The sequence below is a fragment of the Camelus dromedarius genome, unplaced genomic scaffold (assembly GCF_036321535.1).
Source record: "Camelus dromedarius isolate mCamDro1 unplaced genomic scaffold, mCamDro1.pat HAP1_SCAFFOLD_180, whole genome shotgun sequence".
In the NCBI taxonomy this organism is placed as follows: Eukaryota; Metazoa; Chordata; class Mammalia; order Artiodactyla; family Camelidae; genus Camelus; species Camelus dromedarius.
The window spans coordinates 720,012-864,190 of NW_026989839.1; positions in this window are offsets into that span (position 1 = coordinate 720,012).

The window sequence follows — 144,179 nt, forward strand, 5'->3', positions numbered from 1 at the left end:
GAACGGGTTGCAGGAGAAACTTTTACTCTGGTTTCTCAGTCTGTTTCCTAGTGCCGGTTTGAAGTTCCTGCAGTTTTCACTGTAAAACCGAGTTGGAGCTAGTACCTCCCCGTATATATGTATGGAGTGGAGTTTGCAAGTGAAAAGAAACTTTGTGTTCCCAACAAACTAGGTGAAGGACGGCTTTCCCACACACTTATCTCTCAGAAGTGAGCATGTGGAGAGACGTTCGTTCATCTAGCACAAAGGGAACGGGTTGCAGGAGAACCTTTTACTCTGGTTTCTCAGTCTGTTTCCTAGTGCCGGTTTGAAGTTCCTGCAGTTTTCACTGTAAAACCGAGTAGGAGCTAGTACCTTCCCATATATATTTATGGATTGGAGTTTGCAAGTGAAAATAAACTTTGTGTTCCCAACAAGCTAGTTGAAGGACGGCTTTCACACACACTTATCTCTCAGAACTGAACATGTGGAGAGACGTTTGTTCATCAAGCACAAAGGGAACGGTTTGCAGGAGAAACTTTTACTCTGGTTTCTCAGTCTGTTTCCTAGTGCCGGTTTGAAATTCCTGCAGTTTTCACTGTAAAACAGAGTTGGAGCTTTTACATCCCAATATATATGTATGGAGTGGAGTTTGCAAGTGAAAAGAAACTTTGTTTTCACAACAAGCTAGGTGAAGGACGGCTTTAAAACACAATTATCTCACAGAACTGAGCATGTGGAGAGACGTTCGTTCATGTAGCACAAAGGGAAGCGGTTGCAGGAGAAATTTTTACTATGGTTTCTCAATCTGTTTCCTAGTGCCGGTTTTGAAGTTCCTGCAGTTTTCACTGTAATAACGAGTTGGAGCTAGTACCTCCCCATATATATGTATGGAGTGGAGATTGCAAGTGAAAAGAAACTTTGTGTTCCAAACAAGGTAGGTGAAGGCGGCATTCACACACACTTATCTCTCAGAACTGAGCATGTGGAGAGACGTTCGTTCATCTAGCAGAAAGGGAACGGGTTGCAGGAGAATCTTTTACTCTGGTTTCTCAGTCTGTTTCCTATTGCCGGTTTGAAGTTCCTGCAGTTTTCACTGTAAAACCGAGTTGGAGCTAGTACCTCCCCATATATATGTATGGAGTGGAGTTTGCAAGTGAAAAGAAACTTTGTCTTCCCAACAAGCTAGGTGAAGGACGGATTTCACACACACTTATCTCTCAGAACTGAGCATGTGGAGAGACGTTCGTTCATCTAGCACAAAGGGAACGGGTTGCAGGAGAAACTTTTACTCTGGTTTCTCAGTCTGTTTCCTAGTGCCGGTTTGAAGTTCCTGCAGTATTCACTGTAAAACGGATTTGGAGCTTGTACCTCCCCAAATATATGTATGGAGTGGAGTTTGCAAGTGAAAAAGAACTTTGTGTTCCCAACAAGCTAGGTGAAGGACGGCTTTCACACACACTTATCTCTCAGAACTGAGCTTGTGGAGAGACGTTCGTTCATCTAGCACAAATGGAAAGTGTTGCAGGAGAAATTTTACTCTGGTTTCTAAGTCTGTTTCCTAGTGCCGGTTTGAATTTCCTGCAGTTTTCACTGTAAAACCAAGTTGGAGCTTGTACATCCCCATATATATGTATGGAGTGGAGTTTGCAAGTGAAAAGTAACTTTGTGTTCACAACAAGCTAGGTGAAGGACGGATTTAAAACACAATTATCTCACAGAACTGAGCATGTGGAGAGACGTTCGTTCATGTAGCACAAAGGGTAGGGGTTGCAGGGGAAATTTTTACTATGGTTTCTCAGTCTGTTTCCTAGTGCCGGTTTTGAAGTTCCTGCAGTCTTCACTGTAAAACCGTGTAGGAGCTAGTACCTCCCCATATATATGTATGGAGTGGAGTTTGCAAGTGAAAAGAAACTTTGTGTTCAACTAGCTAGATGAAGGACGGCTTTCACACACAGTTATCGCTAAGAAATGAGCATGTGGAGAGACGTTCGTTCATCTAGCACAAAGGGAACGGGTTGCAGGAGAAACTTTTACTCTGCTTTCTCAGTCTGTTTCCTATTGCCGGTTTGAAGTTCCTGCAGTTTTCACTGTAAAACCCAGTTGGAGCTAGTACCTCCCCATATAAGTGTATGGAGTGGAGTTTGCAATTGAAAAGAAAATTTGTGTTCCCAACAAGCTTGGTGAAGGACGGCATTCACACACACTTTTCTCTCAGAAATGGGCATGTGGAGAGACGTTCGTTCATCTAGCACAAAGGGATCGTTTTTCAGGAGAAAATTTTACTGTGGTTTCTCAGTCTGTTTCCTAGTGCCTGTTTGAAGTTCCTGCATTTTTCACTGTAAAACCGATTTGGAGCTAGTACCACCCCTTATATATGTATGGAGTGGAGTTTGCAAGTGAAAAGGAACTTTATGTTCCCAACAAGCTATGTGACGGACGGCTTTCACTCACACTTATCTCTCAGAACTGAGCATGTGGAGAGACTTTCGTTCATCTAGCACAAAGGCAACGGGTTGCAGGAGAAAATTTTACTGTGGTATCTCAGTCTGTTTCCTAGTGCCGGTTTGAAGTTCCGGCAGTTTTCACTGTAAAATAGATTTGGAGCTTGTACCTCCCCATATATATGTATGGAGAGGAGTTTGCAATTGAAAAGAAACATTGTGTTCCCAACAAGCTTGCTGAAGAACGGCTTTCACACACACTTATCTCTCAGAACTGATCATGTGGAGAGACGTTCGTTCATCTACCACAAAGGGAAAGGGTTGCAGGAGAAAATTTTTCTCTGGTTTCTCAGTCTGTTTCCTAGTGCTGGTTTGAAGTTCCTGCAGATTTCACTGTAAAACTGAGTTGGATCTAGTATCTCCCCATATATATGTATGGAGTGGAGTTTGCAAGTGAAAAGAAACTTTGTGTTCCCAAAAAGCTAGGTGAAGGACGGCGTTCACACACACTTATCTCTCAGAAATGAGCATGTGGAGAGACGTTCGTTCATCTAGCACAAAGGGAACGTGTTGCAGGAGAAACTTTTACTATGGATTCTCAGACTGTTTCCTAGTGCCTGTTTGAATTTCCTGCAGTTTTCACTGTAAAACAGAGTTGGAGCTTGTACGTCTCCATATATAATTATGGAGTGGAGTTTGCAAGTGAAAAGAAACTTTGTGTTCCCAAAAACCTAGGGGAAGGACGGCTTTCACACACACTTATCTCTCAGACCTGAGCATGTGGAGAGACGTTCGTTCATGTAGCACAAAGGGAACGGGTTGCAGGAGAAACTTTTACTCTGGATTCTCAGTGTTTTTCCTAGTGCCGCTTTGAAGTTCCTGCAGATTTCACTGTAAAACCGAGTTGGAGCTAGTTCCTCCCCATATATATGTATGGAGTGGATGTTGCAAGTGAAAAGAAACTTTGTGTTCCCAGAAAGCTAGGTAAAGACGGCATTCACACACACTTATCTGTCAGAACTGAGCATGTGGAGAGACGTTCCTTCATCTAGCACAAAGGGAACGGGTTGCAGGAGAAACTTTTACTCTGTATTCTCAGTTTGTTTCCTAGTGCCGGTTTGAAGTTCCTGCAGTTTTCACTGTAAAACCGAGTTGGGGCTAGTACCTCCCCATATTTATATATAGATTGGAGTTTGCAAGTGAAAAGAAACTTTGTGTTCCCACCAAGCTAGCTGAAGGACGTCTTTCACACACACTTATCTCTCAGAACTGATCATGTGGAGAGACGTTCGTTCATCTACCACAAAGGGAAAGGGTTGCAGGATAAAATTTTTCTCTGGTTTCTCAGTCTGTTTCCTAGTGCTGGTTTGAAGTTCCTGCAGATTTCACTGTAAAACTGAGTTGGATCTAGTACCTCCCCATATATATGTATGGAGTGGAGTTTGCAAGTGAAAAGTAACTTTGTGTTCCCAACAAGCAAGTTGAGGGACGGCTTTCACACACACTTATCTCTCAGAAGTTAGCATGTGGAGAGACGTTCGTTCATCTAGCACAAAGGGAACGGGTTGCAGGAGAAACTTTTACTGTGGTATCTCAGTCTGTTTCCTAGTGCCGGTGTGATGTTCCTGCAGTTTTCACTGTAAAATCGATTTGGAGCTTGTACCTCCCCATATATATGTATGGAGTGGAGTTTGCAAGTGAAAAGTAACTTTGTGTTCCCAACAAGCTAGGTGAGGGACGGCTTTCACACACACTTATCTCTCAAAAGTGAGCATGTGGAGATACGTTCGTTCATCTACCACAAAGGGAAAGGGTTGCTGGAGAAAATTTTTCTCTGGATTCTCAGTCTGTTTCCTAGTGCCGGTTTGAAGTTTCTGCAGTTTTCACTGTAAAATAGATTTTGAGCTTGTACCTCCCCATATATATGTATGGAGTGGAGTTTGCAATTGAAAAGAAACATTGTGTTCCCAACAAGCTTGGTGAAGAACGGCTTTCACACACACTTATCTCTCAGAACTGATCATGTGGAGAGACGTTCGTTCATCTACCACAAAGGGAAAGGGTTGCAGGAGAAAATTTTTCTCTGGTTTCTCAGTCTGTTTCCTAGTGCCGGTTTGAAGTTCCTGCAGATTTCACTGTAAAACTGAGTTGGATCTAGTACCTCCCCATATATATGTATGGAGTGGAGTTTGCAAGTGAAATGTAACTTTGTGTTCCCAACAAGCAATTTGAGGGACGGCTTTCACACATACTTATCTCTCAGAAGTGAGCATGTGGAGAGACGTTCGTTCATCTAGAACAAAGGGAACGGGTTGCAGAGAAACTTTTACTCTGGTTTCTCAGTCTGTTTCTAGTGCCGGTTTGAAGTTCCTGCAGTTTTCACTGTAAAACCGAATTGGAGCTAGTACCTCCCCATATATATATATGGACTAGAGTTTGCAAGTGAAAAGAATCTTTGTGTTCCCAACAAGCTAGGTGAAGGACGGCTTCCACACACACTTATCTCTCAGAACTGAGCATGTGGAGAGACGTTCGTTCATCTAGCACAAAGGGAAAGGGTTGCAGGAGAAACTTTTTCTCTGGTTTCTCAGTCTGTTTCCTAGTGCCGGTTTGAAGTTCCTGCATTTTTCACTGTAAAACCGAGTTGGAGCTAGTACCTCACCATATATATGTATGGAGTGGATTTTGCAAGTGAAAAGAAACTTTGTGTTCCCAACATGCTTGTTGAAGTACGGCATTCACACACACTTATCTCTCAGAAATGAGCATGTGGAGAGACGTTCGTTCATCTAGCACAAAGGGAACGTGTTGCAGGAGAAACTTTTCCTATGGTTTCTCATTCTGTTTCCTAGTGCCGGTTTGAACTTCCTGCAGTTATCACTGTAAAACCGAGTTGGAGCTTGTACCTCCCCATATATATATATGGACCGGAGTTTGCTAGTGAAAAGAATCTTTGTGTTCCCAACAAGTTAGGTGAAGGACGGCGTTCACACACACTTATCTCTCAGAACTGAGCATGTGGAGAGACGTTCGTTCATCTAGCACAAAGGGAACGGGTTGCAGGAGATACTTTTACTCTGGTTTCTCAGTCTGTTTCCTAGTGCCTGTTTGAAGTTCCTGCAGTTTTCACTGTAAAACAGAGTTGGAGCTTGTACCTCTCCATATATATTTATGGAGTGGAGTTTGCAAGTGAAAAGAAACTTTGTGTTCCCAAAAACCTAGGGGAAGGACGGCTTTCACACACACTTATCTCTCAGAACTGAGCATGTGGAGAGACGTTCGTTCATGTAGCACAAAGGGAACGGGTTGCAGGAGAAACTTTTACTCTGGATTCTCAGTATTTTTCCTAGTGCCGCTTTGAAGTTCCTGCAGATTTCACTGTAAAACCGAGTTGGAGCTAGTTCCTCCCCATATATATGTATGGAGTGGATGTTGCAAGTGAAAAGAAACTTTGTGTTCCCAGAAAGCTAGGTAAAGGACGGCATTCACACACACTTATCTGTCAGAACTGAGCATGTGGAGAGACGTTCCTTCATCTAGCACAAAGGGAACGGGTTGCAGGAGAAACTTTTACTCTGTATTCTCAGTTTGTTTCCTAGTGCCGGTTTGAAGTTCCTGCAGTTTTCACTGTAAAACCGAGTTGGGGCTAGTACCTCCCCATATTTATATATAGAGTGAAGTTTGCAAGTGAAAAGAAACTTTGTGTTCCCACCAAGCTAGCTGAAGGACGGCTTTCACACACACTTATCTCTCAGAACTGATCATGTGGAGAGACGTTCGTTCATCTACCACAAAGGGAAAGGGTTGCTGGAGAAAATTTTTCTCTGGTTTCTCAGTCTGTTTCCTAGTGCTGGTTTGAAGTTCCTGCAGATTTCACTGTAAATACGAGTTCGATCTAGTACCTCCCCATATATATGTATGGAGTGGAGTTTGCAAGTGAAAAGTAACTTTGTGTTCCCAACAAGCTAGGTGAGGGTGCGGCTTTCACACACACTTATCTCTCAAAAGTGAGCATGTGGAGAGACGTTCGTTCATCTACCAGAAAGGGAAAGGGTTGCTGGAGAAAATTTTTCTCTGGTTTCTCAGTCTGTTTCCTAGTGCCGGTTTGAAGTTCCTGCAGTTTTCACTGTAAAATCGATTTGGAGCTTGTACCTCCCCATATATATGTATGGAGTGGAGTTTGCAATTGAAAAGTAACATTGTGTTCCCAACAAGCTTGGTGAAGAACGGCTTTCACACACACTTATCTCTCAGAACTGATCATGTGGAGAGACGTTCGTTCATCTACCACAAAGGGAAAGGGTTGCAGGAGAAAACTTTTCTCTGGTTTCTCAGTCTGTTTCCTAGTGCTGGTTTGAAGTTCCTGCAGATTTCACTGTAAAACTGAGTTGGATCTAGTACCTCCCCATATATATGTATGGAGTGGAGTTTGCAAGTGAAAAGTAACTTTGTGTTCCCAACAAGCAAGTTGAGGGACGGCTTTCACACACACTTATCTCTCAGAAGTGAGCATGTGGAGAGACGTTCGTTCATCTAGCACAAAGGGAACGGGTTGCAGAGAAACTTTTACTCTGGTTTCTCAGTCTGTTTCCTAGTGCCGGTTTGAAGTTCCTGCAGTATTCACTGTAAAACCGAATTGGAGCTAGTACCTCCCCATATATATGTATGGACTAGAGTTTGCAAGTGAAAAGAATCTTTGTGTTCCCAACAAGCTAGGTGAAGGACGGCTTCCACACACACTTATCTCTCAGAAATGAGCATGTGGAGAGACGTTCGTTCATCTAGCACAAAGGGAACGTGTTGCAGGAGAAACTTTTCCTATGGTTTCTCAGTCTGTTTCCTAGTGCCGGTTTGAACTTCCTGCAGTTATCACTGTAAAACCGAGTTGGAGCTTGTACCTCCCCATATATATATATGGACCGGAGTTTGCTAGTGAAAAGAATCTTTGTGTTCCCAACAAGTTAGGTGAAGGACTTCGTTCACACACACTTATCTCTCAGAACTGAGCATGTGGAGAGACGTTCGTTCATCTAGCACAAAGGGAACGGGTTGCAGGAGATACTTTTACTCTGGTTTCTCAGTCTGTTTCCTAGTGCCTGTTTGAAGTTCCTGCAGTTTTCACTGTAAAACAGAGTTGGAGCTTGTACCTCTCCATATATATTTATGGAGTGGAGTTTGCAAGTGAAAAGAAACTTTGTGTTCCCAAAAAGCTAGGGGAAGGACGGCTTTCACACACACTTATCTCTCAGACCTGAGCATGTGGAGAGACTTTCGTTCATGTAGCACAAAAGGAACGGGTTGCAGGAGAAACTTTTACTCTGGATTCTCAGTGTTTTTCCTAGTGCCGCTTTGAAGTTCCTGCAGATTTCACTGTAAAACCGAGTTGGAGCTAGTTCCTCCTCATATATATGTATGGAGTGGATGTTGCAAGTGAAAAGAAACTTTGTGTTCCCACCAAGCTAGCTGAAGGACGGCTTTCACACACACTTATCTCTCAGAACTGATCATGTGGAGAGACGTTCGTTCATCTACCACAAAGGGAAAGGGTTGCAGGATAAAATTTTTCTCTGGTTTCTCAGTCTGTTTCCTAGTGCTGGTTTGAAGTTCCTGCAGATTTCACTGTAAAACCGAATTGGAGCTAGTACCTCCCCATATATATGTATGGAGTAGAGTTTGCAATTGAAAAGAATCTTTGTGTTCCAAACAAGCTCGGTGAAGGACGGCTTCCACACACACTTATCTCTCAGAAGTTAGCATGTGGAGAGACGTTCGTTCATCTAGCACAAAGGGAACGGTTTGCAGAGAAACTTTTACTCTGGTTTCTCAGTCTGTTTCCTAGTGCCGGTTTGAAGTTCCTGCAGTTTTCACTGTAAAACCGAATTGGAGCTAGTACCTCCCCATATATATGTATGGAGTAGAGTTTGCAAGTGAAAAGAATCTTTGTGTTCCCAACAAGCTAGGTGAAGGACGGCTTCCACACAAACTTATCTCTCAGAACTGAGCATGTGGAGAGACGTTCGTTCATCTAGCACAAAGGGAACGGGTTGCAGGAGAAACTTTTTCTCTGGTTTCTCAGTCTGTTTCCTAGTGCCGGTTTGAAGTTCCTCCATTTTTCACTGTAAAACCGAGTTGGAGCTAGTACCTCACCATACATATGTATGGAGTGGATTTTGCAAGTGAAAAGAAACTTTGTGTTCCCAACATGCTTGTTGAAGTACGGCATTCACACACAATTATCTCTCAGAAATGAGCATGTGGAGAGACGTTCGTTCATCTAGCACAAAGGGAACGTGTTGCAGGAGAAACATTTCCTATGGTTTCTCAGTCTGTTTCCTAGTGCCGGTTTGAACTTCCTGCAGTTATCACTGTAAAACCGAGTTGGAGCTTGTACCTCCCCATATATATATATGGACCGGAGTTTGCTAGTGAAAAGAATCTTTGTGTTCCCAACAAGCTAGGTGAAGGACGGCGTTCACACACACTTATCTCTCAGAACTGAGCATGTGGAGAGACGTTCGTTCATCTAGCACAAAGGGAACGGGTTGCAGGAGATACTTTTTTTCTGGTTTCTCAGTTTGTTTCCTAGTGCCGGTTTGAAGTTCCTGCAGTTTTCACTGTAAAACCGAGTTGGGGCTAGTACCTCCCCATATTTATATATAGAGTGGAGTTTGCAAGTGAAAAGAAACTTTGTGTTCCCACCAACCTAGCTGAAGGACGGCTTTCACACACACTTATATCTCAGAACTGAGCATGTGGAGAGACGTACGTTCATCTAGCACAAAGGGAACGGGTTGCAGGAGAAACTTTTACTCTGTATTCTCAGTCTGTTTCCTAGTGCCGGTTTGAAGTTCCTTCAGATTTCACTGTAAAACCGAGTTGGAGATATTACCTCCCCATATATATGTATGGAGTGGAGTTTGCAAGTGAAAAGAAACTTTGTGTTCCCAACAAGCTAGGTGAAGGACGGCTTTCACACACACTTATCTCTCAGAACTGAGCATGTGGAGAGACGTTCGTTCATCTAGCACGAAGGGAACCTTTTGCAGGAGAAACTTTTACTCTGGATTCTCAGTCTGTTTTCTAGTGCCGGTTTGAAGTTCCTGTATTTTTCACTATAAAATCGAGTGGGAGCTTGTACCTCCCCATATATATGTATGGATTGGAGTTTGCAAGTGATAAGAAACTTTGTGTTCCCAACAAGCTATGTGACGGACGGCTTTCACTCACAGTTATGTCTCAGAACTGAGCATGTGGAGAGACTTTCGTTCATCTAGCATAAAGGGAACGGGTTGCAGGAGAAACTTTTACTGTGGTATCTCAGTCTGTTTCCTAGTGCCGGTTTGAAGTTCCTGCAGTTTTCACTGTAAAATCGATTTGGAGCTTGTACCTCCCCATATATATGTATGGAGTGGATTTAGCAATTGAAAAGAAACATTGTGTTCCCAACAAGCTTGGTGAAGAACGGCTTTCACACACACTTATCTCTCAGAACTGATCATGTGGAGAGACGTTCTTTCATCTACCACAAAAGGAAAGGGTTGCTGGAGAAAATTTTTCTCTGGTTTCTCAGTCTGTTTCCTAGTGCTGGTTTGAAGTTCCTGCAGATTTCACTGTAAATCCGAGTTGGATCTAGTACCTCCCCATATATATGTATGGAGTGGAGTTCGCAAGTGAAAAGTAACTTTGTGTTCCCAACAAGCTAGGTGAGGGACGGCTTTCACACCCACTTATCTCTCAAAAGTGAGCATGTGGAGAGACTTTCGTTCATCTACCACAAAGGGAAAGGGTTGCTGGAGAAAATTTTTCTCTGGTTTCTCAGTCTGTTTCCTAGTGCTGGTTTGAAGTTCCTGCAGATTTCACTGTAAAACCGAGTTGGATCTAGTACCTCCCCATATATATGTATGGAGTGGAGTTTGCAAGTGAAAAGTAACTTTGTGTTCCCAACAAGCTAGGTGAGGGACGGCTTTCACACACACTTATCTCTCAGAAGTGAGCATGTGGAGAGACGTTCGTTCATCTAGCACAAAAGGAACGGGTTGCAGAGAAACTTTTACTCTGGTTTCTCAGTCTGTTTCCTAGTGCCGGTTTGAAGTTCCTGCAGTTTTCACTGTAAAACCGAATTGGAGCTAGTACCTCCCCATATATATGTATGGAGTAGAGTTTGCAAGTGAAAAGAATCTTTGTGTTCCCAACAAGCTAGGTGAAGGACGGCTTCCACACACACTTGTCTCTCAGAAATGAGCATGTGGAGAGACGTTCGTTCATCTAGCACAAAGGGAACGGGTTGCAGGAGAAACTTTTACTCTGTATTCTCAGTCTGTTTCCTAGTGCCGGTTTGAAGTTCCTTCAGATTTCACTGTAAAACCGAGTTGGAGATATTACCTCCCCATATATATGTATGCAGTGGAGTTTGCAAGTGAAAAGAAACTTTGTGTTCCCAACAAGCTAGGTGAAGGACGGCTTTCACACACACTTATCTCTCAGAACTGAGCATGTGGAGAGACGTTCGTTCATCTAGCACGAAGGGAACCTTTTGCAGGAGAAACTTTTACTCTGGATTCTCAGTCTGTTTTCTAGTGCCGGTTTGAAGTTCCTGCATTTTTCACTATAAAATCGAGTGGGAGCTTGTACCTCCCCATATATATGTATGGATTGGAGTTTGCAAGTGATAAGAAACTTTGTGTTCCCAACAAGCTATGTGACGGACGGCTTTCACTCACAGTTATGTCTCAGAACTGAGCATGTGGAGAGACTTTCGTTCATCTAGCACAAAGGGAACGGGTTGCAGGAGAAACTTTTACTGTGGTATCTCAGTCTGTTTCCTAGTGCCGGTTTGAAGTTCCTGCAGTTTTCACTGTAAAATCGATTTGGAGCTTGTACCTCCCCATATATATGTATGGAGTGGAGTTAGCAATTGAAAAGAAACATTGTGTTCCCAACAAGCTTGGTGAAGAACGGCTTTCACACACACTTATCTCTCAGAACTGATCATGTGGAGAGACGTTCGTTCATCTACCACAAAGGGAAATGGTTGCTGGAGAAAATTTTTCTCTGGTTTCTCAGTCTGTTTCCTAGTGCTGGTTTGAAGTTCCTGCAGATTTCACTGTAAATCCGAGTTGGATCTAGTACCTCCCCATATATATGTATGGAGTGGAGTTTGCAAGTGAAAAGTAACTTTGTGTTCCCAACAAGCTAGGTGAGGGACGGCTTTCACACACACTTATCTCTCAAAAGTGAGCATGTGGAGAGACTTTCGTTCATCTACCACAAAGGGAAAGGGTTGCTGGAGAAAATTTTTCTCTGGTTTCTCAGTCTGTTTCCTAGTGCTGGTTTGAAGTTCCTGCAGATTTCACTGTAAAACCGAGTTGGATCTAGTACCTCCCCATATATATGTATGGAGTGGAGTTTGCAAGTGAAAAGTAACTTTGTGTTCCCAACAAGCTAGGTGAGGGACGGCTTTCACACACACTTATCTCTCAGAAGTGAGCATGTGGAGAGACGTTCGTTCATCTAGCACAAAAGGAACGGGTTGCAGAGAAACTTTTACTCTGGTTTCTCAGTCTGTTTCCTAGTGCCGGTTTGAAGTTCCTGCAGTTTTCACTGTAAAACCGAATTGTAGCTAGTACCTCCCCATATATATGTATGGAGTAGAGTTTGCAAGTGAAAAGAATCTTTGTGTTCCCAACAAGCTAGGTGAAGGACGGCTTCCACACACACTTGTCTCTCAGAAATGAGCATGTGGAGAGACGTTCGTTCATCTAGCACAAAGGGAACGGGTTGCAGGAGAAACTTTTACTCTGGTTTCTCAGTCTGTTTCCTAGTGCCGGTTTGAAGTTCCTGCATTTTTCACTGTAAAACCGTGTTGGAGCTAGTACCTCACCATACATATGTATGGAGTGGATTTTGCAAGTGAAAAGAAACTTTGTGTTCCCAACATGCTTGTTGAAGTACGGCATTCACACACACTTATCTCTCAGAAATGAGCATGTGGAGAGACGTTCGCTCATCTAGCACAAAGGGAACGTGTTGCAGGAGAAACTTTTCCTATGGTTTCTCAGTCTGTTTCCTAGTGCCGGTTTGAAGTTCCTGCAGTTTTCACTGTAAAACCGATTTGGAGCTAGTACCACCCCATATATATGTATTGAGTGGAGATTGCAAGTGAAAAGAAACTTTGTGTTCCCAACAAGCTAGGTGAATAATGGCTTTCACACACACTTATCTCTCAGGACTGAGCATGTGGAGATACATTCGTTCATCTAGCACAAAGGGAACGGTTTGCAGGAGAAATTTTACTCTGATTTCTCAGTCTGATTCCTAGTGCCGGTTTGAAGTTCCTGTAGTTTTCACTGTAAAACCAAGTTTTAGCTAGTACCTCCCATTATATATGTATGGAGTGGATTTTGCAATTGAAAAGAAACTTTGTGTTCCCAACAAGCTAGGTGACGGACGGCTTTCACTCACAGTTATGTCTCATAACTGAGCATGTGGAGAGACTTTCGTTCATCTAGCACAAAGGGAACGGGTTGCAGGAGAAACTTTTACTGTGGTATCTCAGTCTGTTTCCTAGTGCCGGTTTGAAGTTCCTGCAGTTTTCACTGTAAAATCGATTTGGAGCTAGTACCTCCCCATATATATATATGGAGTGGATTTTGCAAGTGAAAAGAAACTTTGTGTTCCCAACATGCTTGTTGAAGTACGGCATTCACACACACTTATCTCTCAGAAATGAGCATGTGGAGAGACGTTCGCTCATCTAGCACAAAGGGAACGTGTTGCAGGAGAAACTTTTCCTATGGTTTCTCAGTCTGTTTCCTAGTGCCGGTTTGAAGTTCCTGCAGTTTTCACTGTAAAACCGATTTGGAGCTAGTACCACCCCATATATATGTATTGAGTGGAGATTGCAAGTGAAAAGAAACATTGTGTTCCCAACAAGCTTGGTGAAGAACGGCTTTCACACACACTTATCTCTCAGAACTGATCATGTGGAGAGACGTTCGTTCATCTACCACAAAGGGAAAGGGTTGCTGGAGAAAATTTTTCTCTGGTTTCTCAGTCTGTTTCCTAGTGCTGGTTTGAAGTTCCTGCAGATTTCACTGTAAATCCGAGTTGGATCTAGTACCTCCCCATATATATGTATGGAGTGGAGTTTGCAAGTGAAAAGTAACTTTGTGTTCCCAACAAGCTAGATGAGGGACGGCTTTCACACACACTTATCTCTCAAAAGTGAGCATGTGGAGAGACTTTCGTTCATCTACCACAAAGGGAAAGTGTTGCTGGAGAAAATTTTTCTCTGTTTTCTCAGTCTGTTTCCTAGTGCTGGTTTGAAGTTCCTGCAGATTTCACTGTAAAACCGAGTTGGATCTAGTACCTCCCCATATATATGTATGGAGTGGAGTTTGCAAGTGAAAAGTAACTTTGTGTTCCCAACAAGCTAGGTGAGGGACGGCTTTCACACACACTTATCTCTCAGAAGTGAGCATGTGGAGAGACGTTCGTTCACCTAGCACAAAAGGAACGGGTTGCAGAGAAACTTTTACTCTGGTTTCTCAGTCTGTTTCCTAGTGCCGGTTTGAAGTTCCTGCAGTTTTCACTGTAAAACCGAATTGGAGCTAGTACCTCCCCATATATATGTATGGAGTAGAGTTTGCAAGTGAAAAGAATCTTTGTGTTCCCAACAAGCTAGGTGAAGGACGGCTTCCACACACACTTGTCTCTCAGAAATGAGCATGTGGAGAGACGTCCGTTCATCTAGCACAAAGGGAACGGGTTGCAGGAGAAACTTTTCCTATGGTTTCTCAGTCTGTTTCCTAGTGCCGGTTTGAAGTTCCTGCAGTTTTCACTGTAAAACCGATTTGGAGCTAGTACCACCCCATATATATGTATTGAGTGGAGATTGCAAGTGAAAAGAAACTTTGTGTTCCCAACAAGCTAGGTGAATAATGGCTTTCACACACACTTATCTCTCAGAACTGAGCATGTGGAGATACATTCGTTCATCTAGCACAAAGGGAACGGTTTGCAGGAGAAATTTTACTCTGATTTCACAGTCTGTTTCCTAGTGCCGTTTTGAAGTTCCTGCAGTTTTCACTGTAAAACCGAGTTTTAGCTAGTACCTCCCATTATATATGTATGGAGTGGATTTTGCAATTGAAAAGAAACTTTGTGTTCCCAACAAGCTAGTTGAAGGACGGCTTTCACACACACTTATCTCTCAGAACTGAGCATGTGGAGAGACGTACGTTCATCTAGCACAAAGGGAACGGGTTGCAGGAGAAAATTTTACTCTGGAATATCATTCTGTTTCCTTGTGCCCGTTTGAAGTTCCTGCAGTTTTCACTGTAAAACCGAGTTGGATCTAGTACCTCCCCATATATTTGTATGGAGTGGAGTTTGCAAGTGAAAAGAAACTTTGTGTTCCCAACAAGCTAGGTGAGGGACGGCTTTCACACACACTTATCTCTCAGAACTGAGCATGTGGAGAGACGTTCGTTCATCTAGCAGAAAGTGAACGGGTTGCAGGAGAAAGTTTTACTCTGGTTTCTCTGTCTGTTTCCTAGTGCCGGTTTGAAGTTCCTGCAGATTTCACTGTAAAACCGAGTTGGATCTAGTACCTCCCCATATATATGTATGGAGTGGAGTTTGCAAGTGAAAAGTAACTTTGTGTTCCCAACAAGCTAGGTGAGGGACGGCTTTCACACACACTTATCTCTCTGAAGTGAGCATGTGGAGAGACGTTCGTTCATCTAGCACAAATGGAACGGGTTGCAGGAGAAACTTTTACTCTGGATTCTCAGTGTTTTTCCTACTGCCGCTTTGAAGTTCCTGCAGATTTCACTGTAAAACCGAGTTGGAGCTAGTTCCTCCCCATATATATGTATGGAGTGGATGTTGCAAGTGAAAAGAAACTTTGTGTTCCCAGAAAGCTAGGTAAAGGACGGCATTCACACACACTTATCTGTCAGAACTGAGCATGTGGAGAGACGTTCCTTCATCTAGCACAAAGGGAACGGGTTGCAGGAGAAACTTTTCCTCTGTATTCTCAGTTTGTTTCCTAGTGCCGGTTTGAAGTTCCTGCAGTTTTCACTGTAAAACCGAGTTGGGGCTAGTACCTCCCCATATTTATATATAGAGTGGAGTTTGCAAGTGAAAAGAAACTTTGTGTTCCCACCAAGCTAGCTGAAGGACGGCTTTCACACACACTTATCTCTCAGAACTGATCATGTGGAGAGACGTTCGTTCATCTACCACAAAGGGAAAGGGTTGCAGGATAAAATTTTTCTCTGGTTTCTCAGTCTGTTTCCTAGTGCTGGTTTGAAGTTCCTGCAGATTTCACTGTAAAACTGAGTTGGATCTAGTACCTCCCCATATATATGTATGGAGTGGAGTTTGCAAGTGAAAAGTAACTTTGTGTTCCCAACAAGCAAGTTGAGGGACGGCTTTCACACACACTTATCTCTCAGAAGTTAGCATGTGGAGAGACGTTCGTTCATCTAGCACAAAGGGAACGGTTTGCAGAGAAACTTTTACTCTGATTTCTCAGTCTGTTTCCTAGTGCCGGTTTGAAGTTCCTGCAGTTTTCACTGTAAAACCGAATTGGAGCTAGTACCTCCCCATATATATGTATGGAGTAGAGTTTGCAAGTGAAAAGAATCTTTGTGTTCCCAACAAGCTAGGTGAAGGACGGCTTCCACACAAACTTATCTCTCAGAACTGAGCATGTGGAGAGACGTTCGTTCATCTAGCACAAAGGGAACGGGTTGCAGGAGAAACTTTTTCTCTGGTTTCTCAGTCTGTTTCCTAGTGCCGGTTTGAAGTTCCTGCATTTTTCACTGTAAAACCGAGTTGGAGCTAGTACCTCACCATACATATGTATGGAGTGGATTTTGCAAGTGAAAAGAAACTTTGTGTTCCCAACATGCTTGTTGAAGTACGGCATTCACACACACTTATCTCTCAGAAATGAGCATGTGGAGAGACGTTCGTTCATCTAGCACAAAGGGAACGTGTTGCAGGAGAAACATTTCCTATGGTTTCTCAGTCTGTTTCCTAGTGCCGGTTTGAACTTCCTGCAGTTATCACTGTAAAACCGAGTTGGAGCTTGTACCTCCCCATATATATATATGGACCGGAGTTTGCTAGTGAAAAGAATCTTTGTGTTCCCAACAAGCTAGGTGAAGGACGGCGTTCACACACACTTATCTCTCAGAACTGAGCATGTGGAGAGACGTTCGTTCATCTAGCACAAAGGGAACGGGTTGCAGGAGATACTTTTACTCTGGTTTCTCAGTCTGTTTCCTAGTGCCTGTTTGAAGTTCCTGCAGTTTTCACTGTAAAACAGAGTTGGAGCTTGTACCTCTCCATATATATTTATGGAGTGGAGTTTGCAAGTGAAAAGAAACTTTGTGTTCCCAAAAAGCTAGGGGAAGAACGGCTTTCACACACACTTATCTCTCAGACCTGAGCATGTGGAGAGACGTTCGTTCATGTAGCACAAATGGAACGGGTTGCAGGAGAAACTTTTCCTCTGGATTCTCAGTGTGTTTCCTAGTGCCGCTTTGATGTTCCTGCAGATTTCACTGTAAAACCGAGTTGGAGCTAGTTCCTCCCCATATATATGTATGGAGTGGATTTTGCAAGTGAAAAGAAACTTTGTGTTCCCAGAAAGCTAGGTAAAGGACGGCATTCACACACACTTATCTGTCAGAACTGAGCATGTGGAGAGACGTTCCTTCATCTAGCACAAACGGAACGGGTTGCAGGAGAAACTTATACTCTGTATTCTCAGTTTGTTTCCTAGTGCCGGTTTGAAGTTCCTGCAGTTTTCACTGTAAAACCGAGTTGGGGCTAGTACCTCCCCATATTTATATATAGAGTGGAGTTTGCAAGTGAAAAGAAACTTTGTGTTCCCACCAAGCTAGCTGAAGGACGGCTTTCACACACACTTATCTCTCAGAACTGAGCATGTGGAGAGACGTACGTTCATCTAGCACAAAGGGATCGGGTTGCAGGAGAAACTTTTACTCTGTATTCTCAGTCTGTTTCCTAGTGCCGGTTTGAAGTTCCTTCAGATTTCACTGTAAAACCGAGTTGGAGATATTACCTCCCCATATATATGTATGGAGTGGAGTTTGCAAGTGAAAAGAAACTTTGTGTTCCCAACAAGCTAGGTGAAGGACGGCTTTCACACACACTTATCTCTCAGAACTGAGCATGTGGAGAGACGTTCGTTCATCTAGCACGAAGGGAACCTTTTGCAGGAGAAACTTTTACTCTGGATTCTCAGTCTGTTTTCTAGTGCCGGTTTGAAGTTCCTGCATTTTTCACTATAAAATCGAGTGGGAGCTTGTACCTCCCCATATATATGTATGGATTGGAGTTTGCAAGTGATAAGAAACTTTGTGTTCCCAACAAGCTATGTGACGGACGGCTTTCACTCACAGTTATGTCTCAGAACTGAGCATGTGGAGAGACATTCGTTCATCTAGCACCAAGGGAACGGGTTGCAGGAGAAACTTTTACTGTGGTATCTCAGTCTGTTTCCTAGTGCCGGTTTGAAGTTCCTGCAGTTTTCACTGTAAAATCGATTTGGAGCTTGTACCTCCCCATATATATGTATGGAGTGGAGTTAGCAATTGAAAAGAAACATTGTGTTCCCAACAAGCTTGGTGAAGAACGGCTTTCACACACACTTATCTCTCAGAACTGATCATGTGGAGAGACGTTCGTTCATCTACCACAAAGGGAAAGGGTTGCTGGAGAAAATTTTTCTCTGGTTTCTCAGTCTGTTTCCTAGTGCTGGTTTGAAGTTCCTGCAGATTTCACTGTAAATCCGAGTTGGATCTAGTACCTCCCCATATATATGTATGGAGTGGAGTTTGCAAGTGAAAAGTAACTTTGTGTTCCCAACAAGCTAGGTGAGGGACGGCTTTCACACACACTTATCTCTCAAAAGTGAGCATGTGGAGAGACTTTCGTTCATCTACCACAAAGGGAAAGGGTTGCTGGAGAAAATTTTTCTCTGGTTTCTCAGTCTGTTTCCTAGTGCTGGTTTGAAGTTCCTGCAGATTTCACTGTAAAACCGAGTTGGATCTAGTACCTCCCCATATATATGTATGGAGTGGAGTTTGCAAGTGAAAAGTAACTTTGTGTTCCCAACAAGCTAGGTGAGGGACGGCTTTCACACACACTTATCTCTCAGAAGTGAGCATGTGGAGAGACGTTCGTTCATCTAGCACAAAAGGAACGGGTTGCAGAGAAACTTTTACTCTGGTTTCTCAGTCTGTTTCCTAGTGCCGGTTTGAAGTTCCTGCAGTTTTCACTGTAAAACAGAATTGGAGCTAGTAACTCCCCATATATATGTATGGACTAGAGTTTGCAAGTGAAAAGAATCTTTGTGTTCCCAACAAGCTAGGTGAAGGACGGCTTCCACACACACTTGTCTCTCAGAAATGAGCATGTGGAGAGACGTTCGTTCATCTAGCACAAAGGGAACGGGTTGCAGGAGAAACTTTTACTCTGGTTTCTCAGTCTGTTTCCTAGTGCCGGTTTGAAGTTCCTGCAGATTTCACTGTAAAACCGAGTTGGAGCTAGTTCCTCCCCATATATATGTATGGAGTGGATGTTGCAAGTGAAAAGAAACTCTGTGTTCCCAGAAAGCTAGGTAAAGGACGGCATTCACACACACTTATCTGTCAGAACTGAGCATGTGGAGAGACGTTCCTTCATCTAGCACAAAGGGAACGGGTTGCAGGAGAAACTTTTACTCTGTATTCTCAGTTTGTTTCCTAGTGCCGGTTTGAAGTTCCTGCAGTTTTCACTGTAAAACCGAGTTGGGGCTAGTACCTCCCCATATTTATATATAGAGTGGAGTTTACAAGTGAAAAGAAACTTTGTGTTCCCACCAAGCTAGCTGAAGGACGGCTTTCACACACACTTATCTCTCAGAACTGATCATGTGGAGAGACGTTCGTTCATCTACCACAAAGGGAAAGGTTTGCAGGATAAAATTTTTCTCTGGTTTCTCAGTCTGTTTCCTAGTGCTGGTTTGAAGTTCCTGCAGATTTCACTGTAAAACTGAGTTGGATCTAGTACCTCCCCATATATATGTATGGAGTGGAGTTTGCAAGTGAAAAGTAACTTTGTGTTCCAAACAAGCAAGTTGAGGGACGGCTTTCACACACACTTATCTCTCAGAAGTTAGCATGTGGAGAGACGTTCGTTCATCTAGCACAAAGGGAACGGTTTGCAGAGAAACTTTTACTCTGGTTTCTCAGTCTGTTTCCTAGTGCCGGTTTGAAGTTCCTGCATTTTTCACTGTAAAACCGAATTGGAGCTAGTACCTCAGCATATATATGTATGGAGTAGAGCTTGCAAGTGAAAAGAATTTTTGTGTTCCCAACAAGCTAGGTGAAGGACGGCTTCCACACAAACTTATCTGTCAGAACTGAGCATGTGGAGAGACGTTCGTTCATCTAGCACAAAGGGAACGGGTTGCAGGAGAAACTTTTTCTCTGGTTTCTCAGTCTGTTTCCTAGTGCCGGTTTGAAGTTCCTGCATTTTTCACTGTAAAACCGAGTTGGAGCTAGTACCTCACCATACATATGTATGGAGTGGATTTTGCAAGTGAAAAGAAACTTTGTGTTCCCAACATGCTTGTTGAAGTACGGCATTCACACACACTTATCTCTCAGAAATGAGCATGTGGAGAGACGTTCGTTCATCTAGCACAAAGGGAACGTGTTGCAGGAGAAACATTTCCTATGGTTTCTCAGTCTGTTTCCTAGTGCCGGTTTGAACTTCCTGCAGTTATCACTGTAAAACCGAGTTGGAGCTTGTACCTCCCCATATATATATATGGACCGGAGTTTGCTAGTGAAAAGAATCTTTGTGTTCCCAACAAGCTAGGTGAAGGACGGCGTTCACACACACTTATCTCTCAGAACTGAGCATGTGGAGAGACGTTCGTTCATCTAGCACAAAGGGAACGGGTTGCAGGAGATACTTTTACTCTGGTTTCTCAGTCTGTTTCCTAGTGCCTGTTTGAAGTTCCTGCAGTTTTCACTGTAAAACAGAGTTGGAGCTTGTACCTCTCCATATATATTTATGGATTGGAGTTTGCAAGTGAAAAGAAACTTTGTGTTCCCAAAAAGCTAGGGGAAGTACGGCTTTCACACACACTTATCTCTCAGACCTGAGCATGTGGAGAGACGTTCGTTCATGTAGCACAAATGGAACGGGTTGCAGGAGAAACTTTTCCTCTGGATTCTCAGTGTGTTTCCTAGTGCCGCTTTGAAGTTCCTGCAGATTTCACTGTAAAACCGAGTTGGAGCTAGTTCCTCCCCATATATATGTATGGAGTGGATTTTGCAAGTGAAAAGAAACTTTGTGTTCCCAGAAAGCTAGGTGAAGGACGGGTTTCACACACACTTATCTCTCAGAAGTGAGCATGTGGAGAGACGTTCCTTCATCTAGCACAAAGGGAACGGGTTGCAGGAGAAACTTATACTCTGTATTCTCAGTTTGTTTCCTAGTGCCGGTTTGAAGTTCCTGCAGTTTTCACTGTAAAACCGAGTTGGGGCTAGTACCTCCACATATTTATATATAGAGTGGAGTTTGCAAGTGTAAAGAAACTTTGTGTTCCCACCAAGCTAGCTGAAGGACGGCTTTCACACACACTTATCTCTCAGAACTGAGCATGTGGAGAGACGTACGTTCATCTAGCACAAAGGGATCGGGTTGCAGGAGAAACTTTTACTCTGTATTCTCAGTCTGTTTCCTAGTGCCGGTTTGAAGTTCCTTCAGATTTCACTGTAAAACCGAGTTGGAGATATTACCTCCCCATATATATGTATGGAGTGGAGTTTGCAAGTGAAAAGAAACTTTGTGTTCCCAACAAGCTAGGTGAAGGACGGCTTTCACACACACTTATCTCTCAGAACTGAGCATGTGGAGAGACGTTCGTTCATCTAGCACGAAGGGAAACTTTTGCAGGAGAAACTTTTACTCTGGATTCTCAGTCTGTTTTCTAGTGCCGGTTTGAAGTTCCTGCATTTTTCACTATAAAATCGAGTGGGAGCTTGTACCTCCCCATATATATGTATGGAGTGGAGTTAGCAATTGAAAAGAAACATTGTGTTCCCAACAAGCTTGGTGAAGAACGGCTTTCACACACACTTATCTCTCAGAACTGATCATGTGGAGAGACGTTCGTTCATCTACCACATAAGGGAAAGGGTTGCTGGAGAAAATTTTTCTCTGGTTTCTCAGTTTGTTTCCTAGTGCTGGTTTGAAGTTCCTGCAGATTTCACTGTAAATCCGAGTTGGATCTAGTACCTCCCCATATATATGTATGGAGTGGAGTTTGCAAGTGAAAAGTAACTTTGTGTTCCCAACAAGCTAGGTGAGGGACGGCTTTCACACACACTTATCTCTCAAAAGTGAGCACGTGGAGAGACTTTCGTTCATCTACCACAAAGGGAAAGGGTTGCTGGAGAAAATTTTTCTCTGGTTTCTCAGTCTGTTTCCTAGTGCTGGTTTGAAGTTCCTGCAGATTTCACTGTAAAACAGAGTTGGATCTAGTACCTCCCCATATATATGTATGGAGTGGAATTTGCAAGTGAAAAGTAACTTTGTGTTCCCAACAAGCTAGGTGAGGGACGGCTTTCACACACACTTATCTCTCAGAAGTGAGCATGTGGAGAGACGTTCGTTCATCTAGCACAAAAGGAACGGGTTGCAGAGAAACTTTTACTCTGGTTTCTCAGTCTGTTTCCTAGTGCCGGTTTGAAGTTCCTGCAGTTTTCACTGTAAAACCGAATTGGAGCTAGTACCTCCCCATATATATGTATGGACTAGAGTTTGCAAGTGAAAAGAATCTTTGTGTTCCCAACAAGCTAGGTGAAGGACGGCTTCCACACAAACTTGTCTCTCAGAAATGAGCATGTGGAGAGACGTTCGTTCATCTAGCACAAAGGGAACGGGTTGCAGGAGAAACTTTTACTCTGGTTTCTCAGTCTGTTTCCTAGTGCCGGTTTGAAGTTCCTGCATTTTTCACTGTAAAACCGAGTTGGAGCTAGTACCTCCCCATATATATGTATGGAGTGGATTTTGCAAGTGAAAAGAAACTTTGTGTTCCCAACATGCTTGTTGAAGTACGGCATTCACACACACTTATCTCTCAGAAATGAGCATGTGGAGAGACGTTCGTTCATCTAGCGCAAAGGGAACGTGTTGCAGGAGAAACTTTTCCTATGGTTTCTCAGTCTGTTTCCTAGTGCCGGTTTGAAGTTCCTGCAGTTTTCACTGTAAAACCGATTTGGAGCTAGTACCACCCCATATATATGTATTGAGTGGAGATTGCAAGTGAAAAGAAACTTTGTGTTCCCAACAAGCTAGGTGAATAATGGCTTTCACACACACTTATCTCTCAGAACTGAGCATGTGGAGATACATTCGTTCATCTAGCACAAAGGGAACGGTTTGCAGGAGAAATTTTACTCTGATTTCTCCGTCTGTTTCCTAGTGCCGGTTTGAATTTCCTGCAGTTTTCACTGTAAAACCGAGTTTTAGCTAGTACCTCCCATTATATATGTATGGAGTGGATTTTGCAATTGAAAAGAAACTTTGTGTTCCCAACAAGCTAGTTGAAGGACGGCTTTCACACACACTTATCTCTCAGATCTGAGCATGTGGAGATACATTCGTTCATCTAGCACAAAGGGAACGGGTTGCCGGAAAAACTTTTACTCTGGATTCTCAGTCTGTTTCCTAGTGCCGGTTTGAATTTCCTGAAGATTTCACTGTAAAACCGAGCTGGAGCTAGTACGTCGCCATATATATGTATGGAGTGGACTTTGCATGTGAAAAGAAATTTGTGTTCCCAACAACCTAGGTGAAAAAAGGCTTTCACACACAATTATCTCTCAGAACTTAGCATGTGGAGAGACGTTCGTTCATCTAGCACAAAGGGAAAAGTTTGCAGGAGAAACTTTTACTCTGGTTTCTCAGTCTGTTTCCTAGTGCCGGTTTCAAGTTCCTGCAGTTTTCACTGTAAAACCGAGTTGGAGCTAGTACCTACCCATATATATATATAGAGTGGAGTTTGCAAGTGAAAAGAAACTTTGTGTTCCCACCAAGCTAGTTGAAGGTCGGCTTTCACACACACTTATCTCTCAGAACTGAGCATGTGGAGAGACGTACGTTCATCTAGCACAAATGGAACGGGTTACAGGAGAAAATTTTACTCTGGAATATCATTCTGTTTCCTTGTGCCCGTTTGAAGTTCCTGCAGTTTTCAATGTAAAACCGAGTTGGAGCTAGTACCTCCCCATATATTTGTATGGAGTGGTGTTTGCAAGTGAAAAGAAACTTTGTGTTCCCAACAAGCTAGGTGAGGGACGGCTTTCACACACACTTATCTCTCAGAACTGAGCATGTGGAGAGACGTTCGTTCATCTAGCAGAAAGTGAACGGGTTGCAGGAGAAAGTTTTACACTGGTTTCTCTGTCTGTTTCCTAGTGCCGGTTGGAAGTTCCTGCAGATTTCACTGTAAAACCGAGTTGGATCTAGTACCTCCCCATATATATGTATGGAGTGGAGTTTGCAAGTGAAAAGTAACTTTGTGTTCCCAACAAGCTAGGTGAGGGACGGCTTTCACACACACTTATCTCTCTGAAGTGAGCATGTGGAGAGACGTTCGTTCATCTAGCACAAATGGAACGGGTTGCAGAGAAACTTTTACTCTGGTTTCTCAGTCTGTTTCCTAGTGCCGGTTTGAAGTTCCTGCAGTTTTCACTGTAAAACCGAATTGGAGCTAGTACCTCCCCATATATATGTATGGATTAGAGTTTGCAAGTGAAAAGTATCTTTGTGTTCCCAACAAGCTAGGTGAAGGACGGCTTCCACACACACTTATCTCTCAGAATTTAGCATGTGGAGAGACGTTCGTTCATGTAGCACAAAGGGAAAGGGTTGCAGGAGAAACTTTTACTCAGGTTTCTCAGTCTGTTTCCTAGTGCCGCATTGAAGTTCCTGCAGTTTTCACTGTAAAACCGAGTTGGAGCTAGTACCTCCCCATATATATGTATGGAGAGGAGTTTGCAAGTGAAAAGAAACTTTGTGTTCCCAACAAGCTAGGTGAAGGACGGCTTTCACACACACTTATCTCTCAGAACTGAGCATGTGGAGAGACGTTCGTTCATCTAGCAGAAAGGGAACGGGTTGCAGGAGAAACTTTTACTCTGGTTTCTCAGTCTGTTTCCTAGTGCCGGTTTGAAGTTCCTGCAGTTTTCACTGTAAAACCGAGTTGGAGCTTGTACCTCCCCATATATATGTATGGAGTGGAGTTTGCAAGTGAAAAGAAATTTGTGTTCCCAACAAGCTAGGTGAAGGACGGCTTTCACACACACTTATCTCTCAGAAGTGAGCATGTGGAGGGACGTTCCTTCATCTAGCACAAAGGGAACGGTTTGCAGGAGAAACTTTTACTCTGGTTTCTCAGTTTGTTTCCTAGTGCCGGTTTGAAGTTCCTGCAGTTTTCACTGTAAAACCGAGTTGGAGCTAGTACCTCCCCATATATATGTATGGAGTGGAGTTTGCAAGTGAAAAGAAACTTTGTGTTCCCAACAAGCTAGGTGAGGGACGGCTTTCACACACAATTATCTCTCAGAACTGAGCATGTGGAGAGACGTTCGTTCATCTAGCAGAAAGTGAACGGGTTGCAGGAGAAAGTTTTACTCTGGTTTCTCAGTCTGTTTCCTAGTGCCGGTTTGAAGTTCCTGCAGTTTTCACTGTAAAACCGAGTTAGAGCTAGTACCTCCCCATATATATGTATGGAGTGGAGTTTGCAATTGAAAAGAAACTTTGTGTTTACAACAAGCTAGGTGAGGGACGGCTTTCACACACACTTATCTCTCAGAACTGAGCATGTGGAGAGACGTTCGTTCATCTAGCACAAAGGGAACGGGTTGCAGGAGAAACTTTTCCTATGGTTTCTCAGTCTGTTTCCTAGTGCCGGTTTGAAGTTCCTGCAATTTTCACTGTAAAACCGATTTGGAGCTAGTACCACCCCATATATATGTATTGAGTGGAGATTGCAAGTGAAAAGAAACTTTGTGTTCCCAACAAGCTAGGTGAATAATGGCTTTCACACACACTTATCTCTCAGAACTGAGCATGTGGAGATACATTCGTTCATCTAGCACAAAGGGAACGGTTTGCAGGAGAAATTTTACTCTGATTTCTCAGTCTGTTTCCTAGTGCCGGTTTGAAGTTCCTGCAGTTTTCACTGTAAAACCGAGTTTTAGCTAGTACCTCCCATTATATAAGTATGGAGTGGATTTTGCAATTGAAAAGAAACTTTGTGTTCCCAACAAGCTAGTTGAAGGACGGCTTTCACACACACTTATCTCTCAGAACTGAGCATGTGGAGAGACGTACGTTCATCTAGCACAAAGGGAACGGGTTGCAGGAGAAAATTTTACTCTGGAATATCATTCTGTTTCCTTGTGCCCGTTTGAAGTTCCTGCAGTTTTCACTGTAAAACCGAGTTGGAGCTAGTACCTCCCCATATATTTGTATGGAGTGGAGTTTGCAAGTGAAAAGAAACTTTGTGTTCCCAACAAGCTAGGTGAGGGACGGCTTTCACACACACTTATCTCTCAGAACTGAGCATGTGGAGAGACGTTCGTTCATCTAGCAGAAAGTGAACGGGTTGCAGGAGAAAGTTTTACTCTGGTTTCTCTGTCTGTTTCCTAGTGCCGGTTTGAAGTTCCTGCAGATTTCACTGTAAAACCGAGTTGGATCTAGTACCTCCCCATATATATGTATGGAGTGGAGTTTGCAAGTGAAAAGTAACTTTGTGTTCCCAACAAGCTAGGTGAGGGACGGCTTTCACACACACTTATCTCTCTGAAGTGAGCATGTGGAGAGACGTTCGTTCATCTAGCACAAATGGAACGGGTTGCAGGAGAAACTTTTACTCTGGATTCTCAGTGTTTTTCCTAGTGCCGCTTTGAAGTTCCTGCAGATTTCACTGTAAAACCGAGTTGGAGCTAGTTCCTCCCCATATATATGTATGGAGTGGATGTTGCAAGTGAAAAGAAACTTTGTGTTCCCAGAAAGCTAGGTAAAGGACGGCATTCACACACACTTATCTGTCAGAACTGAGCATGTGGAGAGACGTTCCTTCATCTAGCACAAAGGGAACGGGTTGCAGGAGAAACTTTTACTCTGTATTCTCAGTTTGTTTCCTAGTGCCGGTTTGAAATTCCTGCAGTTTTCACTGTAAAACCGAGTTGGGGCTAGTACCTCCCCATATTTATATATAGAGTGGAGTTTGCAAGTGAAAAGAAACTTTGTGTTCCCACCAAGCTAGCTGAAGGACGGCTTTCACACACACTTATCTCTCAGAACTGATCATGTGGAGAGACGTTCGTTCATCTACCACAAAGTGAAAGGGTTGCAGGATAAAATTTTTCTCTGGTTTCTCAGTCTGTTTCCTAGTGCTGGTTTGAAGTTCCTGCAGATTTCACTGTAAAACTGAGTTGGATCTAGTACCTCCCCATATATATGTATGGAGTGGAGTTTGCAAGTGAAAAGTAACTTTGTGTTCCCAACAAGCTAGGTGAGGGACGGCTTTCACACACACTTATCTCTCAGAAGTTAGCATGTGGAGAGACGTTCGTTCATCTAGCACAAGGGGAACGGTTTGCAGAGAAACTTTTACTCTGGTTTCTCAGTCTGTTTCCTAGTGCCGGTTTGAAGTTCCTGCAGGTTTCACTGTAAAACCGAATTGGAGCTAGTACCTCCCCATATATATGTATGGAGTAGAGTTTGCAAGTGAAAAGAATCTTTGTGTTCCCAACAAGCTAGGTGAAGGACGGCTTCCACACAAACTTATCTCTCAGAACTGAGCATGTGGAGAGACGTTCGTTCATCTAGCACAAAGGGAACGGGTTGCAGGAGAAACTTTTTCTCTGGTTTCTCAGTCTGTTTCCTAGTGCCGGTTTGAAGTTCCTGCATTTTTCACTGTAAAACCGAGATGGAGCTAGTACCTCACCATACATATGTATGGAGTGGATTTTGCAAGTGAAAAGAAACTTTGTGTTCCCAACATGCTTGTTGAAGTACGGCATTCACACACACTTATCTCTCAGAAATGAGCATGTGGAGAGACGTTCATTCATCTAGCACAAAGGGAACGTGTTGCAGGAGAAACATTTCCTATGGTATCTCAGTCTGTTTCCTAGTGCCGGTTTGAACTTCCTGCAGTTATCACTGTAAAAGCGAGTTGGAGCTTGTACTTCCCCATATATATATATGGACCGGAGTTTGCTAGTGAAAAGAATCTTTGTGTTCCCAACAAGCTAGGTGAAGGACGGCGTTCACACACACTTATCTCTCAGAACTGAGCATGTGGAGAGACGTTCGTTCATCTAGCACAAAGGGAACGGGTTGCAGGAGATACTTTTACTCTGGTTTCTCAGTCTCTTTTCTAGTGCCTGTTTGAAGTTCCTGCAGTTTTCACTGTAAAACAGAGTTGGAGCTTGTACCTCTCCATATATATTTATGGAGTGGAGATTGCAAGTGAAAAGAAACTTTGTGTTCCCAAAAAGCTAGGGGAAGAACGGCTTTCACACACACTTATCTCTCAGACCTGAGCATGTGGAGAGACGTTCGTTCATGTAGCACAAATGGAACGGGTTGCAGGAGAAACTTTTCCTCTGGATTCTCAGTGTGTTTCCTAGTGCCGCTTTGAAGTTCCTGCAGATTTCACTGTAAAACCGAGTTGGAGCTAGTTCCTCCCCATATATATGTATGGAGTGGATTTTGCAAGTGAAAAGAAACTTTGTGTTCCCAGAAAGCTAGGTAAAGGACGGCATTCACACACACTTATCTGTCAGAACTGAGCATGTGGAGAGACGTTCCTTCATCTAGCACAAAGGGAACGGGTTGCAGGAGAAACTTATACTCTGTATTCTCAGTTTGTTTCCTAGTGCCGGTTTGAAGTTCCTGCAGTTTTCACTGTAAAACCGAGTTGGGGCAAGTACCTCCCCATATTTATATATAGAGTGGAGTTTGCAAGTGAAAAGAAACTTTGTGTTCCCACCAAGCTAGCTGAAGGACGGCTTTCACACACACTTATCTCTCAGAACTGAGCATGTGGAGAGACGTACGTTCATCTAGCACAAAGGGAACGGGTTGCAGGGGAAACTTTTACTCTGTATTCACAGTCTGTTTCCTAGTGCCGGTTTGAAGTTCCTTCAGATTTCACTGTAAAACCGAGTTGGAGATATTACCTCCCCATATATATGTATGGAGTGGAGTTTGCAAGTGAAAAGAAACTTTGTGTTCCCAACAAGCTAGGTGAAGGACGGCTTTCACACACACTTATCTCTCAGAACTGAGCATGTGGAGAGACGTTCGTTCATCTAGCACGAAGGGAACCTTTTGTAGGAGAAACTTTTACTCTGGATTCTCAGTCTGTTTTCTAGTGCCGGTTTGAAGTTCCTGCATTTTTCACTATAAAATCGAGTGGGAGATTGTACCTCCCCATATATATGTATGGATTGGAGTTTGCAAGTGATAAGAAACTTTGTGTTCCCAACATGCTATGTGACGGACGGCTTTCACTCACAGTTATGTCTCAGAACTGAGCATGTGGAGAGACGTTCGTTCATCTACCACAAAGGGAAAGGGTTGCTGGAGAAAATTTTTCTCTGGTTTCTCAGTCTGTTTCCTAGTGCCGGTTTGAAGTTCCTGCAGATTTCACTGTAAAACCGAATTGGATCTAGTACCTCCCCATATATACGTATGGAGAGGAGTTTGCAAGTGAAAAGTAACTTTGTGTTCCCAACAAGCTAGGTGAGGGACGGCTTTCACACACACTTATCTCTCAAAAGTGAGCATGTGGAGAGACTTTCGTTCATCTAGCACAAAGGGAACTGGTTGCAGGAGAAACTTTTACTCTGGTTTCTCAGTCTGTTTCCTAGTGCCGGTTTGAAGTTCCTGCATTTTTCACTGTAAAACCGAGTTGGAGCTAGTACCTCCCCATATATATGTATGGAGTGGATTTTGCAAGTGAAAAGAAACTTTGAATTCCCAACATTCTTGTTGAAGTACGGCATTCACACACACTTATCTCTCAGAAATGAGCATGTGGAGAGACGTTCGTTCATCTCGCAAAAAAGGGAACGTGTTGCAGGAGAAACTTTTCCTATGGTTTCTCAGTCTGTTTCCTAGTGCCGGTTTGAAGTTCCTGCAGTTTTCACTGTAAAACCGAGTTGGAGCTAGTACCTACCCATATATATATATAGAGTGGAGTTTGCAAGTGAAAAGAAATTTTGTGTTCCCACCAAGCTAGTTGAAGGACGGCTTTCACACACACTTATCTCTCAGAACTGAGCATGTGGAGAGAAGTACGTTCATCTAGCACAAAGGGAACGGGTTGCAGGAGAAAATTTTACTCTGGAATATCATTCTGTTTCCTTGTGCCCGTTTGAAGTTCCTGCAGTTTTCACTGTAAAACCGAGTTGGAGCTAGTACCTCCCCATATATATGTATGGAGTGGAGTTTGCAAGTGAAAAGAAACTTTGTGTTCCCAACAAGCTAGGTGAGGGACGGCTTTCACACACACTTATCTCTCAGAATTGAGCATGTGGAGAGACGTTCGTTCATCTAGCAGAAAGTGAACGGGTTGCAGGAGAAAGTTTTACTCTGGATTCTCTGTCTGTTTCCTAGTGCCGGTTTGAAGTTCCTGCAGTTTTCACTGTAAAACCGAGTTGGAGCTAGTACCTCCCCATATATATGTATGGAGTGGAGTTTGCAATTGAAAAGAAACTTTGTGTTTACAACAAGCTAGTTGAGGGACGGCTTTCACACACACTTATCTCTCAGAACTGAGCATGTGGAGAGACGTTCGTTCATCTAGCACCAAAGTAAAGGGTTGCAGGAGAAACTTTTACTGTGGTTTCTCAGTCTGTTTCCTAGTGCCGGTTTGAAGTTCCTTCAGTTTTCACTGTAAAACCGAGTTGGAGCTATTACCTCCCCATATATATGTATGGAGTGGAGTTTGCAAGTGAAAAGAAACTTTGTGTTCCCAACAAGCTAGGTGAAGGACGGCTTTCACACACACTTATCTCTCAGAACTGAGCATGTGGAGAGACTTTCGTTCATCTAGCACAAAGGGAACGGGTTGCAGGAGAAACTTTTACTGTGGTATCTCAGTCTGTTTCCTAGTGCCGGTTTGAAGTTCCTGCAGTTTTCACTGTAAAATCGATTTGGAGCTTGTACCTCCCCATATATATGTATGGAGTGGAGTTTGCAATTGAAAAGAAACATTGTGTTCCCAACAAGCTTGGTGAAGAACGGCTTTCACACACACTTATCTCTCAGAACTGATCATGTGGAGAGACGTTCGTTCATCTACCACAAAGGGAAAGGGTTGCAGGAGAAAATTTTTCTCTAGTTTCTCAGTCTGTTTCCTAGTGCCGGTTTGAAGTTCCTGCAGTTTTCACTGTAAAACCGAATTGGAGCTAGTACCTCCCCATATATATGTATGGATTAGAGTTTGCAAGTGAAAAGAATCTTTGTGTTCCCAACAAGCTAGGTGAAGGACGGCTTCCACACACACTTATCTCTCAGAATTTAGCATGTGGAGAGACGTTCGTTCATGTAGCACAAAGGGAACGGTTTGCAGGAGAAACTTTTACTCTGGTTTCTCAGTCTGTTTCCTAGTGCCGCTTTGAATTTCCTGCATTTTTCACTGTAAAATCGAGTTGGAGCTAGTACCTCCCCATATATATGTATGGAGAGGAGTTTACAAGTGAAAAGAAACTTTGTGTTCCCAACAAGCTAGGTGAAGGACGGCTTTCACACACACTTATCTCTCAGAACTGAGCATGTGGAGAGACGTTCGTTCATCTAGCAGAAAGGGAACGGGTTGCAGGAGAAACTTTTACTCTGGTTTCTCAGTCTGTTTCCTAGTGCCGGTTTGAAGTTCCTGCAGTTTTCACTGTAAAACCGAGTTGGAGCTTGTACCTCCCCATATATATGTATGGAGTGGAGTTTGCAAGTGAAAAGAAATTTGTGTTCCCAACAAGCTAGGTGAAGGACGGCTTTCACACACACTTATCTCTCAGAAATGAGCATGTGGAGAGACGTTCCTTCATCTAGCACAAAGGGAACGGGTTGCAGGAGAAACTTTTACTCTGGTTGTTCAGTTTGTTTCCTAGTGCCGGTTTGAAGTTCCTGCAGTTTTAACTGTAAAACCGAGTTGGAGCTAGTACCTCCCCATATATATATATGGAGTGGAGTTTGCAAGTGAAAAGAAACTTTGTGTTCCCAACAAGCTACTTGAGGACGGCTTTCCCACACAATTATATCTCAGAACTGAGCATGTGGAGAGACATTCGTTCATCTAGCACAAAGTGAACGTGTTGCAGGAGAAATTTTTACTCTGGTTTCTCAGTCTGTTTCCTAGTGCCGGTTTGAAGTTCCTGTAGTTTTCACTGTAAAACCGAGTTGGGGCTGGTACTTCCCCATATATATGTTTGGAGTGGAGTTTGCAAGTGAAAAGAAACTTTGTGTTCCCAACAAGCTAGTTGAAGGACGGATTTAACACACACTTATTTCTCAGAACTGAGCATGTGGAGAGACGTTCGTTCATCTAGCACAAAGGGAACGGGTTGCAGGAGAAACTTTTACTCTGGTTTCTCAGTCTGTTTCCTAGTACCGGTTTGAAGTTCCTGCAGTTTTCACTGTAAAAAAGTGTTGGAGCTAGTACCTCCCCATTTATATGTATGGATTGGAGTTTGCAAGTGAAAAGAAACATTGTGTTCCCAAGAAGCTAACTGAAGGACAGCTTTCACACAATAATCTCTCAGAACTGATCATGTGGAGAGACGTTCGTTCATCTAGCACAAAGGGAACGGGTTGCAGGAGAAACTTTTACTCTGGTTTCTCAGTCTGATTCCTAGTGCCGGTTTGAAGTTCCTGCATTTTTCACTGTAAAACCGAGTTGGAGCTAGTACCTCCCCATATATACGTATGGAGTGGAATTTGCAAGTGAAAAGAAACTTTGTATTCCCAACAAGCTAGGTGTAGGACGGCTTTCACACACACTTATCTCTTAGAACTGAGCATGTGGAGAGACGTTCGTTCATCTAGCAAAAAGGGAACGGGTTGCAGAAGTATCTTTTACACTGGTTTCTCAGTCTGTTTCCTAGTGCCGGTTTGAAGTTCCTGCAGTTTTCACTGTAAAACAGATTTGGAGCTTGTACCTCCCCATATATATATATGGAATGGAGTTTGCAAGTGAAAAGAAACTTTGAGTTCCCAACAAGCTAGGTGAAGGACGGCTTTCACACACAGTTATCTCTCAGAACTAAGCATGTGGAGAGACGTTCTTTCATGTAGCACAAAGGGAACGGGTTGCAGGAGAAACTTTTACCCTGGTTTCTCAGTTTGTTTCCTAGTGCCGCTTTGAATTTCCTGCAATTTTCACTGTAAAACCGAGTTGGAGCTATTACCTCCCCATATATATGTATGGAGAGGAGTTTGCAAGTGAAAAGGAACTTTGTGTTCCCAACAAGCTATGTGAAGGACGGCTTTCACACACACTTATCTCTCAGAACTGAGCATGTGGAGAGACGTTCGTTCATCTAGCAGAAAGGGAACGGGTTGCAGGAGAAACTTTTACTCTGGTTTCTCAGTCTGTTTCCTAGTGCCGGTTTGAAGTTCCTGCAGATTTCACTGTAAAACGGAGGTGGAGCTTGTACCTCCCCATATATATGTATGGAGAGGAGTTTGCAAGTGAAAATAAATTTGTGTTTCCAACAAGCTAGGTCAAGGACGGCTTTCACACACACTTATCTCTCAGAAATGAGCATGTGGAGAGACGTTCCTTCATCTATCACAAAGGGAACGGGTTGCAGGAGAAAGTTTTTCTCTGGTATCTCAGTCTGTTTCCAAGTGCCGGTTTGAAGTTCCTGCAGTTTTCACTATAAACCCGACTTGGAGCTTGTATCTCCCCATATATATGTATGAAGAGGAGTTGGCAAATGAAAAGAAACTTTGTGTTCCCAACAAGCTAGGTGAAGGACGGCTTTCACACACAATTATCTCTCAGAACTGAGCATGTGGAGAGACGTTCGTTCATCTAGCACAAAGGAACGGGTTGCAGGAGAAACTTTTACTCTGGTTTCTCAGTCTGTTTCCTAGTGCCGGTTTGAATTTCCTGCAGTTTTCACTGTAAAACCGAGCTGGAGCTAGTACGTCCCCATATATATGTATGGAGTGGAGTTTGCAAGTTAAAAGAAACATTGTGTTCCCAACAACCTAGGTGAAGGACGGCTTTCACACACAATTATCTCTCAGAACTTAGCATGTGGAGAGACGTTCGTTCATCTAGCACAAAAGGAAAAGGTTGCAGGAGAAACTTTTACTCTGGTTTCTCAGTCTGTTTCCTAGTGCCTGTTTGAAATTCCTGCAGTTTTCACTGTAAAACAGAGTTGGAGCTTGTACTTCCCCATATATATTTATGGAGTGGAGTTTGCAAGTGAAAAGAAACTTTGTGTTCCCAACAAGATAGGTGAAGGACGGCTTTCACACACACTTATCTGTCAGACCTGAGCATGTGGAGAGACGTTCGTTCATGTAGCACAAAGGGAACGGGTTGCAGGAGAAACTTTTACTCTGGTTTCTCAGTGTGTTTCCTATTGCCGCTTTGAATTTCCTGCAGTTTTCACTTTAAAACCGAGTTGGAGCTTGTACCTCCCCATATATATGTATGGAGTGGAGTTTGCTATTGAAAAGAATCTTTGTGTTCCCAACAACCTAGGTGAAGGTCGGCTTTAACACACACTTATCTCTCAGAACTGAGCAGGTGGAGAGACGTTCGTTCATCCAGCACAAAGGGAACGTGTTGCAGGAGAAACTTTTACTCTGGATTCTCAGTCTGTTTCCTAGTGCCGGTTTGAATTTCCTGCAGTTTTCACTGTAAAACCGAGTTGGAGCTAGTACCTCATCATATATATGTATGGATTTGAGTTTGCAAGTGAAAAGAAACTTTGTGTTCCCAACAAGCTATGTGAAAGACGGCTTTCACACACACATATCTCTCAGAACTTAGCATGTGGAGAGACGTTATTTCATCTAGCACAAAGGTAAAAGATTGCAGGGGAAACTTTTACTCTGGTTTCTCAGTTTGTTTCCTAGTGCCGGTTTGAAGTTCCTGCAGTTTTCACTGTAAAACCGTGTTGGAGCTAGTACCTCCCCATATATATGTATGGAGTGGAATTTGCAAGTGAAAAGAAACTTTGTGTTCCCAACAAGCTAGGTGAAGGACGGCTTTCACACACACTTATCTCTTACAACTGAGCATGTGGAGAGACGTTCTTTCATCTAGCACAAAGGGAACGTGTTGCAGGAGAAACTTTTACTCTGGTTTCTCAGTCTGTTTCCTAGTGCCGGTTTGAAGATCCTGCAGTTTTCACTGTAAAACCGAGTTGGAGCTTCTACCTCCCCATATATATTTATGGAGTGGTGTTTGCAAGTGAAAAGAAACTTGGTGTTCCCAACAAGCTAGGTGAAGGACGGCTTTTACACACACTTATCTCTCAGAACTGATCATGTGGAGAGACGTTCGTTCATCTACCACAAAGGGAAAGGGTTGCAGGAGATACTTTTACTCTGGTATCTCAGTCTGTTTCGTAGTGCCTGTTTGAAGTTCCTGCAGTTTTCACTGTAAAACAGATTTGGATCTTGTACCTCCCCAAATATATTTATGGAGTGGAGTTTGCAAGTGAAAAGAACTTTGTGTTCCCAACAACTAGGTGAAGGACGGCTTTCACACACACTTATCTCTCAGAACTTAGCATGTGGAGAGACGTTTGTTCATCTAGCACAAAGGGAACGGGTTGCAGGAGAAAGGTTTTCTCTGATTTCTCAGTCTGTTTCCAAGTGCCGGTTTGAAGTTCCTGCAGTTTTCACTGTAAAACCGACTTGGAGCTTGTATCTCCCCATATATATGTATGGATTGGAGTTTGCAAGTGAAAAGAAACTTTGTGTTCCCAACAAGCTAGGTGAAGGACGGCTTTCACACACACTTATCTCTCCGAACTGAGCATGTGGAGAGACGTTCGTTCATCTAGCACAAAGGGAACGGGTTGCAGGAGAAACTTTTACTCTGGTTTCTCAGTATGTTTCCTAGTGCCGGTTTGAAGTTCCTGCAGTTTTCACAGTAGAAACGAGTTGGAGCTCGTACCTCCCCATATATATGTATGGATTGGAGTTTGCAAGTGAAAAGAAACTTTGTGTTCACAAGAAGCTAGGTGAAGGACGGCTTTCACACAATAATCTCTCAGAACTCAGCATGTGGAGAGACGTTCGTTCATCTAGCAAAAAGGGAACGGGTTGCAGGGGAAACTTTTACTCTGGTTTCTCTGTCTCTTTCCTGTGCCGGTTTGAAATTCTTGCAGTTTTCACTGTAAAACCGACTTGGAGCTAGTACCTCCCCATATATATGTTTGGAGTGGAGTTTGCAACTGAAAAGAAACTTTGTGTTCCCAACAACCTAGTTGAAGAACGGCTTTCCCACACACTTATCTCTCAGAACTGAGCATGTGGAGAGACGTTCGTTCATCTAGCACAAAAGGAACGGGTTGAAGGAGAAACTTTTACTCTGGTTTCTCAGTCTGTTTCCTAGTGCCGGTTTGAAGTTCCTGCAGTTTTCACTGTAAAACCGACTTGGAGCTTGTACCTCCCATATATATGTATGGAGTGAAGTTTGCAAGTGAAAAGTAACTTTGTTTTCCCAACAAGCTAGGTTAAGGACGGCTTTCCCACACATTTATCTCTCAGAACTGAGCATGTGGAGAGACGTTCGTTCATCTAGCACAAATGGATCGGGTTGCAGGAGAAACTATTACTCTGTTTTCTCAGTCTTTTTCCTAGTGCCGGTTTGAAGTTCCTGCAATTTGCACTGTAAAACCGAGTTGGATCTAGTACCTCCCCATATATATGTATGGATTGGAGTTTGCAAGTGAAAAGAAACATTGTGTTCCCAAGAAGCTAAGTGAAGGACGGCTTTCACACACACTTATCTCTTAGAACTGAGCATGTGGAGAGACGTTCGTTCATCTAGCACAAAGGGAACGGGTTGCAGGAGAATCTTTTACTCTGGTTTCTCAGTCTGTTTCCTAGTGCCGGTTTGAAGTTCCTGCAGTTTTCACTGTAAAACAGATTTGGAGCTTGTACCTCCCCATATATATTTATGGAGTGGAGTTTGCAAGTGAAAAAAAACTTTGAGTTCCCAACAAGCTAGGTGAAGGACGGCTTTCACACACAGTTATCTCTCAGAACTTAGCATGTGGAGAGACGTTCGTTCATGTAGCACAAAGGGAACGGGTTGCAGGAGAAACTTTTACTCTGGTTTCTCAGTTTGTTTCCTAGTGCCGCTTTGAAGTTCCTGCAGTTTTCACTGTAAAACCGAGTTGGAGCTATTACCTCCCCATATATATGTATGGAGAGGAGTTTGCAAATGAAAAGGAACTTTGTGTTCCCAACAAGCTATGTGAAGAACGGCTTTCACACACACTTACCTCTCAGAACTGAGCATGTGGAGAGACGTTCGTTCATCTAGCAGAAAGGGAACGCGTTGCAGGAGAAACTTTTACTCTGGTTTCTCAGTCTGTTTCCTAGTGCCGGTTTGAAGTTCCTGCAGTTTTCACTGTAAAACCGAGTTGGAGCTAGTACCTCCCCATATATATTTATTGAGTGGAATTTGCAAGTGAAAAGAAACTTTGTCTTCCAAACAAGCTAGGTGAAGGACGGCTTTCACACACACTTATCTCTCAGAACTGAGCATGTGGAGAGACGTTCGTTCATCTAGCACAAAGGAACGGGTTGCAGGAGAAACTTTTACTCTGGTTTCTCAGTCTGTTTCATAGTGCCGGTTTGAAGTTCCTGCAGTTTTCACTGTAAAACCGAGTTGGAGCTTGTACCTCCCCATATATATTTATGGAGTGGAATTTGTTAGTGAAAAGAAACTTTGTGTTCCCTACAAGCTAGGTGAAGGACGGCTTTCACACACACTTATCTCTCAGAACTGAGCATGTGGAGAGACGTTCGTTCATCTAGCACAAAAGGAACGGGTTGCAGGAGATAATTTTACTCTGGTTTCTCAGTCTGTTTCCTAGTGCCTGTTTGAATTTCCTGCAGTTTTCACTGTAAAACAGAGTTGGAGCTTGTACTTCCCCATATATATTTATGGAGTGGATTTTGCAAGTGAAAAGAAACTTTGTGTTCCCAACAAGCTAGGTGAAGGACGGCTTTCACACACACTTATCTCTCAGACCTGAGCATGTGGAGAGACGTTCGTTCATGCAGCACAAAGGGAACGGTTTGCAGGAGAAACTTTTACTCTGGTTTCTCAGTGTGTTTCCTAGTGCCGGTTTGAAGTTCCTGCAGTTTTCACTGTAAAACCGAGTTGGAGCTAGTACCTCCCGATATATATGTATGGAGTGGAGTTTGCAATTGAAAAGTAACTTTGTGTTCCCAACAAGCTAGGTGAAGGACGGCTTTCAAACAAACTTATCTCTCAGAACTGAGCAGGTGGAGAGACGTTCGTTCATCTAGCACAAAGGGAACGGGTTGCAGGAGAAACTTTTACTCTGGATTCTCAGTCTGCTTCCTAGTGCCGGTTTGAATTTCCTGCAGTTTTCACTGTAAAACCGAGTTGGAGCTAGTACCTCCCCATATATATGTATGGAGTTGAGTTTGCAAGTGAAAAGAAATTTTGTGTTCCCAACAAGCTATGTGAAGGACGGCTTTCACACACACATATCTCTCAGAACTTAGCATGTGGAGAGACGTTCGTTCATCTAGCACAAAGGGAAAAGATTGCAGGAGAAACTTTTACTCTGGTTTCTCAGTATGTATCCTAGAGCCGCTTTGAAGTTCCTGCAGTTTTCACTGTAAAACCGTGTTGGAGCTAGTAAGTCCCCTTATATATGTATGGAGTGGAATTTGCAAGTGAAAAGAAACTTTGTTTTCCCAACAAGCTAGGTGAAGGACGGCTTTCACACACACTTATCTCTTAGAAATTAGCATGTGGAAAGACGTTCTTTCATCTAGCACAAAGGGAACGGGCTGCAGGAGAAACTTTTACTCTGGTTTCTCAGTCTGTTTAATAGTTCCTGTTTGAAGATCCTGCAGTGTTCACTGTAAAACAGATTTGGAGCTTGTACCTCCCCATATATATTTATGGAGTGGAGTTGGCAAGTGTAAAGAAACTTTGTGTTCCCAACAACTAGGTGAAGGACGGCTTTGACACACACTTATCTCTCAGACCTTAGCATGTGGAGAGACGTTCGTTCATGTAGCACAAAGGGAACGGGTTGCAGGAGAAAATTTTACTCTGGTTTCTCTGTCTGTTTCCTAGTGCCGCTTTGAATTTCCTGCAGTTTTCACTGTAAAACCGAGTTGGAGCTAGTACCTCCCCATATATATGTATGGAGAGGAGTTTGCAAGTGAAAAGAAACTTTGTGTTCCCAACAAGCTAGGTGAAGGACGGCTTTCACACACACTTATCTCTCAGAACTGAGCATGTGGAGAGACGTTCGTTCATCTAGCAGAAAGGGAACGGGTTGCAGGAGAAACTTTTACTCTGGTTTCTCAGTCTGTTTCCTAGTGCCGGTTTGAAGTTCCTGCAGTTTTCACTGTAAAAACGAGTTGGAGCTTGTACCTCCCCATATATATGTATGGAGTGGAGTTTGCAAGTGAAAAGAAATTTGTGTTCCCAACAAGCTAGGTGAAGGACGGCTTTCACACACACTTATCTCTCAGAAGTGAGCATGTGGAGGGACGTTCCTTCATCTAGCACAAAGGGAACGGTTTGCAGGAGAAACTTTTACTCTGGTTTCTCAGTTTGTTTCCTAGTGCCGGTTTGAAGTTCCTGCAGTTTTCACTGTAAAACCGAGTTGGAGCTAGTACCTCCCCATATATATGTATGGAGTGGAGTTTGCAAGTGAAAAGAAACTTTGTGTTCCCAACAAGCTAGGTGAGGGACGGCTTTCACACACAATTATCTCTCAGAACTGAGCATGTGGAGAGACGTTCGTTCATCTAGCAGAAAGTGAACGGGTTGCAGGAGAAAGTTTTACTCTGGTTTCTCAGTCTGTTTCCTAGTGCCGGTTTGAAGTTCCTGCAGTTTTCACTGTAAAACCGAGTTGGAGCTAGTACCTCCCCATATATATGTATGGAGTGGAGTTTGCAATTGAAAAGAAACTTTGTGTTTACAACAAGCTAGGTGAGGGACGGCTTTCACACACACTTATCTCTCAGAACTGAGCATGTGGAGAGACGTTCGTTCATCTAGCACAAAGGGAAAGGGTTGCAGGAGAAACTTTTACTGTGGTTTCTCAGTCTGTTTCCTAGTGCCGGTTTGAAGTTCCTTCAGTTTTCACTGTAAAATCGATTTGGAGCTTGTACCTCCCCATATATATATATGGAGTGGAGTTAGCAATTGAAAAGAAACATTGTGTTCCCAACAAGCTTGGTGAAGAACGGCTTTCACACACACTTATCTCTCAGAACTGATCATGTGGAGAGACGTTCGTTCATCTACCACAAAGGGAAAGGGTTGCTGGAGAAAATTGTTCTCTGGTTTCTCAGTCTGTTTCCTAGTGCTGGTTTGAAGTTCCTGCAGATTTCACTGTAAAACCGAATTGGATCTAGTACCTCCCCATATATACGTATGGAGAGGAGTTTGCAAGTGAAAAGTAACTTTGTGTTCCCAACAAGCTAGTTGAGGGACGGCTTTCACACACACTTATCTCTCAAAAGTGAGCATGTGGAGAGACTTTCGTTCATCTAGCACAAAGGGAACTGGTTGCAGGAGAAACTTTTACTCTGGTTTCTCAGTCTGTTTCCTAGTGCCGGTTTGAAGTTCCTGCATTTTTCACTGTAAAACCGAGTTGGAGCTAGTACCTCCCCATATATATGTATGGAGTGGATTTTGCAAGTGAAAAGAAACTTTGAATTCCCAACATTCTTGTTGAAGTACGGCATTCACACACACTTATCTCTCAGAAATGAGCATGTGGAGAGACGTTCGTTCATCTAGCAAAAAAGGGAACGTGTTGCAGGAGAAACGTTTCCTATGGTTTCTCAGTCTGTTTCCTAGTGCCGGTTTGAAGTTCCTGCAGTTTTCACTGTAAAACCGATTTGGAGCTAGTACCTACCCATATATATATATAGAGTGGAGTTTGCAAGTGAAAAGAAATTTTGTGTTCCCACCAAACTAGTTGAAGGACGGCTTTCACACACACTTATCTCTCAGAACTGAGCATGTGGAGAGAAGTACGTTCATCTAGCACAAAGGGAACGGGTTGCAGGAGAAAATTTTACTCTGGAATATCATTGTGTTTCCTTGTGCCCGTTTGAAGTTCCTGCAGTTTTCACTGTAAAACCGAGTTGGAGCTAGTACCTCCCCATATATATGTATGGAGTGGAGTTTGGAAGTGAAAAGAAACTTTGTGTTCCCAACAAGCTAGATGAGGGACGGCTTTCACACACACTTATCTCTCAGAATTGAGCATGTGGAAAGACGTTCGTTCATCTAGCAGAAAGTGAACGGGTTGCAGGAGAAAGTTTTACTCTGGTTTCTCTGTCTGTTTCCTAGTGCCGGTTTGAAGTTCCTGCAGTTTTCACTGTAAAACCGAGTTGGAGCTAGTACCTCCCCATATATATGTATGGATTGGAGTTTGCAAGTGAAAAGTAACTTTGTGTTCCCAACAAGCTAGGTGAGGTACGGCTTTCACACACACTTATCTCTCAGAAGTGAGCATGTGGAGAGACGTTCGTTCACCTAGCACAAAAGGAACGGGTTGCAGAGAAACTTTAACTCTGGTTTCTCAGTCTGTTTCCTAGTGCCGGTTTGAAGTTCCTGCAGTTTTCACTGTAAAACCGAATTGGAGCTAGTACCTCCACATATATATGTATGGAGTAGAGTTTGCAAGTGAAAAGAATCTTTGTGTTCCCAACAAGCTAGGTGAAGACGGCTTCCACACACACTTGTCTCTCAGAAATGAGCATGTGGCGAGACGTTCGTTCATCTAGCACAAAGGGAACGGGTTGCAGGAGAAACTTTTCCTATGGTTTCTCAGTCTGTTTCCTAGTGCCGGTTTGAAGTTCCTGCAATTTTCACTGTAAAACCGATTTGGAGCTAGTACCACCCCATATATATGTATTGAGTGGAGATTGCAAGTGAAAAGAAACTTTGTGTTCCCAACAAGCTAGGTGAATAATGGCTTTCACACACACTTATCTCTCAGAACTGAGCATGTGGAGATACATTCGTTCATCTAGCACAAAGGGAACGGTTTGCAGGAGAAATTTTACTCTGATTTCTCAGTCTGTTTCCTAGTGCCGGTTTGAAGTTCCTGCAGTTTTCACTGTAAAACCGAGTTTTAGCTAGTACCTCCCATTATATATGTATGAAGTGGATTTTGCAATTGAAAAGAAACTTTGTGTTCCCAACAAGCTAGTTGAAGTACGGCTTTCACACACACTTATCTCTCAGAACTGAGCATGTGGAGAGACGTACGTTCATCTAGCACAAAGGGAACGGGTTGCAGGAGAAAATTTTACTCTGGAATATCATTCTGTTTCCTTGTGCCCGTTTGAAGTTCCTGCAGTTTTCACTGTAAAACCGAGTTGGAGCTAGTACCTCCCCATATATTTGTATGGAGTGGATTTTGCAAGTGAAAAGAAACTTTGTGTTCCCAACAAGCTAGGTGAGGGACGGCTTTCACACACACTTATCTCTCAGAACTGAGCATGTGGAGAGACGTTCGTTCATCTAGCAGAAAGTGAACGGGTTGCAGGAGAAAGTTTTACTCTGGTTTCTCTGTCTGTTTCCTAGTGCCGGTTTGAAGTTCCTGCAGATTTCACTGTAAAACCGAGTTGGATCTAGTACCTCCCCATATATATGTATGGAGTGGAGTTTGCAAGTGAAAAGTAACTTTGTGTTCCCAACAAGCTAGGTGAGGGACGGCTTTCACACACACTTATCTCTCTGAAGTGAGCATGTGGAGAGACGTTCGTTCATCTAGCACAAATGGAACGGGATGCAGGAGAAACTTTTACTCTGGATTCTCAGTGTTTTTCCTAGTGCCGCTTTGAAGTTCCTGCAGATTTCACTGTAAAACCGAGTTGGAGCTAGTTCCTCCCCATATATATGTATGGAGTGGATGTTGCAAGTGAAAAGAAACTTTGTGTTCCCAGAAAGCTAGGTAAAGGACGGCATTCACACACACTTATCTGTCAGAACTGAGCATGTGGAGAGACGTTCCTTCATCTAGCACAAAGGGAACGGGTTGCAGGAGAAACTTTTACTCTGTATTCTCAGTTTGTTTCCTAGTGCCGGTTTGAAGTTCCTGCAGTTTTCACTGTAAAACCGAGTTGGGGCTAGTACCTCCCCATATTTATATATAGAGTGGAGTTTGCAAGTGAAAAGAAACTTTGTGTTCCCACCAAGCTAGCTGAAGGACGGCTTTCACACACACTTATCTCTCAGAACTGATCATGTGGAGAGACGTTCGTTCATCTACCACAAAGGGAAAGGGTTGCAGGATAAAATTTTTCTCTGGTTTCTCAGTCTGTTTCCTAGTGCTGGTTTGAAGTTCCTGCAGATTTCTCTGTAAAACTGAGTTGGATCTAGTACCTCCCCATATATATGTATGGAGTGGAGTTTGCAAGTGAAAAGTAACTTTGTGTTCCCAACAAGCAAGTTGAGGGACGGCTTTCACACACACTTATCTCTCAGAAGTTAGCATGTGGAGAGACGTTCGTTCATCTAGCACAAAGGGAACGGTTTGCAGAGAAACTTTTACTCTGGTTTCTCAGTCTGTTTCCTAGTGCCGGTTTGAAGTTCCTGCAGTTTTCACTGTAAAACCGAATTGGAGCTAGTACCTCCCCATATATATGTATGGAGTAGAGTTTGCAAGTGAAAAGAATCTTTGTGTTCCCAACAAGCTAGGTGAAGGACGGCTTCCACACAAACTTATCTCTCAGAACTGAGCATGTGGAGAGACGTTCGTTCATCTAGCACAAAGGGAACGGGTTGCAGGAGATACTTTTACTCTGGTTTCTCAGTCTGTTTCCTAGTGCCTGTTTGAAGTTCCTGCAGTTTTCACTGTAAAACAGAGTTGGAGCTTGTACCTCTCCATATATATTTATGGAGTGGAGATTGCAAGTGAAAAGAAACTTTGTGTTCCCAAAAAGCTAGGGGAAGAACGGCTTTCACACACACTTATCTCTCAGACCTGAGCATGTGGAGAGACGTTCGTTCATGTAGCACAAATGGAACGGGTTGCAGGAGAAACTTTTCCTCTGGATTCTCAGTGTGTTTCCTAGTGCCGCTTTGAAGTTCCTGCAGATTTCACTGTAAAACCGAGTTGGAGCTAGTTCCTCCCCATATATATGTATGGAGTGGATTTTGCAAGTGAAAAGAAACTTTGTGTTCCCAGAAAGCTAGGTAAAGGACGGCATTCACACACACTTATCTGTCAGAACTGAGCATGTGGAGAGACGTTCCTTCATCTAGCACAAAGTTAACGGGTTGCAGGAGAAACTTATACTCTGTATTCTCAGTTTGTTTCCTAGTGCCTGTTTGAAGTTCCTGCAGTTTTCACTGTAAAACCGAGTTGGGGCAAGTACCTCCCCATATTTATATATAGAGTGGAGTTTGCAAGTGAAAAGAAACTTTGTGTTCCCACCAAGCTAGCTGAAGGACGGCTTTCACACACACTTATCTCTCAGAACTGAGCATGTGGAGAGACGTACTTTCATCTAGCACAAAGGGAACGGGTTGCAGGAGAAACTTTTACTCTGTATTCTCAGTCTGTTTCCTAGTGCCGGTTTGAAGTTCCTTCAGATTTCACTGTAAAACCGAGTTGGAGATATTACCTCCCCATATATATGTATGGAGTGGAGTTTGCAAGTGAAAAGAAACTTTGTGTTCCCAACAAGCTAGGTGAAGGACGGCTTTCACACACACTTATCTCTCAGAACTGAGCATGTGGAGAGACGTTCGTTCATCTAGCACGAAGGGAACCTTTTGTAGGAGAAACTTTTACTCTGGATTCTCAGTCTGTTTTCTAGTGCCGGTTTGAAGTTCCTGCATTTTTCACTATAAAATCGAGTGGGAGATTGTACCTCCCCATATATATGTATGGATTGGAGTTTGCAAGTGATAAGAAACTTTGTGTTCCCAACATGCTATGTGACGGACGGCTTTCACTCACAGTTATGTCTCAGAACTGAGCATGTGGAGAGACGTTCGTTCATCTACCACAAAGGGAAAGGGTTGCTGGAGAAAATTTTTCTCTGGTTTCTCAGTCTGTTTCCTAGTGCCGGTTTGAAGTTCCTGCAGATTTCACTGTAAAACCGAATTGGATCTAGTACCTCCCCATATATACGTATGGAGAGGAGTTTGCAAGTGAAAAGTAACTTTGTGTTCCCAACAAGCTAGTTGAGGGACGGCTTTCACACACACTTATCTCTCAAAAGTGAGCATGTGGAGAGACTTTCGTTCATCTAGCACAAAGGGAACTGGTTGCAGGGGAAACTTTTACTCTGGTTTCTCAGTCTGTTTCCTAGTGCCGGTTTGAAGTTCCTGCATTTTTCACTGTAAAACCGAGTTGGAGCTAGTACCTCCCCATATATATGTATGGAGTGGATTTTGCAAGTGAAAAGAAACTTTGAATTCCCAACATTCTTGTTGAAGTACGGCATTCACACACACTTATCTCTCAGAAATGAGCATGTGGAGAGACGTTCGTTCATCTAGCAAAAAAGGGAACGTGTTGCAGGAGAAACTTTTCCTATGGTTTCTCAGTCTGTTTCCTAGTGCCGGTTTGAAGTTCCTGCAGTTTTCACTGTAAAACCGAGTTGGAGCTAGTACCTACCCATATATATATATAGAGTGGAGTTTGCAAGTGAAAAGAAATTTTGTGTTCCCACCAAGCTAGTTGAAGGACGGCTTTCACACACACTTATCTCTCAGAACTGAGCATGTGGAGAGAAGTACGTTCATCTAGCACAAAGGGAACGGGTTGCAGGAGAAAATTTTACTCTGGAATATCATTCTGTTTCCTTGTGCCCGTTTGAAGTTCCTGCAGTTTTCACTGTAAAACCGAGTTGGAGCTAGTACCTCCCCATATATATGTATGGAGTGGAGTTTGCAAGTGAAAAGAAACTTTGTGTTCCCAACAAGCTAGGTGAGGGACGGCTTTCACACACACTTATCTCTCAGAATTGAGCATGTGGAGAGACGTTCGTTCATCTAGCAGAAAGTGAACGGGTTGCAGGAGAAAGTTTTACTCTGGTTTCTCTGTCTGTTTCCTAGTGCCGGTTTGAAGTTCCTGCAGTTTTCACTGTAAAACCGAGTTGGAGCTAGTACCTCCCCATATATATGTATGGAGTGGAGTTTGCAATTGAAAAGAAACTTTGTGTTTACAACAAGCTAGTTGAGGGACGGCTTTCACACACACTTATCTCTCAGAACTGAGCATGTGGAGAGACGTTCGTTCATCTAGCACCAAAGTAAATGGTTGCAGGAGAAACTTTTACTGTGGTTTCTCAGTCTGTTTCCTAGTGCCGGTTTGAAGTTCCTTCAGTTTTCACTGTAAAACCGAGTTGGAGCTATTACCTCCCCATATATATGTATGGAGTGGAGTTTGCAAGTGAAAAGAAACTTTGTGTTCCCAACAAGCTAGGTGAAGGACGGCTTTCACACACACTTATCTCTCAGAACTGAGCATGTGGAGAGACTTTCGTTCATCTAGCACAAAGGGAACGGGTTGCAGGAGAAACTTTTACTGTGGTATCTCAGTCTGTTTCCTAGTGCCGGTTTGAAGTTCCTTCAGTTTTCACTGTAAAATCGATTTGGAGCTTGTACCTCCCCATATATATGTATGGAGTGGAGTTTGCAATTGAAAAGAAACATTGTGTTCCCAACAAGCTTGGTGAAGAACGGCTTTCACACACACTTATCTCTCAGAACTGATCATGTGGAGAGACGTTCGTTCATCTACCACAAAGGGAAAGGGATGCAGGAGAAAATTTTTCTCTAGTTTCTCAGTCTGTTTCCTAGTGCCGGTTTGAAGTTCCTGCAGTTTTCACTGTAAAACCGAATTGGAGCTAGTACCTCCCCATATATATGTATGGATTAGAGTTTGCAAGTGAAAAGAATCTTTGTGTTCCCAACAAGCTAGGTGAAGGACGGCTTCCACACACACTTATCTCTCAGAATTTAGCATGTGGAGAGACGTTCGTTCATGTAGCACAAAGGGAACGGTTTGCAGGAGAAACTTTTACTCTGGTTTCTCAGTCTGTTTCCTAGTGCCGCTTTGAAGTTCCTGCATTTTTCACTGTAAAACCGAGTTGGAGCTAGTACCTCCCCATATATATGTATGGAGAGGAGATTACAAGTGAAAAGAAACTTTGTGTTCCCAACAAGCTAGGTGAAGGACGGCTTTCACACACACTTATCTCTCAGAACTGAGCATGTGGAGAGACGTTCGTTCATCTAGCAGAAAGGGAACGGGTTGCAGGAGAAACTTTTACTCTGGTTTCTCAGTCTGTTTCCTAGTGCCGGTTTGAAGTTCCTGCAGTTTTCACTGTAAAACCGAGTTGGAGCTTGTACCTCCCCATATATATGTATGGAGTGGAGTATGCAAGTGAAAAGAAATTTGTGTTCCCAACAAGCTAGGTGAAGGACGGCTTTCACACACACTTATCTCTCAGAAATGAGCATGTGGAGAGACGTTCCTTCATCTAGCACAAAGGGAACGGGTTGCAGGAGAAACTTTTACTCTGGTTGTTCAGTTTGTTTCCTAGTGCCGGTTTGAAGTTCCTGCAGTTTTCACTGTAAAACCGAGTTGGAGCTAGTACCTCCCCATATATATATATGGAGTGGAGTTTGCAAGTGAAAAGAAACTTTGTGTTCCCAACAAGATAGTTGAGGACGGCTTTCCCACACAATTATCTCTCAGAACTGAGCATGTGGAGAGACATTCGTTCATCTAGCACAAAGGGAACGTGTTGCAGGAGAAATTTTTACTCTGGTTTCTCAGTCTGTTTCCTAGTGCCGGTTTGAAGTTCCTGTAGTTTTCACTGTAAAACCGAGTTGGGGCTGGTACTTCCCCATATATATGTTTGGAGTGGAGTTTGCAAGTGAAAAGAAACTTTGTGTTCCCAACAAGCTAGTTGAAGGACGGATTTAACACACACTTATTTCTCAGAACTGAGCATGTGGAGAGACGTTCGTTCATCTAGCACAAAGGGAACGGGTTGCAGGAGAAACTTTTACTCTGGTTTCTCAGTCTGTTTCCTAGTACCGGTTTGAAGTTCCTGCAGTTTTCACTGTAAAAAAGTGTTGGAGCTAGTACCTCCCCATATATATGTATGGATTGGAGTTTGCAAGTGAAAAGAAACATTGTGTTCCCAAGAAGCTAACTGAAGGACAGCTTTCACACAATAATCTCTCAGAACTGATCATGTGGAGAGACGTTCGTTCATCTAGCACAAAGGGAACGGGTTGCAGGAGAAACTTTTACTCTGGTTTCTCAGTCTGATTCCTAGTGCCGGTTTGAAGTTCCTGCATTTTTCACTGTAAAACCGAGTTGGAGCTAGTACCTCCCCATATATACGTATGGAGTGGAATTTGCAAGTGAAAAGAAACTTTGTATTCCCAACAAGCTAGGTGTAGGACGGCTTTCACACACACTTATCACTTAGAACTGAGCATGTGGAGAGACGTTCGTTCATCTAGCAAAAAGGGAACGGGTTGCAGGAGTATCTTTTACACTGGTTTCTCAGTCTGTTTCCTAGTGCCGGTTTGAAGTTCCTGCAGTTTTCACTGTAAAACAGATTTGGAGCTTGTACCTCCCCATATATATATATGGAATGGAGTTTGCAAGTGAAAAGAAACTTTGAGTTCCCAACAAGCTAGGTGAAGGACGGCTTTCACACACAGTTATCTCTCAGAACTAAGCATGTGGAGAGACGTTCTTTCATGTAGCACAAAGGGAACGGGTTGCAGGAGAAACTTTTACCCTGGTTTCTCAGTTTGTTTCCTAGTGCCGCTTTGAAGTTCCTGCAATTTTCACTGTAAAACCGAGTTGGAGCTATTACCTCCCCATATATATGTATGGAGAGGAGTTTGCAAGTGAAAAGGAACTTTGTGTTCCCAACAAGCTATGTGAAGGACGGCTTTCACACACACTTATCTCTCAGAACTGAGCATGTGGAGAGACGTTCGTTCATCTAGCAGAAAGGGAACGGGTTGCAGGAGAAACTTTTACTCTGGTTTCTCAGTCTGTTTCCTAGTGCCGGTTTGAAGTTCCTGCAGATTTCACTGTAAAACGGAGGTGGAGCTTGTACCTCCCCATATATATGTATGGAGTGGAGTTTGCAAGTGAAAATAAATTTGTGTTTCCAACAAGCTAGGTCAAGGACGGCTTTCACACACACTTATCTCTCAGAAATGAGCATGTGGAGAGACGTTCCTTCATCTATCACAAAGGGAACGGGTTGCAGGAGAAAGTTTTTCTCTGGTATCTCAGTCTGTTTCCAAGTGCCGGTTTGAAGTTCCTGCAGTTTTCACTATAAACCCGACTTGGAGCTTGTATCTCCCCATATATATGTATGAAGAGGAGTTGGCAAATGAAAAGAAACTTTGTGTTCCCAACAAGCTAGGTGAAGGACGGCTTTCACACACACTTATCTCTCAGAACTGAGCATGTGGAGAGACGTTCGTTCATCTAGCACAAAGGAACGGGTTGCAGGAGAAACTTTTACTCTGGTTTCTCAGTCTGTTTCCTAGTGCCGGTTTGAATTTCCTGCAGTTTTCACTGTAAAACCGAGCTGGAGCTAGTACGTCCCCATATATATGTATGGAGTGGAGTTTGCAAGTTAAAAGAAACTTTGTGTTCCCAACAACCTAGGTGAAGGACGGCTTTCACACACAATTATCTCTCAGAACTTAGCATGTGGAGAGACGTTCGTTCATCTAGCACAAAGGGAAAAGGTTGCAGGAGAAACTTTTACTCTGGTTTCTCAGTCTGTTTCCTAGTGCCTGTTTGAAATTCCTGCAGTTTTCACTGTAAAACAGAGTTGGAGCTTGTACTTCCCCATATATATTTATGGAGTGGAGTTTGCAAGTGAAAAGAAACTTTGTGTTCCCAACAAGATAGGTGAAGGACGGCTTTCACACACACTTATCTGTCAGACCTGAGCATGTGGAGAGACGTTCGTTCATGTAGCACAAAGGGAACGGGTTGCAGGAGAAACTTTTACTCTGGTTTCTCAGTGTGTTTCCTATTGCCGCTTTGAATTTCCTGCAGTTTTCACTTTAAAACCGATTTGGAGCTTGTACCTGCCCATATATATGTATGGAGTGGAGTTTGCTATTGAAAAGAAACTTTGTGTTCCCAACAACCTAGGTGAAGGTCGGCTTTAACACACACTTATCTCTCAGAACTGAGCAGGTGGAGAGACGTTCGTTCATCCAGCACAAAGGGAACTTGTTGCTGGAGAAACTTTTACTCTGGATTCTCAGTCTGTTTCCTAGTGCCGGTTTGAATTTCCTGCAGTTTTCACTGTAAAACCGAGTTGGAGCTAGTACCTCATCATATATATGTATGGATTTGAGTTTGCAAGTGAAAAGAAACTTTGTGTTCCCAACAAGCTATGTGAACGACGGCTTTCACACACACATATCTCTCAGAACTTAGCATGTGGAGAGACGTTATTTCATCTAGCACAAAGGTAAAAGATTGCAGGGGAAACTTTTACTCTGGTTTCTCAGTTTGTTTCCTAGTGCCGGTTTGAAGTTCCTGCAGTTTTCACTGTAAAACCGACTTGGAGCTTGTACCTCCCATATATATGTATGGAGTGAAGTTTGCAAGTGAAAAGTAACTTTGTTTTCCCAACAAGCTAGGTTAAGGACGGCTTTCCCACACATTTATCTCTCAGAACTGAGCATGTGGAGAGACGTTCGTTCATCTAGCACAAATGGATCGGGTTGCAGGAGAAACTATTACTCTGGTTTCTCAGTCTGTTTCCTAGTGCCGGTTTGAAGTTCCTGCAATTTGCACTGTAAAACCGAGTTGGAGCTAGTACCTCCCCATATATATGTATGGATTGGAGTTTGCAAGTGAAAAGAAACATTGTGTTCCCAAGAAGCTAAGTGAAGGACGGCTTTCACACACACTTATCTCTTAGAACTGAGCATGTGGAGAGACGTTCGTTCATCTAGCACAAAGGGAACGGGTTGCAGGAGAATCTTTTACTCTGGTTTCTCAGTCTGTTTCCTAGTGCCGGTTTGAAGTTCCTGCAGTTTTCACTGTAAAACAGATTTGGAGCTTGTACCTCCCCATATATATTTATGGAGTGGAGTTTGCAAGTGAAAAGAAACTTTGAGTTCCCAACAAGCTAGGTGAAGGACGGCTTTCACACACAGTTATCTCTCAGAACTTAGCATGTGGAGAGACGTTCGTTCATGTAGCACAAAGGGAACGGGTTGCAGGAGAAATTTTACTCTGGTTTCTCAGTTTGTTTCCTAGTGCCGCTTTGAAGTTCCTGCAGTTTTCACTGTAAAACCGAGTTGGAGCTATTACCTCCCCATATATATGTATGGAGAGGAGTTTGCAAATGAAAAGGAACTTTGTGTTCCCAACAAGCTATGTGAAGAACGGCTTTCACACACACTTACCTCTCAGAACTGAGCATGTGGAGAGACGTTCGTTCATCTAGCAGAAAGGGAACGCGTTGCAGGAGAAACTTTTACTCTGGTTTCTCAGTCTGTTTCCTAGTGCCGGTTTGAAGTTCCTGCAGTTTTCACTGTAAAACCGAGTTGGAGCTAGTACCTCCCCATATATATTTATTGAGTGGAATTTGCAAGTGAAAAGAAACTTTGTCTTCCAAACAAGCTAGGTGAAGGACGGCTTTCACACACACTTATCTCTCAGAACTGAGCATGTGGAGAGACGTTCGTTCATCTAGCACAAAGTAACGGGTTGCAGGAGAAACTTTTACTCTGGTTTCTCAGTCTGTTTCATAGTGCCGGTTTGAAGTTCCTGCAGTTTTCACTGTAAAACCGAGTTGGAGCTTGTACCTCCCCATATATATTTATGGAGTGGAATTTGTTAGTGAAAAGAAACTTTGTGTTCCCTACAACCTAGGTGAAGGACGGCTTTCACACACACTTATCTCTCAGAACTGAGCATGTGGAGAGACGTTCGTTCATCTAGCACAAAAGGAACGGGTTGCAGGAGATAATTTTACTCTGGTTTCTCAGTCTGTTTCCTAGTGCCGGTTTGAAGTTCCAGCAGTTTTCACTGTAAAACCGAGTTGGAGCTAGTACCTCCCCATATATATGTATGGAGTGGAGTTTGCAATTGAAAAGTAACTTTGTGTTCCCAACAAGCTAGGTGAAGGACGGCTTTCAAACAAATTTATCTCTCAGAACTGAGCAGGTGGAGAGACGTTCGTTCATCTAGCACAAAGGGAACGGGTTGCAGGGGAAACTTTTACTCTGGATTCTCAGTCTGCTTCCTAGTGCCGGTTTGAATTTCCTGCAGTTTTCACTGTAAAACCGAGTTGGAGCTAGTACCTCCCCATATATATGTATGGAGTTGAGTTTGCAAGTGAAAAGAAACTTTGTGTTCCCAACAAGCTATGTGAAGGACGGCTTTCACACACACATATCTCTCAGAACTTAGCATGTGGAGAGACGTTCGTTCATCTAGCACAAAGGGAAAAGATTGCAGGAGAAACTTTTACTCTGGTTTCTCAGTATGTATCCTAGTGCCGCTTTGAAGTTCCTGCAGTTTTCACTGTAAAACCGTGTTGGAGCTAGTAAGTCCCCATATATATGTATGGAGTGGAATTTGCAAGTGAAAAGAAATTTTGTGTTCCCAACAAGCTAGGTGAAGGACGGCTTTCACACACATTTATCTCTTAGAAATGAGCATGTGGAAAGACGTTCTTTCATCTAGCACAAAGGGAACGGGCTGCAGGAGAAACTTTTACTCTGGTTTCTCAGTCTGTTTAATAGTTCCTGTTTGAAGATCCTGCAGTTTTCACTGTGAAACAGATTTGGAGCTTGTACCTCCCCATATATATTTATGGAGTGGAGTTGGCAAGTGTAAAGAAACTTTGTGTTCCCAACAACTAGGTGAAGGACGGCTTTGACACACACTTATCTCTCAGACCTTAGCATGTGGAGAGACGTTCGTTCATGTAGCACAAATGGAACGGGTTGCAGGAGAAAATTTTACTCTGGTTTCTCAGTCTGTTTCCTAGTGCCGCTTTGAATTTCCTGCAGTTTTCACTGTAAAACCGAGTTGGAGCTAGTACCTCCCCATATATATGTATGGAGAGGAGTTTGCAAGTGAAAAGAAACTTTGTGTTCCCAACAAGCTAGGTGAAGGACGGCTTTCACACACACTTATCCCTCAGAACTGAGCATGTGGAGAGACGTTCGTTCATCTAGCAGAAAGGGAACGGGATGCAGGAGAAACTTTTACTCTGGTTTCTCAGTCTGTTTCCTAGTGCCGGTTTGAAGTTCCTGCAGTTTTCACTGTAAAACCGAGTTGGAGCTAGTACCTCCCCATATATATATATGGAGTGGAGTTTGCAAGTGAAAAGAAACTTTGTGTTCCCAACAAGCTAGGTGAAGGACAGCTTTCACACACACTTATCTCTCAGAACTGAGCTTGTGGAGAGACGTTCGTTCATCTAGCACAAAGGGAACGGGTTGCAGGAGAAACTTTTACTCTGGTTTCTCAGTCTGTTTCCTAGTGCCGGTTTGAAGTTCCTGCAGTTTTCACTGTAAAACCGAGTTGGAGCTAGTACCTCCCCATATATATGTATGGAGTGGAGTTTGCAACTGAAAAGAAACTTTGTGTTCCCAACAAGCTAGGTGAAGGACGGCTTTCACACACACTAATCTCTCAGAACTGAGCATGTGGAGAGACGTTCGTTCATCTAGCACAAACGGAACGGGTTGCAGGAGAAACTTTTACTCTGGTTTCTCAGTCTGTTTCCTAGTGCCGGTTTGAAGTTCCTGCAGTTTTCACTGTAAAACCGAGTTGGAGATAGTACCTCCCCGTATATATGTATGGAGTGGAGTTTCCAACTGAATTGAAACTTTGTGTTCCAAACAAGCTAGGTGAAGAACGGCTTTCCCAGACACTTACCTCTCAGAACTGAGCATGTGGAGAGACGTTCGTTCATCTAGCACAAAGGGAACTGGTTTCAGGAGGAACTTTTACTCTGGTTTCTCAGTCTGTTTCCTAGTGCCGGTTTGAATTTCCTCCAGTTTTCTCTGTAAAACCGAGTTGGAGCTAGTACCTCCCCATATATATGTTTGGAGTGGAGTTTCCAACTGAAAAGAAACTTTGTGTTCCCAACAACCAAGGTGAAGAACGGCTTTCCCACACACTTATCTCTCAGAAATGAGCATTTGGAGAGACGTTCGTTCATCTAGCACAAAGGGAACGGGTTGCAGGAGAAACTTTTACTCTGGTTTCTCAGTCTGTTTCCTAGTGCCGGTTTGAAGTTCCTGCAGTTTTCACTGTAAAACCGATTTGGAGCTTGTACCTCCCCATATATATGTATGGAGTGGAGTTTGCAAGTGAAAAGAAACTTTGTGGTCCCAACAAGATAGGTGAAGGACGGCTTTCCCACACACTTATCTCTCAGAACTGAGCAAGTGGAGAGACGTTCGTTCATCTAGCAGAAAGGGAACGGGATGCAGGAGAAACTTTTACTCTGGTTTCTCAGTCTGTTTCCTAGTGTCGGTTTGAAGTTCCTGCAGTTTTCACTGTAAAACCGAGTTGGAGCTAGTACCTCCCCATATATATATATGGAGTGGAGTTTGCAAGTGAAAAGAAACTTTGTGTTCCCAACAAGCTAGGTGAAGGACGGCTTTCACACACACTTATCTCTCAGAACTGAGCTTGTGGAGAGACGTTCGTTCATCTAGCACAAAGGGAACGGGTTGCAGGAGAAACTTTTACTCTGGTTTCTCAGTCTGTTTCCTAGTGCCGGTTTGAAGTTCCTGCAGTTTTCACTGTAAAACCGAGTTGGAGCTAGTACCTCCCCATATATATGTATGGAGTGGAGTTTGCAACTGAAAAGAAACTTTGTGTTCCCAACAAGCTAGGTGAAGGACGGCTTTCACACACACTAATCTCTCAGAACTGAGCATGTGGAGAGACGTTCGTTCATCTAGCACAAAGGGAACGGGTTGCAGGAGAAACTTTTACTCTGGTTTCTCAGTCTGTTTCCTAGTGCCGGTTTGAAGTTCCTGCAATTTTCACTGTAAAACCGAGTTGGAGATAGTACCTCCCCGTATATATGTATGGAGTGGAGTTTCCAACTGAATAGAAACTTTGTGTTCCAAACAAGCTAGTTGAAGAACGGCTTTCCCAGACACTTACCTCTCAGAACTGAGCATGTGGAGAGACGTTCGTTCATCTAGCACAAAGGGAACTGGTTGCAGGAGAAACTTTTACTCTGGTTTCTCAGTCTGTTTCCTAGTGCCGGTTTGAATTTCCTGCAGTTTTCTCTGTAAAACCGAGTTGGAGCTAGTACCTCCCCATATATATGTTTGGAGTGGAGTTTGCAACTGAAAAGAAACTTTGTGTTCCCAACAACCAAGGTGAAGAACGGCTTTCCAACACACTTATCTCTCAGAAATGAGCATGTGGAGAGACGTTCGTTCATCTAGCACAAAGGGAACGGGTTGCAGGGGAAACTTTTACTCTGGTTTCTCAGTCTGTTTCCTAGTGCCGGTTTGAAGTTCCTGCAGTTTTCACTGTAAAACCGATTTGGAGCTTGTACCTCCCCATATATATGTATGGAGTGGAGTTTTCAAGTGAAAAGAAACTTTGTGGTCCCAACAAGATAGGTGAAGAACGGCTTTCCCACACACTTATCTCTCAGAACTGAGCATGTGGAGAGACGTTCGTTCATCTAGCACAAATGGATCGGGTTGCAGGAGAAACTTTTACTCTGGTTTCTCAGTCTGTTTCCTAGTGCCGGTTTGAAGTTCCTGCAATTTGCACTGTAAAACCGAGTTGGAGCTAGTACCTCCCCATATATATGTATGGAGTGGAGTTTTCAACTGAAAAGAAACTTTTTGTTCCCAACAAGCTATTTGAAGGACGGCTTCCCACACACTTATCTCTCAGAACTGAGCATGTGGAGAGACGTTCGTTCATCTAGCAAAAAAGGGAACGGGTTGCAGGAGAAAGTTTTTCTCTGGTTTCTCAGTCTGTTTCCAAGTGCCGGTTTGAAGTTCCTGCAGTTTTCAGTATAAATCAGACTTGGAGCTTGTATCTCCCCATATATATGTATGAAGTGGAGTTTGCAAGTGAAAAGAAACTTTGTGTTCCCAACAAGCTAGGTGAAGGACGGCTTTCACACACACTTATCTCTCAGAACTGAGCATGTGGAGAGACGTTCGTTCATCTAGCCCAAAGGGAACGGGTTGCAGGAGAAACTTTTACTCTGGTTTCTCAGTCTGTTTCCTAGTGCCGGTTTGAATTTCCTGCAGTTATCACTGTAAAACCGAGCTGGAGCTAGTACGTCCCCATATATATGTATGGAGTGGAGTTTGCAAGTGAAAAGAAACTTTGTGTTCCCAACAACTTAGGTGAAGGACGGCTTTCACACACAATTATCTCTCAGAATTTAGCATGTGGAGAGACGTTCGTTCATCTAGCACAAAGGGAAAAGTTTGCAGGGGAAACTTTTACTCTGGTTTCTCAGTCTGTTTCCTAGTGCCGGTTTGAAGTTCCTGCAGTTTTCACTGTAAAACCGAGTTGGAGCTAGTACCTCCCCATATATATGTATGGAGTTTAGTTTGCAACTGAAAAGAAACTTTGTGTTCCCAACAAGCTAGGTGAAGGACGGCTTTCACACACACTAATCTCTCAGAACTGAGCATGTGGAGAGACGTTCGTTCATCTAGCACAAAGGGAACGGGTTGCAGGAGAAACTTTTACTCTGGTTTCTCAGTCTGTTTCCTAGTGCCGGTTTGAAGTTCCTGCAATTTTCACTGTAAAACCGAGTTGGAGATAGTACCTCCCCGTATATATGTATGGAGTGGAGTTTCCAACTGAATAGAAACTTTGTGTTCCAAACAAGCTAGGTGAAGAAAGGCTTTCCCAGACACTTACCTCTCAGAAATGAGCATGTGGAGAGACGTTCGTTCATCTAGCACAAAGGGAACTGGTTGCAGGAGAAACTTTTACTCTGGTTTCTCAGTCTGTTTCCTAGTGCCGGTTTGAATTTCCTGCAGTTTTCTCTGTAAAACCGAGTTGGAGCTAGTACCTCCCCATATATATGTTTGGAGTGGAGTTTGCAACTGAAAAGAAACTTTGTGTTCCCAACAACCAAGGTGAAGAACGGCTTTCCAACACACATATCTCTCAGAAATGAGCATGTGGAGAGACGTTCGTTCATCTAGCACAAAGGGAACGGGTTGCAGGAGAAACTTTTACTCTGGTTTCTCAGTCTGTTTCCTAGTGCCGGTTTGAAGTTCCTGCAGTTTTCACTGTAAAACCGATTTGGAGCTTGTACCTCCCCATATATATGTATGGAGTGGAGTTTTCAAGTGAAAGGAACTTTGTGGTCCCAACAAGATAGGTGAAGGACGGCTTTCCCACACACTTATCTCTCAGAACTGAGCATGTGGAGAGACGTTCGTTCATCTAGCACAAATGGATCGGGTTGCAGGAGAAACTTTTACTCTGGTTTCTCAGTCTGTTTCCTAGTGCCGGTTTGAAGTTCCTGCAATTTGCACTGTAAAACCGAGTTGGAGCTAGTACCTCCCCATATATATGTATGGAGTGGAGTTTTCAACTGAAAAGAAACTTTTTGTTCCCAACAAGCTATTTGAAGGACGGCTTCCCACACACTTATCTCTCAGAACTGAGCATGTGGAGAGACGTTCGTTCATCTAGCAAAAAAGGGAACGGGTTGCAGGAGAAAGTTTTTCTCTGGTTTCTCAGTCTGTTTCCAAGTGCCGGTTTGAAGTTCCTGCAGTTTTCAGTATAAACCAGACTTGGAGCTTGTATCTCCCCATATATATGTATGAAGTGGAGTTTGCAAGTGAAAAGAAACTTTGTGTTCCCAACAAGCTAGGTGAAGGACGGCTTTCACACACACTTATCTCTCAGAACTGAGCATGTGGAGAGACGTTCGTTCATCTAGCCCAAAGGGAACGGGTTGCAGGAGAAACTTTTACTCTGGTTTCTCAGTCTGTTTCCTAGTGCCGGTTTGAATTTCCTGCAGTTATCACTGTAAAACCGAGCTGGAGCTAGTACGTCCCCATATATATGTATGGAGTGGAGTTTGCAAGTGAAAAGAAACTTTGTGTTCCCAACAACTTAGGTGAAGGACGGCTTTCACACACAATTATCTCTCAGAATTTAGCATGTGGAGAGACGTTCGTTCATCTAGCACAAAGGGAAAAGTTTGCAGGGGAAACTTTTACTCTGGTTTCTCAGTCTGTTTCCTAGTGCCGGTTTGAAGTTCCTGCAGTTTTCACTGTAAAACCGAGTTGGAGCTTGTACCTCCCCATATATATTTATGGAGTGGAATTTGTTAGTGAAAAGAAACTTTGTGTTCCCAACAAGCTAGGTGAAGGACGGCTTTCACACACACTTATCTCTCAGAACTGAGCATGTGGAGAGACGTTCGTTCATCTAGCACAAAAGGAACGGTTTGCAGGAGATACTTTTACTCTGGTTTCTCAGTCTGTTTCCTAGTGCCTGTTTGAAGTTCCTGCAGTTTTCACTGTAAAACAGATTTGGAGCTTGTAATTCCCCATATATATTTATGGATTGGAGTTTGCAAGTGAAAAGAAACTTTGTGTTCCCAACATGCTAGGTGAAGGACGGCTTTCACACACACATATCTCTCAGACCTGAGCATGTGGAGAGACGTTCGTTCATGTAGCACAAAGGGAACGGTTTGCAGGAGAAACTTTTACTCTGGTTTCTCAGTGTGTTTCCTAGTGCCGCTTTGAATTTCCTGCAGTTTTCACTGTAAAACCGAGTTGGAGCTAGTACCCCCCCATATATATGTATGGAGTGGAGTTTGCAATTGAAAAGAAACTTTGTGTTCCCAACAAGCTATGTGAAGGACGGCTTTCACACACACATATCTCTCAGAACTTAGCATGTGGAGAGACGTTCGTTCATCTAGCACAAAGGGAAAAGGTTGCAGGAGAAACTTTTACTCTGGTTTCTCAGTTTGTTTCCTAGTGCCAGTTTGAAGTTCCTGCAGTTTTCACTGTAAAACCGTGTTGGAGCTAGTACCTCCCCATATATATGTATGGAGTGGAATTTGCAAGTGAAAAGAAACTTTGTGTTCCCAACAAGCTAGGTGAAGGACGGCTTTCACACACACTTATCTCTTAGAACTGAGCATGTGGAGAGACTTTCTTTCATCTAGCACAAAGGGAACGGGTTGCAGGAGAAACTTTTACTCTGGTATCTCAGTCTGTTTCCTAGTGCCGGTTTGAAGTTCCTGCAGTTTTCACTGTAAAACCGAGTTGGAGCTTCTACCTCCCCATATATATTTATGGAGTGGAGTTTGCAAGTGAAAAGAAACTTTGTGTTCCCAACAAGCTAGGTGAAGTACGGCTTTTACACACACTTATCTCTCAGAACTGAGCATGTGGAGAGACTTTCGTTCATCTAGCACAAAGGGAACGGGTTGCAGGAGACACTTTTACTCTGGTTGCTCAGTCTGTTTCCTAGTGCCTGTTTGAAGTTCCTGCAGTTTTCACTGTAAAACCGAGTTGGAGCTAGTACCTCCCCATACATATTTATGGAGTGGAGTTTGCAAGTGAAAAGAAACTTTGTGTTCCCAACAACTAGGTGAAGGACGGCATTCACACACACTTATCTCTCAGACCTTAGCATGTGGAGAGACGTTCGTTCATGTAGCACAATGGGAACGGGTTGCAGGAGAAAATTTTACTCTGGTTTCTCAGTGTGTTTCCTAGTGCCGCTTTGAAGTTCCTGCAGTTTTCACTGTAAAATAGAGTTGGAGCTAGTACCTCCCCATATATATGTATGGAGAGGAGTTTGCAAGTGAAAAGAAACTTTGTGTTCCCAACAAGCTAGGTGAAGGACGGCTTTCAAACACACTTACCTCTCAGAACTGAGCATGTGGAGAGACCTTCGTTCATCTAGCAGAAAGGGAACGGGTTGCAAGAGAAACTTTTACTCTGGTTTCTCAGTCTGTTTCCTAGTGCCGGTTTGAAGTTCCTGCTGTTTTCACTGTAAAACAGAGTTGGAGCTTGTACCTCCCCATATATATGTATGGAGTGGAGTTTGCAAGTGAAAAGAAACTTTGTGTTCCCAACAAGCTAGGTGAAGGACGGCTTTCACACACACTTATCTCTCAGAAATGAGCATGTGGAGAGACGTTCCTTCTTCTAGCACAAAGGGAAAGTTTTGCAGGAGAAACTTTTACTCTTGTTTTTCAGTTTGTTTCCTAGTGCCGGTTTGAAGTTCCTGCAGTTTTCACTGTAAAACCGAGTTGGAGCTAGTACCTCCCCATATATATATATGGAGTGGAGTTTGCAAGTGAAAAGAAACTTTGTGTTCCCAACAAGCTAGGTGAAGGACGGCTTTCACACACACTTATCTCTCAGAACTGAGCTTGTGGAGAGACGTTCGTTCATCTAGCACAAAGGGAACGGGTTGCAGGAGAAAGTTTTTCTCTGGTTTCTCAGTCTGTTTCCAAGTGCCGGTTTGAAGTTCCTGCAGTTTTCACTGTAAAACCGACCTGGAGCTTGTATCTCCCCATATATATGTATGGATTGGAGTTTGCAAGTGAAAAGAAACTTTGTGTTACCAACAAGCTTGGTGAAGGACGGCTTTCACACACACTTATCTCTCCGAACTGAGCATGTGGAGAGACGTTCGTTCATCTAGCACAAAGGGAACGGGTTGCAGGAGAAACTTTTACTCTGGTTTCTCAGTCTGTTTCCTAGTGCCGGTTTGAAGTTCCTGCAGTTTTCACTGTAAAACCGATTTGGAGCTTGTACCTCCCCATATATAAGTATGGAGTGGAGTTTGAAGGTGAAAAGAAACTTTGTGGTCCCAACAAGATAGGTGAAGGACGGCTTTCCCACACACTTATCTCTCAGAACTGAGCATGTGGAGAGACGTTCGTTCATCTAGCACAAATGGATCGGGATGCAGGAGAAACTTTTACTCTGGTTTCTCAGTCTGTTTCTTAGTGCCGGTTTGAAGTTAATGCAATTTGCACTGTAAAACCGAGTTGGAGCTAGTACCTCCCCATATATATGTATGGAGTGGAGTTTTCAACTGAAAAGAAACTTTTTGTTCCCAACAAGCTAGTTGAAGGACGGCTTCCCACACACTTATCTCTCAGAACTGAGCATGTGGAGAGACGTTCGTTCATCTAGCAAAAAAGGGAACGGGTTGCAGGAGAAACTTTTACTGTGGATTCTCAGTCTATTTCCTACTGCCGGTTTGAAGTTCCTGCAGTTTTCACTGTAAAACCGAGTTGGAGCTATTACCTCCCCATATATATTTATGGAGTGGAGTTTGCAAGTGAAAAGAAACTTTGAGTTCCCAAAGCTAGGTGAAGGACGGCTTTCACACACAGTTATCTCTCAGAACTTATCATGTGGAGAGACGTTCGTTCATGTAGCACAAAGGGAACGGTTTGCAGGAGAAACTTTTACTCTGGTTTCTCAGTCTGTTTCCTAGTGCCTGTTTGAAGTTCCTGCAGTTTTCACTGTAAAACCGAGTTGGAGCTTGTACCTCCCCATATATATGTATGGATTGGAGTTTGCAAGTGAAAAGAAATTTGTGTTCCCAACAAGCTAGGTCAAGGGCGGCTTTCACACACACTTATCTCTCAGAAATGAGCATGTGGAGAGACGTTTCTTCATCTATCACAAAGGGAACGGGTTGCAGGAGAAAGTTTTTCTCTGGTTTCTCAGTCTGTTTCCAAGTGCCTTTTTGAAGTTCCTGCCGTTTTCACTATAAACCCGACTTGGAGCTTGTATCTCCCCATATAAATGTATGGAGTGGAGTTTGCAAGTGAAAAGAAACTTTGTGTTCCCAACAAGCAAGGTGAAGGACGGCTTTCACACACACTTATCTCTCAGAACTGAGCATGTGGAGAGACGTTCGTTCATCTAGCACAAAGGGAACGGGTTGCAGGAGAAACTTTTACTCTGGTTTCTCAGTCTGTTTCCTAGTGCCGGTTTGAATTTCCTGCAGTTATCACTGTAAAACCGAGCTGGAGCTAGTACGTCCCCATATATATGTATGGAGTGGAGTTGGCAAGTGAAAAGAAACTTTGTGTTCCCAACAACCTAGGTGAAGAACGGCTTTCACACACAATTATCTCTCAGAACTTAGCATGTGGAGAGACGTTCGTTCATCTAACACAAAGGGAAAAGTTTGCAGGAGAAACTTTTACTCTGGTTTCTCAGTCTGTTTCCTAGTGCCGGTTTGAAGTTCCTGCAGTTTTCACTGTAAAACCGAGTTGGAGCTAGTACCTCCCCATATATTTGTATTGAGTGGAATTTGCAAGTGAAAAGAAACTTTGTGTTCCAAACAAGCTAGGTGAAGGACGGCTTTCACACACACTTATCTCTCAGAACTGAGCATGTGGAGAGACGTTCGTTCATCTAGCACAAAGGAACGGGTTGCAGGAGAAACTTTTACTCTGGTTTCTCAGTCTGTTTCCTAGTGCCGGTTTGAAGTTCCTGCAGTTTTCACTGTAAAACCGAGTTGGAGCTTGTACCTCCCCATATATATTTATGGAGTGGAATTTGTTAGTGAAAAGAAACTTTATGTTCCCAAAAAGCTAGGTGAAGGACGGCTTTCACACACACTTATCTCTCAGAACTGAGCATGTGGAGAGACGTTCGTTCATCTAGCACAAAAGGAACGGGTTGCAGGAGATACTTTTACTCTGGTTTCTCAGTCTGTTTCCTAGTGCCTGTTTGAAGTTCCTGCAGTTTTCACTGTAAAACAGAGTTGGAGCTTGTACTTCCCCATATATATTTATGGAGTGGAGTTTGCAAGTGAAAAGAAAATTTGTGTTCCCAACAAGCTAGGTGAAGGACGGCTTTCACACACACTTATCTCTCAGACCTGAGCATGTGGAGAGACGTTCGTTCATGTAGCACAAAGGGAACGGGTTGCAGGGGAACTTTTACTCTGGTTTCTCTGTCTGTTTCCTGTGCCGGTTTGAAATTCCTGCAGTTTTCACTGTAAAACCGAGTTGGAGCTAGTACCTCCCCATATATATGTATGGATTGGAGTTTGCAACTGAAAAGGAACTTTGTGTTCCCAACAATCTAAGTGAAGGACGGCTTTCCCACACACTTATCTATCAGAACTGAGCATGTGGAAAGACGTTCGTTCATATAGCACAAAGGGAACGTGTTGCAGGAGAAACTTTTACTCTGGTTTCTCAGTCTGTTTCCTAGTGCCGGTTTGAAGTTCCTGCAGTTTTCACTGTAAAACCGAGTTGGAGCTAGTACCTCCCCATATATATGTTTGGGGTGGGGTTTGCAACTGAAAAGAAACTTTGTGTTCCCAAAAACCTAGGTGAAGAACGGCTTTCCCACCCACTTATCTCTCAGAACTGAGCATGTGGAGAAACGTTCGTTCATCTAGCACAAAGGGAACGGGTTGCAGGAGAAACTTTTACTCTGGTTTCTCAGTCTGTTTCCTAGTGCCGGTTTGAAGTTCCTGCAGTTTTCACTGTAAAACCGACTTGGAGCTTGTACCTCCCATATATATATATGGAGTGGAGTTTGCTAGTGAAAAGTAACTTTGTTTTCCCAACAAGCTAGGTTAAGGACGGCTTTCCCACACATTTATCTCTCAGAACTGAGCATGTGGAGAGACGTTCGTTCATCTAGCACAAATGGAACGGGTTGCAGGAGAAACTTTTAGTCTGGTTTCTCAGTCTGTTTCCTAGTGCCGGTTTGAAGTTCCTGCATTTTGCACTGTAAAACCGAGTTGGAGCTAGTACCTCCCCATATATATGTATGGATTGGAGTTTGCAAGTGAATAGATACATTGTGTTCCCAAGAAGCTAAATGAAGGACGGCTTTCACACAATAATCTCTCAGAACTGAGCATGTGGAGAGACGTTCGTTCATCTAGCAAAAAGGGAACGGGTTGCAGGAGAAACTATTACTCTGGTTTCTCAGTCTGATTCCTAGTGCCGGTTTGAAGTTCCTGCATTTTTCACAGTAAAACCGAGTTGGAGCTAGTACCTCCCCATATATATGTATTGAGTGGAATTTGCAAGTGAAAAGAAACTTTGTGTTCCCAACAAGCTAGGTGTAAGACGGCTTTCACACACACTTATCTCTTAGAACTGAGCATGTGGAGAGACGTTCGTTCATCTAGCACAAAGGGAACGGGTTGCAGGAGAATCTTTTACTCTGGTTTCTCTGTCTGTTTCCTAGTGCCGGTTTGAAGTTCCTGCTTTTTTCACTGAAAAACAGATTTGGAGCTTGTACCTCCCCATATATATTTATGGAGTGGAGTTTGCAAGTGAAAAGAAACTTTGAGTTCCCAACAAGCTATGTGAAGGACGGCTTTAACACACAGTTATCTCTCAGAACTTAGCATGTGGATAGACGTTCGTTCATGTAGCACAAAGGGAACGGGTTTCAGGAGAAACTTTTACTCTGGTTTCTCAGTTTGTTTCCTAATGCCGCTTTGAAGTTCCTGCAGTTTTCACTGTAAAACCGAGTTGGAGCTATTACCTCCCCATATATATTTATGGAGTGGAGTTTGCAAGTGAAAAGAAACTTTGAGTTCCCAACAAGCTAGGTGAAGGACGGCTTTCACACACAGTTATCTCTCAGAACTTAGCATGTGGAGAGACGTTCGTTCATGTAGCCCAAAGGGAACGGGTTGCAGGAGAAACTTTTACTCTGGTTTCTCAGTCTGTTTCCTAGTGCCGGTTTGAAGTTCCTGCAGTTTTCACTGTAAAACCGAGTTGGAGCTTGTACCTCCCCATATATATATATGCAGTGGAGTTTGCAATTGAAAAGAAATATGTGTTCCCAACAAGCTAGTTGAAGGACGGCTTTCACACACACTTATCTGTCAGAAATGAGCATGTGGAGAGACGTTCCTTCATCTATCACAAAGGGAATGGGTTGCAGGAGAAAGTTTTTCTCTGGTTTCTCAGTCTGTTTCCAAGTGCCGGTTTGAAGTTCCTGCAGTTTTCACTATAAACCCGACTTGGAGCTTGTATCTCCCCATATATATGTATGGAGTGGAGTTTGCAAGTGAAAAGAAACTTGGTGTTCCCAACAACCTAGGTGAAGGACGGCTTTCACACACAATTATCTCTCAGAACTAAGCATGTGGAGAGACGTTCGTTCATCTAGCACAAAGGGAAAAGTTTGCAGGAGAAACTTTTACTCTGGTTTATCAGTCTGTTTCCTAGTGCCGGTTTGAAGTTCCTGCAGTTTTCACTGTAAAACCGACTTGGAGTTTGTATCTCCCCATATATATGTATGGAGTGGAGTTTGCAAGTGAAAAGAAACTTTGAGTTCCCAACAAGCTAGGTGAAGGACGGCTTTCACACACACTTATCTCTCCGAACTGAGTATGTGGAGAGACGTTCGTTCATCTAGCACAAAGGGAACGGGTTGCAGGAGAAAATTTTACTCTGGATTAACAGTCTGTTTCCTAGTGCCGGTTTGAAGTTCCTGCAGTTTTCACTGTAAAACCGAGTTGGAGCTAGTACCTCCCCATATATATGTATGGAGTGGAGTTTGCAACTGAAAAGAAACTTTGTGTTCCCAATAAGCTAGGTGAAGGACGGCTTTCACACACACAAATCTCTCAGAACTGAGCATGTGGAGAGACGTTCGTTCATCTAGCAAAAGGGGAACGGGTTGCAGGGGAAACTTTTACTCTGGTTTCTCTGTCTGTTTCCTGTGCCGGTTTGAAATTCCTGCAGTTTTCACTGTAAAACCGAGTTGGAGCTAGTACCTCCCCATATATATGTATGGATTGGAGTTTGCAACTGAAAAGGAACTTTGTGTTCCCAACAATCTAAGTGAAGGACGGCTTTCCCACACAATTATCTATCAGAACTGAGCATGTGGAAAGACGTTCGTTCATATAGCACAAAGGGAACTTGTTGCAGGAGAAACTTTTACTCTGGTTTCTCAGTCTGTTTCCTAGTGCCGGTTTGAAGTTCCTGCAGTTTTCACTGTAAAACCGAGTTGGAGCTAGTACCTCCCCATATATATGTTTGGAGTGGAGTTTGCAACTGAAAAGAAACTTTGTGTTCCCAACAACCTAGGTGAAGAACGGCTTTCCCACCCACTTATCTCTCAGAACTGAGCATGTGGAGAGACGTTCGTTCATCTAGCCCAAAGGGAACGGGTTGCAGGAGAAACTTTTACTCTGGTTTCTCAGTCTGTTTCCTAGTGCCGGTTTGAAGTTCCTGCAGTTTTCACTGTAAAACCGACTTGGAGCTTGTACCTCCCATATATATGTATGGAGTGGACTTTGCAAGTGAAAAGTAACTTTGTTTTCCCAACAAGCTAGGTTAAGGCGGCTTTCCCACACATTTATCTCTCAGAACTGAGCATGTGGAGAGACGTTCGTTCATCTAGCACAAATGGAACGGGTTGCAGGGGAAACTTTTACTCTGGTTTCTCAGTCTGTTTCCTAGTGCCGGTTTGAAGTTCCTGCAATTTGCACTGTAAAACCGAGTTGGAGCTAGTACCTCCCCATATATATGTATGGATTGGAGTTTGCAAGTGAAAAGAAACATTGTGTTCCCAAGAAGCTAAGTGAAGGACGGCTTTCACACAATAATCTCTCAGAACTGAGCATGTGGAGAGACGTTCGTTCATCTAGCAAAAAGGGAACGGGTTGCAGGAGAAACTATTACTCTGGTTTCTCAGTCTGATTCCTAGTGCCGGTTTGAAGTTCCTGCATTTTTCTCTGTAAAACCGAGTTGGAGCTAGTACCTCCCCATATATATGTATTGAGTGGAATTTGCAAGTGAAAAGAAACTTTGTGTTCCCAACAAGCTATGTGTAAGACGGCTTTCACACACACTTATCTCTTAGAACTGAGCATGTGGAGAGACGTTCGTTCATCTAGCACAAAGGGAACGGGTTGCAGGAGAATCTTTTACTCTGGTTTCTCTGTCTGTTTCCTAGTGCCGGTTTGAAGTTCCTGCAGTTTTCACTGAAAAACAGATTTGGAGCTTGTACCTCCCCATATATATTTATGGAGTGGAGTTTGCAAGGTAAAAGAAACTTTGAGTTCCCAACAAGCTAGGTGAAGGACGGCTTTAACACACAGTTATCTCTCAGAACTTAGCATGTGGAGAGACGTTCGTTCATGTAGCACAAAGGGAACGGGTTTCAGGAGAAACTTTTACTCTGGTTTCTCAGTTTGTTTCCTAGTGCCGCTTTGAAGTTCCTGCAGTTTTCACTGTAAAACCGAGTTGGAGCTAGTACCTCCCCATATATATTTATGGAGTGGAGTTTGCAAGTGAAAAGAAACTTTGAGTTCCCAACAAGCTAGGTGAAGGACGGCTTTCACACACAGTTATCTCTCAGAACTTAGCATGTGGAGAGACGTTCGTTCATGTAGCAGAAAGGGAACGGGTTGCAGGAGAAACTTTTACTCTGGTTTCTCAGTCTGTTTCCTAGTGCCGGTTTGAAGTTCCTGCAGTTTTCACTGTAAAACCGAGTTGGAGCTTGTACCTCCCCATATATATATATAGAGTGGAGTTTGCAAGTGAAAAGAACTTTGTGTTCCCAACAAGCTAGGTGAAGGACGGCTTTCACACACACTTATCTCTCAGAAATGAGCATGTGGAGAGACGTTCCTTCATCTATCACAAAGGGAACGGGTTGCAGGAGAAAGTTTTTCTCTGGTTTCTCAGTCTGTTTCCAAGTGCCGGTTTGAAGTTCCAGCAGTTTTCACTATAAACCCGACTTGGAGCTTGTATCTCCCCATATATATGTATGGAGTGGAGTTTGCAAGTGAAAAGAAACTTTGTGTTCCCAACAAGCTATGTGAAGGACGGCTTTCACACACACTTATCTCTCAGAACTGAGCATGTGGAGAGACGTTCGTTCATCTAGCACAAAGGGAACGGGTTGCAGGAGAAACTTTTAATCTGGTTTCTCAGTCTGTTTCCTAGTGCCGGTTTGAATTTCCTGCAGTTATCACTGTAAAACCGAGCTGGAGCTAGTACGTCCCCATATATATGTATGGAGTGGAGTTTGCAAGTGAAAAGAAACTTGGTGTTCCCAACAACCTAGGTGAAGGACGGCTTTCACACACAATTATCTCTCAGAACTTTGCATGTGGAGAGACGTTCGTTCACCTAGCACAAAGGGAAAAGTTTGCAGGAGAAACTTTTACTCTGGTTTCTCAGTATGTTTCCTAGTGCCGGTTTGAAGTTCCTGCAGTTTTCACTGTAAAACAGAGTTGGAGCTAGTACCTCCCCATATATATGTATTGAGTGGAATTTGCAAGTGAAAAGAAACTTTGTGTTCCAAACAAGCTAGGTGAAGGACGGCTTTCACACACACTTATCTCTCAGAACTGAGCATGTGGAGAGACGTTCGTTCATCTAGCACAAAGGAACGGGTTGCAGGAGAAACTTTTACTCTGGTTTCTCAGTCTGTTTCCTAGTGCCGGTTTGAAGTTCCTGCAGTTTTCACTGTAAAACCGAGTTGGAGCTAGTACCTCCCCATATATATGTTTGGAGTGGAGTTTGCAACTGAAAAGAAACTTTGTGTTCCCAACAACCTAGGTGAAGAACGGCTTTCCCACCCACTTATCTCTCAGAACTGAGCATGTGGAGAGACGTTCGTTCATCTAGCACAAAGGGAACGGGTTGCAGGAGAAACTTTTACTCTGGTTTCTCAGTCTGCTTCTTAGTGCCGGTTTGAAGTTCCTGCAGTTTTCACTGTAAAACCGACTTGTAGCTTGTACCTCCCATATATCTGTATGGAGTGGTGTTTGCAAGTGAAAAGTAACTATGTTTTCCCAACAAGCTAGGTTAAGGACGGCTTTCCCACACATTTATCTCTCAGAACTGAGCATGTGGAGAGACGTTCGTTCATCTAGCACAAATGGAACGGGTTGAAGGAGAAACTTTTACTCTGGTTTCTCAGTCTGTTTCCTAGTGCCGGTTTGAAGTTCCTGCAATTTGCACTGTAAAACCGAGTTGGAGCTAGTACCTCCCCATATATATGTATGGATTGGAGTTTGCAAGTGAAAAGAAACATTGTGTTCCCAAGAAGCTAAGTGAAGGACGGCTTTCACACAATAATCTCTCAGAACTGAGCATGTGGAGAGAAGTTCGTTCATATAGCAAAAAGGGAACGGGTTGCAGGAGAAACTATTACTCTGGTTTCTCAGTCTGATTCCTAGTGCCGGTTTGAAGTTCCTGCATTTTTCACTGAAAAACCGAGTTGGAGCTAGTACCTCCCCATATATATGTATTGAGTGGAATTTGCAAGTGAAAAGAAACTTTGTGTTCCCAACAAGCTAGGTGTAAGACGGCTTTCACACACACTTATCTCTTAGAACTGAGCATGTGGAGAGACGTTCGTTCACCTAGCACAAAGGGAACGGGTTGCAGGAGAATCTTTTACTCTGGTTTCCCTGTCTGTTTCCTAGTGCCGGTTTGAAGTTCCTGCAGTTTTCACTGAAAAACAGATTTGGAGCTTGTACCTCCCCATATATATATATGGAGTGGAGTTTGCAAGTGAAAAGAAACTTTGAGTTCCGAACAAGCTATGTGAAGGACGGCTTTAACACACAGTTATCTCTCAGAACTTAGCATGTGGAGAGACGTTCGTTCATGTAGCACAAAGGGAACGGGTTTCAGGAGAAACTTTTACTCTGGTTTCTCAGTTTGTTTCCTAGTGCCGCTTTCAAGTTCCTGCAGTTTTCACTGTAAAACCGAGTTGGAGCTAGTACCACCCCATATATATGTATGGAGTGGAGTTTGCAAGTGAAAAGAAACTTTGAGTTCCCAACAAGCTAGGTGAAGGACGGCTTTCACACACAGTTATCTCTCAGAACTTAGCATGTGGAGAGACGTTCGTTCATGTAGCACAAAGGGAACGGGTTGCAGGAGAATCTTTTAATCTGGTTTCTCAGTCTGTTTCCTAGTGCCGGTTTGAATTTCCTGCAGTTATCACTGTAAAACCGAGCTGGAGCTAGTACGTCCCCATATATATGTATGGAGTGGAGTTTGCAAGTGAAAAGAAACTTGGTGTTCCCAACAACCTAGGTGAAGGACGGCTTTCACACACAATTATCTCTCAGAACTTAGCATGTGGAGAGACGTTCGTTCATCTAGCACAAAGGGAAAAGTTTGCAGGAGAAACTTTTACTCTGGTTTCTCAGTCTGTTTCCTAGTGCCGGTTTGAAGTTCCTGCAGTTTTCACTGTAAAACAGATTTGGAGCTAGTACCTCCCCATATAAATGTATAGAGTGGAATTTGCAAGTGAAAAGAAACTTTGTGTTCCAAACAAGCTAGGTGAAGGACGGCTTTCACACACACTTATCTCTCAGAACTGAGCATGTGGATAGACGTTCGTTCATCTAGCAAAAAGGGAACGGGTTGCAGGGGAAACTTTTACTCTGGTTTCTCTGTCTGTTTCCTGTGCCGGTTTGAAATTCCTGCAGTTTTCACTGTAAAACCGCGTTGGAGCTAGTACCTCCCAATATATATGTATGGATTGGAGTTTGCAACTGAAAAGGAACTTTGTGTTCCCAACAATCTAAGTGAAGGACGGCTTTCCCACACACTTATCTATCAGAACTGAGCATGTGGAAAGACGTTCGTTCATATAGCACAAAGGAACGTGTTGCAGGAGAAACTTTTACTCTGGTTTCTCAGTCTGTTTCCTAGTGCCGGTTTGAAGTTCCTGCAGTTTTCACTGTAAAACCGAGTTGGAGCTAGTACCTCCCCATATATATGTTTGGAGTGGAGTTTGCAACTGAAAAGAAACTTTGTGTTCCCAACAACCTAGGTGAAGAACGGCTTTCCCACCCACTTATCTCTCAGAACTGAGCATGTGGAGAGACGTTCGTTCATCTAGCACAAAGGGAACGGGTTGCAGGAGAAACTTTTACTCTGGTTTCTCAGTCTGTTTCCTAGTGCCGGTTTGAAGTTCCTGCAGTTTTCACTGTAAAACCGACTTGGAGCTTGTACCTCCCATATATATGTATGGAGTGGAGTTTGCAATTGAAAAGTAACTTTGTTTTCCCAACAAGCTAGGTTAAGGACGGCTTTCCCACACATTTATCTCTCAGAACTGAGCATGTGGAGAGACGTTCGTTCATCTAGCAAAAAGGGAACGGGTTCCAGGAGAAACTATTACTCTGGTTTCTCAGTCTGATTCCTAGTGCCGGTTTGAAGTTCCTGCATTTTTCACTGTAAAACCGAGTTGGAGCTAGTACCTCCCCATATATATGTATTGAGTGGAATTTGCAAGTGAAAAGAAACTTTGTATTCCCAACAAGCTAGGTGTAAGACGGCTTTCACACACACTTATCTCTTAGAACTGAGCATGTGGAGAGACGTTCGTTCATCTAGCTCAAAGGGAACGGGTTGCAGGAGAATCCTTTACTCTGGTTTCTCTGTCTGTTTCCTAGTGCCGGTTTGAAGTTCCTGCAGTTTTCACTGAAAAACAGATTTGGAGCTTGTACCTCCCCATATATATTTATGGAGTGGAGTTTGCAAGTGAAAAGAAACATTGAGTTCCCAACAAGCAAGGTGAAGGACGGCTTTAACACACAGTTATCTCTCAGACCTTAGCATGTGGAGAGACGTTCATTCATGTAGCACAAAGGGAACGGGTTTCAGGAGAAACTTTTACTCTGGTATCTCAGTTTTTTTCCTAGTGCCGCTTTGAAGTTCCTGCAGTTTTCACTGTAAAACCGAGTTGGAGCTAGTACCACCCCATATATATTTATGGAGTGGAGTTTGCAAGTGAAAAGAAACTTTGAGTTCCCAACAAGCAAGGTGAAGGACGGCTTTCACACACACTTATCTCTCAGAAATGAGCATGTGGAGAGACGTTCCTTCATCTATCACAAAGGGAACGGGTTGCAGGAGAAAGTTTTTCTCTGGTTTCTCAGTCTGTTTCCAAGTGCCGGTTTTAAGTTCCAGCAGTTTTCACTATAAACCCGACTTGGAGCTTGTATCTCCCCATATATATGTATGGAGTGGAGTTTGCAAGTGAAAAGAAACTTTGTGTTCCCAACAAGCTATGTGAAGGACGGCTTTCACACACACTTATCTCTCAGAACTGAGCATGTGGAGAGACGTTCGTTCATCTAGCACAAAGGGAACGGGTTGCAGGAGAAACTTTTAATCTGGTTTCTCAGTCTGTTTCCTAGTGCCGGTTTGAAGTTCCTGCAGTTTTCACTGTAAAACCGAGTTGGAGCTAGTACCTCCCCATATATATGTTTGGAGTGGAGTTTGCAACTGAAAATAAACTTTGTGTTCCCAACAACCTAGGTGAAGAACGGCTTTCCCACCCACTTATCTCTCAGAACTGAGCATGTGGAGAGACGTTCGTTCATCTAGCCCAAAGGGAACGGGTTGCAGGAGAAACTTTTACTCTGGTTTCTCAGTCTGTTTCCTAGTGCCGGTGTGAAGTTCCTGCAGTTTTCACTGTAAAACCGACTTGGAGCTTGTACCTCCCATATATATGTATGGAGTGGTGTTTGCAAGTGAAAAGTAACTTTGTTTTCCCAACAAGCTAGGTTAAGGACGGCTTTCCCACACATTTATCTCTCAGAACTGAGCATGTGGAGAGACGTTCGTTCATCTAGCACAAATGGAACGGGTTGCAGGAGAAACTTTTACTCTGGTTTCTCAGTCTGTTTCCTAGTGCCGGTTTGAAGTTCCTGCAATTTGCACTGTAAATCCGAGTTGGAGCTAGTACCTCCCCATATATATGTATTGAGTGGAATTTGCAAGTGAAAAGAAACTTTGTGTTCCCAACAAGCTAGGTGTAAGACGGCTTTCACACACACTTATCTCTTAGAACTGAGCATGTGGAGAGACGTTCGTTCATCTAGCACAAAGGGAACGGGTTGCAGGAGAATCTTTTACTCTGGTTTCTCTGTCTGTTTCCTAGTGCCGGTTTGAAGTTCCTGCAGTTTTCACTGAAAAACAGATTTGGAGCTTGTACCTCCCCATATATATTTATGGAGTGGAGTTTGCAAGTGAAAAGAAACTTTGAGTTCCCAACAAGCTAGGTGAAGGACGGCTTTAACACACAGTTATCTCTCAGAACTTAGCATGTGGAGAGACGTTCGTTCATGTAGCACAAAGGGAACGGGTTTCAGGAGAAACTTTTACTCTGGTTTCTCAGTTTGTTTCCTAGTGCCGCTTTGAAGTTCCTGCAGTTTTCACTGTAAAACCGAGTTGGAGCTAGTACCACCCCATATATATTTATGGAGTGGAGTTTGCAAGTGAAAAGAAATTTGTGTTCCCAACAAACTAGGTGAAGGACGGCTTTCACACACAGTTATCTCTCAGAACTGAGCATGTGGAGAGACGTTCCTTCATCTATCACAAAGGGAACGGGTTGCAGGAGAAAGTTTTTCTCTGGTTTCTCAGTCTGTTTCCAAGTGCCGGTTTGAAGTTCCAGCAGTTTTCACTATAAACCCTACTTGGAGCTTGTATCTCCCCATATATATGTATGGAGTGGAGTTTGCAAGTGAAAAGAAACTTTGTGTTCCCAACAAGCTAGGTGAAGGACGGCTTTCACACACACTTATCTCTCAGAACTGAGCATGTGGAGAGACGTTCGTTCATCTAGCACAAAGGGAACGGGTTGCAGGAGAAACATTTAATCTGGTTTCTCAGTCTGTTTCCTAGTGCCGGTTGGAATTTCCTGCAGTTATCACTGTAAAACCGAGCTTGAGCTAGTACGTCCCCATATATATGTATGGAGTGGAGTTTGCAAGTGAAAAGAAACTTGGTGTTCCCAACAACCTAGGTGAAGGACGGCTTTCACACACAATTATCTCTCAGAACTTAGCATGTGGAGAGACGATCGTTCATCTAGCACTAAGGGAAAAGTTTGCAGGAGAAACTTTTACTCTGGTTTCTCAGTCTGTTTCCAAGTGCCGGTTTGAAGTTCCTGCAGTTTTCACTGTAAAACAGAGTTGGAGCTAGTACCTCCCCATATATATGTATTGAGTGGAATTTGCAAGTGAAAAGAAACTTTGTGTTCCAAACAAGCTAGGTGAAGGACGGCTTTCACACACACTTATCTCTCAGAACTGAGCATGTGGAGAGACGTTCGTTCATCTAGCACAAAGGAACGGGTTGCAGGAGAAACTTTTACTCTGGTTTCTCAGTCTGTTTCCTAGTGCCGGTTTGAAGTTCCTGCAGTTTTCACTGTAAAACCGAGTTGGAGCTAGTACCTCCCCATATATATGTTTGGAGTGGAGTTTGCAACTGAAAAGAAACTTTGTGTTCCCAACAACCTAGGTGAAGAACGGCTTTCCCACCCACTTATCTCTCAGAACTGAGCATGTGGAGAGACGTTCGTTCATCTAGCACAAAGGGAACGGGTTGCAGGAGAAACTTTTACTCTGGTTTCTCAGTCTGTTTCCTAGTGCCGGTTTGAAGTTCCTGCAGTTTTCACTGTAAAACCGACTTGGAGCTTGTACCTCCCATATATATGTATGGAGTGGTGTTTGCAAGTGAAAAGTAACTTTGTTTTCCCAACAAGCTAGGTTAAGGACGGCTTTCCCACACATTTATCTCTCAGAACTGAGCATGTGGAGAGACGTTCGTTCATCTAGCACAAATGGAACGGGTTGCAGGAGAAACTTTTACTCTGGTTTCTCAGTCTGTTTCCTAGTGCCGGTTTGAAGTTCCTGCAATTTGCACTGTAAAACCGAGTTGGAGCTAGTACCTCCCCATATATATGTATGGATTGGAGTTTGCAAGTGAAAAGAAACATTGTGTTCCCAAGAAGCTAAGTGAAGGACGGCTTTCACACAATAATCTCTCAGAACTGAGCATGTGGAGAGACGTTCGTTCATCTAGCAAAAAGGGAACGTGTTGCAGGGGAAACTATTACTCTGGTTTCTCAGTCTGATTCCTAGTGCCGGTTTGAAGTTCCTGCATTTTTCACTGTAAAACCGAGTTGGAGCTAGTACCTCCCCATATATATGTGTTGAGTGGAATTTGCAAGTGAAAAGAAACTTTGTGTTCCCAACAAGCTAGGTGTAAGACGGCTTTCACACACACTTATCTCTTAGAACTGAGCATGTGGAGAGACGTTCGTTCATCTAGCACAAAGGGAACGGGTTGCAGGAGAATCTTTTACTCTGGTTTCTCTGTCTGTTTCCTAGTGCCGGTTTGAAGTTCCTGCAGTTTTCACTGAAAAACAGATTTGGAGCTTGTACCTCCCCATATATATTTATGGAGTGGAGTTTGCAAGTGAAAAGAAACTTTGAGTTCCCAACAAGCTAGGTGAAGGACGGCTTTAACACACAGTTATCTCTCAGAACTTAGCATGTGGAGAGACGTTCGTTCATGTAGCACAAAGGGAACGGGTTTCAGGAGAAACTTTTACTCTGGTTTCTCAGTTTGTTTCCTAGTGCCGCTTTGAAGTTCCTGCAGTTTTCACTGTAAAACCGAGTTGGAGCTAGTACCACCCCATATATATTTATGGAGTGGAGTTTGCAAGTGAAAAGAAACTTTGAGTTCCCAACAAGCTAGGTGAAGGACGGCTTTCACACACAGTTATCTCTCAGAACTTAGCATGTGGAGAGACGTTCGTTCATGTAGCACAAAAGGAACGGGTTGCAGGAGAAACTTTTACTCTGGTTTCTCAGTCTGTTTCCTAGTGCCGGTTTGAAGTTCCTGCAGTTTTCACTGTAAAACCGAGTTGGAGCTTGTACCTCCCCATATATATATATAGAGTGGAGTTTGCAAGTGAAAAGAAATTTGTGTTCCCAACAAGCTAGGTGAAGGACGGTTTTCACACACAATTATCTCTCAGAAATGAGCATGTGGAGAGACGATCCTTCATCTATCACAAAGGGAACGGATTGCAGGAGAAAGTTTTTCTCTGGTTTCTCAGTCTGTTTCCAAGTGCCGGTTTGAAGTTCCAGCAGTTTTCACTATAAACCCGACTTGGAGCTTGTATCTCCCCATATATATGTATGGAGTGGAGTTTGCAAGTGAAAAGAAATTTGTGTTCCCAACAAGCTAGGTGAAGGACGGCTTTCACACACACTTATCTCTCAGAAATGAGCATGTGGAGAGACGTTCCTTCATCTATCACAAAGGGAACGGGTTGCAGGAGAAAGTTTTTCTCTGGTTTCTCAGTCTGTTTCCAAGTGCCGGTTTGAAGTTCCAGCAGTTTTCACTATAAACCCGACTTGGAGCTTGTATCTCCCCATATATATGTATGGAGTGGAGTTTGCAAGTGAAAAGAAACTTTGTGTTCCCAACAAGCTATGTGAAGGACGGCTTTCACACACACTTATCTCTCAGAACTGAGCATGTGGAGAGACGTTCGTTCATCTAGCACAAAGGGAACGGGTTGCAGGAGAAACTTTTAATCTGGTTTCTCAGTCTGTTTCCTAGTGCCGGTTTGAATTTCCTGCAGTTATCACTGTAAAACAGAGCTGGAGCTAGTACGTCCCCATATATATGTATGGAGTGGAGTTTGCAAGTGAAAAGAAACTTGGTGTTCCCAACAACCTAGGTGAAGGACGGCTTTCACACACAATTATCTCTCAGAACTTAGCATGTGGAGAGACGTTCGTTCATCTAGCACAAAGGGAAAAGTTTGCAGGAGAAACTTTTACTCTGGTTTCTCAGTATGTTTCCTAGTGCCGGTTTGAAGTTCCTGCAGTTTTCACTGTAAAACAGAGTTGGAGCTAGTACCTCCCCATATATATGTATTGAGTGGAATTTGCAAGTGAAAAGAAACTTTGTGTTCCAAACAAGCTAGGTGAAGTACGGCTTTCACACACACTTATCTCTCAGAACTGAGCATGTGGAGAGACGTTCGTTCATCTAGCACAAAGGAACGGGTTGCAGGAGAAACTTTTACTCTGGTTTCTCAGTCTGTTTCCTAGTGCCGGTTTGAAGTTCCTGCAGTTTTCACTGTAAAACCGAGTTGGAGCTAGTACCTCCCCATATATATGTTTGGAGTGGAGTTTGCAACTGAAAAGAAACTTTGTGTTCCCAACAACCTAGGTGAAGAACGGCTTTCCCACCCACTTATCTCTCAGAACTGAGCATGTGGAGAGACGTTCGTTCATCTAGCCCAAAGGGAACGGGATGCAGGAGAAACTTTTACTCTGGTTTCTCAGTCTGTTTCCTAGTGCCGGTTTGAAGTTCCTGCAATTTTCACTGTAAAACCGACTTGGAGCTTGTACCTCCCATATATATGTATGGAGTGGTGTTTGCAAGTGAAAAGTAACTTTGTTTTCCCAACAAGCTAGGTTAAGGACGGCTTTCCCACACATTTATCTCTCAGAACTGAGCATGTGGAGAGACGTTCGTTCATCTAGCACAAATGGAACGGGTTGCAGGAGAAACTTTTACTCTGGTTTCTCAGTCTGTTTCCTAGTGCCGGTTTGAAGTTCCTGCAATTTGCACTGTAAAACCGAGTTGGAGCTAGTACCTCCCCATATATATGTATGGATTGGAGTTTGCAAGTGAAAAGAAACATTGTGTTCCCAAGAAGCTAAGTGAAGGACGGCTTTCACACAATAATCTCTCAGAACTGAGCATGTGGAGAGACGTTCGTTCATCTAGCAAAAAGGGAACGGGTTGCAGGAGAAACTATTACTCTGGTTTCTCAGTCTGATTCCTAGTGCCGGTTTGAAGTTCCTGCATTTTTCACTTTAAAACCGAGTTGGAGCTAGTACCTCCCCATATATATGTATTGAGTGGAATTTGCAAGTGAAAAGAAACTTTGGTTCCCAACAAGCTAGGTGTAAGACGGCTTTCACACACACTTATCTCTTAGAACTGAGCATGTGGAGAGACGTTCGTTCATCTAGCACAAAGGGAACGGGTTGCAGGAGAATCTTTTACTCTGGTTTCTCTGTCTGTTTCCTAGTGCCGGTTTGAAGTTCCTGCAGTTTTCACTGAAAAACAGATTTGGAGCTTGTACCTCCCCATATATATTTATGGAGTGGAGTTTGCAAGTGAAAAGAAACTTTGAGTTCCCAACAAGCTAGGTGAAGGACGGCTTTAACACACAGTTATCTCTCAGAACTTAGCATGTGGAGAGACGTTCGTTCATGTAGCACAAAGGGAACGGGTTTCAGGAGAAACTTTTACTCTGGTTTCTCAGTTTGTTTCCTAGTGCCGCTTTGAAGTTCCTGCAGTTTTCACTGTAAAACCGAGTTGGAGATAGTACCACCCCATATATATTTATGGAGTGGAGTTTGCAAGTGAAAAGAAACTTTGAGTTCCCAACAAGCTAGGTGAAGGACGGCTTTCACACACAGTTATCTCTCAGAAATTAGCATGTGGAGAGACGTTCGTTCATGTAGCACAAAGGGAACGGGTTGCAGGAGAAACTTTTACTCTGGTTTCTCAGTCTGTTTCCTAGTGCCTGTTTGAAGTTCCTGCAGTTTTCACTGTAAAACCGAGTTGGAGCTTGTACCTCCCCATATATATATATAGAGTGCAGTTTGCAAGTGAAAAGAAATTTGTGTTCCCAACAAGCTAGGTGAAGGACGGTTTTCACACACACTTATCTCTCAGAAATGAGCATGTGGAGAGACGATCCTTCATCTATCACAAAGGGAACGGATTGCAGGAGAAAGTTTTTCTCTGGTTTCTCAGTCTGTTTCCAAGTGCCGGTTTGAAGTTCCAGCAGTTTTCACTATAAACCCGACTTGGAGCTTGTATCTCCCCATATATATGTATGGAGTGGAGTTTGCAAGTGAAAAGAAATTTGTGTTCCCAACAAGCTAGGTGAAGGACGGCTTTCACACACACTTATCTCTCAGAAATGAGCATGTGGAGAGACGTTCCTTCATCTATCACAAAGGGAACGGGTTGCAGGAGAAAGTTTTTCTCTGGTTTCTCAGTCTGTTTCCAAGTGCCGGTTTGAAGTTCCAGCAGTTTTCACTATAAACCCGACTTGGAGCTTGTATCTCCCCATATATATGTATGGAGTGGAGTTTGCAAGTGAAAAGAACTTTGTGTTCCCAACAAGCTATGTGAAGGACGGCTTTCACACACACTTATCTCTCAGAACTGAGCATGTGGAGAGACGTTCGTTCATCTAGCACAAAGGGAACGGGTTGCAGGAGAAACTTTTAATCTGGTTTCTCAGTCTGTTTCCTAGTGCCGGTTTGAATTTCCTGCAGTTATCACTGTAAAACCGAGCTTGAGCTAGTACGTCCCCATATATATGTATGGAGTGGAGTTTGCAAGTGAAAAGAAACTTGGTGTTCCCAACAACCTAGGTGAAGGACGGCTTTCACACACAATTATCTCTCAGAACTTAGCATGTGGAGAGACGTTCGTTCATCTAGCACAAAGGGAAAAGTTTGCAGGAGAAACTTTTACTCTGGTTTCTCAGTATGTTTCCTAGTGCCGGTTTGAAGTTCCTGCAGTTTTCACTGTAAAACAGAGTTGGAGCTAGTACCTCTCCATATATATGTATTGATTGGAATTTGCAAGTGAAAAGAAACTTTGTGTTCCAAACAAGCTAGGTGAAGGACGGCTTTCACACACACTTATCTCTCAGAACTGAGCATGTGGAGAGACGTTCGTTCATCTAGCACAAAGGAACGGGTTGCAGGAGAAACTTTTACTCTGGTTTCTCAGTCTGTTTCCTAGTGCCGGTTTGAAGTTCCTGCAGTTTTCACTGTAAAACCGAGTTGGAGCTAGTACCTCCCCATATATATGTTTGGAGTGGAGTTTGCAACTGAAAAGAAACTTTGTGTTCCCAACAACCTAGGTGAAGAACGGCTTTCCCACCCACTTATCTCTCAGAACTGAGCATGTGGAGAGACGTTCGTTCATCTAGCCCAAAGGGAACGGGTTGCAGGAGAAACTTTTACTCTGGTTTCTCAGTCTGTTTCCTAGTGCCGGTTTGAAGTTCCTGCAATTTGCACTGTAAAACCGACTTGGAGCTTGTACCTCCCATATATATGTATGGAGTGGTGTTTGCAAGTGAAAAGTAACTTTGTTTTCCCAACAAGCTAGGTTAAGGACGGCTTTCCCACACATTTATCTCTCAGAACTGAGCATGTGGAGAGACGTTCGTTCATCTAGCACAAATGGAACTGGTTGCAGGAGAAACTATTACTCTGGTTTCTCAGTATGTTTCCTAGTGCCGGTTTGAAGTTCCTGCAGTTTTCACTGTAAAACAGATTTGGAGCTAGTACCTCCCCATATATATGTATTGAGTGGAATTTGCAAGTGAAAAGAAACTTTGTGTTCCAAACAAGCTAGGTGAAGGACGGCTTTCACACACACTTATCTCTCAGAACTGAGCATGTGGAGAGACGTTCGTTCATCTAGCACAAAGAACGGGTTGCAGGAGGAACTTTTACTCTGGTTTCTCAGTCTGTTTCCTAGTGCCGGTTTGAAGTTCCTGCAGTTTTCACTGTAAAAACGAGTTGGAGCTTGTACCTCCCCATATATATTTATGGAGTGGAATTTGTTAGTGAAAAGAAACTTTGTGTTCCCAACAAGCTAGGTGAAGGACGGCTTTCACACACACTTATCTCTCAGAACTGAGCATGTGGAGAGACGTTCGTTCATCTAGCACAAAAGGAACGGGTTGCAGGAGAAACTTTTACTCTGGTTTCTCAGTCTGTTTCCTAGTGCCGGTTTGAAGTTCCTGCAGTTTTCACTGTAAAACCGAGTTGGAGCTAGTACCTCCCCATATATATGTTTGGAGTGGAGTTTGCAACTGAAAAGAAACTTTGTGTTCCCAACAACCTAGGTGAAGGACGGCTTTCCCACCCACTTATCTCTCAGAACTGAGCATGTGGAGAGACGTTCGTTCATCTAGCCCAAAGGGAACGGGTTGCAGGAGAAACTTTTACTCTGGTTTCTCAGTCTGTTTCCTAGTGCCGGTTTGAAGTTCCTGCAATTTGCACTGTAAAACCGACTTGGAGCTTGTACCTCCCATATATATGTATGGAGTGGTGTTTGCAAGTGAAAAGTAACTTTGTTTTCCCAACAAGCTAGGTTCAGGACGGCTTTCCCACACATTTATCTCTCAGAACTGAGCATGTGGAGAGACGTTCGTTCATCTAGCACAAATGGAACGGGTTGCAGGAGAAACTTTTACTCTGGTTTCTCAGTCTGTTTCCTAGTGCCGGTTTGAAGTTCCTGCAATTAGCACTGTAAAACCGAGTTGGAGCTAGTACCTCCCCATATATATGTATGGATTGGAGTTTGCAAGTGAAAAGAAACATTGTGTTCCCAAGAAGCTAAGTGAAGGACGGCTTTCACACAATATTCTCTCAGAACTGAGCATGTGGAGAGACGTTCGTTCATCTAGCAAAAAGGGAACGGGTTGCAGGAGAAACTATTACTCTGGTTTCTCAGTCTGATTCCTAGTGCCGGTTTGAAGTTCCTGCATTTTTCTCTGTAAAACCGAGTTGGAGCTAGTACCTCCCCATATATATGTATTGAGTGGAATTTGCAAGTGAAAAGAAACTTTGTGTTCCCAACAAGCTAGGTGTAAGACGGCTTTCACACACACTTATCTCTTAGAACTGAGCATGTGGAGAGACGTTCGTTCATCTAGCACAAAGGGAACGGGTTGCAGGAGAATCTTTTACTCTGGTTTCCCTGTCTGTTTCCTAGTGCCGGTTTGAAGTTCCTGCAGTTTTCACTGAAAAACAGATTTGGAGCTTGTACCTCCCCATATATATTTATGGAGTGGAGTTTGCAAGTGAAAAGAATCTTTGAGTTCCCAACAAGCTAGGTGAAGGACGGCTTTAACACACAGTTATCTCTCAGAACTTAGCATGTGGAGAGACGTTCGTTCATGTAGCACAAAGGGAACGGGTTTCAGGAGAAACTTTTACTCTGGTTTCTCAGTTTGTTTCCTAGTGCCGCTTTCAAGTTCCTGCAGTTTTCACTGTAAAACCGAGTTGGAGCTAGTACCACCCCATATATATGTATGGAGTGGAGTTTGCAAGTGAAAAGAAACTTTGAGTTCCCAACAAGCTAGGTGAAGGACGGCTTTCACACACAGTTATCTCTCAGAACTTAGCATGTGGAGAGACGTTCGTTCATGTAGCACAAAGGGAACGGGTTGCAGGAGAAACTTTTACTCTGGTTTCTCAGTCTGTTTCCTAGTGCCGGTTTGAATTTCCTGCAGTTATCACTGTAAAACCGAGCTGGAGCTAGTACGTCCCCATATATATGTATGGAGTGGAGTTTGCAAGTGAAAAGAAACTTGGTGTTCCGAACAACCTAGGTGAAGGACGGCTTTCACACACAATTATCTCTCAGAACTTAGCATGTGGAGAGACGTTCGTTCATCTATCACAAAGGGAAAAGTTTGCAGGAGAAACTTTACTCTGGTTTCTCAGTATGTTTCCTAGTGCCGGTTTGAAGTTCCTGCAGTTTTCACTGTAAAACAGATTTGGAGCTAGTACCTCCCCATATATATTTATGGAGTGGAATTTGTTAGTGAAAAGAAACTTTGTGTTCCCAACAAGCTAGGTGAAGGACGGCTTTCACACACACTTATCTCTCAGAACTGAGCATGTGGAGAGACGTTCGTTCATCTAGCACAAAAGGAACGGGTTGCAGGAGAAACTTTTACTCTGGTTTCTCAGTCTGTTTCCTAGTGCCGGTTTGAAGTTCCTGCAGTTTTCACTGTAAAACCGAGTTGGAGCTAGTACCTCCCCATATATATGTTTGGAGTGGAGTTTGCAACTGAAAAGAAACTTTGTGTTCCCAACAACCTAGGTGAAGAACGGCTTTCCCACCCACTTATCTCTCAGAACTGAGCATGTGGAGAGATGTTCGTTCATCTAGCACAAAGGGAACGGGTTGCAGGAGAAACTTTTACTCTGGTTTCTCAGTCTGTTTCCTAGTGCCGGTTTGAAGTTCCTGCAGTTTTCACTGTAAAACCGACTTGGAGCTTGTACCTCCCATATATATGTATGGAGTGGTGTTTGCAAGTGAAAAGTAACTTTGTTTTCCCAACAAGCTAGGTTAAGGACGGCTTTCCCACACATTTATCTCTCAGAACTGAGCATGTGGAGAGACGTTCGTTCATCTAGCACAAATGGAACGGGTTGCAGGAGAAACTTTTACTCTGGTTTCTCAGTCTGTTTCCTAGTGCCGGTTTGAAGTTCCTGCAATTTGCACTGTAAAACCGAGTTGGAGCTAGTACCTCCCCATATATATGTATGGATTGGAGTTTGCAAGTGAAAAGAAACATTGTGTTCCCAAGAAGCTAAGTGAAGGACGTCTTTCACACAATAATCTCTCAAAACTGAGCATGTGGAGAGACGTTCGTTCATCTAGCAAAAAGGGAACGGGTTGCAGGAGAAACTATAACTCTGGTTTCTCAGTCTGATTCCTAGTGCCGGTTTGAAGTTCCTGCATTTTTCACTGTAAAACCGAGTTGGAGCTAGAACCTCCCCATATATATGTATTGAGTGGAATTTGCAAGTGAAAAGAAACTTTGTGTTCCCAACAAGCTAGGTGTAAGACGGCTTTCACACACACTTATCTCTTAGAACTGAGCATGTGGAGAGACGTTCGTTCATCTAGCACAAAGGGAACGGGTTGCAGGAGAAAGTTTTTCTCTGGTTTCTCAGTCTGTTTCCAAGTGCCGGTTTGAAGTTCCTGCAGTTTTCACTATAAACCCGACTTGGAGATTGTATCTCCCCATATATATGTATGGAGTGGAGTTTGCAAGTGAAAAGAAACTTTGTGTTCCCAACAAGCTAGGTGAAGGACGGCTTTCACACACACTTATCTCTCAGAACTGAGCATGTGGAGAGACGTTCGTTCATCTAGCACAAAGGGAACGGGTTGCAGGAGAAACTTTTACTCTGGTTTCTCAGTCTGTTTCCTAGTGCCGGTTTGAATTTCCTGCAGTTATCACTGTAAAACCGAGCTGGAGCTAGTACGTCCCCATATATATGTATGGAGTGGAGTTTGCAAGTGAAAAGAAACTTGGTGTTCCCAACAACCTAGGTGAAGGACGGCTTTCACACACAATTATCTCTCAGAACTTAGCATGTGGAGAGACGTTCGTTCATCTAGCACAAAGGGAAAAGTTTGCAGGAGAAACTTTTACTCTGGTTTCTCAGTATGTTTCCTAGTGCCGGTTTGAAGTTCCTGCAGTTTTCACTGTAAAACAGAGTTGGAGCTAGTACCTCCCCATATATATGTATTGAGTGGAATTTGCAAGTGAAAAGAAACTTTGTGTTCCAAACAAGCTAGGTGAAGGACGGCTTTCACACACACTTATCTCTCAGAACTGAGCATGTGGAGAGACGTTCGTTCATCTAGCACAAAGGAACGGGTTGCAGGAGAAACTTTTACTCTGGTTTCTCAGTCTGTTCCTAGTGCCGGTTTGAAGTTCCTGCAGTTTTCACTGTAAAACCGAGTTGGAGCTTGTACCTCCCCATATATATTTATGGAGTGGAATTTGTTAGTGAAAAGAAACTTTGTGTTCCCAACAAGCTAGGTGAAGGACGGCTTTCACACACACTTATCTCTCAGAACTGAGCATGTGAAGAGACGTTCGTTCATCTAGCACAAATGGAACGGGTTGCAGGAGATACTTTTACTCTGGTTTCTCAGTCTGTTTCCTAGTGCCTGTTTGAAGTTCCTGCAGTTTTCACTGTAAAACAGAGTTGGAGCTTTTACTTCCCCATATATATTTATGGAGTGGAGTTTGCAAGTGAAAAGAAACTTTGTGTTCCAAACAAGCTAGGTGAAGGACGGCTTTCACACACAATTATCTCTCAGACCTGAGCATGTGGAGAGACGTTCGTTCATGTAGCACAAAGGGAACGGGTTGAAGGAGAAACTTTTACTCTGGTTTCTCAGTGTGTTTCCTAGTGCCGCTTTGAATTTCCTGCAGTTTTCACTGTAAAACCGAGTTGGAACTAGTACCTCCCCATATATATGTAAGGAGTGGTGTTTGCAATTGAAAAGAAACTTTGTGTTCCCAACAAGCTAGGTGAAGGTCGGCTTTCACACACACTTATCTTTCAGAACTGAGCAGGTGGAGAGACGTTCGTTCATCTAGCACATAGGGAACGGGTTGCAGGAGAAATTTTACTCTGGATTCCCAGTCTGTTTCCTAGTGCCGGTATGATGTTCCTGCAGTTTTCACTGTAAATCGTGTTGGAGCTAGTACCTCCCCATATATATGTATGGAGTGGAATTAGCAAGTGAAAAGAAACTTTGTGTTCCCAACAAGCTAGGTGAAGGACGGCTTTCACACACACTTATCTCTTACAACTTAGCATGTGGAGAGACGTTCTTTCATCTACCACAAAGGGAACGGGTTGCAGGAGAAACTTTTACTCTGGTTTCTCAGTCTGTTTCCTAGTTCCGGTTTGAAGATCCTGCAGTTTTCACTGTAAAACCGAGTTGGAGCTTCTACCTCCCCATATATATTTATGGAGTGGTGTTGGCAAGTGAAAAGAAACTTTGTGTTCCCAACAAGCTAGGTGAAGGACGGCTTTTACACACACTTATCTCTCAGAACTGAGCATGTGGAGAGACGTTCGTTCATCTAGCACAAAGGGAACGGGTTGCAGGAGATACTTTTACTCTGGTTTCTCAGTCTGTTTCCTAGTGCCTGTTTAAAGTTCCTGCAGTTTTCACTGTAAAACAGATTTGGAGCTTGTACATCCCCATATATATTTATGGAGTGGTGTTTGCAAGTGAAAAGAAACTTTGTGTTCCCAACAACAAGGTGAAGGACGGCTTTCACACACACTTATCTCTCAGACCTTAGCATGTGGAGAGACGTTCGTTCATCTAGCACAAAGGGAACGGGTTGCAGGAGAAAGTTTTTCTCTGGTTTCTCAGTCTGTTTCCAAGTGCCGGTTTGAAGTTCCTGCAGTTTTCACTGTAAAACCGACTTGGAGCTTGTATCTCCCCATATATATATATGGAGTGGAGTTTGCAAGTGAAAAGAAACTTTGTGTTCCCAACAAGCTAGGTGAAGGACGGCTTTCACACACGCTTATCTCTCCGAACAGAGCATGTGGAGAGACGTTCATTCATCTAGCACAAAGGGAACGGGTTTCAGGAGAAAATTTTACTCTGGATTATCAGTCTGTTTCCTAGTGCCGGTTTGAAGTTCCTGCAGTTTTCACTGTAAAACCGAGTTGGAGCTAGTACCTCCCCATATATATGTATGGAGTGGAGTTTGCAACTGAAAAGAAACTTTATGTTCCCAACAAGCTAGGTGAAGGACGGCTTTCACACACACTAATCTCTCAGAACTGAGCATGTGGAGAGACGTTCGTTCATCTAGCAAAATTGGAACGGGTTGCAGGAGAAACTTTTACTCTGGTTTCTCAGTCTGTTTCCTAGTGCCGGTTTGAAGTTCCTGCAGTTTTCACTGTAGAAACGAGTTGGAGCTAGTACCTCCCCATATATATGTATGGATTGGAGTTTGCAAGTGAAAAGAAACTTTGTGTTCCCAAGAAGCTAGGTGAAGGACGGCTTTCACACAATAATCTCTCAGAACTCAGTATGTGGAGAGACGTTCGTTCATCTAGCAAAAAGGGAACGGGTTGCAGGAGAAACTTTTACTCTGGTTTCTCTGTCTGTTTCCAGTGCCGGTTTGAAATTCCTGCAGTTTTCACTGTAAAACCGAGTTGGAGCTAGTACCTCCCCATATATATGTATGGATTGGAGTTTGCAACTGAAAAGGAACTTTGTGTTCCCAACAATCTAAGTGAAGGACGGCTTTCCAACACACTTATCTATCAGAATTGAGCATGTGGAGAGACGTTCGTTCATCTAGCACAAAGGGAACGTGTTGCAGGAGAAACTTTTACTCTGGTTTCTCAGTCTGTTTCCTAGTGCCGGTTTGAAGTTCCTGCAGTTTTCACTGTAAAAGCGAGTTGGAGCTAGTACCTCCCCATATATATGTTTGGAGAGGAGTTTGCAACTGAAAAGAAACTTTGTGTTCCCAACAACCTAGGAGAAGTACGGCTTTCCCACACACTTATCTCTCAGAACTGAGCATGTGGAGAGACGTTCGTTCATCTAGCACAAAGGGAACGGGTTGCAGGAGAAACTTTTACTCTGGTTTCTCAGTCTGTTTCCTAGTGCCGGTTTGAAGTTCCTGCAGTTTTCACTGTAAAACCGACTTGGAGCTTGTACCTCCCATATATATGTATGGAGTGGAGTTTGTAAGTGAAAAGTAACTTTGTTTTCCCAACAAGCTAGGTTAAGGACGGCTTTCACACACACTTATCTCTCAGAAATGAGCATGTGGAGAGACGTTCCTTCATCTATCACAAAGGGAACGGGTTGCAGGAGAAAGTTTTTCTCTGGTTTCTCAGTCTGTTTCCAAGTGCCGGTTTGAAGTTCCTGCAGTTTTCACTATAAACCCGACTTGGAGCTTGTATCTCCCCATATATATGTATGGAGTGGAGTTTGCAAGTGAAAAGAAACTTTGTGTTCCCAACAAGCTAGGTGAAGGACGGCTTTCACACACACTTATCTCTCAGAATTGAGCATGTGGAGAGACTTTCGTTCATCTAGCACAAAGGGAACGGGGTGCAGGAGAAACTTTTACTCTGGTTTCTCAGTCTGTTTCCTAGTGCCGGTTTGAATTTCCTGCAATTTTCACTGTAAAACCGAGCTGGAACTAGTACGTCCCCATATATATGTATGGAGTGGAGTTTGCAAGTGAAAAGAAACTTTGTGTTCCCAACAAGCTAGGTGAAGGACGGCTTTCACACACACTTATCTCTCAGAACTGAGCTTGTGGAGAGACGTTCGTTCATCTAGCACAAAGGGAATGGGTTGCAGGAGAAAGTTTTTCTATGGTTTCTCAGTCTGTTTCCAAGTGCCGGTTTGGAGTTCCTGCAGTTTTCACTGTAAAACCGACTTGGAGCTTGTATCTCCCCATATATATGTATGGAGTGGAGTTTGCAAGTGAAAAGAAACTTTGTGTTCCCAACAAGCTTGGTGAAGGACGGCTTTCACACACACTTATCTCTCCGATCTGAGCATGTGGAGAGACGTTCGTTCATCTAGCAAAAATGGAACGGGTTGCAGGAGAAACTTTTACTCTGGTTTCTCAGTCTGTTTCCTAGTGCCGGTATGAAGTTCCTGCAGTTTTCACTGTAAAACCGACTTGGAGCTAGTACCTCCCCATATATATGTATGGATTGGAGTTTGCAAGTGAAAAGAAACTTTGTGTTCCCAAGAAGCTAGATGAAGGACGGCTTTCACACAATAATCTCTCAGAACTCAGTATGTGGAGAGACGTTCGTTCATCTAGCAAAAAGGGAACGGGTTGCAGGAGAAACTTTTACTCTGGTTTCTCTGTCTGTTTCCAGTGCCGGTTTGAAATTCCTGCAGTTTTCACTGTAAAACCGAGTTGGAGCTAGTACCTCCCCATATATATGTATGGAGTGGAGTTTGCAACTGAAAAGGAACTTTGTGTTCCCAACAATCTAAGTGAAGGACGGCTTTCCCACACACTTATCTATCAGAATTGAGCATGTGGAGAGACGTTCGTTCATCTAGCACAAAGGGAACGTGTTGCAGGAGAAACTTTTACTCTGGTTTCTCAGTCTGTTTCCTAGTGCCGGTTTGAAGTTCCTGCAGTTTTCACTGTAAAAGCGAGTTGGAGCTAGTACCTCCCCATATATATGTTTGGAGAGGAGTTTGCAACTGAAAAGAAACTTTGTGTTCCCAACAACCTAGGAGAAGTACGGCTTTCCCACACACTTATCTCTCAGAACTGAGCATGTGGAGAGACGTTCGTTCATCTAGCACAAAGGGAACGGGTTGCAGGAGAAACTTTTACTCTGGTTTCTCAGTCTGTTTCCTAGTGCCGGTTTGAAGTTCCTGCAGTTTTCACTGTAAAACCGACTTGGAGCTTGTACCTCCCATATATATGTATGGAGTGGAGTTTGTAAGTGAAAAGTAACTTTGTTTTCCCAACAAGCTAGGTTAAGGACGGCTTTCACACACACTTATCTCTCAGAAATGAGCATGTGGAGAGACGTTCCTTCATCTATCACAAAGGGAACGGGTTGCAGGAGAAAGTTTTTCTCTGGTTTCTCAGTCTGTTTCCAAGTGCCGGTTTGAAGTTCCTGCAGTTTTCACTATAAACCCGACTTGGAGCTTGTATCTCCCCATATATATGTATGGAGTGGAGTTTGCAAGTGAAAAGAATCTTTGTGTTCCCAACAAGCTAGGTGAAGGACGGCTTTCACACACACTTATCTCTCAGAATTGAGCATGTGGAGAGACTTTCGTTCATCTAGCACAAAGGGAACGGGGTGCAGGAGAAACTTTTACTCTGGTTTCTCAGTCTGTTTCCTAGTGCCGGTTTGAATTTCCTGCAATTTTCACTGTAAAACCGAGCTGGAACTAGTACGTCCCCATATATATGTATGGAGTGGAGTTTGCAAGTGAAAAGAAACTTTGTGTTCCCAACAACCTAGGTGAAGAACGGCTTTCACACACAATTATCTCTCAGAACTTAGCATGTGGAGAGACGTTCGTTCATCTAGCACAAAGGGAAAATTTTGCAGGAGAAACTTTTACTCTGGTTTCTCAGTCTGTTTCCTAGTGCCGGTTTGAAGTTCCTGCAGTTTTCACTGTAAAATCGAGTTGGAGCTAGTACCTCCCCATATATATTTATTGAGTGGAATTTGCAAGTGAAAAGAAACTTTGTGTTCCAAACAAGCTAGGTGAAGGGCGGCTTTCACACACACTTATCTCTCAGAACTGAGCATGTGGAGAGACGTTCGTTCATCTAGCACAAAGGAACGGGTTGCAGGAGAAACTTTTACTCTGGTTTCTCAGTCTGTTTCCTAGTGCCGGTTTGAAGTTCCTGCAGTTTTCACTGTAAAACCGAGTTGGAGCTTGTACCTCCCCATATATATTTATGGAGTGGAATTTGTTATTGAAAAGAAACTTTGTGTTCCCAACAAGCTAGGTGAAGTAAGGCTTTCACACACACTTATCTCTGAGAACTGAGCATGTGGAGAGATGTTCGTTCATCTAGCACAATAGGAACGGGTTGCAGGAGATACTTTTACTCTGGTTTCTCAGTCTGTTTCCTAGTGCCTGTTTGAAGTTCCTGCAGTTTTCACTGTAAAACAGAGTTGGAGCTTGTACTTCCCCATATATATTTATGGAGTGGAGTTTGCAAGTGAAAAGAAACTTTGTGTTCCCAACAAGCTATGTGAAGGACGGCTTTCACACACACATATCTCTCAGACCTGAGCATGTGGAGAGACGTTCGTTGATGTAGCACAAAGGGAACGGGTTGAAGGAGAAACTTTTACTCTGGTTTCTCAGTGTGTTTCCTAGTGCCGCTTTGAATTTCCTGCAGTTTTCACTGTAAAACCGAGTTGGAGCTTGTACCTCCCATATATATGTATGGAGTGGAGTTTGCAAGTGAAAAGTAACTTTGTTTTCTCAACAAGCTAGATTAAGGACGGCTTTCACACACACTTATCTCTCAGAAATGAGCATGTGGAGAGACGTTCCTTCATCTATCACAAAGGGAACGGGATGCAGGAGAAATTTTTTCTCTGGTTTCTCAGTCTGTTTCCAAGTGCCGGTTTGAAGTTCCTGCAGTTTTCACTATAAACCCGACTTGGAGCTTGTATCTCCCCATATATATGTATGGAGTGGAGTTTGCAAGTGAAAAGAAACTTTGTGTTCCCAACAACCTAGGTGAAGGACGGCTTTCACACACAATTATCTCTCAGAACTTAGCATGTGGAGAGACGTTCGTTCATCTAGCACAAAGGGAAAAGTTTGCAGGAGAAACTTTTACTCTGGTTTCTCAGTCTGTTTCCTAGTGCCGGTTTGAAGTTCCTGCAGTTTTCACTGTAAAACCGAGTTGGAGCTAGTACCTCCCCATATATATTTATTGAGTGGAATTTGCAAGTGAAAAGAAACTTTGTGTTCCAAACAAGCTAGGTGAAGGACGGCTTTCACACACACTTATCTCTCAGAACTGAGCATGTGGAGAGACGTTCGGTCATCTAGCACAAAGGGAACGGGTTGCAGGAGAAACCTTTTCTCTGTTTTCTCAGTCTGTTTCCTAGTGCCGGTTTGAAGTTCCTGCAGTTTTCTCTGTAAAACCGAGTTGGAGCTAGTACCTCCCCATATATATGTTTGGAGTGGAGTTTGCAACTAAAAAGAAACTTTGTGTTCCCAACAACCTAGGTGAAGAACGGCTTTCCCACACACTTATCTCTCAGAACTGAGCATGTGGAGAGACGTTCGTTCATCTAGCACAAAGGGAACGGTTTGCAGGAGAAACTTTTACTCTGGTTTCTCAGTCTGTTTCCTAGTGCCGGTTTGAAGTTCCTGCAATTTGCACTGTAAAACCGAGTTGGAGCTAGTACCTCCCCATATATATGTATGGAGTGGAGTTTGCAACTGAAAAGAAACTTTTTGTTCCCAACAAGCTAGTTGAAGGATGGCTTCCCACACACTTATCTCTCAGAACTTAGCATGTGGAGAGACGTTCGTTCATCTAGCACAAAAGGGAACGGGTTGCAGGAGAAACTTTTACCCTGGTTTCTCAGTCTGTTCCCTAGTGCCGGTTTGAAGTTCCTGCAGTTTTCACTGTAAAACCGACTTGGAGCTAGTACCTCCCCATATATATGTATGGAGTGGAGTTTGCAAATGAAAAGAAACTTTGTGTTCCAAACAAGCTAGGTGAAGAACGGCTTTCCCAGACACTTACCTCTCAGAACTGAGCATGTGGAGAGACGTTCGTTCATCTAGCACAAAGGGAACGGGTTGCAGGAGAAACTTTTACTCTGGTTTCTCAGTCTGTTTCCTAGTGCCGGTTTGAAGTTCCTGCAGTTTTCTCTGTAAAACCGAGTTGGAGCTAGTACCTCCCCATATATATGTTTGGAGTGGAGTTTGCAACTGAAAAGAAACTTTGTGTTCCCAACAACCTAGGTGAAGAACGGCTTTCCCACACACTTATCTCTCAGAACTGAGCATGTGGAGAGACGTTCGTTCATCTAGCACAAAGGGAATGGGGTTGCAGGAGAAACTTTTACTCTGGTTTCTCAGTCTGTTTCCTAGTGCCGGTTTGAAGTTCCTGCAGTTTTCACTGTAAAACCAACTTGGAGCTTGTACCACCCATATATATGTATGGAGTGGAGTTTGCAAGTGAAAAGTAACTTTGTTTTTCCAACAAGCTAGGTGAAGGACGGCTTTCCCACACATTAATCTCTCAGAACTGAGCATGTGGAGAGACGTTCTTTCCTCTAGCACAAAGGGAACGTGTTGCAGGGGAAACTTTTACTCTGGTTTCTCAGTCTGTTTCCTAGTGCCGGTTTGAAGTTCCTGCAATTTGCACTGTAAAACCGAGTTGGAGCTAGTACCTCCCCATATATATGTATGGAGTGGAGTTTTCAACTGAAAAGAAACTTTTTGTTCCCAACAAGCTAGTTGAAGGATGGCTTCCCACACACTTATCTCTCAGAACTGAGCATGTGGAGAGACGTTCGTTCATCTAGCACAAAAGGGAACGGGTTGCAGGAGAAACTTTTACTCAGGTTTCTCAGTCTGTTTCCTAGTGCCGGTTTGAAGTTCCTGCAGTTTTCACTGTAAAACCGAGTTGGAGCTAGTTCCTCACCATATATATGTATGAAGTGGAGTTTGCAAGTGAAAAAAACTTTGTGTTCCCAACAAGCTAGGTGAAGGACGGCTTTCCCACACACTTATCTCTCAGAACTGAGCATGTGGTGAGACGTTCGTTCATCTAGCACAAATGGAACGTGTTGCAGGAGAAACTTTTACTCTGGTTTCTCAGTCTGTTTCCTAGTGCCGGTTTGAAGTTCCTGCAGTTTTCACTGTAAAACCGAGTTGAAGCTAGTACCTCCCCATATATATGTTTGGAGTGGAGTTTGCAACTGAAAAGAAACTTTGTGTTCCCAACAAGGTATGTGAAGGACGGCTTTCCCACACACATATCTCTCAGAACTGAGCATGTGGAGAGACGTTCGTTCATCTAGCACAAAGGGAACGGGTTGCAGGAGAAACTTTACTCTGGATTCTCAGTCTGTTTCCTAGTGCCGGTTTGAAGTTCCTGCAATTTGCACTGTAAAACCGAGTTGGAGCTAGTACCTCCCCATATATATGTATGGAGTGGAGTTTTCAACTGAAAAGAAACTTTTTGTTCCCAACAAGCTAGTTGAAGGATGGCTTCCCACACACTTATCTCTCAGAACTTAGCATGTGGAGAGACGTTCGTTCATTTAGCACAAAAGGGAACGGGTTGCAGGAGAAACTTTTACCCTGGTTTCTCAGTCTGTTCCCTAGTGCCGGTTTGAAGTTCCTGCAGTTTTCACTGTAAAACCGAGTTGGAGCTAGTACCTCCCCATATATATGTATGGAGTGGAGTTTGCAAATGAAAAGAAACTTTGTGTTCCAAACAAGCTAGATGAAGGACGGCTTTCCCACACACTTTTCTCTCAGAGCTGAGCATGTGGAGAGACATTCGTTCATCTAACACAAAGGGAACTGTTTGCAGGAGAAACTATTACTCTGGTTTCTCAGTCTCTTTCCTAGTGCCGGTTTGAAGTTCCTGCAGTTTTCACTGTAAAACCGAGTTGGAGCTAGTTCCTCACCATATATATGTATGAAGTGAAGTTTGCAAGTGAAAAAAACTTTGTGTTCCCAACAAGCTAGGTGAAGGACGGCTTTCCCACACACTTATCTCTCAGAACTGAGCATGTGGTGAGACGTTCGTTCATCTAGCACAAATGGAACGTGTTGCAGGAGAAACTTTTACTCTGGTTTCTCAGTCTGTTTCCTAGTGCCGGTTTGAAGTTCCTGCAGTTTTCACTGTAAAACCGAGTTGGAGCTAGTACCTCCCCATATATATGTTTGGAGTGGAGTTTGCAACTGAAAAGAAACTTTGTGTTCCCAACAAGGTAGGTGAAGGACGGCTTTCCCACACACATATCTCTCAGAACTGAGCATGTGGAGAGACGTTCGTTCATCTAGCACAAAGGGAACGGGTTGCAGGAGAAAGTTTTTCTCTGGTTTCTAAGTCTGTTTCCAAGTGCCGGTTTGAAGTTCCTGCAGTTTTCACTGTAAAACCGACTTGGAGCTTGTATCTCCCCATATATATGTATGGAGTGGAGTTTGCAAGTGAAAAGAAACTTTGTGTTCCCAACAAGCTTGGTGAAGGACGGCTTTCACACACACTTATCTCTCCGAACTGAGCATGTGGAGAGACGTTCGTTCATCTAGCACAAAGGGAACGGGTTGCAGGAAAAAGTTTTACTCTGGATTATCAGTTTGTTTCCTAGTGCCGGTTTGAAGTTCCTGCAGTTTTCACTGTAAAACCGAGTTGGAGCTAGTACCTCCCCATATATATGTATGGAGTGGAGTTTGCAACTGAAAAGAAACTATGTGTTCCCAACAAGCTAGGTGAAGGACGGCTTTCACACACACTAATCTCTCAGAAATGAGCATGTGGAGAGACGTTCGTTCATCTAGCACAAAGGGAACGGGTTGCAGGAGAAACTTTTACTCCGGTTTCTCAGTCTGTTTCCTAGTGCCGGTTTGAAGTTCCTGCAGTTTTCACTGTAAAACCGAGTTGGAGCTAGTACCTCCCCGTATATATGTATCGAGTGGAGTTTGCAACTGAATAGAAACTTTGTGTTCCAAACAAGCTAGGTGAAGAACGGCTTTCCCAGACACTTACCTCTCAGAACTGAGCATGTGGAGAGACGTTCGTTCATCTAGCACAAAGGGAACGGGTTGCAGGAGAAACTTTTACTCTGGTTTCTCAGTCTGTTTCCTAGTGCCGGTTTGAAGTTCCTGCAGTTTTCTCTGTAAAACCGAGTTGGAGCTAGTACCTCCCCATATATATGTTTGGAGTGGAGTTTGCAACTGAAAAGAAACTTTGTGTTCCCAACAACCTAGGTGAAGAACGGCTTTCCCACACACTTATCTCTCAGAACTGAGCATGTGGAGAGACGTTCGTTCATCTAGCACAAAGGGAATGGGGTTGCAGGAGAAACTTTTACTCTGGTTTCTCAGTCTGTTTCCTAGTGCCGGTTTGAAGTTCCTGCAGTTTTCACTGTAAAACCAACTTGGAGCTTGTACCACCCATATATATGTATGGAGTGGAGTTTGCAAGTGAAAAGTAACTTTGTTTTTCCAACAAGCTAGGTGAAGGACGGCTTTCCCACACATTTATCTCTCAGAACTGAGCATGTGGAGAGACGTTCTTTCCTCTAGCACAAAGGGAACGTGTTGCAGGGGAAACTTTTACTCTGGTTTCTCAGTCTGTTTCCTAGTGCCGGTTTGAAGTTCCTGCAATTTGCACTGTAAAACCGAGTTGGAGCTAGTACCTCCCCATATATATGTATGGAGTGGAGTTTTCAACTGAAAAGAAACTTTTTGTTCCCAACAAGCTAGTTGAAGGATGGCTTCCCACACACTTATCTCTCAGAACTTAGCATGTGGAGAGACGTTCGTTCATTTAGCACAAAAGGGAACGGGTTGCAGGAGAAACTTTTACCCTGGTTTCTCAGTCTGTTCCCTAGTGCCGGTTTGAAGTTCCTGCAGTTTTCACTGTAAAACCGAGTTGGAGCTAGTACCTCCCCATATATATGTATGGAGTGGAGTTTGCAAATGAAAAGAAACTTTGTGTTCCAAACAAGCTAGATGAAGGACGGCTTTCCCACACACTTTTCTCTCAGAGCTGAGCATGTGGAGAGACATTCGTTCATCTAACACAAAGGGAACTGTTTGCAGGAGAAACTATTACTCTGGTTTCTCAGTCTCTTTCCTAGTGCCGGTTTGAAGTTCCTGCAGTTTTCACTGTAAAACCGAGTTGGAGCTAGTTCCTCACCATATATATGTATGAAGTGGAGTTTGCAAGTGAAAAAAACTTTGTGTTCCCAACAAGCTAGGTGAAGGACGGCTTTCCCACACACTTATCTCTCAGAACTGAGCATGTGGTGAGACGTTCGTTCATCTAGCACAAATGGAACGTGTTGCAGGAGAAACTTTTACTCTGGTTTCTCAGTCTGTTTCCTAGTGCCGGTTTGAAGTTCCTGCAGTTTTCACTGTAAAACCGAGTTGGAGCTAGTACCTCCCCATATATATGTTTGGAGTGGAGTTTGCAACTGAAAAGAAACTTTGTGTTCCCAACAAGGTAGGTGAAGGACGGCTTTCCCACACACATATCTCTCAGAACTGAGCATGTGGAGAGACGTTCGTTCATCTAGCACAAAGGGAACGGGTTGCAGGAGAAAGTTTTTCTCTGGTTTCTCAGTCTGTTTCCAAGTGCCGGTTTGAAGTTCCTGCAGTTTTCACTGTAAAACCGACTTGGAGCTTGTATCTCCCCATATATATGTATGGAGTGGAGTTTGCAAGTGAAAAGAAACTTTGTGTTCCCAACAAGCTTGGTGAAGGACGGCTTTCACACACACTTATCTCTCCGAACTGAGCATGTGGAGAGACGTTCGTTCATCTAGCACAAAGGGAACGGGTTGCAGGAAAAAGTTTTACTCTGGATTATCAGTTTGTTTCCTAGTGCCGGTTTGAAGTTCCTGCAGTTTTCACTGTAAAACCGAGTTGGAGCTAGTACCTCCCCATATATATGTATGGAGTGGAGTTTGCAACTGAAAAGAAACTATGTGTTCCCAACAAGCTAGGTGAAGGACGGCTTTCACACACACTAATCTCTCAGAACTGAGCATGTGGAGAGACGTTCGTTCATCTAGCACAAAGGGAACGGGTTGCAGGAGAAACTTTTACTCCGGTTTCTCAGTCTGTTTCCTAGTGCCGGTTTGAAGTTCCTGCAGTTTTCACTGTAAAACCGAGTTGGAGCTAGTACCTCCCCGTATATATGTATCGAGTGGAGTTTGCAACTGAATAGAAACTTTGTGTTCCAAACAAGCTAGGTGAAGAACGGCTTTCCCAGACACTTACCTCTCAGAACTGAGCATGTGGAGAGACGTTCGTTCATCTAGCACAAAGGGAATGGGGTTGCAGGAGAAACTTTTACTCTGGTTTCTCAGTCTGTTTCCTAGTGCCGGTTTGAAGTTCCTGCAGTTTTCACTGTAAAACCAACTTGGAGCTTGTACCACCCATATATATGTATGGAGTGGAGTTTGCAAGTGAAAAGTAACTTTGTTTTTCCAACAAGCTAGGTGAAGGACGGCTTTCCCACACATTTATCTCTCAGAACTGAGCATGTGGAGAGACGTTCTTTCCTCTAGCACAAAGGGAACGTGTTGCAGGGGAAACTTTTACTCTGGTTTCTCAGTCTGTTTCCTAGTGCCGGTTTGAAGTTCCTGCAATTTGCACTGTAAAACCGAGTTGGAGCTAGTACCTCCCCATATATATGTATGGAGTGGAGTTTTCAACTGAAAAGAAACTTTTTGTTCCCAACAAGCTAGTTGAAGGATGGCTTCCCACACACTTATCTCTCAGAACTGAGCATGTGGAGAGACGTTCGTTCATCTAGCACAAAAGGGAACGGGTTGCAGGAGAAACTTTTACTCAGGTTTCTCAGTCTGTTTCCTAGTGCCGGTTTGAAGTTCCTGCAGTTTTCACTGTAAAACCGAGTTGGAGCTAGTACCTCCCCATATATATGTATGGAGTGGAGTTTGCAAGTGAAAAGAAACTTTGTGTTCCCAACAAGCTAGGTGAAGGACGGCTTTCACACACACTTATCTCTCAGAACTGAGCATGTGGAGAGACGTTCGTTTATCTAGCACAAAGGGAATGGGTTGCAGGAGAAACTTTTACTCTGGTTTCTCAGTCTCATTCCTAGTGCCGGTTTGAAATTTCTGCATTTTTCACTGTAAAACCGAGTTGGAGCTAGTACCTCCCCATATATATGTATGGAGTGGAGTTTGCAAATGAAACGAAACTTTGTGTTCCAAACAAGCTAGGTGAAGGACGGCTTTCCCACACACTTATCTCTCAGAGCTGAGCATGTGGAGAGACATTCGTTCATCTAGCACAAAGGGAACGGGTAGCAGGAGAAACTTTTACTCTGGTTTCTCAGTCTGTTTCCTAGTGCCGGTTTGAAGTTCCTGCAGTTTTCACTGTAAAACCGAGTTGGAGCTAGTTCCTCACCATATATATGTATGAAGTGGAGTTTGCAAGTGAAAAAAACTTTGTGTTCCCAACAAGCTAGGTGAAGGACGGCTTTCCCACACACTTATCTCTCAGAACTGAGCATGTGGTGAGACGTTCGTTCATCTAGCACAAATGGAACGTGTTGCAGGAGAAACTTTTACTCTGGTTTCTCAGTCTGTTTCCTAGTGCCGGTTTGAAGTTCCTGCAGTTTTCACTGTAAAACCGAGTTGAAGCTAGTACCTCCCCATATATATGTTTGGAGTGGAGTTTGCAACTGAAAAGAAACTTTGTGTTCCCAACAAGGTATGTGAAGGACGGCTTTCCCACACACATATCTCTCAGAACTGAGCATGTGGAGAGACGTTCGTTCATCTAGCACAAAGGGAACGGGTTGCAGGAGAAACTTTACTCTGGATTCTCAGTCTGTTTCCTAGTGCCGTTTTGAAGTTCCTGCAGTTTTCACGGTAAAAGAGAGTTGGAGCTAGTACCTCCCCATATATATGTATGGACTGGAGTTTGCAACTGAAAAGAAACATTGTGTTCCCAACTAACTAGGTGAAGAACGGCTTTCCCACACACTTACCCCTCAGAACTGAGCATGTGGAGAGACGTTCGTTCATCTAGCACAAAGGGAACGGGTTGCAGGAGAAACTTTTACTCTGGTTTCTCAGTCTGTTTCCTAGTGCCGGTTTGAAGTTCCTGCAGCTTTCACTGTAAAACGACTTGGAGCTAGTACCTCCCAATATATATGCATGGAGTGGAGTTTGCAACTGAAAAGAAACTTTGTGTTCCCAACAAGCTAGGTGAAGGACGGCTTTCCCACACATTTTTCTCTCAGAACTGAGTATGTGGAGAGACGTTCGTTCATCTAGCACAAAGGGAACAGGTTGTAGCAGAAACTTTTACTCTGGTTTATCAGTCTGTTTCCTAGTGCCGGTTTGAAGTTCCTGCAGTTTTCAATGTAAAACCGATTTGGAGCTAGTACCTCCCCATATATATGTAAGGATTGAAGTTTGCAAGTGAAAAGAAACTTTGGGTTCCAAACAAGCTAGGTGATGGACGGCTTTCACACACACTTATCTCTCAGAACTGAGCATGTGGAGAGACGTTTGTTCATCTAGCACAAAGGGAACGGGTTGCAGGAGAAACTTTACTCTGGTTTCTCAGTCTGTTTCCTAGTGCCGTTTTGAAGTTCCTGCAGTTTTCACTGTAAAAGAGAGTTGGAGCTAGTACCTCCCCATATATATGTATGGACCGGAGTTTGCAACTGAAAAGAAACTTTGTGTTCCCAACAACCTAGGTGAAGAACGGCTTTCACACACACTTATCTCTCAGAACTGACCATGTGGAGAGTCTTTCGTTCATCTAGCACAAAGGGAACGGGTTGCAGGAGAAACTTTTACTCTGGTTTCTCAGTCTGTTTCCTAGTGCCGGTTTGAAGTTCCTGCAGTTTTCACTGTAAAACCGAGTTGGAGCTAGTTCCTCACCATATATATGTATGAAGTGGAGTTTGCAAGTGAAAAAAACTTTGTGTTCCCAACAAGCTAGGTGAAGGACGGCTTTCCAACACACTTATCTCTCAGAACTGAGCATGTGGTGAGACGTTCGTTCATCTAGCACAAATGGAACGTGTTGCAGGAGAAACTTTTACTCTGGTTTCTCAGTCTGTTTCCTAGTGCCGGTTTGAAGTTCCTGCAGTTTTCACTGTAAAACCGAGTTGAAGCTAGTACCTCCCCATATATATGTTTGGAGTGGAGTTTGCAACTGAAAAGAAACTTTGTGTTCCCAACAAGGTAGGTGAAGGACGGCTTTCCCACACACATATCTCTCAGAACTGAGCATGTGGAGAGACGTTCGTTCATCTAGCACAAAGGGAACGGGTTGCAGGAGAAACTTTACTCTGGATTCTCAGTCTGTTTCCTAGTGCCGTTTTGAAGTTCCTGCAGTTTTCACGGTAATAGAGAGTTGGAGCTAGTACCTCCCCATATATATGTATGGACTGGAGTTTGCAACTGAAAAGAAACTTTGTGTTCCCAACTAACTAGGTGAAGAACGGCTTTCCCACACACTTACCTCTCAGAACTGAGCATGTGGAGAGACGTTCGTTCATCTAGCACAAAGGGAACGGGTTGCAGGAGAAACTTTTACTCTGGTTTCTCAGTCTGTTTCCTAGTGCCGGTTTGAAGTTCCTGCAGTTTTCACTGTAAAACGACTTGGAGCTAGTACCTTCCAAAATATATGCATGGAGTGGAGATTGCAAGTGAAAAGAAACATTGTGTTCCCAACAAGCTAGATGAAGGACAGCTTTCACACATATTTATCTCTCAGAACTGAACAAGTGGAGAGACGTTCGTTCATCTAGCACAAAGGGAACGGGTTGCATGAGAAACTTTTACTCTGGTTTCTCAGTCTATTTCCTAGTGCCGGTTAGAATTTCCTGCAGTTTTCACTGTAAAACTGATTTGGAGCTAGTACCTCCCCATATATATGTATGGAATGGAGATTGCAAGTGAAAAGAAACTTTGTGTTCCCAACAAGCTAGGTAAAGGACGGCTTTCCCACACACTTATCTCTCAGAACTGAGCATGTGGAGAGACGTTCGTTCATCTAGCACAAAGGGAACGGGTTGCAGGAGAAACTTTTACTCTGGTTTCTCAGTCTGTTTCCTAGTGCCGGTTTGAAGTTCCTGCAGTTTTCACTGTAAAACCGAGTTGGAGCTAGTACCTCCCCATATAAATGTAAGGAGTGGAGTTTGCAAGTGAAAAGAAACTTTGTGTTCCCAACAATCTATGTGAAGGACGGCTTTCACACACACTTATCTCTCAGAACTGAGCATGTGGAGAGACGTTCGTTCATCTAGCACAAAGGGAACGGGTTGCAGGAGAAACTTTTACTCTGGTTTCTCAGTCTGTTTCCTAGTGCCGGTTTGAAGATCCTGCAGTTTTCACTGTAAAACAGAGTTGGAGCTAATAACTCCCCATATATATGTATGGAGTGGAGTTTGCAACTGAAAAGAAACTTTGTGTTCCCAACAAGCAAGGTGAAGGACGGCTTTCCCACACACTTATCTCTCAGAACTGTGCATATGGAGAAACGTTCGTTCATCTAGCACAAAGGTAACGGGTTGCAGGAGAAACTTTTACTCTGGTTTCTCAGTCTGTTTCCTAGTGCCGGTTTGAAGTTCCGGCAGTTTTCACTGTAAAACAGAGTTGGAGCTAGTACCTCCCCATATATATGTATGGAGTGGAGTTTGCAACTGAAAAGAAACTTTGTGTTCCCAACAAGCTACGTGAAGGACGGCTTTCCCACACATTTTTCGCTCAGAACTGAGCATGTGGAGAGACGTTCGTTCATCTAGCACAAAGGGAACAGGTTGTAGCAGAAACTTTTACTCTGGTTTATCAGTCTGTTTCCTAGTGCCGGTTTGAAGTTCCTGCAGTTTTCAATGTAAAACCGATTTGGAGCTAGTACCTCCCCATATATATGTAAGGATTGGAGTTTGCAAGTGAAAAGAAACTTTGTGTTCCAAACAAGCTAGCTGATGGACGGCTTTCACACACACTTATATCTCAGAACTGAGCATGTGGAGAGACGTTCGTTCATCTAGCACAAAGGGAACGGGTTGCAGGAGAAACTTTACTCTGGTTTCTCAGTCTGTTTCCTAGTGCCGTTTTGAAGTTCCTGCAGTTTTCACTGTAAAAGAGAGTTGGAGCTAGTACCTCCCCATATATATGTATGGACCGGAGTTTGCAACTGAATAGAAATTTTGTGTTCCCAACAACCTAGGTGAAGGACGGCTTTCACACACAATTTTCTCTGAGAACTGAGCATGTGGAGAGACGTTCGTTCATCTAGCACAAAGGGAACGGGTTGCAGGAGAAACTTTTCTCTGGTTTCTCAGTCTGTTTCCTAGAGCCGGTTTGAAGTTCCTGCAGGTTTCACTGTAAAAGAGAATTGGAGATAGTACCTCCCCATATATATGTAAGGAGTGGAGTTTGCAAGTGAAAAGAAACATTGTGTTCCCAACAAGCCAAGTGAAGGAAGGCTTTCCCACACAATTATCTCTCAGAATTGAGCATGTGGAGAGACGATTGTTCATCTAGCAAAAAGGGAACGGGTTGCAGGAGAAACTTTTACTTTGGTTTCTCAGTCTGTTTCCTAGAGCCGGTTTGATGTTCCTGCAATTTTCACTGTAAAACCGAGTTGGAGCTAGTACCTCCCCATATATATGTATGGATTGGAGTTTGCAAGTGAAAAAATCTTTGTGTTCCCAACAAGCTAGGTGAAGGACAATTTTCCCAGACACTTATCTCTCAGAAATTAGCATGTGGAGAGACGTTCGTTCATCTAGCACAAAGGGAACGGGTTGCTGGGGAAACTTTTGCTCTGGTTTCTCAGTCTGTTTCCTAGTGCCGGTTTGAAGTTTCTGCAGTTTTCACTGTAAAACCGAGTTGGAGCTTGTACCACCCCATATATATGTATTGAGTGGAGTTTGCAAGTGAAAAAAACTTTGTGTTCCCAACAAGCTAGGTGAAGGACGGCTTTCCCACACAATTATCTCTCAGAACTGAGCATGTGGAGAGACGTTTGTTCATCAAGCACAAAGGGAACGGTTTGCAGGAGAAACTTTTACTCTGGTTTCTCAGTCTGTTTCCTAGTGCCGGTTTGAAGTTCCTGCAGTTTGCACTTTAAAATCGAGTTGGAGCTAGTACCTCCCCATATATATGTATGAAGTGGAGTTTGCAACTGAAAAGAAACTTTTTGTTCCCAACAAGCTAAGTGAAGGACGGCTTTCCCACACACATATCTCTCAGAAGAGAGCATTTGGAGTGACGTTCGTTCATCTTGCACAAAGGGAACTGGTTGCAGGAGAAACTTTTACTCTGGTTTCTCAGTCTGTTTCCTAGTGCCGGTTTGAAGTTCCTGCAGTTTTCACTGTAAAACCGAGTTGGAGCTAGTACCTCCCCATATATATGTATGGAGTGGAGTTTGCATATGAAAAGAAACTTTGTGTTCCAAACAAGCTAGGTGAAGGACGGCTTTCCCACACACTTATCTCTCAGAGCTAAGCATGTGGAGAGACATTCGTTCATCTAGCACAAATGGAACGTGTTGCAGGAGAAACTATTACTCTGGTTTCTCAGTCTGTTTCCTAGTGCCGGTTTGAAGTTCCTGCAGTTTTCACTGTAAAACCGAGTTGGAGCTAGTACCTCCCCATATATATGTTTGGAGTGGAGTTTGAAACTGAGAAGAAACTTTGTGTTCCCAACAAGGTAGGTGAAGGACGGCTTTCATACACACATATCTCTCAGAACTGAGCATGTGGAGAGACGTTCGTTCACCTAGCACAAAGAGAACGGGTTGCAGGAGAAACTTTACTCTGGATTCTCAGTCTGTTTCCTAGTGCCGTTTTGAAGTTCCTGCAGTTTTCACGGTAAAAGAGAGTTGGAGCTAGTACCTCCCCATATATATGTATGGACTGGAGTTTGCAACTGAAAAGAAACTTTGTGTTCCCAACTAACTAGGTGAAGAACGGCTTTCCCACACACTTACCTCTCAGAACTGAGCATGTGGAGAGACGTTCGTTCATCTAGCACAAAGGGAACGGGTTGCAGGAGAAACTTTTACTCTGGTTTATCAGTCTGTTTCCTAGTGCCGGTTTGAAGTTCCTGCAGTTTTCAATGTAAAACCGATTTGGAGCTAGTAACTCCCCATATATATGTAAGGATTGGAGTTTGCAAGTGAAAAGAAACTTTGTGTTCCAAACAAGCTAGGTGATGGACGGCTTTCACACACACTTATCTCTCAGAACTGAGCATGTGGAGAGACGTTCGTTCATCTAGCACAAAGGGAACGGGTTGCAGGGAAACTTTACTCTGGTTTCTCAGTCTGTTTCCTAGTTCCGTTTTGAAGTTCCTGCAGTTTTCACTGTAAAAGAGATTTGGAGCTAGTTCCTCCCCATATATATGTATGGACCGGAGTTTGCAACTGAAAAGAAACTTTGTGTTCCCAACAACCTAGGTGAAGAACGGCTTTCACAAACACTTATCTCTCAGAACTGAGCATGTGGAGAGACTTTCGTTCATCTAGCACAAAGGGAACGGGTTGCAGGAGAAACTTTTACTCTGGTTTCTCAGTCTGTTTCCTAGTGCCGGTTTGAAGTTCCTGCAGTTTTCACTGTAAAACCGACTTGGAGCTAGTACCTCCCCATATATATGTATGGAGTGGAGTTTGCAAGTGAAAAGAAACATTGTGTTCCCTACAAGCTAGGTGAATGACGGCTTTCACACATATATATCTCTCAGAACTGAACAAGTGGAGAGACGTTCGTTCATCTAGCACAAATGGAACGGGTTGCAGGAGAAACTTTTACTCTGGTTTCCCATTCTATTTCCTAGTGCCGGTTAGAATTTCCTGCAGTTTACACTGTTAAACCGATTTGTAGCTAGTACCTCCCCATATATATGTATGGAATGGAGATTGCAAGTGAAAAGAACCTTTGTGTTCCCAACAAGCTAGGTGAAGGACGGCTTTCCCACACACTTATCTCTCAGAACTGAGCATGTGGAGAGACGTTCGTTCATCTAGCACAAAGGGAACGTGTTGCAGGAGAAACTTTTACTCTGGTATCTCAGTGTGTTTCCTAGTGCCGGTTTGAAGTTCCTGCAGTTTTCACTGTAAAACCGAGTTGGAGCTAGTACCTCCCCATATATATGTTTGGAGTGGAGTTTGAAACTGAGAAGAAACTTTGTGTTCCCAACAAGCAAGGTGAAGGACGGCTTTCACACACACATATCTCTCAGAACTGAGCATGTGGAGAGACGTTCGTTCACCTAGCACAAAGAGAACGGGTTGCAGGAGAAACTTTACTCTGGATTCTCAGTCTGTTTCCTAGTGCCGTTTTGAAGTTCCTGCAGTTTTCACGGTAAAAGAGAGTTGGAGCTAGTACCTCCCCATATATATGTATGGACTGGAGTTTGCAACTGAAAAGAAACTTTGTGTTCCCAACTAACTAGGTGAAGAACGGCTTTCCCACACACTTACCTCTCAGAAATGAGCATGTGGAGAGACGTTCGTTCATCTAGCACAAAGGGAACGGATTGCAGGAGAAACTTTTACTCTGGTTTCTCAGTCTGTTTCCTAGTGCCGGTTTGAAGTTCCTGCAGTTTTCACTGTAAAACCGACTTGGAGCTAGTATACCTCCCCATATATATGCATGGAGTGGAGTTTGCAAGTGAAAAGAAACATTGTGTTCCCAAGAAGCTAAGTGAAGGACGGCTTTCCCACACATTTTTCTCTCAGAACTGAGCATGTGGAGAGACGTTCGTTCATCTAGCAAAAAGGGAACAGGTTGTAGGAGAAACTTTTACTCTGGTTTATCAGTCTGTTTCCTAGTGCCGGTTTGAAGTTCCTGCAGTTTTCAATGTAAAACCGATTTTTAGCTAGTAACTCCCCATATATATGTAAGGATTGGAGTTTGCAAGTGAAAAGAAACTTTGTGATCCAAACAAGCCAGGTGATGGACGGCTTTCACACACACTTATCTCTCAGAACTGAGCATGTGGAGAGACGTTCGTTCATCTAGCACAAAGGGAACGGGTTGCAGGAAAACTTTACTCTGGTTTCTCAGTCTGTTTCCTAGTGCCGTTTTGAAGTTCCTGCAGTTTTCACTCTAAAAGAGAGTTGGAGCTAGTACCTCCCCATATATATGTATGGACCGGAGTTTGCAACTGAAAAGAAACTTTGTGTTCCCAACAACCTAGGTGAAGAACGGCTTTCACACACACTTATCTCTCAGAACTGAGCATGTGGAGAGACGTTCGTTCATCTAGCACAAAGGGAACGGGTTGCAGGAGAAACTATTACTCTGGTTTCTCAGTCTGTTTCCTAGTGCCGGTTTGAAGTTCCTGCAGTTTTCACTTTAAAACCGACTTGGAGCTAGTACCTCCCCATATATATGTATAGAGTGGAGTTTGCAAGTGAAAAGAAACATTGTGTTCCCAACAAGCTAGGTGAATGACGGCTTTCACACATATTTATCTCTCAGAACTGAACAAGTGGAGAGACGTTCGTTCATCTAGCACAAAGGGAACGGGTTGCAGGAGAAACTTTTACTCTGGTTTCTCAGTCTATTTCCTAGTTCCGGTTAGAATTTCCTGCAGTTTTCACTGTAAAACCGATTTGGAGCTAGTACCTCCCCATATATATGTATGGAATGGAGATTGCAAGTGAAAAGAAACTTTGTGTTCCCAACAAGCTAGGTGAAGGACGGCTTTCCCACACACTTATCTCTCAGAACTGAGCATGTGGAGAGACGTTCGTTCATCTAGCACAAAGGGAACGGGTTGCAGGAGAAACTTTTACTCTGGTTTCTCAGTCTGTTTCCTAGTGCCGGTTTGAAGTTCCTGCAGTTTTCACTGTAAAAGCGACTTGGAGCTAGTACCTCCCCATATATATGCATGGAGTGGAGTTTGCAAGAAAAAAGAAACTTTGTGTTCCCAACAAGCTAGGTGAAGGACGGCTTTCCCAAACATTTTTCTCTCAGAAATGAGCATGTGGAGAGACGTTCGTTCATCTAGCACAAAGGGATCAGGTTGTAGGAGAAACTTTTACTCTGGTTTATCAGTCTGTTTCCTAGTGCCGGTTTGAAGTTCCTGCAGATTTCAATGTAAAACCGATTTGGAGCTAGTACCTCCCCATATATATGTAAGGATTGGAGTTTGCAAGTGAAAAGAAACTTTGTGTTCCAAACAAGCTAGGTGATGGACGGCTTTCACACACACTTATCTCTCAGAACTGAGCATGTGGAGAGACGTTCGTTCATCTAGCACAAAGGGAACGGGTTGCAGGGAAACTTTACTCTGGTTTCTCAGTCTGTTTCCTAGTGCCGTTTTGAAGTTCCTGCAGTTTTCACTGTAAAAGAGATTTGGAGCTAGTTCCTCCCCATATATATGTATGGAGTGGAGTTTGCAACTGAAAAGAAACTTTGTGTTCCCAACAACCTAGGTGAAGAACGGCTTTCACAAACACTTATCTCTCAGAACTGAGCATGTGGAGAGACTTTCGTTCATCTAGCACAAAGGGAACGGGTTGCAGGAGAAACTTTTACTCTGGTTTCTCAGTCTGTTTCCTAGTGCCGGTTTGAAGTTCCTGCAGTTTTCACTGTAAAACCGACTTGGAGCTAGTACCTCCCCATATATATGTATGGAGTGGAGTTTGCAAGTGAAAAGAAACATTGTGTTCCCAACAAGCTAGGTGAATGACGGCTTTCACACATATATATCTCTCAGAACTGAACAAGTGGAGAGACGTTCGTTCATCTAGCACAAAGGGAACGGGTTGCAGGAGAAACTTTTACTCTGGTTTCCCATTCTATTTCCTAGTGCCGGTTAGAATTTCCTGCAGTTTACACTGTTAAACCGATTTGTAGCTAGTACCTCCCCATATATATGTATGGAATGGAGATTGCAAGTGAAAATAACCTTTGTGTTCCCAACAAGCTAGGTGAAGGACGGCTTTCCCACACACTTATCTCTCAGAACTGAGCATGTGGAGAGACGTTCGTTCATCTAGCACAAAGGGAACGTGTTGCAGGAGAAACTTTTACTCTGGTATCTCAGTGTGTTTCCTAGTGCCGGTTTGAAGTTCCTGCAGTTTTCACTGTAAAACCGAGTTGGAGCTAGTACCTCCCCATATATATGTAAGGAGTGGAGTTTGCAAGTGAAAAGAAACTTTGTGTTCCCAACAATCTATGTGAAGGACGGCTTTCACACACACTTATCTCTCAGAACTGAGCATGTGGAGAGACGTTCGTTCATCTAGCACAAAGGGAACAGGTTGCAGGAGAAACTTTTACTCTGGTTTCTCAGTCTGTTTCCTAGTGCCGGTATGAAGATCCTGCAGTTTTCACTGTAAAACAGAGTTGGAGCTAGTAACTCCCCATATATATGTATGGAGTGGAGTTTGCAACTGAAAAGAAACTTTGTGTTCCCAACAAGCTAGGTGAAGGACGGCATTCACACACACTTATCTCTCAGAACTGAGCATGTGGAGAGACGTTCGTTCATCTAGCACAAATGTAACGGGTTGCAGGAGAAACTTTTACTCTGGTTCTCAGTCTATTTCCTAGTGCCGGTTTGAAGTTCCTGCAGTTTTCACTGTAAAACAGAGTTGGAGGTAGTACCTCCCCATATATATGTATGGAGTGGAGTTTGCAAGTGAAAAGAAACTTTGTGTTCCCAACAAGCAAAGTGAAGGACGGCTTTCACACACACTTATCTCTCAGAACTGAGCATGTGGAGAGACGTTCGTTCATCTAGCAAAAATGGAACCGGTTGCAGGAGAAACTTTTACTCTGGTTTCTCAGTCTGTTTCTAGTGCCGGTTTGAAGTTCCTGCAGTTTTCACTGTAAAACCGAGTTGGAGCTAGTACCTCCCCATATATATGTATGGAGTGGAGTTTGCAACTGAAAACAAACTTTGTGTTCCCAACAAGCTAGGTGAAGGACGGCTTTCCCACACACTTATGTCTTAGAACTGAGCATGTGGATAGACGTTCGTTCACCTAGAACAAAGGGAACGGGTTGCAGGAGAAACTTTTACTGTGGATTCTCAGTCTGTTTCCTAGTGCCGGTTTGAAGTTCCTGCAGTTTTCACTGTAAAACCGAGTTGGAGCTAGTATCTCCCCATATATATGTAAGGAGTGGAGTTTTCAAGTGAAAAGAAATTTTGTGTTCCCAAGAAGTTAGGTGAAGGACGGCTTTCACACACACTTATCTATCAGAAATGAGCATGTGGTGAGACGTTCGTTCATCTAGCATAAAGGGAACGGTTTGCAGGGGAAACATTTACTCTGGTTTCTCAGTGTGTTTCCTAGTGCCGGTTTGAAGTTCCTGCAGTTTTGATTGTAAAACCGAGTTGGAGCTAGTACCTCCCCATATATATGTATGGAGTGGAGTTTGCAACTGAAAAGGAACTTTGTGTTCCCAACAAGATAGGGGAAGGACGACTTTCACACACACTTTTCTCTGAGAACTGAGCATGTGGAGAGACGTTCGTTCATCTAGCACAAAGGGAACGGGTTGCAGGAGAAATTTTACTCTGGTTTCTCAGGCTGTTTCCTAGTGCCGGTTTGAAGTTCCTGCAGTTTTCACTGTAAAACCGAGTTGGAGCTAGTACCTCCCCATATATATGTATGGATTGGAGTTTGCAAGTGAAAAAATCTTTGTGTTCCCAACAAGCTAGGTGAAGGACAATTTTCCCAGACACTTATCTCTCAGAAATTAGCATGTGGAGAGACGTTCGTTCATCTAGCACAAAGGGAACGGGTTGCTGGGGAAACTTTTGCTCTGGTTTCTCAGTCTGTTTCCTAGTGCCGGTTTGAAGTTTCTGCAGTTTTCACTGTAAAACCGAGTTGGAGCTTGTACCACCCCATATATATGTATTGAGTGGAGTTTGCAAGTGAAAAAAACTTTGTGTTCCCAACAAGCTAGGTGAAGGACGGCTTTCCCACACAATTATCTCTCAGAACTGAGCATGTGGAGAGACGTTTGTTCATCAAGCACAAAGGGAACGGTTTGCAGGAGAAACTTTTACTCTGGTTTCTCAGTCTGTTTCCTAGTGCCGGTTTGAAGTTCCTGCAGTTTGCACTTTAAAACCGAGTTGGAGCTAGTACCTCCCCATATATATGTATGAAGTGGAGTTTGCAACTGAAAAGAAACTTTTTGTTCCCAACAAGCTAAGTGAAGGACGGCTTTCCCACACACATATCTCTCAGAAGAGAGCATTTGGAGTGACGTTCGTTCATCTTGCACAAAGGGAACTGGTTGCAGGAGAAACTTTTACTCTGGTTTCTCAGTCTGTTTCCTAGTGCCGGTTTGAAGTTCCTGCAGTTTTCACTGTAAAACCGAGTTGGAGCTAGTACCTCCCCATATATATGTATGGAGTGGAGTTTGCATATGAAAAGAAACTTTGTGTTCCAAACAAGCTAGGTGAAGGACGGCTTTCCCACACACTTATCTCTCAGAGCTAAGCATGTGGAGAGACATTCGTTCATCTAGCACAAATGGAACGTGTTGCAGGAGAAACTATTACTCTGGTTTCTCAGTCTGTTTCCTAGTGCCGGTTTGAAGTTCCTGCAGTTTTCACTGTAAAACCGAGTTGGAGCTAGTACCTCCCCATATATATGTTTGGAGTGGAGTTTGAAACTGAGAAGAAACTTTGTGTTCCCAACAAGGTAGGTGAAGGACGGCTTTCATACACACATATCTCTCAGAACTGAGCATGTGGAGAGACGTTCGTTCACCTAGCACAAAGAGAACGGGTTGCAGGAGAAACTTTACTCTGGATTCTCAGTCTGTTTCCTAGTGCCGTTTTGAAGTTCCTGCAGTTTTCACGGTAAAAGAGAGTTGGAGCTAGTACCTCCCCATATATATGTATGGACTGGAGTTTGCAACTGAAAAGAAACTTTGTGTTCCCAACTAACTAGGTGAAGAACGGCTTTCCCACACACTTACCTCTCAGAACTGAGCATGTGGAGAGACGTTCGTTCATCTAGCACAAAGGGAACGGGTTGCAGGAGAAACTTTTACTCTGGTTTCTCAGTCTGTTTCCTAGTGCCGGTTTGAAGTTCCTGCAGTTTTCACTGTAAAACCGACTTGGAGCTAGTATACCTCCCCATATATATGCATGGAGTGGAGTTTGCAAGTGAAAAGAAACATTGTGTTCCCAAGAAGCTAAGTGAAGGACGGCTTTCCCACACATTTTTCTCTCAGAACTGAGCATGTGGAGAGACGTTCGTTCATCTAGCAAAAAGGGAACAGGTTGTAGGAGAAACTTTTACTCTGGTTTATCAGTCTGTTTCCTAGTGCCGGTTTGAGTTACTGCAGTTTTCAATGTAAAACCGATTTGGAGCTAGTAACTCCCCATATATATGTAAGGATTGGAGTTTGCAAGTGAAAAGAAACTTTGTGATCCAAACAAGCCAGGTGATGGACGGCTTTCACACACACTTATCTCTCAGAACTGAGCATGTGGAGAGACGTTCGTTCATCTAGCACAAAGGGAACGGGTTGCAGGAGAATCTTTACTCTGGTTTCTCAGTCTGTTTCCTAGTGCCGTTTTGAAGTTCCTGCAGTTTTCACTCTAAAAGATAGTTGGAGCTAGTACCTCCCCATATATATGTATGGACCGGAGTTTGCAACTGAAAAGAAACTTTGTGTTCCCAACAACCTAGGTGAAGAACGGCTTTCACACACACATATCTCTCAGAACTGAGCATGTGGAGAGACGTTCGTTCATCTAGCACAAAGGGAACGGGTTGCAGGAGAAATTATTACTCTGGTTTCTCAGTCTGTTTCCTAGTGCCGGTTTGAAGTTCCTGCAGTTTTCACTGTAAAACCGACTTGGAGCTAGTACCTCCCCATATATATGTATAGAGTGGAGTTTGCAAGTGAAAAGAAACATTGTGTTCCCAACAAGCTAGGTGAATGACGGCTTTCACACATATTTATCTCTCAGAACTGAACAAGTGGAGAGACGTTCGTTCATCTAGCACAAAGGGAACGGGTTGCAGGAGAAACTTTTACTCTGGTTTCTCAGTCTATTTCCTAGTGCCGGTTAGAATTTCCTGCAGTTTTCACTGTAAAACCGATTTGGAGCTAGTACCTCCCCATATATATGTATGGAATGGAGATTGCAAGTGAAAAGAAACTTTGTGTTCCCAACAAGCTAGGTGAAGGACGGCTTTCCCACACACTTATCTCTCAGAACTGAGCATGTGGAGAGACGTTCGTTCATCTAGCACAAAGGGAACGAGTTGCAGGAGAAACTTTTACTCTGGTTTCTCAGTCTGTTTCCTAGTGCCGGTTTGAAGTTCCTGCAGTTTTCACTGTAAAAGCGACTTGGAGCTAGTACCTCCCCATATATATGCATGGAGTGGAGTTTGCAAGTGAAAAGAAACTTTGTGTTCCCAACAAGCTAGGTGAAGGACGGCTTTCCCAAACATTTTTCTCTCAGAAATGAGCATGTGGAGAGACGTTCGTTCATCCAGCACAAAGGGATCAGGTTGTAGGAGAAACATTTACTCTGGTTTATCAGTCTGTTTCCTAGTGCCGGTTTGAAGTTCCTGCAGATTTCAATGTAAAACCGATTTGGAGCTAGTACCTCCCCATATATATGTAAGGATTGGAGTTTGCAAGTGAAAAGAAACTTTGTGTTCCAAACAAGCTAGGTGATGGACGGCTTTCACACACACTTATCTCTCAGAACTGAGCATGTGGAGAGACGTTCGTTCATCTAGCACAAAGGGAACGGGTTGCAGGGAAACTTTACTCTGGTTTCTCAGTCTGTTTCCTAGAGCCGTTTTGAAGTTCCTGCAGTTTTCACTGTAAAAGAGATTTGGAGCTAGTTCCTCCCCATATATATGTATGGACCGGAGTTTGCAACTGAAAAGAAACTTTGTGTTCCCAACAACCTAGGTGAAGAACGGCTTTCACAAACACTTATCTCTCAGAACTGAGCATGTGGAGAGACTTTCGTTCATCTAGCACAAAGGGAACGGGTTACAGGAGAAACTATTACTCTGGTTTCTCAGTCTGTTTCCTAGTGCCGGTTTGAAGTTCCTGCAGTTTTCACTGTAAAACCGACTTGGAGCTAGTACCTCCCCATATATATGTATGGAGTGGAGTTTGCAAGTGAAAAGAAACATTGTGTTCCCTACAAGCTAGGTGAATGACGGCTTTCACACATATATATCTCTCAGAACTGAACAAGTGGAGAGACGTTCGTTCATCTAGCACAAAGGGAACGGGTTGCAGGAGAAACTTTTACTCTGGTTTCCCATTCTATTTCCTAGTGCCGGTTAGAATTTCCTGCAGTTTACACTGTTAAACCGATTTGTAGCTAGTACCTCCCCATATATATGTATGGAATGGAGATTGCAAGTGAAAAGAACCTTTGTGTTCCCAACAAGCTAGGTGAAGGACGGCTTTCCCACACACTTATCTCTCAGAACTGAGCATGTGGAGAGACGTTCGTTCATCTAGCACAAAGGGAACGTGTTGCAGGAGAAACTTTTACTCTGGTATCTCAGTGTGTTTCCTAGTGCCGGTTTGAAGTTCCTGCAGTTTTCACTGTAAAACCGAGTTGGAGCTAGTACCTCCCCATATATATGTTTGGAGTGGAGTTTGAAACTGAGAAGAAACTTTGTGTTCCCAACAAGGTAGGTGAAGGACGGCTTTCATACACACATATCTCTCAGAACTGAGCATGTGGAGAGACGTTCGTTCACCTAGCACAAAGAGAACGGGTTGCAGGAGAAACTTTACTCTGGATTCTCAGTCTGTTTCCTAGTGCCGTTTTGAAGTTCCTGCAGTTTTCACGGTAAAAGAGAGTTGGAGCTAGTACCTCCCCATATATATGTATGGACTGGAGTTTGCAACTGAAAAGAAACTTTGTGTTCCCAACTAACTAGGTGAAGAACGGCTTTCCCACACACTTACCTCTCAGAACTGAGCATGTGGAGAGACGTTCGTTCATCTAGCACAAAGGGAACGGGTTGCAGGAGAAACTTTTACTCTGGTTTCTCAGTCTGTTTCCTAGTGCCGGTTTGAAGTTCCTGCAGTTTTCACTGTAAAACCGACTTGGAGCTAGTATACCTCCCCATATATATGCATGGAGTGGAGTTTGCAAGTGAAAAGAAACATTGTGTTCCCAAGAAGCTAAGTGAAGGACGGCTTTCCCACACATTTTTCTCTCAGAACTGAGCATGTGGAGAGACGTTCGTTCATCTAGCAAAAAGGGAACAGGTTGTAGGAGAAACTTTTACTCTGGTTTATCAGTCTGTTTCCTAGTGCCGGTTTGAAGTTCCTGCAGTTTTCAATGTAAAACCGATTTGGAGCTAGTAACTCCCCATATATATGTAAGGATTGGAGTTTGCAAGTGAAAAGAAACTTTGTGATCCAAACAAGCCAGGTGATGGACGGCTTTCACACACACTTATCTCTCAGAACTGAGCATGTGGAGAGACGTTCGTTCATCTAGCACAAAGGGAACGGGTTGCAGGAAAAACTTTACTCTGGTTTCTCAGTCTGTTTCCTAGTGCCGTTTTGAAGTTCCTGCAGTTTTCACTCTAAAAGAGAGTTGGAGCTAGTACCTCCCCATATATATGTATGGACCGGAGTTTGCAACTGAAAAGAAACTTTGTGTTCCCAACAACCTAGGTGAAGAACGGCTTTCACACACACTTATCTCTCAGAACTGAGCATGTGGAGAGACGTTCGTTCATCTAGCACAAAGGGAACGGGTTGCAGGAGAAACTATTACTCTGGTTTCTCAGTCTGTTTCCTAGTGCCGGTTTGAAGTTCCTGCAGTTTTCACTTTAAAACCGACTTGGAGCTAGTACCTCCCCATATATATGTATAGAGTGGAGTTTGCAAGTGAAAAGAAACATTGTGTTCCCAACAAGCTAGGTGAATGACGGCTTTCACACATATTTATCTCTCAGAACTGAACAAGTGGAGAGACGTTCGTTCATCTAGCACAAAGGGAACGGGTTGCAGGAGAAACTTTTACTCTGGTTTCTCAGTCTATTTCCTAGTTCCGGTTAGAATTTCCTGCAGTTTTCACTGTAAAACCGAATTGGAGCTAGTACCTCCCCATATATATGTATGGAATGGAGATTGCAAGTGAAAAGAAACTTTGTGTTCCCAACAAGCTAGGTGAAGGACGGCTTTCCCACACACTTATCTCTCAGAACTGAGCATGTGGAGAGACGTTCGTTCATCTAGCACAAAGGGAACGGGTTGCAGGAGAAACTTTTACTCTGGTTTCTCAGTCTGTTTCCTAGTGCCGGTTTGAAGTTCCTGCAGTTTTCACTGTAAAAGCGACTTGGAGCTAGTACCTCCCCATATATATGCATGGAGTGGAGTTTGCAAGTGAAAAGAAACTTTGTGTTCCCAACAAGCTAGGTGAAGGACGGCTTTCCCAAACATTTTTCTCTCAGAAATGAGCATGTGGAGAGACGTTCGTTCATCTAGCACAAAGGGATCAGGTTGTAGGAGAAACTTTTACTCTGGTTTATCAGTCTGTTTCCTAGTGCCGGTTTGAAGTTCCTGCAGATTTCAATGTAAAACCGATTTGGAGCTAGTACCTCCCCATATATATGTAAGGATTGGAGTTTGCAAGTGAAAAGAAACTTTGTGTTCCAAACAAGCTACGTGATGGACGGCTTTCACACACACTTATCTCTCAGAACTGAGCATGTGGAGAGACGTTCGTTCATCTAGCACAAAGGGAACGGGTTGCAGGGAAACTTTACTCTGGTTTCTCAGTCTGTTTCCTAGTGCCGTTTTGAAGTTCCTGCAGTTTTCACTGTAAAAGAGATTTGGAGCTAGTTCCTCCCCATATATATGTATGGAGTGGAGTTTGCAACTGAAAAGAAACTTTGTGTTCCCAACAACCTAGGTGAAGAACGGCTTTCACAAACACTTATCTCTCAGAACTGAGCATGTGGAGAGACTTTCGTTCATCTAGCACAAAGGGAACGGGTTGCAGGAGAAACTTTTACTCTGGTTTCTCAGTCTGTTTCCTAGTGCCGGTTTGAAGTTCCTGCAGTTTTCACTGTAAAACCGACTTGGAGCTAGTACCTCCCCATATATATGTATGGAGTGGAGTTTGCAAGTGAAAAGAAACATTGTGTTCCCAACAAGCTAGGTGAATGACGGCTTTCACACATATATATCTCTCAGAACTGAACAAGTGGAGAGACGTTCGTTCATCTAGCACAAAGGGAACGGGTTGCAGGAGAAACTTTTACTCTGGTTTCCCATTCTATTTCCTAGTGCCGGTTAGAATTTCCTGCAGTTTACACTGTTAAACCGATTTGTAGCTAGTACCTCCCCATATATATGTATGGAATGGAGATTGCAAGTGAAAATAACCTTTGTGTTCCCAACAAGCTAGGTGAAGGACGGCTTTCCCACACACTTATCTCTCAGAACTGAGCATGTGGAGAGACGTTCGTTCATCTAGCACAAAGGGAACGTGTTGCAGGAGAAACTTTTACTCTGGTATCTCAGTGTGTTTCCTAGTGCCGGTTTGAAGTTCCTGCAGTTTTCACTGTAAAACCGAGTTGGAGCTAGTACCTCCCCATATATATGTAAGGAGTGGAGTTTGCAAGTGAAAAGAAACTTTGTGTTCCCAACAATCTATGTGAAGGACGGCTTTCACACACACTTATCTCTCAGAACTGAGCATGTGGAGAGACGTTCGTTCATCTAGCACAAAGGGAACAGGTTGCAGGAGAAACTTTAACTCTGGTTTCTCAGTCTGTTTCCTAGTGCCGGTATGAAGATCCTGCAGTTTTCACTGTAAAACAGAGTTGGAGCTAGTAACTCCCCATATATATGTATGGAGTGGAGTTTGCAACTGAAAAGAAACTTTGTGTTCCCAACAAGCTAGGTGAAGGACGGCATTCACACACACTTATCTCTCAGAACTGAGCATGTGGAGAGACGTTCGTTCATCTAGCACAAATGTAACGGGTTGCAGGAGAAACTTTTACTCTGGTTCTCAGTCTATTTCCTAGTGCCGGTTTGAAGTTCCTGCAGTTTTCACTGTAAAACAGAGTTGGAGGTAGTACCTCCCCATATATATGTATGGAGTGGAGTTTGCAAGTGAAAAGAAACTTTGTGTTCCCAACAAGCAAAGTGAAGGACGGCTTTCACACACACTTATCTCTCAGAACTGAGCATGTGGAGAGACGTTCGTTCATCTAGCAAAAATGGAACCGGTTGCAGGAGAAACTTTTACTCTGGTTTCTCAGTCTGTTTCTAGTGCCGGTTTGAAGTTCCTGCAGTTTTCACTGTAAAACCGAGTTGGAGCTAGTACCTCCCCATATATATGTATGGAGTGGAGTTTGCAACTGAAAACAAACTTTGTGTTCCCAACAAGCTAGGTGAAGGACGGCTTTCCCACACACTTATGTCTTAGAACTGAGCATGTGGATAGACGTTCGTTCACCTAGAACAAAGGGAACGGGTTGCAGGAGAAACTTTTACTGTGGATTCTCAGTCTGTTTCCTAGTGCCGGTTTGAAGTTCCTGCAGTTTTCACTGTAAAACCGAGTTGGAGCTAGTATCTCCCCATATATATGTAAGGAGTGGAGTTTTCAAGTGAAAAGAAATTTTGTGTTCCCAAGAAGTTAGGTGAAGGACGGCTTTCACACACACTTATCTCTCAGAAATGAGCATGTGGTGAGACGTTCGTTCATCTAGCATAAAGGGAACGGTTTGCAGGGGAAACATTTACTCTGGTTTCTCAGTGTGTTTCCTAGTGCCGGTTTGAAGTTCCTGCAGTTTTGATTGTAAAACCGAGTTGGAGCTAGTACCTCCCCATATATATGTATGGAGTGGAGTTTGCAACTGAAAAGGAACTTTGTGTTCCCAACAAGATAGGGGAAGGACGACTTTCACACACACTTTTCTCTGAGAACTGAGCATGTGGAGAGACGTTCGTTCATCTAGCACAAAGGGAACGGGTTGCAGGAGAAATTTTACTCTGGTTTCTCAGGCTGTTTCCTAGTGCCGGTTTGAAGTTCCTGCAGTTTTCACTGTAAAACCGAGTTGGAGCTAGTACCTCCCCATATATATGTATGGAGTGAAGTTTGCAACTGAAAAGAAACTTTGTGTTCCCAACAATCAATGTGAAGGACGGCTTTCACACACACTTATCTCTCAGAACTGAGCATGTGGAGAGACGTTCGTTCATCTAGCACAAAGGGAATGGGTTGCAGGAGAAACTTTTACTCTGGTTTCTCAGTCTGTTTCCTAGTGCCGGTTTGAAGTTCCTGCAGATTTCCCTGTAAAACCGAGTTGGAGCTAGTACCTCCCCATATATATGTATGGAGTGGAGTTTGCAAGTGAAAAAAACTTTGTGTTCCCAACAAGCTAGGTGAAGGGCGGCTTTCAAACTCACTTATCTCTCAGAACTGAGCATGTGGAGAGACGTTCATTCATCTAGCACAAAGGGAACTGGTTGCAGGAGAAACTTTTACTCTGGTTTCTCAGTCTGTTTCCTAGAGCCGGTTTGAAGTTCCTGCAGTTTTCACTGTAAAAGAGAATTGGAGATATACCTCCCCATATATATGTAAGGATTGGAGTTTGCAAGTGAAAAGAAACTTTGTGTTCCCAAAAAGCTAGGTGAAGGAAGGCTTTCCCACACAATTATCTCTCAGAATTGAGCATGTGGAGAGACGTTTGTTCATCAAGCACAAAGGGAACGGTTTGCAGGAGAAACTTTTACTCTGGTTTCTCAGTCTGTTTCCTAGTGCCGGTTTGAAGTTCCTGCAGTTTGCACTTTAAAACCGAGTTGGAGCTAGTACCTCCCCATATATATGTATGAAGTGGAGTTTGCAACTGAAAAGAAACTTTTTGTTCCCAACAAGCTAAGTGAAGGACGGCTTTCCCACACACATATCTCTCAGAAGAGAGCTTTTGGAGTGACGTTCGTTCATCTTGCACAAAGGTAACTGGTTGCAGGAGAAACTTTTACTCTGGTTTCTCAGTCTGTTTCCTAGTGCCGGTTTGAAGTTCCTGCAGTTTTCACTGTAAAACCGAGTTGGAGCTAGTACCTCCTCATATATATTTATGGAGTGGAGTTTGCAAATGAAAAGAAACTTTGTGTTCCAAACAAGCTAGGTGAAGGACGGCTTTCCCACACACTTATCTCTCAGAGCTAAGCATGTGGAGAGACATTCGTTCATCTAGCACAAATGGAACGTGTTGCAGGAGAAACTATTACTCTGGTTTCTCAGTCTGTTTCCTAGTGCCGGTTTGAAGTTCCTGCAGTTTTCACTGTAAAACCGAGTTGGAGCTAGTACCTCCCCATATATATGTTTGGAGTGGAGTTTGAAACTGAGAAGAAACTTTGTGTTCCCAACAAGGTAGGTGAAGGACGGCTTTCACACACACATATCTCTCAGAACTGAGCATGTGGAGAGACGTTCGTTCATCTAGCAAAAAGGGAACAGGTTGTAGGAGAAACTTTTACTCTGGTTTATCAGTCTGTTTCCTAGTGCCGGTTTGAAGTTCCTGCAGTTTTCACTCTAAAAGAGAGTTGGAGCTAGTACCTCCCCATATATATGTATGGACCGGAGTTTGCAACTGAAAAGAAACTTTGTGTTCCCAACAACCTAGGTGAAGAACGGCTTTCACACACACTTATCTCTCAGAACTGAGCATGTGGAGAGACGTTCGTTCATCTAGCACAAAGGGAACGGGTTGCAGGAGAAACTATTACTCTGGTTTCTCAGTCTGTTTCCTAGTGCCGGTTTGAAGTTCCTGCAGTTTTCACTGTAAAACCGACTTGGAGCTAGTACCTCCCCATATATATGTATAGAGTGGAGTTTGCAAGTGAAAAGAAACATTGTGTTCCCAACAAGCTAGGTGAATGACGGCTTTCACACATATTTATCTCTCAGAACTGAACAAGTGGAGAGACGTTCGTTCATCTAGCACAAAGGGAACGGGTTGCAGGAGAAACTTTTACTCTGGTTTCTCAGTCTATTTCCTAGTGCCGGTTAGAATTTCCTGCAGTTTTCACTGTAAAACCGATTTGGAGCTAGTACCTCCCCATATATATGTATGGAATGGAGATTGCAAGTGAAAAGAAACTTTGTGTTCCCAACAAGCTAGGTGAAGGACGGCTTTCCCACACACTTATCTCTCAGAACTGAGCATGTGGAGAGACGTTCGTTCATCTAGCACAAAGGGAACGGGTTGCAGGAGAAACTTTTACTCTGGTTTCTCAGTCTGTTTCCTAGTGCCGGTTTGAAGTTCCTGCAGTTTTCACTGTAAAAGCGACTTGGAGCTAGTACCTCCCCATATATATGCATGGAGTGGAGTTTGCAAGTGAAAAGAAACTTTGTGTTCCCAACAAGCTAGGTGAAGGACGGCTTTCCCAAACATTTTTCTCTCAGAAATGAGCATGTGGAGAGACTTTCGTTCATCTAGCACAAAGGGATCAGGTTGTAGGAGAAACTTTTACTCTGGTTTATCAGTCTGTTTCCTAGTGCCGGTTTGAAGTTCCTGCAGATTTCAATGTAAAACCGATTTGGAGCTAGTACCTCCCCATATATATGTAAGGATTGGAGTTTGCAAGTGAAAAGAAACTTTGTGTTCCAAACAAGCTAGGTGATGGACGGCTTTCACACACACTTATCTCTCAGAACTGAGCATGTGGAGAGACGTTCGTTCATCTAGCACAAAGGGAACGGGTTGCAGGGAAACTTTACTCTGGTTTCTCAGTCTGTTTCCTAGTGCCGTTTTGAAGTTCCTGCAGTTTTCACTGTAAAAGAGATTTGGAGCTAGTTCCTCCCCATATATATGTATGGACCGGAGTTTGCAACTGAAAAGAAACTTTGTGTTCCCAACAACCTAGGTGAAGAACGGCTTTCACAAACACTTATCTCTCAGAACTGAGCATGTGGAGAGACTTTCGTTCATCTAGCACAAAGGGAACGGGTTGCAGGAGAAACTTTTACTCTGGTTTCTCAGTCTGTTTCCTAGTGCCGGTTTGAAGTTCCTGCAGTTTTCACTGTAAAACCGACTTGGAGCTAGTACCTCCCCATATATATGTATGGAGTGGAGTTTGCAAGTGAAAAGAAACATTGTGTTCCCAACAAGCTAGGTGAATGACGGCTTTCACACATATATATCTCTCAGAACTGAACAAGTGGAGAGACGTTCGTTCATCTAGCACAAAGGGAACGGGTTGCAGGAGAAACTTTTACTCTGGTTTCCCATTCTATTTCCTAGTGCCGGTTAGAATTTCCTGCAGTTTACACTGTTAAACCGATTTGTAGCTAGTACCTCCCCATATATATGTATGGAATGGAGATTGCAAGTGAAAAGAAACTTTGTGTTCCCAACAAGCTAGGTGAAGGACGGCTTTCCCACACACTTATCTCTCAGAACTGAGCATGTGGAGAGACGTTCGTTCATCTAGCACAAAGGGAACGTGTTGCAGGAGAAACTTTTACTCTGGTTTCTCAGTGTGTTTCCTAGTGCCGGTTTGAAGTTCCTGCAGTTTTCACTGTAAAACCGAGTTGGAGCTAGTACCTCCCCATATATATGTAAGGAGTGGAGTTTGCAAGTGAAAAGAAACTTTGTGTTCCCAACAATCTATGTGAAGGACGGCTTTCACACACACTTATCTCTCAGAACTGAGCATGTGGAGAGACGTTCGTTCATCTAGCACAAAGGGAACAGGTTGCAGGAGAAACTTTTACTCTGGTTTCTCAGTCTGTTTCCTAGTGCCGGTATGAAGATCCTGCAGTTTTCACTGTAAAACAGAGTTGGAGCTAGTAACTCCCCATATATATGTATGGAGTGGAGTTTGCAACTGAAAAGAAACTTTGTGTTCCCAACAAGCTAGGTGAAGGACGGCATTCACACACACTTATCTCTCAGAACTGAGCATGTGGAGAGACGTTCGTTCATCTAGCACAAATGTAACGGGTTGCAGGAGAAACTTTTACTCTGGTTCTCAGTCTATTTCCTAGTGCCGGTTTGAAGTTCCTGCAGTTTTCACTGTAAAACAGAGTTGGAGGTAGTACCTCCCCATATATATGTATGGAGTGGAGTTTGCAAGTGAAAAGAAACTTTGTGTTCCCAACAAGCAAAGTGAAGGACGGCTTTCACACACACTTATCTCTCAGAACTGAGCATGTGGAGAGACGTTCGTTCATCTAGCAAAAATGGAACCGGTTGCAGGAGAAACTTTTACTCTGGTTTCTCAGTCTGTTTCTAGTGCCGGTTTGAAGTTCCTGCAGTTTTCACTGTAAAACCGAGTTGGAGCTAGTACCTCCCCATATATATGTATGGAGTGGGGTTTGCAACTGAAAACAAACTTTGTGTTCCCAACAAGCTAGGTGAAGGACGGCTTTCCCACACACTTATGTCTTAGAACTGAGCATGTGGATAGACGTTCGTTCACCTAGAACAAAGGGAACGGGTTGCAGGAGAAACTTTTACTGTGGATTCTCAGTCTGTTTCCTAGTGCCGGTTTGAAGTTCCTGCAGTTTTCACTGTAAAACCGAGTTGGAGCTAGTATCTCCCCATATATATGTAAGGAGTGGAGTTTTCAAGTGAAAAGAAATTTTGTGTTCCCAAGAAGTTAGGTGAAGGACGGCTTTCACACACACTTATCTCTCAGAAATGAGCATGTGGTGAGACGTTCGTTCATCTAGCATAAAGGGAACGGTTTGCAGGGGAAACATTTACTCTAGTTTCTCAGTGTGTTTCCTAGTGCCGGTTTGAAGTTCCTGCAGTTTTGATTGTAAAACCGAGTTGGAGCTAGTACCTCCTCATATATATGTATGGAGTGGAGTTTGCAACTGAAAAGGAACTTTGTGTTCCCAACAAGATAGGGGAAGGACGACTTTCACACACACTTTTCTCTGAGAACTGAGCATGTGGAGAGACGTTCGTTCATCTAGCACAAAGGGAACGGGTTGCAGGAGAAATTTTACTCTGGTTTCTCAGGCTGTTTCCTAGTGCCGGTTTGAAGTTCCTGCAGTTTTCACTGTAAAACCGAGTTGGAGCTGGTACCTCCCCATATATATGTATGGAGTGAAATTTGCAACTGAAAAGAAACTTTGTGTTCCCAACAATCTATGTGAAGGACGGCTTTCACACACACTTATCTCTCAGAACTGAGCATGTGGAGAGACGTTCGTTCATCTAGCACAAAGGGAATGGGTTGCAGGAGAAACTTTTACTCTGGTTTCTCATTCTGTTTCCTAGTGCCGGTTTGAAGTTCCTGCAGATTTCCCTGTAAAACCGAGTTGGAGCTAGTACCTCCCCATATATATGTATGGAGTGGAGTTTGCAAGTGAAAAAAACTTTGTGTTCCCAACAAGCTAGGTGAAGGGCGGCTTTCACACTCACTTATCTCTCAGAACTGAGCATGTGGAGAGACGTTCATTCATCTAGCACAAAGGGAACTGGTTGCAGGAGAAACTTTTACTCTGGTTTCTCAGTCTGTTTCCTAGAGCCGGTTTGAAGTTCCTGCAGTTTTCACTGTAAAAGATAATTGGAGATATACCTCCCCATATATATGTAAGGATTGGAGTTTGCAAGTGAAAAGAAACTTTGTGTTCCCAAAAAGCTAGGTGAAGGAAGGCTTTCCCACACAATTATCTCTCAGAATTGAGCATGTGGAGAGACGTTTGTTCATCTAGCAAAAAGGGAACTGGTTGCAGGAGAAACTTTTACTTTGGTTTCTCAGTCTGTTTCCTAGAGCCGGTTTGATGTTCCTGCAATTTTCACTGTAAAATCGAGTTGGAGCTAGTACCTCCCCATATATATGTATGGATTGGAGTTTGCAAGTGAAAAAATCTTTGTGTTCCCAACAAGCTAGGTGAAGGACAATTTTCCCACACACTTAACTCTCAGAACTTAGCATGTGGAGAGACGTTCGTTCATCTAGCACAAAGGGAACGGGTTGCTGGGGAAACTTTTGCTCTGGTTTCTCAGTCTGTTTCCTAGTGCCGGTTTGAAGTTTCTGCAGTTTTCACTGTAAAACCGAGTTGGAGCTTGTACCACCCCTTATATATTTATTGAGTGGAGTTTGCAAGTGAAAAAAACTTTGTGTTCCCAACAAGCTAGGTGAAGGACGGCTTTCCCACACAATTATCTCTCAGAACTGAGCATGTGGAGAGACGTTTGTTCATCTAGCACAAAGGGAACGGTTTGCAGGAGAAACTTTTACTCTGGTTTCTCAGTCTGTTTCCTAGTGCCGGTTTGAAGTTCCTGCAGTTTGCACTTTAAAACCGAGTTGGAGCTAGTACCTCCCCATATATATGTATGAAGTGGAGTTTGCAACTGAAAAGAAACTTTTTGTTCCCAACAAGCTAAGTGAAGGACGGCTTTCCCACACAAATATCTCTCAGAAGAGAGCATTTGGAGAGACGTTCGTTCATCTTGCACAAAGGGAACTGGTTGCAGGAGAAACTTTTACTCTGGTTTCTCAGTCTGTTTCCTAGTGCCGGTTTGATGTTCCTGCAGTTTACACTGTAAAACAGAGTTGGAGCTAGTACCTCCCCATATATATGTAAGGAATGGAGTTTGCATGTGAAAAGAAACTTTGTGTTCCCAACAAGCTAAGTGAAGGACGGATTTCACACACACTTATCTCTCAGAACTGATCATGTGGAGAGACGTTCGTTCATCTAGCACAAAGGGAACGGGTTGCAGGAGAAACTTTAACTCTGGTTTCTCCGTCTGTTTCCTAGTGCCGTTTTGAAAATCCTGCAATTATCACTGTAAAACAGATTTGGAGCTAGTACCTCCCCATATATATGTATGGAGTGGAATTTGCAAGTGAAAAGAAACTTTGTGTTCCCAACAAGCTAGGTGAAGGACGGCTTTCACACACACTTATTTCTCAGAACTGAGCATGTGGAGAGACTTTCGTTCATCTAGCACAAAGGGAACGGGTTGCTGGGGAAACTTTTACTCTGGTTTCTCAGTCTGTTTCCTAGTGCCGGCTTGAAGTTCCTGCAGTTTGCACTGTAAAACCGAGTTGGAGCTAGTACCTCCCCATATATATGTATGGAGTGGAGTTTGCAAGTGAAAAAATCTTTGTGTTCCCAACAAGCTAGTTGAAGGACAGCTTTCCCACACACTTATCTCACAGAACTGAGCATGTGGAGAGACGTTCGTTCATCTAGCACAAAGGGAACGGGTTGCAGGAGAAACTTTTACTCTGGTTTCTCAGTCTGTTTCCTAGTGCCGGTTTGAAGTTCCTGCAGTTTTCACTGTAAAAACGAGGTGGAGCTAGTACCTCCCCATATATATGTAAGGAGTGGAGTTTGCAAGTGAAAAGAATCTTTGTGTTCCCAACAAGCTAGGTGAAGGACGGGTTTCACACACACTTATCTTTCAGAACTAATCATGTGGAGAGACGTTCGTTCATCCAGCACAAAGTGAACGGGTTGCAGGAGAAACTTTTACTCTGGTTTCTCAGTCTGTTTCCTAGTGCCGGTTTGAAGTTCCTGCTGTTTTCAATGTAAAAGAGAGTTGGAGGTAGTACCTCCCCATATATATGTATGGAGTGGAGTTTGCAACTGAAAATAAACTTTGTGTTCCCAATAAGCTAGGTGAAGGACGGCTTTCACACACACTTATCTCTCAGAACTGAGCATGTGGAGAGACGTTCGTTCATCTAGCACAAAGGGAACGGTTTGCAGGAGAAACTTTTAATCTGGTTTCTCAGTCTGTTTCCTAGTGCCGGTTTGAAGTTCCTGCAGTTTGCACTTAAAAACCGAGTTGGAGCTAGTACCTCCCCATATATATGTATGAAGTGGAGTTTGCAACTGAAAAGAAACTTTTTGTTCCCAACAAGCTAGGTGAAGGACGGCTTTCACACACACTTATCTCTCAGAAATGAGCATGTGGAGAGACGTTCGTTCATCTAGCATAAATGGAACGGGTTGCAGGAGAAACTTTTTCTCTCGTTTCTCAGTCTGTTTCCTAGTGCCGGTTTTAAGTTCCTGCAGTTTTCACTGTAAAACCGAGTTGGAGTTAGTACCTCCCCATTTATATGTATGGATTGGAGTTTGCAAGTGAAAAGAAACTTTGTGTTCCCAACAAGCTAGTTGAAGGACGGCTTTCACACACACTTATCTCTCAGAACTGAGCATGTGGAGAGAGAATCGTTCATATAGCACAAAGGGAACGTTTTGCAGGAGAAAGTTTTACTCTGGTTTCTCAGTCTGTTTCCTAGAGCCGGTTTGAAGTTCCTGCAGTTTTCACTGTAAAACCGAGTTGGAGCTAGTACCTCATCATATATATGTATGGAGTGGAGTTTGCAACTGAAAAGGAACTTTGTGTTCCCAACAAGCTAGGTGAAAGACAGCTTTCACACACACATATCTCTGAGAACTGAGCATGTGGAGAGACGTTCGTTCATCTAGCACAAAGGGAACGGGTTGCAGGAGAAACTTTTACTCTGGTTTCTCAGTCTGTTTCCTAGTGCCGGATTGAAGTTCCTGCAGTTTTCACTGTAAAACCGAGTTGGAGCTTGTACCACCCCTTATATATTTATTGAGTGGAGTTTGCAAGTGAAAAAAACTTTGTGTTCCCAACAAGCTAGGTGAAGGACGGCTTTCCCACACAATTATCTCTCAGAACTGAGCATGTGGAGAGACGTTTGTTCATCTAGCACAAAGGGAACGGTTTGCAGGAGAAACTTTTACTCTGGTTTCTCAGTCTGTTTCCTAGTGCCGGTTTGAAGTTCCTGCAGTTTGCACTTTAAAACCGAGTTGGAGCTAGTACCTCCCCATATATATGTATGAAGTGGAGTTTGCAACTGAAAAGAAACTTTTTGTTCCCAACAAGCTAAGTGAAGGACGGCTTTCCCACACAAATATCTCTCAGAAGAGAGCATTTGGAGAGACGTTCGTTCATCTTGCACAAAGGGAACTGGTTGCAGGATAAACTTTTACTCTGGTTTCTCAGTCTGTTTCCTAGTGCCGGTTTGATGTTCCTGCAGTTTACACTGTAAAACAGAGTTGGAGCTAGTACCTCCCCATATATATGTAAGGAATGGAGTTTGCATGTGAAAAGAAACTTTGTGTTCCCAACAAGCTAAGTGAAGGACGGATTTCACACACACTTATCTCTCAGAACTGATCATGTGGAGAGACGTTCGTTCATCTAGCACAAAGGGAACGGGTAGCAGGAGAAACTTTAACTCTGGTTTCTCCGTCTGTTTCCTAGTGCCGTTTTGAAAATCCTGCAATTATCACTGTAAAACAGATTTGGAGCTAGTACCTCCCCATATATATGTATGGAGTGGAGTTTGCAAGTGAAAAGAAACTTTGTGTTCCCAACAAGCTAGGTGAAGGACGGCTTTCACACACAATTATTTCTCAGAACTGAGCATGTGGAGAGACTTTCGTTCATCTAGCACAAAGGGAACGGGTTGCTGGGGAAAATTTTACTCTGGTTTCTCAGTCTGTTTCCTAGTGCCGGCTTGAAGTTCCTGCAGTTTGCACTGTAAAACCGAGTTGGAGCTAGTACCTCCCCATATATATGTATGGAGTGGAGTTTGCAAGTGAAAAAATCTTTGTGTTCCCAACAAGCTAGTTGAAGGACAGCTTTCCCACACACTTATCTCACAGAACTGAGCATGTGGAGAGACGTTCGTTCATCTAGCACAAAGGGAACGGGTTGCAGGAGAAACTTTTACTCTGGTTTCTCAGTCTGTTTCCTAGTGCCGGTTTGAAGTTCCTGCAGTTTTCACTGTAAAAACGAGTTGGAGCTAGTACCTCCCCATATATATGTAAGGAGTGGAGTTTGCAAGTGAAAAGGATCTTTGTGTTCCCAACAAGCTAGGTGAAGGACGGGTTTCACACACACTTATCTTTCAGAACTGATCATGTGGAGAGACGTTCGTTCATCCAGCACAAAGTGAACGGGTTGCAGGAGAAACTTTTACTCTGGTTTCTCAGTCTGTTTCCTAGTGCCGGTTTGAAGTTCCTGCTGTTTTCAATGTAAAAGAGAGTTGGAGGTAGTACCTCCCCATATATATGTATGGAGTGGAGTTTGCAACTGAAAAGAAACTTTGTGTTCCCAATAAGCTAGGTGAAGGACGGCTTTCACACACACTTATCTCTCAGAACTGAGCATGTGGAGAGACGTTCGTTCATCTAGCACAAAGGGAACGGTTTGCAGGAGAAACTTTTACTCTGGTTTCTCAGTCTGTTTCCTAGTGCCGGTTTGAAGTTCCTGCAGTTTGCACTTAAAAACCGAGTTGGAGCTAGTACCTCCCCATATATATGTATGAAGTGGAGTTTGCAACTGAAAAGAAACTTTGTGTTCCCAACAAGCTAGGTGAAGGACGGCTTTCACACACACTTATCTCTCAGAAATGAGCATGTGGAGAGACGTTCGTTCATCTAGCATAAATGGAACTGGTTGCAGGAGAAACTTTTTCTCTCGTTTCTCAGTCTGTTTCCTAGTGCCGGTTTTAAGTTCCTGCAGTTTTCACTGTAAAACCGAGTTGGAGTTAGTACCTCCCCATTTATATGTATGGATTGGAGTTTGCAAGTGAAAAGAAACTTTGTGTTCCCAACAAGCTAGTTGAAGGACGGCTTCACACACACTTATCTCTCAGAACTGAGCATGTGGAGAGAGAATCGTTCATCTAGCACAAAGGGAACGTTTTGCAGGAGAAAGTTTTACTCTGGTTTCTCAGTCTGTTTCCTAGAGCCGGTTTGAAGTTCCTGCAGTTTTCACTGTAAAACCGAGTTGGAGCTAGTACCTCCCCATATGTATGTATGGAGTGGAGTTTGCAACTGAAAAGGAACTTTGTGTTCCCAACAAGCTAGGTGAAAGACAGCTTTCACACACACATATCTCTCAGAACTGAGCATGTGGAGAGACGTTCGTTCATCTAGCACAAAGGGAACGGGTTGCAGGAGAAACTTTTACTCTGGTTTCTCAGTCTGTTTCCTAGTGCCGGATTGAAGTTCCTGCAGTTTTCACTGTAAAACCGTGTTGGAGCTAGTATCTCCCCTTATATATGTATGGAGTGAAGTTGGCAAGTGAAAAGAAACTTTGTGTTCCCAACAAGCTAGGTGAAGGACTGCTTTCCCACACAATTATCTCTCAGAACTGAGCATGTGGAGAGACGTTCGTTCATCTAGCACAAACGGAACGGTTTGCAGGAGAATCATTTACTCTGGATTCTCAGTCTGTTTCCTAGTGCCGGTTTAATGTACCTGCAGTTTTCACTGTAAAACAGAGTTGGAGCTAGTACATCCCCATATATATGTATGAAGTTGGGTTTGCAAGTGAAAAGAAACTTTGTGTACGTAACAAACTAGGTGAAGGACGGCTTTCACACACAGTTATCTCTCAGAAGTTAGCATGAGGAGAGACGTTCGTTCATCTAGCACAAAGGGAACCGGTTGCAGGAGAAACTTTTACTCTGGTTTCTCAGTCTGTTTCCCAGTGCCGCTTTGAAGTTCCTGCAGTTTTCACTGGAAAACCGAGTTGGAGCTAGTACCTCCCCATATATATGTTTGGAGTGGAGTTTGCAAGTGAAAAAAACTTTGTGTTCCCAACAAGCTAGTTTAAGGACGGCTTTCCCACACAGTTATCTCTTAGAAATGAGCATGTGGAGAGACGTTCATTAATCTAGCACAAAGGGAACGGCTTGCAGGAGAAACTTATCTCTGGTTACTCAGTCTGTTTCATATAGCCGGTTTGAATTTCCTGTAGTTTTCAATGTAAAACAGAGTTGGATCTAGTACCACCCCATATATATGTAAGGAGTGGAGTTTGCAAGTGAAAAGAAACTTTGTGTTCCCAACAAGCTAGGTGAAGGACGGCTTTCACACACACTTTTATCTGAGATATGAGCATGTGGAGAGACGTTCGTTCATCTAGCATTAATGGAACGGGTTGCAGGAGAAACTTTTTCTCTCGTTTCTCAGTCTGTTTCCTAGTGCCGGTTTTAAGTTCCTGCATTTTTCACTGTAAAACCGAGTTGGAGCTAGTACCTCCCCATTTATGTGTATGGATTGGAGTTTGCAAGTGAGAAGTAACTTTGTGTTCCCAACAATCTAGTTGAAGGACGGCTTTCACACACAGTTATCTCTTAGAACTGAGCATGTGGAGAGACGTTCATTAATCTAGCACAAAGGGAACGGGTTGCAGGAGAAACTTTAACTCTGGTTTCTCAGTCTCTTTCATAGTGCCGGTTTGAAATTCCTGCAGTTTTCAATGTAAAACAGAGTTGGAGCTAGTACCTCCCCATATATATGTATGGAGTGGAGTTTGCAAGTGAAAAGAAACTTTGTGTTCCCAACAAGCTAAGTGAAGGACGGGTTTCACACACACTTATCTCTCAGAACTGAGCATGTGGAGAGACGTTCCTTCATCTAGCACAAATGGAACGGGTTGCTGTAGAAACTTTTACACTGGTTTCTCAGTCTGTTTCCTAGTGCCGGTTTGAAGTTCTGCAGTTTTCTCTGTAAAACCGAGTTGGAGCTAGTACCTCTCCATATATACGTAAGTAGTGGAGTTTGCAAGTGAAAAGAAACTTTGTGTTCTCAACAAGCAAGTTGAAGTATGGCTTTCCCACACAATTATCTCTCAGAACTGAGCATGTGGAGAGACGTTCGTTCATCTAGCACAAAGGGAACGGGTTGCAGGAGAAACATTTACTGTGGTTTCTCAGTCTGTTTCCTAGTGCCGGTTTGAAGTTCCTGCAGTTTTCACTGTAAAACCGAGTTGGAGCTAGTACCTCCCCATATATATGTATGGAGTGGAGTTTGCAAGTGAAAAAAACTTTGTGTTCCCTACAAGCTAGTTGAAGGACGGCTTTCCCACACAGTTATCTCTTAGAACTGTGTATGTGGAGAGACGTTCATTCATCTAGCACAAAGGGAACGGATTGCAGGAGAAACTTTAACTCTGGTTTCTCAGTCTGTTTCCTAGTGCCGGTTTGAAGATCCTGCAGTTGTCCCTGTGAAACAGAGTTATAGCTAGTACCTCCCCATATATATGTAAGGAGTGGAGTTTGCAAGTGAAAAGAAACTTTGTGTTCCCAACAAGCTAGGTGAAGGACGGCTTTCACACACACTTATCTCTCAGAAATGAGCATGTGGAGAGACGTTCGTTCATCTAGCATAAATGGAACGGGTTGCAGGAGAAACTTTTTCTCTCGTTTTTCAGTCTGTTTCCTAGTGCCGGTTTGAAGTTCCTGCAGTTTTCACTGTAAAACCGAGTTGGAGCTAGTACCTCCACATATATATGTATGGAGTGGAGTTTGCAAGTGAAAAGAAACTTTGTGTTCCCAACAAGCTAGGTGAAGGACGCCTTTCACACACACTTATCTCTCAGAACTGAGCATGTGGAGAGACGTTCGTTCATCTAGCACAAAGGGAACGGGTTGCAGGAGAAACTTTTACTCTGGTTTCTCAGTCTGTTTTCTTGTGCCGGTTTGAAATTCCTGCAGTTTTCACTGTAAAACCGAGTTGGAGCATGTACCTCCCCATATATATGTATGGAGTGGAGTTTGCAAGTGAAAAGAAACTTTGTGTTCCCAACATGCTAGGTGAAGGGCGGGTTTCACACACACTTATCTCTCAGAACTGAGCATGTGGAGAGACGTTCCTTCATCTAGCACAAATGGAACCGGTTGCTGTAGAAACTTTTACACTGGTTTCTCAGTCTGTTTCCTAGTGCCGGTTTGAAGTTCTGCAGTTTTCTCTGTAAAACCGAGTTGGAGCTAGTACCTCTCCATATATACGTATGTAGTGGAGTTTGCAAGTGAAAAGAAACTTTGTGTTCTCAACAAGCAAGTTGAAGTACGGCTTTCCCACACAATTATCTCTCAGAACTGAGCATGTGGAGAGACGTTCGTTCATCTAGCACAAAGGGAACGGGTTGCAGGAGAAACATTTACTGTGGTTTCTCAGTCTGTTTCCTAGTGCCGGTTTGAAGTTCCTGCAGTTTTCACTGTAAAACCGAGTTGGAGCTAGTACCTCCCCATATATATGTATGGAGTGGAGTTTGCAAGTGAAAAGAAACTTTGTGTTCCCAACAAGCTAGGTGAAGGACGGCTTTCACACACAATTATCTCTCAGAAATGAGCATGTGGAGAGACGTTCGTTCATCTAGCATAAATGGAACGGGTTGCAGGAGAAACTTTTTCTCTCGTTTTTCAGTCTGTTTCCTAGTGCCGGTTTGAAGTTCCTGCAGTTTTCACTGTAAAACCGAGTAGGAGCTAGTACCTCCCCATATATATCTATGGAGTGGAGTTTGCAACTGAAAAGGAACTTTGTGTTCCCAACAAGCAAGGTGAAGTACGGCTTTCCCACACACTTATCTCTCAGAACTGAGCATGTGGAGAGACGTTCGTTCATCTAGCACAAAGGGAACGGTTTGCAGGAGAAACATTTACTGTGGTTTCTCAGTCTGTTTCCTAGTGCCGGTTTGAAGTTCCTGCATTTTTCACTGTAAAACCGAGTTGGAGCTAGTACCTCCCCTTATTTATGTATGGAGTGGAGTTTGCAACTGAAAAGAAACTTTGTGTTCCCAACAAGCTAGTTGAAGGACGGCTTTCCCACACACTATTCTCTCAGAACTGAGCATGTGGAGAGACGTTCGTTCATCTAGCACAAAGGGAACGGGTTGCAGGAGAAACTTTTACTCTGGTTTCTCAGTCTGTTTCCTAGTTCCGGTTCCAATTTCCTGCAGTTTGCAGTGTAAAACCGTGTTGGAGCTAGTACCTCCCCATATATATGTATGGAGTGGAGTTTGCAATTGAAAAGAAACATTGTGTTCCCAACAAGCTTGATGAAGAACGGCTTTCACACACACTTATCTCTCAGAACTGATCATGTGGAGAGACGTTCGTTCATCTACCACAAAGGGAAAGGGTTGCAGGAGAAAATTTTTCTCTGGTTTCTCAGTCTGTTTCCTAGTGCTGGTTTGAAGTTCCTGCAGATTTCACTGTAAAACCTAGTTGGAGCTAGTACCTCCCCATATATATGTATGGAGTGGAGTTTGCAAGTGAAAAGAAACTTTGTGTTCCCAACAAGCTAGGTGAAAGACAGCTTTCACACACACTTACCTCTCAGAAATGAGCATGTGGAGAGACGTTCGTTCATCTAGCACAAAGGGAACGGGTTGCATTAGAATCTTTTACTCTGGTTTCTCAGTCTGTTTCCTAGTGCCGGATTGAAGTTCCTGCAGTTTTCACAGTAAAACCGTTTTGGAGCTAGTACCTCCCCATATATATGTATGGAGTGGAGTTTGCAAGTGAAAAAATCTTTGTGTTCCCAACAAGCTAGTTGAAGGACAGCTTTCCCACACACTTATCTCACAGAACTGAGCATGTGGAGAGACGTTCGTTCATCTAGCACAAAGGGAACGGGTTGCAGGAGAAACTTTTACTCTGGTTTCTCAGTCTGTTTCCTAGTGCCGGTTTGAAGTTCCTGCAGTTTTCACTGTAAAAACGAGTTGGAGCTAGTACCTCCCCATATATATGTAAGGAGTCGAGTTTGCAAGTGAAAAGAATCTTTGTGTTCCCAACAAGCTAGGTGAAGGACGGGTTTCACACACACTTATCTTTCAGAACTGATCATGTGGAGAGACGTTCGTTCATCCAGCACAAAGTGAACGGGTTGCAGGAGAAACTTTTACTCTGGTTTCTCAGTCTGTTTCCTAGTGCCGGTTTGAAGTTCCTGCTGTTTTCAATGTAAAAGAGAGTTGGAGGTAGTACCTCCCCATATATATGTATGGAGTGGAGTTTGCAACTGAAAAGAAACTTTGTGTTCCCAATAAGCTAGGTGAAGGACGGCTTTCCCACACACTTATCTCTCAGAACTGAGCATGTGGAGAGACGTTCGTTCATCTAGCACAAAGGGAACGGGTTGCAGGAGAAACATTTACTGTGGTTTCTCAGTCTGTTTCCTAGTGCCGGTTTGAAGTTCCTGCAGTTTTCACTGTAAAACCGAGTTGGAGCTAGTACCTCCCCATATATATGTATGGAGTGGAGTTTGCAAGTGAAAAGAAACTTTGTGTTCCCAACAAGCTAGGTGAAGGACGGCTTTCACACACAATTATCTCTCAGAAATGAGCATGTGGAGAGACGTTCGTTCATCTAGCATAAATGGAACGGGTTGCAGGAGAAACTTTTTCTCTCGTTTTTCAGTCTGTTTCCTAGTGCCGGTTTGAAGTTCCTGCAGTTTTCACTGTAAAACCGAGTAGGAGCTAGTACCTCCCCATATATATCTATGGAGTGGAGTTTGCAACTGAAAAGGAACTTTGTGTTCCCAACAACCAAGGTGAAGTACGGCTTTCCCACACACTTATCTCTCAGAACTGAGCATGTGGAGAGACGTTCGTTCATCTAGCACAAAGGGAACGGTTTGCAGGAGAAACATTTACTGTGGTTTCTCAGTCTGTTTCCTAGTGCCGGTTTGAAGTTCCTGCATTTTTCACTGTAAAACCGAGTTGGAGCTAGTACCTCCCCTTATTTATGTATGGAGTGGAGTTTGCAACTGAAAAGAAACTTTGTGTTCCCAACAAGCTAGTTGAAGGACGGCTTTCCCACACACTATTCTCTCAGAACTGAGCATGTGGAGAGACGTTCGTTCATCTAGCACAAAGGGAACGGGTTGCAGGAGAAACTTTTACTCTGGTTTCTCAGTCTGTTTCCTAGTTCCGGTTCCAATTTCCTGCAGTTTGCAGTGTAAAACCGTGTTGGAGCTAGTACCTCCCCATATATATGTATGGAGTGGAGTTTGCAATTGAAAAGAAACATTGTGTTCCCAACAAGCTTGATGAAGAACGGCTTTCACACACACTTATCTCTCAGAACTGATCATGTGGAGAGACGTTCGTTCATCTACCACAAAGGGAAAGGGTTGCAGGAGAAAATTTTTCTCTGGTTTCTCAGTCTGTTTCCTAGTGCTGGTTTGAAGTTCCTGCAGATTTCACTGTAAAACCTAGTTGGAGCTAGTACCTCCCCATATATATGTATGGAGTGGAGTTTGCAAGTGAAAAGAAACTTTGTGTTCCCAACAAGCTAGGTGAAAGACAGCTTTCACACACACTTACCTCTCAGAAATGAGCATGTGGAGAGACGTTCGTTCATCTAGCACAAAGGGAACGGGTTGCATTAGAATCTTTTACTCTGGTTTCTCAGTCTGTTTCCTAGTGCCGGATTGAAGTTCCTGCAGTTTTCACAGTAAAACCGTTTTGGAGCTAGTACCTCCCCATATATATGTATGGAGTGGAGTTTGCAAGTGAAAAAATCTTTGTGTTCCCAACAAGCTAGTTGAAGGACAGCTTTCCCACACACTTATCTCACAGAACTGAGCATGTGGAGAGACGTTCGTTCATCTAGCACAAAGGGAACGGGTTGCAGGAGAAACTTTTACTCTGGTTTCTCAGTCTGTTTCCTAGTGCCGGTTTGAAGTTCCTGCAGTTTTCACTGTAAAAACGAGTTGGAGCTAGTACCTCCCCATATATATGTAAGGAGTCGAGTTTGCAAGTGAAAAGAATCTTTGTGTTCCCAACAAGCTAGGTGAAGGACGGGTTTCACACACACTTATCTTTCAGAACTGATCATGTGGAGAGACGTTCGTTCATCCAGCACAAAGTGAACGGGTTGCAGGAGAAACTTTTACTCTGGTTTCTCAGTCTGTTTCCTAGTGCCGGTTTGAAGTTCCTGCTGTTTTCAATGTAAAAGAGAGTTGGAGGTAGTACCTCCCCATATATATGTATGGAGTGGAGTTTGCAACTGAAAAGAAACTTTGTGTTCCCAATAAGCTAGGTGAAGGACGGCTTTCACACACACTTATCTCTCAGAACTGAGCATGTGGAGAGACGTTCGTTCATCTAGCACAAAGGGAACGGTTTGCAGGAGAAACTTTTACTCTGGTTTCTCAGTCTGTTTCCTAGTGCCGGTTTGAAGTTCCTGCAGTTTGCACTTTAAAACCGAGTTGGAGCTAGTACCTCCCCATATATATGTATGAAGTGGAGTTTGCAACTGAAAAGAAACTTTTTGTTCCCAACAAGCTAGGTGAAGGACGGCTTTCACACACACTTATCTCTCAGAAATGAGCATGTGGAGAGACGTTCGTTCATCTAGCATAAATGGAACGGGTTGCAGGAGAAACTTTTTCTCTCGTTTCTCAGTCTGTTTCCTAGTGCCGGTTTTAAGTTCCTGCAGTTTTCACTGTAAAACCGAGTTGGAGTTAGTACCTCCCCATTTATATGTATGGATTGGAGTTTGCAAGTGAAAAGAAACTTTGTGTTCCCAACAAGCTAGTTGAAGGACGGCTTTCACACACACTTATCTCTCAGAACTGAGCATGTGGAGAGAGAATCGTTCATCTAGCACAAAGGGAACGTTTTGCAGGAGAAAGTTTTACTCTGGTTTCTCAGTCTGTTTCCTAGAGCCGGTTTGAAGTTCCTGCAGTTTTCACTGTAAAACCGAGTTGGAGCTAGTACCTCCCCATATATATGTATGGAGTGGAGTTTGCAACTGAAAAGGAACTTTGTGTTCCCAACAAGCTAGGTGAAAGACAGCTTTCACACACACATATCTCTCAGAACTGAGCATGTGGAGAGACGTTCGTTCATCTAGCACAAAGGGAACGGGTTGCAGGAGAAACTTTTACTCTGGTTTCTCAGTCTGTTTCCTAGTGCCGGATTGAAGTTCCTGCAGTTTTCACTGTAAAACCGTGTTGGAGCTAGTATCTCCCCTTATATATGTATGGAGTGAAGTTGGCAAGTGAAAAGAAACTTTGTGTTCCCAACAAGCTAGGTGAAGGACTGCTTTCCCACACAATTATCTCTCAGAACTGAGCATGTGGAGAGACGTTCGTTCATCTAGCACAAACGGAACGGTTTGCAGGAGAAACATTTACTCTGGTTTCTAAGTCTGTTTCCTAGTGCCGGTTTAATGTACCTGCAGTTTTCACTGTAAAACAGAGTTGGAGCTAGTACATCCCCATATATATGTATGAAGTTGGGTTTGCAAGTGAAAAGAAACTTTGTGTTCCTAACAAACTAGGTGAAGGACGGCTTTCACACACACTTATCTCTCAGAAGTTAGCATGAGGAGAGACGTTCGTTCATCTAGCACAAAGGGAACTGGTTGCAGGAAAAACTTTTACTCTGGTTTCTCAGTCTGTTTCGCAGTGCCGCTTTGAAGTTCCTGCAGTTTTCACTGGAAAACCGAGTTGGAGCTAGTACCTCCCCATATATATGTTTGGAGTGGAGTTTGCAAGTGAAAAAAACTTTGTGTTCCCAACAAGCTAGTTGAAGGACGGCATTCCCACACAGTTATCTCTTAGAAATGAGCATGTGGAGAGACGTTCATTAATCTAGCACAAAGGGAACGGCTTGCAGGAGAAACTTATCTCTGGTTACTCAGTCTGTTTCATATTGCCGGTTTGAATTTCCTGCAGTTTTCAATGTAAAACAGCGTTGGATCTAGTACCACCCCATATATATGTAAGGAGTGGAGTTTGCAAGTGAAAAGAAACTTTGTGTTCCCAACAAGCTAGGTGAAGGACGGCTTTCACACACACTTTTATCTGAGATATGAGCATGTGGAGAGACGTTCGTTCTTCTAGCATAAATGGAACGGGTTGCAGGAGAAACTTTTTCTCTCGTTTCTCAGTCTGTTTCCTAGTGCCGGTTTTAAGTTCCTGCATTTTTCACTGTAAAACCGAGTTGGAGCTAGTACCTCCCCATTTATGTGTATGGATTGGAGTTTGCAAGTGAGAAGTAACTTTGTGTTCCCAACAATCTAGTTGAAGGACGGCTTTCACACACACTTATCTCTCAGATCTGAGCATGTGGAGAGACATTCGTACATCTAGCACAAATGGAACGGGTTGCCGGAGAAAGTTTTACTCTGGTCTCTCAGTCTGTTTCCTAGAGCCGGTTTGAAGTTCCTGCAGTTTTCACTGTAAAACCGAGTTGGAGCTTGTACCTCCCCATATATATGTATGGATTGGAGTTTGCAACTGAAAAGGAACTTTGTGTTCCCAACAAGCTAGGTGAAAGACAGCTTTCACACACACTTATCTCTCAGAACTGAGCATGTGGGGTGACGTTCGTTCATCTAGCACAAAGGGAACGGTTTGCAGGAGAAACTTTTACTCTGGTTTCTGAGTCTGTTTCATAGTGCCGGTTTGAAGTTCCTGCAGTTTGCACTTTAAAACCGAGTTGGAGCTAGTACCTCCCCATATATATGTATAGAGTGGAGTTTGCAACTGAAAAGAAACTTTTTGTTCACAACAAGCTAGTTGAAGGACGGCTTTCACACACACTTATCTCTCAGAAGTTAGCATGAGGAGAGACGTTCGTTCATCTAGCACAAAGGGAACGTGTTGCAGGGGAAAATTTTACTCTGGTTTCTCAGTCTGTTTCCTAGTGCCGGTTTGAAGTTCCTGCAGTTTTACTGTAAAACCGAGTTGGAGCTAGTACCTCCCCATATATATGTATGGAGTGGAGTTTGCAAGTGAAAAAACTTTGTGTTCCCAACAAGCTAGTTGAAGGACAGCTTTCCCACACAGTTATCTCTTAGAACTGAGCATGTGGAGAGACGTTCATTAATCTAGCACAAAGGGAACGGGTTGCAGGAGAAACTTTTACTCTGGTTTCTCAGTCTCTTTCCTAGTGCCGGTTTGAAGTTCCTGCAGTTTTCACTGTAATACCGAGTTGGAGATAGTACCTCCCCATATATATGTATGGAGTGGAGTTTGCAATTGAAAAAATCTTTGTGTTCCCAACAAGCTAGGTGAAGGACGGCTTTCACACACACTTATTTCTCAGAACTGAGCATGTGTAGAGACGTTCGTTCATCTAGCACAAAGGGAACGGGTTGCTGGGGAAACTTTTACTCTGGTTTCTCAGTCTGTTTCCTAGTGCCGGCTTGAAGTTCCTGCAGTTTTCACTGTAAAACCGAGTTGGAGCTAGTACCTCCCCATATATATGTAAGGAGTGGAGTTTGCAAGTGAAAAAAACTTTGTGTTCCCAACAAGCTAGGTGAAGGACGGGTTTCACACACACTTATCTCTCAGAACTGATCATGTGGAGAGACGTTCGTTCATGTAGCACAAAGTGAACGGGTTGCAGGAGAAACATTCACTCTGGTTTCTCAGTCTGTTTCCTAGTGCCGGTTTGAAGTTCCTGCATTTTTCACTGTAAAACCGAGTTGGAGCTAGTACCTCCCCATATTTATGTATGGAGTGGAGTTTGCAACTGAAAAGAAACTTTGTGTTCCCAACAAGCTAGTTGAAGGACGGCTTTCCCACACACTATTCTCTCAGAACTGAGCATGTGGAGAGACGTTCGTTCATCTAGCACAAAGGGAACGGGTTGCAGGAGAAACTTTTACTCTGGTTTCTCAGTCTGTTTCCTAGTTCCGGTTCCAATTTCCCGCAGTTTGCAGTGTAAAACCGAGTTGGAGCTAGTACCTCCCCATATATATGTATGGATTGGAGTTTGCAAGTGAAAAGAAACTTTGTGTTCCCAACAAGCTAGTTGAAGGACGGCTTTCACACACACTTATCTCTCAGAACTGAGCATGTGGAGAGACATTCGTTCATCTAGCACAAAGGGAACGGGTTGCAGGAGAAAGTTTTCCTCTGCTTTCTCAGTCTGTTTCCTAGAGCCGCTTTGATGTTCCTGCAGTTTTCACTGTAAAACCTAGTTGGAGCTAGTACCTCCCCATATATATGTATGGAGTGGAGTTTGCAAGTGAAAAGAAACTTTGTGTTCCCAACAAGCTTGGTGAAAGACAGCTTTCACACACACTTACCTCTCAGAAATGAGCATGTTGAGAGACGTTCGTTCATCTAGCACAAAGGGAACGGTTTGCATTAGAAACTTTTACTCTGGTTTCTCAGTCTGTTTCCTAGTGCCGGATTGAAGTTCCTGCATTTTTCACTGTAAAACCGTGTTGGAGCTAGTACCTCCCCATATATATGTATGGAGTGGAGTTGGCAAATGAAAAGAAACTTTGTGTTCCCAACAAGCTAGGTGAAGGACGGCTTTCCCACACAATTATCTCTCAGAACTGAGCATGTGGAGAGACGTTCGTTCATCTAGCACAAAGGGAACGGGTTGCAGGAGAAACTTTTACTCTGGTTTCTCAGTCTGTTTCCTAGTGCCGGTTTGAAGTTCCTGCAGTTTTCACTGTAATACCGAGTTGGAGATAGTACCTCCCCATATATATGTATGGAGTGGAGTTTGCAATTGAAAAAATCTTTGTGTTCCCAACAAGCTAGGTGAAGGACGGCTTTCACACACACTTATTTCTCAGAACTGAGCATGTGGAGAGACGTTCGTTCATCTAGCACAAAGGGAACGGGTTGCTGGGGAAACTTTTACTCTGGTTTCTCAGTCTGTTTCCTAGTGCCGGCTTGAAGTTCCTGCAGTTTTCACTGTAAAACCGAGTTGGAGCTAGTACCTCCCCATATATATGTAAGGAGTGGAGTTTGCAAGTGAAAAAAACTTTGTGTTCCCAACAAGCTAGGTGAAGGACGGGTTTCACACACACTTATCTCTCAGAACTGATCATGTGGAGAGACGTTCGTTCATGTAGCACAAAGTGAACTGGTTGCAGGAGAAACTTTCACTCTGGTTTCTCAGTCTGTTTCCTAGTGCCGGTTTGAAGTTCCTGCAGTTTTCACTGTAAAAGAGTGTTGGAGCTAGTACCTCCCCATATATATGTATGGAGTGGAGTTTGCAACTGAAAAGAAACTTTGTGTTCCCAATAAGCTAGGTGAAGGACGGTTTTCACACACACTTATCTCTCAGAACTGAGCATGTGGAGAGACGTTCGTTCATTTGGCACAAAGGGAACCGGTTGCAGGAGAAACTTTTACTCAGGTTTCTCAGTCTGTTTCCTAGTGCCGGTTTGAAGTTCCTGCAGTTTTCACTGTAAAACCGAGTTGGAGCTAGTACCTCCCCATATATATGTATGGAGTGGAGTTTGCAAGTGAAAAGAACCTTTGTGTTCCCAACAAGCAAGGTGAAGGACGGCTTTCACACACAATATTCTCTCAGAACTGAGCATGTGGAGAGACGTTCGTTCATCTAGCACAAAGGAACGGGTTGCAGGAGAAACTTTTACTCTGGTTTCTCAGTCTGTTTCCTAGTGCCGGTTTCAATTTCCTGCAGTTTTCACTGTAAAACCGAGTTGGAGCTAGTACCTCCCCATATATATGTATGGATTGGAGTTTGCAAGTGAAAAAACTTTGTGTTCCCTACAAGCTAGTTGAAGGACGGCTTTCCCACACAGTTATCTCTTAGAACTGTGTATGTGGAGAGACGTTCATTCATCTAGCACAAAGGGAACGGATTGCAGGAGAAACTTTAACTCTGGTTTCTCAGTCTGTTTCCTAGTGCCGGTTTGAAGATCCTGCAGTTGTCCCTGTGAAACAGAGTTATAGCTAGTACCTCCCCATATATATGTAAGGAGTGGAGTTTGCAAGTGAAAAGAAACTTTGTGTTCCCAACAAGCTAGGTGAAGGACGGCTTTCACACACACTAATCTCTCAGAAATGAGCATGTGGAGAGACGTTCGTTCATCTAGCACGAAGGGAACGGGTTGCAGGAGAAACTTTTACACTGGTTTCTCAGTCTGTTACCTAGTGCCGGTTTGAATTTCTGCAGTTTTCCCTGTAAAACGGAGTTGGAGCTAGTACCTCCCCATATATACGTATGGAGTGGAGTTTGCAAGTGAAAAGAAACTTTGTGTTCTCAACAAGCAAGGTGAAGTACGGCTTTCCCACACACTTATCTCTCAGAACTGAGCATGTGGAGAGACGTTCGTTCATCTAGCACAAAGCGAACGGTTTGCAGGAGAAACATTTACTGTGGTTTCTCAGTCTGTTTCCTAGTGCCGGTTTGAAGTTCCTGCATTTTTCACTGTAAAACCGAGTTGGAGCTAGTACCTCCCCATATTTATGTATGGAGTGGAGTTTGCAACTGAAAAGAAACTTTGTGTTCCCAACAAGCTAGTTGAAGGACGGCTTTCCCACACACTATTCTCTCAGAACTGAGCATGTGGAGAGACGTTCGTTCATCTAGCACAAAGGGAACGGGTTGCAGGAGAAACTTTTACTCTGGTTTCTCAGTCTGTTTCCTAGTTCCGGTTCCAATTTCCTGCAGTTTGCAGTGTAAAACCGAGTTGGAGATTGTACCTCCCCATATATATGTAAGGAGTGGTGTTTGCAAGTGAAAAGAAACTTTGTGTTCCCAACAAGCTAGGTGAAGGACGGCTTTCACACACACTTAGCTCTCAGAACTGAGCATGTGGAGAGACTTTCGTTCATCTAGCACAAAGGGAACGGGTTGCAGGAGAAAGTATTACCCTGGTATCTCAGTCTGTTTCCTAGTGCCGGTTTGAAGTTCCTGCAGTTTTCACTGTAAAACAGGGTTGGAGCTAGTACCTGCCCATATATATGTATGGAGTGGAGTTTGCAAGTGAAAAGAAACTTTGTGTTCCTAACAAGCTAGTTGAAGGACGTCTTTCACACACACTTATCTCTCAGAACTTAGCATGAGGAGAGACGTTCGTTCATCTAGCACAAAGGGAACGGGTTGCAGGGGAAACTTTTACTCTGGTTACTCAGTCTGTTTCCTAGTGCCGGTTTGAAGGTCCTGAAATTTTCACAGTAAAACCGAATTGGAGCTTGTACCTCCCCATATATATGTATGGATTGGAGCTTGCAAGTGAAAAAAACTTTGTGTTCCCAAAAAGCTAGGTGAAGGACGGCTTTCCCACACACTTATCTCTCAGAACTGAGCATGTGGAGAGACGTTCGTTCATCTAGCACAAAGGGAACGGGTTGCAGGAGAAAGTTTTACTCTGGTTTCTCCGTCTGTTTCCTAGAGCCGGTTTGAAGTTCCTGCAGATTTCACTGTAAAACCGAGTTGGAGCTAGTACCTCCCCATATATATGTATGGAGTGGAGTTTGCAACTGGAAAGGAACTTTGTGTTCCCAACAAGCTAGTTGAAAGACGGCTTTCACACACACTTATCTCTCAGAACTGAGCATGAGGAGAGACGTTCGTTCATCTAGCACAAAGGGAACGGGTTGCAGGAGAAACTTTTCCTCTGGTTTCTCAGTCTGTTTCCTAGTGCCGGTTTGAAGTTCCTGCAGATTTCACTGTAAAACCGATTTGGAGCTTGTACCTCCCCATATATATGTATGGAATGGTGTTGGCAAGTGAAAAGAATCTTTGTGTTCCCAACAAGCTAGGTGAAATACGGCTTTCCCACACACTTATCTCTCAGAACTGAGCATGTGGAGAGACGTTCGTTCATTTAGCACAAAGGAACGGGTTGCAGGAGAAACTTTTACTCTGGTTTCTCAGTCTGTTTCCTAGTGCCGGTTTGAAGTTCCTGCAGTTTTCACTGTAAAACCGAGTTGGAGCTAGTACCTCCCCATATATATGTATGGAGTGGTGTTGGCAAGTGAAAAGAATCTTTGTGTTCCCAACAAGCTAGGTGAAGGACGGCTTTCACACACACTTATCTCTCAGAACTGAGCATGTGGAGAGACGTTCGTTCATGTAGCACAAAGGGAACGGGTTGCAGGAGAAACTTTTACACTGGTTTCTCAGTCTGTTTCCTAGTGCCGGTTTGAAGTTCCTGCAGTTTTCACTATAAAACCGAGTTGGAGCTAGTACCTCCCCATATATATGTATGGAGTGGAGTTGGCAAGTGAAAAGGAACTTTGTGTTCCCAACATGCTAGGTGAAGGACGGGTTTCACTCACACTTATCTCTCAGAACTGAGCATGTGGAGAGACGTTCCTTCATCTAGCACAAATGGAACGGGTTGCAGGAGAAACTTTTACACTGGTTTCTCATTCTGTTTCCTAGTGCCGGTTTGAAGTTCCTGCAGTTTTCATTGTAAAACCGAGGTGGAGCTTGTACCTCCCCATATATATGTATGGAGTGGAGATTGCAAGTGAAAAAAACTTTGTGTTCCCAACAAGCTAGTTGAAGGACGGCTTTCCCACACAGTTGTCTCTTAGAACGGAGTATGTGGAGATACGTTCATTCATCTAGCACAAAGGGAACGGTATGAAGGAGAAACTTTTACTCTGGTTTCTCAGTCTGTTTCCTAGTGCCGGTTTGAATTTCCTGCAGTTTTCACTGTAAAACAGAGTTGGAGCTAGTACCTCCCCATATATATGTATGGAGTGGTGTTGGCAAGTGAAAAGAATCTTTGTGTTCCCAACAAGGTTGGTGAAGGACGGCTTTCACACACACTTATCTCTTAGAACTGAGCATGTGGAGAGACGTTCGTTCATCTAGCACAAAGGGAACGGGTTGCAATAGAAACTTTTACTCTGGATTCTCAGTCTGTTTCCTAGTGCCGGTTTGAAGTTCCTTCAGTTTTCACTGTAAATCCGAGTTGGAGCTAGTACCTCCCCATATATATGTATGGAGTGGAGTTTGCAAGTGAAAAGAAACTTTGTGTTCCCAACAAGCTAGGTGAAGGACGGCTTTCACACACACTTATCTCTCAGAACTGAGCATGTGGAGAGATGTTCGTTCATGTAGCACAAAGGGAACGGGTTGCAGGAGAAACTTTTACACTGGTTTCTCAGTCTGTTTCCTAGTGCCGGTTTGAAGTTCCTGCAGTTTTCACTATAAAACCGATTTGGAGCTAGTACCTCCCCATATATATGTATGGAGTGTAGTTTGCAAGTGAAAAGGAACTTTGTGTTCCCAACATGCTAGGTGAAGGATTGGTTTCACACA